We start from the raw sequence: 144,179 nt of genomic DNA, 5'->3' as shown, positions 1-144,179 counted from the left end.
AGTTATTGTTTGCCATGTGTTATATAATGTTGAATTCATCTCTAAATTGTCTTGTCATGTGGTCAGTTTTATTCCTTTGCTTTATATATCAAAGATTGCCATGTTTCAAGTTAGATTCATCTTTAACCTATTTTTCTGTTCAGTTTTATTTATTTACTTTACATATCAAACATTGCCATGTTTCAGGTTAAATTCATATTTAACCTATTTTTCTGTGTGGTCAGTTTTATTCCTTTGCATTATATATCAAAGATTGCCATGTTTCAAGTTAAATTCATCTTTAACCTTTTTTTCTGTGTGGTCAGTTTTATTCCTTTACTTTACATATCAAAGATTGCCATGTTTCAAGTTAAATTCATCTTTAACCTATTTTTCTGTGTGGTCAGTTTTATTCCTTTACTTTATATATCAAAGATTGCAATGTTTCAAGTTAAATTCATCTTTAACTTATTTTTCTGTGGTCAGTTTTATTCCTTTACTTTACATATCAAAGATTGCAATGTTTCAAGTTAAATTCATCTTTAACCTATTTTTCTGTGTGGTCAGTTTTATTCCTTTACTTTATATATCAAAGATTGCAATGTTTCAAGTTAAATTCATCTTTAACTTATTTTTCTGTGGTCAGTTTTATTCCTTTACTTTACATATCAAAGATTGCAATGTTTCAAGTTGAATTCATCTTTAACCTATTTTTCTGTGTGGTCAGTTTTATGTATTTACTTTACATATCAAACATTGCCATGTTTCAGGTTAAATTCGTCTTTAACTTATCTTGATGTGTGATCAGTTTTATTCCTTTACTTTATATATCAAACAGTGCCATGTTTCAAGTTAAATTCATCTTTAACCTATTTTTCTGTGTGGTCAGTTTTATTCCTTTACTTTATATATCAAAGGTTGCCATGTTTCAAGTTAAATTCATCTTTAACCTATTTTTCTGTGTGGTCAGTTTTATGTATTTACTTTACATATCAAACATTGCCATGTTTCAGGTTAAATTCATCTTTAACTTATCTTGATGTGTGATCAGTTTTATTCCTTTACTTTATATATCAAACAGTGCCATGTTTCAAGTTAAATTCATCTTTAACCTATTTTTCTGTGTGGTCAGTTTTATTTATTTACTTGAAATATCAAACATTGCCATGTTTCAGGTTAAATTCATCTTTAACTTATCTTGATGTGTGGTCAGTTTCATTCCTTTGCTTTATATATCAAAGATTGCCATGTTTCAAGTTAAATTCATCTTTAACTTATTTTTCTGTGGTCAGTTTTATTCTTTACTTTATATATCAAAGATGGCCATGTTTCAAGTTAAATTCATCTTTAACTTATTTTTCTGTGGTCAGTTTTATTTATTTACTTTATATATCAAACAGTGCCATGTTTCAAGTTAAATTCATCTTTACCCTATTTTTCTGTGTGGTCAGTTTTATTCCTTTACTTTATATATCAAAGATTGCCATGTTTCAAGTTAAATTCATCTTTAACCTATTTTCCTGTGTCAGTTTTATTTATTTACTTGAAATATCAAACATTGCCATGTTTCAGGTTAAATTCATCTTTAACTTATTTTTCTGTGGTCAGTTTTATTCCTTTACTTTATATATCAAACAGTGCCATGTTTCAAGTTAAATTCATCTTTAACCTATTTTTCTGTGTGGTCAGTTTTATTTATTTACTTGAAATATCAAACATTGCCATGTTTCAGGTTAAATTCATCTTTAACTTATTTTTCTGTGGTCAGTTTTATTTATTTACTTTATATATCAAACAGTGCCATGTTTCAAGTTAAATTCATCTTTACCCTATTTTTCTGTGTGGTCAGTTTTATTCCTTTACTTTATATATCAAAGATTGCCATGTTTCAAGTTAAATTCATCTTTAACCTATTTTCCTGTGTCAGTTTTATTTATTTACTTGAAATATCAAACATTGCCATGTTTCAGGTTAAATTCATCTTTAACTTATTTTTCTGTGGTCAGTTTTATTCCTTTACTTTATATATCAAACAGTGCCATGTTTCAAGTTAAATTCATCTTTACCCTATTTTTCTGTGTGGTCAGTTTTATTCCTTTACTTTATATACCAAAGATTGCCATGTTTCAAGTTAAATTCATCTTTAACCTATTTTCCTGTGTCAGTTTTATTTATTTACTTGAAATATCAAACATTGCCATGTTTCAGGTTAAATTCATCTTTAACTTATTTTTCTGTGGTCAGTTTTATTCCTTTACTTTATATATCAAACAGTGCCATGTTTCAAGTTAAATTCATCTTTACCCTATTTTTCTGTGTGGTCAGTTTTATTCCTTTACTTTACTTTACTTTATATATTGCCATGTCTCAAGTTAAATTCAGCTTTAACCTATTTTTCTGTGTGGTCAGTTTTATTTATTTACTTTACATATCAAACATTGCCATGTTTCAGGTTAAATTTATCTTTAACTTATCTTGATGTGTGGTCAGTTTTATCACCGTTCTTTATATATAAAATATTGACATGTTTCAAGTTAAATCCATCACTAAATTGCCTTATGTGGGCAGTTTTATTCCTTTGCTTTATGTATCAAATGTTCCCATGTTTCATTCGAAGGAAAATTGTCCTTAAATGTTATAAAATGTTCATGAATATATATTTACATTACATAAGAAGCACTATAAAGGAGTATTATTCCCAGGCCCAACAATGAACGAATCGACAGAACACCCCAGATCCAAGATTACGAGGATAACCTTATGAAAAACCAAATTCTCGACAGTGAAGACAGAGACGACTACCCTTATGAAGGCGTTGGGAGGTAAGATTCTAATGTCTTGGGGATCAAAATTGGGTAAGTTTCTATTGCTTTGGTAACCAAAATTGGGTTTTTTTATGTTTTGATGATCAAAATTGGGTAAGTTTCTATTGCTTTGGTAACCAAAATTGGGTTTTTTTGTTTTGATGATCAAAATTGGGTAAGTTTCTATTGCTTTGGTGACCAAAATTGGGTTTTTTTATGTTTTGGTGATCAAAATTGGGTAAGTTTCTATTGCTTTGGTGACCAAAATTGGGTTTTTTATGTTTTGTAGATCAAAATTGGGTAAGTTTCTATTCCTTTGGTGACCAAAATTGGGTTTTTTTAAGGTTAGGTTATCAAAATTGGGTAAGTTTCTATTGCTTTTAAGATCAAAATTGGGTTTATAATGTTTTTGTGATCAAAATTGTTCAAGATTCTAATGTTTTGTTGATCAAAATTGGGTTTTTAATGTTTTGGTGATCAAAATTGGCGAAGTTTCTAATGCTTTGGAGATCAAAATTGGGTTTATAATGTTTTTGTGATCAAAATTATTTAAGATTCTAATGTTTTGTTGATCAAAATTGGGTTTTTAATGTTTTGGTGATCAAAACTGGCGAAGTTTCTAATGCTTTGGAGATCTAAATTGGGTTTATAATGTTTGTGATCAAAATTGTTTAAGATTCTAATGGTTTGTTGATCAAAATTGGGTTTCTTATGTTTTGAGATCAAAATTGGTTAAGTTTCAATGCTTTGGAGATTAAAATTGTTTTTTAGGGTTTGGTGATCAAAATTGGGTAAGTTTCTAATGGTTTGGTGATCAAAATTGGGTTTTTAATGTTTTGGTGATCAAAATTGGCGAAGTTTCTCATGCTTTGGTGATCAAAATTGGTTTTCTAATGTTTTGTTGATCAAAATTTGCCGTTTCTAATGTTTTGTTAATCAAAATCGGGTTTCTCATGTTTTGGTTATCAAAACTGGCTAAGTTTCTAATGGTTTAGTGATCAAAATTGGGTTTCTGTTTTGGTGATCAAAATTTGGGTAAGTTTCTAATGTTTTATTGATCAAAATGGAGATCCTACATGATTTGTAACACTTTCAGTACTTATACTCACTTAAATCATTATTATTTTGAACAGTGGTAAAAATAGACTGCAATTGGATGTAAGAAAAAATCAAAATTTTTCTTTATACAATTTAATAACCCAAAAATTTAAACTTGATCCTTGGTTAACTGACTAAAGCATCAGACTTCTACAGTTTAACCTTTTTATAGTTATTTTATTTTAACAATTGTATATATCCATATTTCATATGCACCATCTTATCGTGATACGGATACATTTTACTGGTTAAGGTCATATTCATAGATAAAAAATCAATCGTGACCATAACTTTTATTATTATTATTACTTGCTAAACTACAACCCTAGTTGGAAAAGCAGGATGCTATAAGCCCAAGGGCTCCAACAGGGAAAATAGCTCAGTGAGGAAAGGAAATAAGGAAATAAACGAGAAATAATGAACAATATAAATATTTTTAAAAACAATAACATTGAAATAGATCTTCAATTTATAAAGTGTAAAAACTTAAAAACAAAGCAAGAGGAAGAGAAATAAGATAGAAAAGTGTGTCCGAGTGTACCCTTAAGCAAGAGAACTCTAGGCTTACCTCAAGACAGTGGAAGACCATGGTACAGAGGCTATAGCACTATCCAAGACTAGAGAACAATGGTTTGATTTTGGAGTGTCCTTCACCTAGAAGAGCTGCTTACCGTAGCCAAAGTCTCTTCTAACCTTACCCAGAGTTAAGAAGTCTCTCTAAAAGAGAGATTTCCATGTCAGACATGCTTACGTCAGAGCGCGTTTTATTGAGCCTTACTTGAGATAAGTGTCTCTAGGAATATGCCTCCTTTGGATGCATCATATTTCACAAAAACATAATTTTGAAAATGGTGTATTAATTTTGTAGTCGATATTTCTATAGGTGTTCCTTCCATATAGTCTGTGACTATGGCAATGTTTCAAACTCATGGGAAGGTAATGTGTGTGACCATATTTAAATTCAAGAAAACTGTTATGTTAGTTCAACTAAGCTTTTTTACCGAGGCTTTGCTACAAATCTGAAAGTCAATATTGTCTTGATTTAACAGCTTATTAACTAATAGGTCAGATCAGCAGACAGCATACAGTGCTTCTAATACTATCTCTTTTATTTTATTTGCATCCTTGTTCATAATTTTTAGGCATTTCCTATCTTTTTTTTAACTTCATTTCCCGCCATGTCGGTTGATGCACCTATTGTAGCAATCGATATGAACTGGATTACTCTTAAAACGGGAATGAAGTTGAAGTTGGATGCCATCCTTTCTCACTTGTAGCATTCAAATAACTGGTGTAGTTAACCAAGCCAAAAGACATGTTCACCTTAGTCCTGCCATTCTGCGGGACAGAAATTCGATACCTGCTCTAGCTTCATAGTTTCTAGTAGTGTCTGCAACCTCACCATCCTTAATGGTGGGTTTGGGGGAACCTATATATCTACCTGCAGAGTTATCAGCAGCAATTTCCGGGCCCTCCCTGCTCCTAACCTGATGAAGGGGAGTTTCGGTGCTGATCATATGTGTATAGGGTCAGTCGCTGGGAAATTATACTGTTTCTTGCCTCAACCATTCATGAGCGACCTTTAAACTGACTGACACCTCTTGGCATGGTAGGATAAGATCTTGAAGCATACCTGGTTTCTGAGTCTTGAATGACAATAATGTCTTGCCCATTGTGTTTTGATAGAAGTGGCACTTGTCATAAGAAGTGGAAGTGTTACCAATGTTAAAAATTTGACCCCTGCTCCCTATTAAAGTCAGCCTCTGTGAAAGCTACTCTGCAAAGAGCTCTGCAAAATAGGTATAATATCAGAGGATCATAGATTTAAGATCCTTAATTTCTATTGGAGATATAAAGATTTCATGGTTCACCATATACATTCCCTCTTCTCTTAACAGTTCTGTTGGATGTGTGGCAACCTACTGGAACAAATATGCTTTATAATCTCTGTAGCCAAGAAGGGATGGGGAAACTGTGAAGAGCAGCATTGAACCTTATACAAGTAGCATAACTTGTCTGTTGTGTAAAAAAAAAAAAAAATTCATTGATAGCCATGGGTCAATCATTCTATTTCTAGTTTTGATATCAAAACTTTCAGTTTTTCAAGCTAGAAAATCTTACAAATCCAGTCTGACTTATGAAAAGGAACCCTTGCTCTGCAAGGTCAATTTCTACTCTGTCCAAAAACTAAATGAATCGTAGCATGTTTTTGAAGGAGTGATGGGTACCATTGGTGTGGATGATATAAAAATAGATGGAGCTTTTAGTGATGAGGATTCAAGATGAACTGGCCACACTTGGATTACTAGACCCAAACCAACATTTATTGAAGACGACTCTATACCGGTACTCCTAAGTGAAGTTAAAGTCAATGATGAAAAGACAATATAAGAAATACATAAGGGGGAAACAATGCACCTCCTCTTGGCCAAGGTTAGAGACTATCCTCGAAGATTGGAACTAGTCCCCCTTCTGTTCTACGTGACCTAAGATAAAGATGAACAGTCTGCTGAGGAATCTTTATCTCTCATAGTCCTGAACAGGACTGTTAAAGCCATACTTATGACAAATCTCAAGAGTTGAAAGAGGAAATGAGCTCTTGCTGCTGCCATATCTTGAAAAGTAAGCCTTGCAGAAGAGACCTCTCTGGGATGGTGCAAGGTACTGCTAAATCTTTATATAAGAATATTAGGATAAAAATTAGCAATACAAATGGGGAAAAAATGCATGGATCTACAGTTGCTTTTAGCAAGTCACTTTCAAGATGTTTTTACACAATTTAATAATTTTCTAATAACATTTAAATTTTACATAATAACTTTATACTTTATAGATTTGATGTAGAAATGGCCTCAAGCACAAAAGAAGAACCAGAGGCATACAGTGATTGGAACCGTGAAATGGAGAGCAGCATTCACCATAAAGGAAAGAATGACAATAGAAACTACATTAATCTTCGGGTGAGTGTATAACATTTATTTTTATCCCTGTATGTTGACAACAAGTATCAATACATTAGAATATTGAATATAAAATGATATACCCACTATGAAAAGTATATAAGTAATTTTCTCACAATTGGGTCAGATATCAGGTGTTGGACTAATAAGAGCGTTGGAATTTTACTTACACGTCTGTACTTTAATTGATATGACTATGCACCACAGTAATGCCATTCCCTAGGGTTTCTTTGTAACTTTTATCATAATGTATCTCTTTAATATAAGAGTGCAGTATCAGCAGAAATTAAATTCTTTGAGAGCACTTTCCAAACTGTGTTAAAAAAGCTTACGTTGTGTGAAATATATCCACTTGCCATATATTCGTTTGTCCAGTGTATACAAACCTTTCGTCATTCAAGTAAGAAATATGTTGTCAACGAGGTAGATAACGACAGGTGATAATTAAGGAGCCAGCCAGCCCTTTTCCTGTCAAAAGCTCTTCACTTATGTTTTCGGCCGCAATGAGTACAGATTTACTGTTACATCCTCAATTGAACTTTTTTCTTTCAGGAAGTGAATGCTGGCTATTGATTGCTATGGTAGACTTTACTAGACTTTACATCAGGTTTTTATTAAACTGGCTATAGATCCTTATTCTCAGTGTGCTTCTAGCTAGGAGCATGATTGTCCACAATTGCAGTGTAGGTCATGGCCTCTTGTGCAGTTACAGTCATATGCTTTGAGGGAGGAGAAGAGAGCTTTGCTGCTTCTTTCTGCTCATTGAATGAGTGTTACTGTTACCCTGCTCAGATCTCACTAGTTTGGCCATGGATTGAGTTTACAATCAGATCTGTGGATCTGAGAACTCTGTTGTCAATCAGTCAGAAACAGAACCTTGCCATTTCCATTCTCGAGGTAGAAAGGTTCTTTGCAAGCTAGTTGCATCAGCACCTCTTCAGGTTGACCTGTCGTTGTGCGCACTGATAGGTGTCCACTCCTTCGAGAGGCTGAAGGCAAAGGGCACAGGCTTCTCAGGCCCTGGGGCAGAGGCCAAGGTTTGTCAACTGTTGCTGCCTTTCAAGCAGTACTCAGGCTTGACCAGTAATCAGGTGCATTGACTTACATTGGTTATTAACTCTGAAGTTTGGAGATGTACAGAAGTCTCGTATTGTGTGGTAGGAGGCTGTGACCTTCCTGGAATCTGTTGGCAACCAGTGGAAGATCTGGGTTTGTGAAGAGGGATGATTTAGTCTCCCCATTCTCAAAGCAAGTTAGCAGACTCTTCAGACCTCATTGATGCATGGTTTGGCAAGGAAGGCCTCCAGGCCTTTCCTTGACCCTGATCAGGACCCCATGGGAGCAATTTCTTCCTGGAAAGAATCGATGCATGCACATCCCTTTCAAGCCACCCAACCTGTTACTTCCATGCACTGGGCAACGGAGGAGAGGAGTGATATGCTGTTGTCAGCGATCTCCCTCCCCCACCCTCTCTGCTGAGAGTAGGGGGTTTGCTTGTCGTGCCTTTGGGCAACCTGGCAGAAACAGAGGGCCAAGCCTTGGATAGTATGATTCATTCAGGACAAATTACTTGATACCCTCTCCAGACCTTTTGCCTCCCTCCCCACTCACTTTCCAGTTCTCATATGTTCATCCAACATTGCCGAAAACCTTGTTCAGTAGGAGAAATGAACAACACGCTCAAGGTCATTTGATAAGTCTCTGGGCTAATGCAGTTGAAGGGCTGGAGGGCAGTCATTGACCTATTACTACAGCATAAGTTGGTGCATCAAATGAAGTTTAGAAAGGAAAATTTACGGTCTGTGCTGAGTTCCATCAAAAAGGAAGACTTCATGCTTTCGGTGGATCTGAAGGACGCATAATTTCGAGTACCCGTGCAATAGTCCTCTCAAAAGTACCTACACTACTCCCTTGATGTAACGACGTACCATTTCCAGCCTCTTTACTGCTCCTCGGGTAATCATACATCTATTGATCTGGGTAGTAGCTTGGGCCCACTTCCAAGGGATATATCTGTGTACGTATCTCAACGAGTGGCTGATCCTAGCCTCCTCTGTCAGGCAGTTTCCACAGGATCAAGTTAGACTTTTTACTTTTGTTACACTCTGGGGATTGTGATAATAAAAGAAAAATAGAATCTCTTACCTAGGCCGAGGTTGATATACCTGAGCATTCTGATAGACACAGCAGCAGCAAGTGTGTCAGTTAGACAATCGCATCAAGCCCATGGAAGTAGCTTGTCTGTTTTTGTCCAAGACAGAATTACCAGCTCAGCACTGAGTCTTCTAGGCCTGCTTTCCTCTTAGAAACTTGTTCCTCAAGAAGGTGCCTCCACCAAAGATCTCTTCAGTAGTGTTTGAAGAATCACTGGGCAGCCCCAGGATCTCCCATTCTTTCTAGTGCTAACAGGGCAGGAGACTTGGGACAATCTTAGCTGTTGGCTAAAAGAGGAAACCCTTACAGGCTCGACTCTCCCCCTCCGGTCATGGAGCTCCACTCGACTCTATGCCTAGGGGCATGCAACTGTGCTTAGGTATGTCTAAAGAGGAGCTAGGCACACATCTTAATGTCCTGGTGGTCTCAAATGTATGATCGGAAGAAGCATCTAATCATTGAAGTCCTAGGAATCTAGCAGCCTCTATAGCACAACAAAACATTTCAAAAGAGGTGAGGCAGCATTTGGTTCATTTGGGATAACACCACTGTAATGGCTTTCATCTAGAAACTGATGAGGCGGATGCACATCGAGACGGCTTTCCACACCGTAGAGTTGTTAGCCAAATACATTCCAGGCAAGGGGAGTGGAGTAGCACACACTCTCAGTTGCCTGGCGAAGGTTATAAGGTCAGAGTGGTCCTTAAAACCCTGTGTAACAGAAAGGCTAATGGTTTATGTTCTCCAGGGATTAACTTGTTTGCCACACCTTACCAAGCTCCCTGTATTCTCTCTCCCAATCTAGTATATGACCTTCCTCCGTTCAACCCTGTTCCGTTCACTAATTTATCTTGTAGGGTTTATGCCAGAACTTGGGTTAACCCTTGTAGCTCCTAGATGGCTTATTCCGGAATGTATCTAATTCTGCCCTGTAGAGATCTTAAGAGAACTCCCTGTGGCCTTTCCTCTGCGATTGATGTCATGGAAGAGATTCTACTCTAGTCAAACCATTTCTATACCAAATTGTGGATTTCCTAGTATTACTTTGCTGGGATAAACTCGGTTGCTGCTGTTAAGGCTACCCCTCACCCTTAAGCATGGTCTTTTGACATAAGGAAATAAACCTCGTCTCCTCATAGTTGTCTATGTTAGTGATAAGCTTCAGATAGTCTTGCTCATCCAGGGCCCTCATTCACAATGCTCAGCCTGTTTGAGCCTTTCAGAAGACAGTCAAATAAAGTTTCCGACTGTCAAGACTGTCTCTGCTACCTTAGCATCAGCGAAAAGTTTAGGCAAAGTACGTGGCCTCTGCCTTAGTCTCCCATGCTGAGGGGTGGAAAGAGCTCTCTCAGTTTGGTGCCAGAGATTCTCAAGCTGAGGGGTGGAAGTTGGGTACCAGGTTGCAAGAGCTAAACATTGTACCTGACAGAACACAACCCTAGATTCTAATCGTTCTCCATTATGAAGCATCAGGTGGTATGGTGAAGTGCTATCTGAAGAAGACATGACACCTCAGACCTGTCTCTCGGCAACTCTTCTTAGCGCTGCCAGAACAAAGACAATGGTGTAAGGGAACACTATCTCTTTCTGACTTTGTGAGACAATCTGTAATAAATACTCCTCTACTTCTGAGGGTCAAAGTACCAACTTCAAGCGAACTTTCCAAGTCAGGTGTAAGGACTCATCCTAGCCTTCAAGAGAAATCTTGCAGTTGGTCAGTTGTTGAATGATTGGGTGTGTATGCACCAGATCACCTTCACAGCCTTTAATCTACATGGGTGCCCAACAAGTCCCTTAATGCCTCTGCATTTTGTCCTGTGGTGGCTGCTACTTCCCGAGGGAACTTGGTTTGCAGCATGGCTAGTTCAGTAAGATTTGTCAAAGTGCCTATGGGTAAACTCCCATGGGTAAGATAGTGAGTAGCCAAAGTGGTGTCATACTAGACACATACCATCAGGACTCTCATTCCTTACTTTGTGCACTCAAAGCAAGATGATAGTTCTCCAGTTTCATTGTACTGTATCAGCACAGCTGAAGGTACACAAAACAAGCAAAGCTTGGATACATACCTATACCCTTCCGGCACGGGCAAATCTAGTGCTCCACAACAGTACCCGAGATCTTTAACCAGCAATGCAATGTCCTCATAGGACAGTTATTCTGCAACCTAGTGAGATTGGAATTGTGACAGGCTAGAAGCTGGCTCTTGGACACATATCTGGACAAGGGAGAAGTAGGCCTCTCTTCATTAAGAATGACTCATGAGAACCATGTGGTATGCTCATCTTAATGCCAAGCCTTAAAGTCTATGGGTCAGACTCCTATCTGATGGTTGGTTAAGGGAATAGGAGGGTCCACTAAGGACTCTTGGGAGGCTGCCCTAACAGGCTTGAGTTCCTGGAACGGAAAAACCGTTTGAAGCAGTTACTGAACCTATAGTGGTCGTCCAATGGCCAAGCTCTTCAGTCTGCGAACAAGTTAAAGGAGGAGTGAAAGCATTTTCCAGGGGCTTTCTCTGCAAAGGAGGATGAAAACAACTGCATTTCATTGTAGAGAGACTGTCTTGCAAAAAATTCCTTCAATGATGCTTCTAGTCTAAGGGTATTTCAAACCCTGTGTATAGGAGCATAAGCAAATCCAGATGCCACCTGGGGTGTGGCGCTCGGGAGCCTTCAAAGTAAAATGAAAAGAAAATCATTCACGGACTGAGATCCGAAAGCAAGGTAAGCATGCGCAGATGCTTGGGTATCTAGAGGATCTGGTGTTGGAAGGAGACCTGAATGCTATAGACTTCCTTGGAACAAGAAAGCAGCTTGCTGGAAATTATTTTAGAATTTAAAATTCTGAATCAACTGGGAGGCAATGCAGGTCCTTTGATTGCAATACCAAGAACCCTTTCTGCCACACACAAAAATAACAAAATAACTGATCCTACTCTGATCCCCTGGAGACAGTGCAAATGCTCAGTAGTACCCCACTCCTTCCATAATACCAAGCAGAGGTCGGTCGATGTCTCGTGAGACGGTCCAATTGGTTATCGTGTGTTTCCGTGACAACTTCCTTCTGTTAGGGTAGGACTTTCCGTTATTGGCTAGGCGTCAGAGCGAGAGAGAAGTTGAACATTCAAGAAGGGTGGTGGCCTTTATTCCTACTGGTAGGGGGCAGTGCCTGTCTTTATAAGGAACAAGCAAAGCAAGCAGGTGGCGGGTGCTAACACGTGCTCGTGAGAGCAGGACTGGAAGCTAATGAGAGTAGTTGCAAGCAATGGAATCTAGTGATATATTTGTTCTATTGAGAATAAGAGCTAGTATGTGTGCTTGTTCATTCTTGCGAGAAGCGAGCACTGGGAGCTAGTACGGGAGCGTGTTCATTCTTGTGAGAAAATAGCACCGGGAGTTTATGTGGATGCTTACTACACAAGGATCTAGGATATGTCACTGAGCACAGGGAGATAGTGTTTCTAGCATGTGTGCTAGTTCCAGTTTGAATGGAGCACACGCAACGGGCGCTATGGCATATGCGTGAGCTCCTGTTCCGTGTGCAATGGTCCAATCGTGGAGGGTTCATTCTTAGTACATATCTTAGAAAATGAAGCAAGAGCCTACCATACCCTGCGAGGAGTTCTTAGTACCGTATTGCAGTTTCTCCCTCTGGTCAGAACAGGGGGACCGAATGCATCTCCTAGCGAAGTCCCTTATTGATAACTGTGCAAGCACAATATGGCATTCCAGTCCTTCTGTGCGTTTTTGGATGGATCAAGAAGTCACCGTTCCAATCCCTACAGCACACCCTAAATGGCACTTCTGGGAAAAACTCAGCTGGGAATCGTTCTCTGAATTTAGGGAGCAGTATTGTCCCGGAGAAACTAAGCCATGTTATCAATGAAAGCGTCTCATGAATATCCTGATGCAGGAAGTAACAAGTGTGGATTTCTATGTCTTGACCAGCAGTGCTTAGCTAAGTCTTGCCTTGTAATAAAACCAAGGAGGGTGATTGGCTTTGGTGCAGCACTGCTCGTCACGAAACAATCCAGAGGAATCTGGCAAAGGGTCACAAGATTAGCGTCCAGTGCTTTGGCCATAGCTTCCTCCTCTAAGGGGTGAAAAAAAATCATTAGGAAGGAATAAGTAACATGAGTAGGCGAGCTGTTTACTGGGTGACTGGAAGGTAAGTGCTTGAGAGACCTGCGTACAAGGTATAAGAACTTCATTATTCTCTGGGATAGCGTACTAGAAATGGTAAAGTGGAGCAGAATCGAACGTGCTGTGTTCTGAAAGCCACGGAAGAATGTGTCAATTGCATAGACAAGCATATTCGGGGAAGGGAATGTTACCATCACTCGGCTGGGCAAAAGAAGACCAATAACCAAATGACTGATCACTGAAATTGCACAAGCTGTGACAAAGTATTCAGGTTCAGTATGTTAACTCGCATGATGCTCATGCGCATGGTAGAGATCGAGAACTTATCTTGTAGATTGTGTCTGCAATCATGTGTAGAGACTTGTCAACAGGCGATCTATATCGTACTCATGGACTGTCATCTCAAGAGATCGAAAACCACGACCAGCCCTCGCTTGTCAACAGGCGATCTATATCGTACTCATGGACTGTCATCTCAAGAGATCGAAAACCACGACCAGCCCTCTCGTCTACAAGTGAAGGTGATAATTCCTCATGAAAACTAGAAAACTGGTCTAATTAATTACCAAACTTGTCAGGGCAGCTAGTGGTTGTCTGGAGGTTTGTGAGCATTTAGAGGTGATCATGAAAGTTCCAGGGCCGTTTACCTGGCAAGAGAGGGACTCGTGAAAGTTCCAGGGGGTGTTTACCTGGCAAGAGAGGGACTAGAGCATAGCACATCCTGTTCAGTAGTACCTGTTACAGGTATCGTGACCCTTTGCAATTGGAGGGGGGGAGGGGTGGCGAGACCTTGCAATCATAACTAGACTCTTCCCCATTGGGAAGACTTTGGCCACAATCATGCAGAGGAACCAGGCATGCTGCAGACGGACTGATTAGTCGTGATGTGCTTCGGTGATTCCTTCCTGTGTAGGCACCACCTTTGAAGATTAGTTTGTCAACTCTGGAACTCCGCAGTGCGTATCGGCGTATTCTGTTTCTTTCTCCCTAAAGAGATCTCATCCAGGAAAGGAAATGGAGCGCTACACCCTTCATCCTGAGCGACGATGCGTGCTGCACTCTCTTCCCTCTCACGCAGGAAGTAAAGTGAACATAACTTCTATTAACCAGACTACCTGCACTTCAATGGTACCAGTAGATTGGGTCTGTGCATGTATTGTACCACTATATAAGGGTAAGGGAGATGTGCATGAGTGTTGTAATTCAAGAGGTATTAGTTTGTTAAGCGTAGTTGGAAAAGTGTATGGTAGAGTACTGATTAATAGGATTAAAGATAAAACAGAGAATGCAATCTTGGAAGTACAGGGTGGTTTTAGAAGAGGTAGGGGTTGTATGAATCAGATTTTTACAGTTAGGCAGATATGCAAGAAATATTTAGCAAAAGGTAAGGAGGTGTATGTTGCGTTTATGGACCTGGAGAAAGCATATGATAAGAGTTGATAGGGAAGCAATGTGGAATGTGATGAGGTTATATGGAGTTGGTGGAAGGTAGTTGCAAGCAGTGAAAAGTTTCTACAAAGGTAGTAAAGCATGTGTTAGAATAGGAAATGAAGTGAGCGATTGGTTTCCGGTGAGAGTGAGACAGGGATGTGTGATGTCGCCGTGGTTGTTTAACTTGTATGTTGATGGAGTGGTGAGAGGTGAATGCTCGAGTGCTTGGACGAGGATTAAAACTGGTAGGCGAGAATGATCATGAATGGGAGGTAAATCAGTTGTTGTTTGCGGATGATACTGTACTGGTAGCAGACACAGAAGAGAAGCTTGACTGACTAGTGACAGAATTTGGAAGGGTGTGTGAGAGAAGGAAGTTGAGAGTTAATGTGGGTAAGAGTAAGGTTATGAGATGTACGAGAAGGGAAGGTGGTGCAAGGTTGAATGTCATGTTGAATGGAGAGTTACTTGAGGAGGTGGATCAGTTTAAGTACTTGGGGTCTGTTGTTGCAGCAAATGGTGGAGTGGAAGCAGATGTACGTCAGAGAGTGAATGAAGGTTGCAAAGTGTTGGGGGCAGTTAAGGGAGTAGTAAAAAATAGAGGGTTGGGCATGAATGTAAAGAGTTCTATATGAGAAAGTGATTGTACCAACTGATGTATGGATCGGAGTTGTGGGGAATGAAAGTGATGTAGACAGAAATTGAATGTGTTTGAGATGAAGTGTCTGAGGAGTATGGCTGGTGTATCTCGAGTAGATAGGGTTAGGAACGAAGTGGTGAGGGTGAGAACGGGTGTAAGAAATGAGTTAGCGGCTAGAGTGGATATGAATGTTTTGAGGTGGTTTGGCCATGTTGAGAGAATGGAAAATGGCTGTCTGCTAAAGAAGGTGATGAATGCAAGAGTTGATGGGAGAAGTACAAGAGGAAGGCCAAGGTTTGGGTGGATGGATGGTGTGAAGAAAGCTCTGGGTGATAGGAGGATAGATGTGAGAGAGGCAAGAGAGCATGCTAGAAATAGGAATGAATGGCGAGCGATTGTGGCCCAGTTCCGGTAGGCCCTGCTGCTTCTTCCGGTGCCTTAGATGACCGCGGAGGTAACAGCAGTAGGGGACTCAGCAGTATGAAGCTTCATCTGTGGTGGAAATGTGGGAGGTTGGGCTGTGGCACCCTAGCAGTACCAGCTGAACTCTGCCGAGTCCCTGGTTAGGCTGAAGGAACGTAGAGAGTAGAGGTCCCCTTTTTTGTTTTGTTTCTTGTTGATGTCGGCTACCCCCCAAAGTTGGGGGAAGTGCCTTTGGTATATGGATGGACCAGCACTTCACGTCTTCTCAAGTTACCAAAAAAAGTGAAGGGTAAACTTGAAGGCCAATGAAGACACTTATAGGAAGGCTCACAACAGACAGGCAATATGTCCTTAGCACCCTCCCGGATTGGGGCACACTTCAGGGAAGGACAGCAACTCTCCCTCCCCTTTACAACTGGCGATAGTCTACCAGTAGAGCAACACAAATGTACAAGAAACATTTCCATAAGGCCATTTTGCAAGGGCATAGTTCACTTGCACCAAGGATAGAAGCATTTGCACAGGGAAAGTTAAACTATCAATGTGTAAAACAGCCTTCACGTTCATATAGTCCCCCCCCCCCCCCCCACCCACCCACACAAGTCACACGAGTGATAGTACAGCAACAGACGTGCTGCCCAACAGGACCAAGTACACTGTATTAGACAGTATAAAAACTTTTAAACAGTCATCAGGAAAACCACATCCAATGGTATTAGCCCTTGGACACTATTACCAGACCAAATATTCAATGTGAAAGTACTGTAAACACAGAAGATTACAAGAGCCAGATGAGGACACCACCAAGTACCGTACATCTGCACTCTCCAAGGCTGAAGTCTTAAGCGAAGGTTATGCTACCTGGTGGTTGGGTTACCACTAACCCGAATACAGTAGCTATTTTAAAAATTTAAATGGCAGTTACCAGCCTTGCTGAGGTCATGCACACTAAAGGTCAAGGTTCGTATGAATCGTAGAATTCAAAAAAAATAATTTCGGTACTCTTCTCGCCTTTTCACGAGACAATTCTCTGAATCTCAATAGTTTTATAACTTTTGTAAATTTTTTCCTATAAGAAAACTTTACAGCTATGAGAACATTAGATACTCTTTTCCTTTCCTTAACATATATTAGGAAAATATTTTTCAGTAATGTAAGGGGTGTATTAGTGTATTTCTATGTAAAGGTTTCTAATTTGAGGTTATCTGTGATCAAGTTCACCTACAAGTGAAGCAACCACATGTAGGAAGAGCAGACCAAATACTTAAAAATCATGCATTTAACCTTACTCTCAATTCAATTTTTATTCAAATGGTTACCCTGATCTATAAATTTTTCTTTTATTTTTACAGTCCTGGAGGAAGCGGTGAACTACGAGGCTTTATCAAGACGTCTGACGAGCCTCAATATCTGCTCAAGTGATAAAAATACCATTAAATTGAACTATATAATGTTCTAAATACTGTTAACTACACTTGTTATCTAAAAATATTAAGAAACTGAATTTAAAGTCAGCAGATAATGTATTAATTTCTTGAAAAAACCTCTCAAGAATAAATAGTTCTTTACAGCATTTAGGAACCTCTATCCATAAATGAAATAATTGTATTGATTGGACGTCCAAGAAAAATAACATGATCTTTTGTCATACTTGTAGTATGAAAGAATAAAAGATAGTTGTGATACCGAAATTATTTACCCACAATTGAAGTTTTCATTAATTTGACTAACTAAAAATCTTGCCGATCAACTGAGCTGGAATGTACTGTTGTAATTAATTACCTAAAATGTTAATGACTTAGTGCCTAGTATTCAATGATCACAAAATGAGACCCCTACTTTAAATTTTATATACAGAAATTCAATTAATAAAGGGGATATAGATAATTAAGAGAGCATTTCTCAACCATTAATAAATTTCCAGACGGGATTTTTTTTTTTTTTTCCAACAGTTCTTAGCACTTTCCTGAACCCTCCACTTCTGGTCTTGGTAGGACATTGAATTAAAATTCTTTCCCTTACTCAACTTTTTACCATTCACTTCCCCCCTACCAATATTGGATTATTCAAACCTAATTAAGCTATCGACAATACTAAATAATTGGAGGGGGAATCCCAGGCATATATAACTTTAAATTCCAACTACTGCAATCTTTCTCGAGGCTCATTGCGAGTTTCAAATTTACATACCAACATCTAAACGTACTCCATGGATTATACAAACTTGCTTTACTCCATGAGAGTAAAGGTAGTTCACAATGGAAGAGAACTTCTTCAGCATTCAATATTTAAGCATTAGAAAAATTATGTCCACAATTTCCCCCAAGGGGTACAAAAATAATAAAAACCCTTACACCTGCAGCTACTACATGTTAAGAAAACTAGGTCTCCTTCATTTAAGTGTTCGGCAACTTTTATTTTCCCCTCTAAGTTACCACTCGCCTATTGTCTAGAAAAGATTTCTGCATATGCCTAATACTTCTAAATACACTTTCAACTGTAATACCTTAATATTAAAGATGGATTTCTTGGAAAAGACAACCATGTATTCAAACCACAATATATTAGGGGCATTCTTCCTAATGCAATGTGGCCTGCTTAGGTCTACCCATAGACCACAGTAGTGAGCAATTAAAACTTTGGGGCAACACACATGGTAAAGAAAACTAAAGATTTCTGCTTGGTTTGGTACCAACAGGGTGTTACAGCCTACAACCCCGCCCCCCTTCAAGTTTTATATGTTAACCTGTACCGACACATAATCGGAGGTTACCTTATCCAAGGTATCAACAGGGCTTATTAGATTTCTCAATTGCTTGCCATTCCTTTCTATTCCTAGCATGATCTTTAGCAGCAACAGAACAGCCTAACTTAAAATGACCTACTTCAACCAATTAACACTCAACAAGACTAATCTAGTGGCACCATTACTGCCTAACTTCTCATTTCCTTGTCATATAGCTTACTCTTGCCAACATTTACTCAACTTCCTTCCAACTGTTACTAATTGTATCACCTGGGAACAGCAACGGACTCACCTACCAATATTGATGGCTCTCAAATCTATCAGTTTCAATCCTCTACCATTCACCTCTCTCATTCTAATTGTATCACCTGGGAACAGCAACGGACTCACCTACCAATATTGATGGCTCTCAAATCTATCAGTTTCAATCCTCTACCATTCACCTCTCTCATTCTAATTGTATCACCTGGGAACAGCAACGGACTCACCTACCAATATTGATGGCTCTCAAATCTATCAGTTTCAATCCTCTACCATTCACCTCTCTCATTCTAATTGTATCACCTGGGAACAGCAACGGACTCACCTACCAATATTGATGGCTCTCAAATCTATCAGTTTCAATCCTCTACCATTCACCTCTCTCATAGCTCCTACAAACCAACCTGAACCATGGTAGCATTATACAATGTCTCAAAAGCCCAACTGTCGCTAGTAACTACTCTGTTCACCCGTGATAACGTTATTTTACTGTCTGGAGTCCTGTGTAGATTCTACACTACCAGAATAGCATCAAAAGACCAGGCATACACTTTCAGACTACAAAATACGGCAGGAATGAGTAGCATTGACGTAGAGAACAAGCAGTATAACCAAAGCCAATGATCCGGCAATATAATAATCCAACCAGACTTAATCTAGCTAATGGTATCCACACTCAGGTAGTCCACTTTGGGATTACGGGTAGAGGTAAGGTTATTCAAGTTGGTGAAATTTTAACCATAACATTGAATATCAACATTCAAAAGAAATAGTAATGAAACTTACAATTCTGAAGAACAAGGGGAACCCATGTAATAATTCTACATGAACTATATTTGACATAAAACCACAAAACTCAAAAGTACACAAGAACAGACTAACCGCATGTTACAGCTGGAATTGTCTAAGAGTTTCTTATCTACCGAAGGCTACAACCCCGCCATCATGGTAACTATGATTGTGCAACAGGGACTTATTTATGGATGCACTCTAGGAAATGACTCAAATTTCCTCCAATTGCTACTCCAACATTGAACTGCAATATCAAAATTGCTACATATGCATAAAATTTCCAATAGGTTACACATACTACAATCTCTATCCCAAATTTATTGGAATTGACAATTCACATCTACTCATCATCACCACTGCCCTCTTCATTCTTGGCACCACCTCTGCGGGCATTCTTCCTCTTGACACGACCAGGACGGCCACCACCGAATGGACTCTTGAGGGAGAAGTCAATATGCTTTTGGGAATCCAACCTCACAATGAAAGAGGGGACATTCACAACTTGTTTACGAACTCTGAAAAGAAAAGGATTGATACGTTAAAGTCTGACCATCACTTGACAGAATACATTAAAGCTTAACATTAAATGGATTAAATTCTGAAAACATAATATTGATCAACACCACCTGATGCAACCCCATTAATAAAAAGCTAAAAGATTACATAAAGTAATATAGGCTAATTAACCAGATAAAATTGGGCATGAGTCAGCTTACCGACTAAGATCACCAACGTCATCCCAATGTAAAAGGCGTTGCTAGGGTATACCTAGACAAGTGGCCTTAATGACAAAGCTTCATAGAAATGGTAGGTGTAAAGGGCGTAGCTAGGGTATACCTAGACAAGTGGCCTCAATGACAAAGCTTCATCGAAATGGTAAGTGTATAAGGCGTAGCTAGGGTGTACCTAGACAAGTGGCCTTAATGCCAATACTTCATAGAAATGGCAAATGTAAAAGGCGTAGCTAGGGTGTACCTAGACAAGTGGCCTTTATGACATTATAGTAGTCACCTATCATCATCTCGAGGCGACAGGAAATAGCGAGCAGTTATTTTTCCAAAAGCATAGTGAGACATTGCTAGGATATACCTAGACAATTGGTCTCCTTGAACACATGATTTTGAACACATGATTTTTATTAAACATACCATCTGATATGCCATTCATCTGCAAAAGATTGATCCCACTTTAAATACAATAAAATACAATCCACTTCTTATTAATGTGGTGAAATAAACAAATTAATGTGGTGAAATAAACAAATATAAAGTACCATATTTTTTTTTTTTTTTTACAAACAGTGAACGTGAAGCTATACCTCAATATCATGCACAGGTTGATTGCTAGTCTTTTAAACAATTCACTGCCACACCCAAATCTTCCCTACCCTGGCTGTCACCCCCAGCCTAACCCCTACTTTTATATTACTCAACAAATCTCTTTTGAGCAAGTTTTTGATGAATATGCAAGATTCAGAAACGCCCACACACTCAGGGAAGGATTGATGGTCTTCAGTGCCACCCATACATATTCCCTTAATATGCCATTGAGAACAGCTAGACATTAGTTATCAACGTCCTTAGATATTCTAGTTTCAAGGACATGCTTTACAAGAAAATGTCAAGACATTTATAGGTTCTAGAGCCTTCAATTATTGAATGAACAAACTCTTGAGTAATTATTAGTATCATAGCCAAGCAGGTACCTAAACATGAGGGTACAATAATGTCCTGCCATACTGGGTTAAGTGAAATTCTTATTTCCTTATCTAAACTATCTATCCATACCGTACCACATAAATATGATCTATTCAAGAGATTTACATTATCAAGTACAAAGAACATTATTGGTTTCACCGTGATAAGCTTTTTCTAAGTTCTAAAGACAGGAAAAATCTTCAGCATTATACAGTATTGAACATGAAAAAATAAGGGATATAAGCCTCCAATATCATATATAATAGTAATTATTTCTAGCTGAAAAATAGATTGTATGGCTCTCCTACCATAAAAATAAAAAAAAAAAAAACCATCAAATTTACAATAGTCAGGTCATTTACACATTATAGACCAACAACATAAAATTGTAACATCGACATACCTGATGTGACCTTGCTTGATAAGTACACGGGCATGGTGAATACTCTTGGCCAGCCCCAATTTGAAGACCTGGGTTTGCAAGCGCCTTTCCAAAAAGTCCTCAGGTTTCAAACCCAAAACGTAATCGAGCTTCATTCTGCTTTCCTCCAAGACACCAGTACGGACTAAGCGACGAAGGAGAGCATTACCTGTGAAACAAAAAACATATGTGGCACTGTAGTTTCATTTATTATAATTATATCTATGCAATCCTAAACCTATTGTCCTTTTTACTTTCCATAAAGGATTCTCATAGGCTAGATTCAAAGGATAACCAGTTCCTTGCGATTCGCACTCCCCATGAGAGCTTAAGTTCACCAAACTTTCAACTGGGCTCCACAAGGCACTAGAGTTGGAAGACCCAGGCCTACATGGCTGAGGACTATGAAGTGTATTAGTAGATGATGATGGGAGAAATATCGATTTAAAAGCTCTAGACGCATCAATGGGCATATTTAAAAATGAATAAATACATAAACCACTAAAGGTTCCATCACCAACCATCAAAAGTTTAAAATAATATTCAGAAATAATTGAAGAGCTACATGGGGGAAAGTCAATTATAAAAATCTTCTGTCAATAGCCAAAAATTGTGTAATTTATATTGAATATCTCTCACAATGTTCATTTACTTGGACACCCAGGATCACAGGACAGTCCAACCTAGAAAAAATATGACCACCTCTTGTGACTGGACATATTACGTACTGAAGGTTTTCAACAACTGAGGAATTTTATTTAATGCAATATTACAAGGTTTTTGCTTCATTGTGACTCACTTGTGCAAATATGCTATTTTCACTGTACTTCATGGATGTTCTGCACATGTAATCTACATATTTACCATGGCGCGTCCCCACTTTTCGGGGTAGTCAGCATAAAGGGGGGGGGGGGAATTTAATCTACTTGTATGCCAGCACCTTGGATAATTAAAATTATTTAGTGTATTTGTTTTATTAATTGACCTGACCTAGGATGCCTAATTCTTACCTAAAAAAAAATATTAAATTTCATGAAAGTAAAAAATTGTTTATCTAACCTGTATCTCATACCAGGCAAGGTACAAATTTTGACTGGTTAAACACAAGTCGATAAAACAAAAACAAAAAAAAAAAGGCTATTTTTCTCGTCAGGTACCTGTCCTTTGAACTAAGGTTCACAATAAAGAAATTATGTGCATCAATATATTACCATTTATGACCTGAACTATACAGACAGCAATGGGATATATTAATAAAACATTGTGATAAAAGCCATCAAGTTTCCTACATTTCACCAGCAGATATTAAAGCCTTACAAAACCTTAACTAATGCATTACAAGGATACATATGAACTATATTCACTTAAAAAGAAATATGAACTATATTCACTTAAAAAGAAATATGAACTATATTCACTAAAAAAAAAAAAAATAAATAAATAAATTAACTTCTATACAGTAGAACTTTACCTTGGAAAAGCCTTCTGGCCTCTTTCTCATCCAAGGTCAGAAGTTCACGGGCAGCCTTTCGGATCTTGGCGAGGAACATCTTGACAATCCACAGTTCCCTCTTGTTTCGGAGGCCATATTCACCAACGAGCTGTTAATATAATCACGTAGCATTAGACATAAAACCTTTTAAAACGGCACAATTCTGTACTAAAACTAAAATCACTACTCTACTAAAGAAAACTTCAAGATTTGATAATAGAAAAATTAACCTTTGAAAAAAAAATCAATATTATGCAATAAGCAAATTCTCATTCGGTAACTATGATTGTTCACAGCGGTTTGGCTTTGCTACAGTATCGGTATTTCCATTTTTATTATTTAAATACAACTACTACTAATCTTTTCACTGGTAATATCACAAATAAGTTATTATGAATTTAGCTTATCCTAGGTAGAAGTACCCATTTATCGCAAGTAGAACTTAATATACTATCGGCGGTTTTGGGGATACAGAAATCTAGCACAAGAAACCAAACTTCCCTTCTCCAAAAAGAAACTTGCCTGATACACAAGATAAAAGTCATTGGGGAGGGGTGAACAATGGGAGCCGCACAACATGACCTGGTTGCGCATGCGTTCTGACTCCTAATGCTTTCCATGACGTTTTTTTTTAACAAATAACCAAGGAACTACCCTTTCTTCTGTATTCACGGAGTACTTCCAACAAGTATTTGGACATTGGACAAAGTGTTTTAAGGTGTGCAGTTTACCTTCTCACCATTAATATTACTGGCAGTGTAATGAGAAAGTTAGCAAGCTCAAAATGAAGACAAAGTGTAATTACTCAAGAGCAATTGCAGATACTTTTCAAGACTAGTGCCATTTCAAAATTTATAAACCAAGGATTTTGGAACGCAAGGTCGATAGAAAAACTACTCTCAAGCGTTACCCTAAAACTAATACTACTTTGGATTGTAAAGTAACATTAGTTTTCTTTCAGGGTTAACTGAACATGACATTTTTGTTGGAACCACAAGACTACACAATAAGCTCCGAGAGGTCCAAATGATTGAAGACATTAAGCCTTTAACAAGGTAAATAAGAATTTCTTATTCTAATAGTCATTTGACAGTAAATGAGCAATATGGGATATGAAACTTTGAATACTCTGAAAGAACAAGATACAGACACAGTGGAGGTCCTGTTGAGTAGGATTCCCGCTTCCGCTGTTGTATGGGACCAGAAAGACAGCCGTCAAAAGTTGTTGATGTTGAATTTCGCAGTTTAAATATGGACATGGTAGGGAAATAATGGGCGTTTCCTTTGTTATAGTGATTTTATGGGGGGGCTGGAGTACAAAAGCTCAAAAAGTCATTTGCCACCGGTTTAAACCATCATGAACGTTCAAAACAACTACAATTACATTTTACTTTTTAATGCAAAAATCATTTTGTTTTCTTAAATAAATTTACCAAGTTTTATAAACGATTTTCCTAAAAGCCTGATTCTCCCAGAGTACAGAAAGTTAGCCTCCCATACACAAGTGGATTAGTACTACTTTTGTTGCGAGGCGTGCGCGGACTATGATGGTCAGCAAAAAAAACCTCTGCGGACTGGGACATCGTCGAGATAGACGAAAGTAAATTCGGAAAAAGTCAATACAATTGTTGGCAGTAAAGTAGACGGCAAATGAGTGTTTGGTGGGACTGGCCGGAGGAACACGAAACTTTTTCAGGGTTGTTGAGGATCGTTCGGGAAGGGCATTGCTCCCGATAATGGACCATCACTACAATAATTTCTCACTGTTGGAAGGCTTATTATACTATTAAGGATAAATTTCTTCAACACCACACAGTGAATCATAGCATTGACTTTGCGAGTCCGAACGATCCCCCCCCCCCCCCCTTGTGCACACCAATACCATCAAGTCACAGTGGCGAATGCTAAAAAAAATTTGGTACTACCGAAATTCAGACCTCAAATATACGTATATACAGTAATTCAAAAACGTTATTTGAACGGTGCAGTGTAAAATGAAGGGATCCTTGGAATTACTTATGTGTGTTTACCCGCTCAATACCCAGGATACGATTCCAAAAGTCCTGGTCCGTCATAACACCCGTCTCCTCCACTCATTGCAAAAGAGAAAAAAAAATTATATATATATATATTTTGTCCCATCATACCCTCCTCAAAAGAAGTTGTCCCCCCAAAAAAAGAAAATAGAACTTGAAGACACTAACTAAAGTGACTGAGTAATGGGAGTGTCGTTGTGAAGGCTACGAATTATCACGGAAGCTGAACCTGAAGCAATGTAAGTTACAGCCCTCTCCTTTTCTGGTTGTGTGATCGCAGCCAAATGTACATATGATGACGGCAGATTAAGAATAGGATGTATAAGGGGGCGTTAGCTCCCTTTTAGGTTTAAGAGTAATACGGCAATGTGTGGGGGTCCGCAGAGGAGAGTTAGGCCCCCTATTAGGTAGAGACATCTTGTAAGGATAGGTGAGCCCATTCAAGTTAGGTAGTGTTCTTTATAAAGGTTTGGCAGAACAATCTTTTGGGGGTGAATGTAGTTTTCAGAGCCAGGGCGATATCTTTCTTAATACTCGCCAAATCGTTTTTCATTATGGGGAAGATGTTTTTTACAATGATCCAATATATCATATGATATTTTATCATTTTGAATATCATGATTTACCTTTACCACCGCATTATTTTCTAAGTTCAGCACCGTCCGAACGCAAGTCACGGGTAGCTCCTGCTGAGTTTCTAACTTTCCCGATAGATAGAGCCCGTGTCACCCTAGTCTAAGAATCGTTAGTTTTAACAATTTAATACTCTCTCATCAATCTACATTTTTACCCCTTTGGCGAAGTTTGTAGTTTTTAGGGAAACGTCATTTACCGTGACATTTGATACTGCTATGATAATTATCAAGAATTGTTAGGTTCGGGAAAGGTCGTTACAATGCGTCGTCCCCTGAAGCCACGGCCAAGTTACTCTATCGTAAAATTTCCCCAAGCATCGTTTCCTGCCTGACTATAACACCCGTTTGGTAGCACACACTTTGCCTATCAGCTGGTGGCGAATCTTCATTTTTAACCTCGTTAAGATTGTTAGTTCGTTGGGACTCGTCCCGAAATTATGCCGAACATTAATTTGTTATACTGTATATACAACCAAAGGTTAGGTTAGCCAACATTTATGTTTCGGTAGATAAAGCCAGTGTCAAACAAACCACCCGAACTAACCCTTCGTTTCCGTATGGTTGTAGGCCTACTTTTGCTGGCTGCGTGACTTAAAAAATTTTAAATCCCCCCCCCACCCGAAATTGACCTACACGAGGTCAACCCAGAGCCTCCGTAGTTTTTGGGGACAGGCCTTTGACCGGCCGAAAATCTAGTAAAAAAAAGTCCGAAATCGGCTTTTTTTTTTTTTTTTACGGGAATGATCACGGAATGAAATCATATTAATTTCACTAGTTTCGTAATTGCTTGTCCCAACAATCTACATACTAGGACCACTCTGGTCATGGATGTCGGAAACGTGCGAAAAACAAAGTTCGAAATCTGCTCTTTTTTGCGGGAATGATCACGGAATGAAATATTAAATTCACTAGTTTTGTAAATGCTTATCCCAACAATCTACATACTAGGACCACTCTGGTCATGGATGTCGGAAACGTGCGAAAAACAAAGTTCGAAATCTGCTCTTTTTCGCGGGAATGATCACGGAACGAAATATTAAATTCACTAGTTTTGTAAATGCTTGTCCCAACAATCTACATACTAGGACCACTCTGGTCATGGATGTCGGAAACGTGCGAGAAAAATGGACTACTAACCTAAATTCCCCTCCTAACCTGACCTACAAGCCATGTCCTTACATTCCTCGTGAACTGTCGCTAACATACAAACCCCACAAACCCAACCTAACCGAACCTAGTAGTTCCCAGGTCACTACCCCTACCCAACCCCCTTCGTAAGTCTCTCCTACACAAAAATAGGTATGGGCAGCACTCAAAATTATATCTTAATCACATTGTCATAATAAAAAAGTACTCAGGCTTACCTTAACATTCGATGTCGCAACATCAATTGAACAGTTCTCACATGGACCCCTAAAATCCCCTAAGAGGCCTTCTCGAAATAATGAAAACATTCGGGGTAACTCAAGTAAAATCACGTAGGTGAATATACCTTTGAGTCTTAATCGAATCAATTTGATCAATATGAGTGATAAACTCAAAAATATCGCTTAAAGAGTAACTGTACGAAACATGTCTATCCATTACGGCGGTTAGAGTTGGAAAGGGTCGACTCCAGGTCAATATCGGGTCATGTGGGGGGGATTAAAAATTTGAAATCACGCGGCCAACGAAAGGTTTAGTTCGGTTGCTATGTTTGACACTGGCTTTATCTACCGAAATATCTTGACTAGATGTTGGCTAGCCTAACCTTTGGTTGTATATAAAAGAAAATGGTATTCTGCATAATTTTAGGAAGTGTCCCAACAAAATAACAATCTTAACAAGAGGTTAAAAATGAAGATTGTTGGAATTAGCGAAAACATAGGTCTGAACATCGATAACTGTTCAAGCTTGCGCCTCCAGCTGATAGGCGAACCGAGCGCCGCCAAACGGGTATTATTATAGTCAGGCAGGAAACAATGCTTGCGGGAAATTTTACGATCGAGTGTTGGCCGTGGCTTCAGCGGACGACGCATTGTAACGACCTTTTCCTAATCTAACAATTCATGATAATTATCATAGCAGTATCAAATATCACTATAAATGACGTTTCCCTAAAAACTACAAACTTAACAAGGGAGTAAATATGTAGATTGACGGGACAGTATTAAATTGTAAAACCAAACGTTTCTTAGACTGGGATGACACGGGCTCTATCTATTGGGAAAGTTGGAAACTAAGCAGGAGCTACCTGTGACTTGCGTTCGGACCATGCTGAACTTAGAAAATATTGCCGTGGTAAAGGTAAATTGTGCTATTATTCAAAACTATAAAATAACATCATATTATGGTATGTTAGATCATTGTAAAGAACATCTTCCCCCAAAGGCTACAGACAGCCCAAGACGTGACTAGGACAAAGGTTTCCACGAAAAGGATTTGTTGGAAGGGATATGAAGAGACCACTTGAAGAGAGAAGGGAAGGGGGTTGGGATCCAGAGCAAGGATTCATGTGAAATCGGGGCGTGACAAGGTATTAAAATATATAAAATTAATATAAAAAGATAAAATGGAGTGTACAATAAACATTTAATGGGAATATAAAATCAGATGAGGGGTGTATGTATAATAGCGGCCACCTGTATGTAGGATGATGGCTGACTAATACAGCAGCAAGAGGGGGATCACAGGGGGGTGCTATCCCCCATTAGGCAGGTAAGGACATTACATGTAGGTTAGGGGGTAGGAAGTTTAGGTCCATTCTTATACACATAGGATTAAGTGGCCGCTAATGTACAAAGCCTCCTCAGATAATTTTATAAGGTATAGCATAAAACAACTATTTCTTGGGTCACACGTAATATGCGGAGAAGGTCGAAACCTATGTATAAACGAACCAACCAGAGCGACTACAACCGTCCCATTGAATGTCAAAACAAATGAAAAACTGATAATGTTACCATGTTACGCTAACATTGCTCATGCTAGCTTACGCACCTCAATAATACGCTATTTTTTCATAATTCAATTGTACATCCAAGGTGGTAATGCATACAGAAGAAAAGGCTTGTTTTACCATTATATACCATTTTCCGAGTATGTTTTCCGCCCCCCAAAACACTGCATTTCCACTAACGAAGGATACAGATATATAGATATCGATATAGATATATAAATGTATAAATTATAATAAATTTCTGAAACCTTATTTGCGACGGGAACGAGTGTCATTTTCGAAAAGGAATTTTAGCTAAAGAAACAAGTATTTAATTTTCCCTAGGTTACATTGCTCAATAATACAGTACAGTACAATATTTGGATATCTATACTTAGTAACACACCATACATACTGGATAAGGTGAAAACAACAATTAACCCAGTAATTTGCAAACTTAGATGGTGTGCCTAATATGACAAAAATTTTACGTCCCACGAAATTACATAAGTATTTTTCAGACGATTGTGGGGTTAATTTATCTTCTATGGATTTTTTTATATGCTAGCAGACTTATTAAAGTTCAAAATGTATTTTTACCGGTTTCATCAAGCGTCTAGGGGTAAAAAATCACATGGCGACGAAATATTCTGAATGAATAATTGACAAATTTAGTATACTGACGAAATAAATTAATAATAATATTAATAAACTCACCTTCAACTCCTGGTCGAGACGTGGCTTCTCAAAAGGTCTCCTGGGAGTGGAGTACCGTTTGCTCTGGACAAGTTTGATGCGATGGTTCACCATCTGTAAAGGCGGACATGTTCAGCTTTGATATTATTAATCATCAAACATCGAATAAATAATAAACTTCACAATTATTATACAATGCCTAAATAATAATATACATAATAAACAACAACATACTATGCTTCTTGAATTAAATTGTTAATTATTTTCGCCACAATTAATAAAATAAAAGAATATTCCAGAGAGGCGACACGTACCTTGACGTTGCTAGAGGAAAGGAACGATGAAGAAGAATAAATGTAGCAGGGTTACCAGATTATTTCCACTGGATTATCATACATGAACCTTAGAATTATCGTTTTTTAAACCAAAATTATCGTACACACTTTGAACAAGATTATTAAGGAGTAACATATATAGCTTATTTCAAGGTATTTTAGCATAATTGCTTAATCAAACACACACACATACATTGTATATACCCAAAGTATGTATAGTACATCGTACCGGACCCAAAATAATCGTACATGTACGATAATTATCGTACGAATGGCAACCCAGAAATGTTGCCAAGACGGATAGTCGCTTAAGAACTTAGCAACTTTGGCTATATTTTCTCGTCGCCGTTTTTAATCTATTATATTTTCTTATATATATTTTCCCTATTATATAATAGCATGAGAAATTAAATATTATTCCCAGTAGTTATTTGTTATTCAATCCCATTATTGTTCGTTTTAGAATTTTCTTGGATGCTATGAAAATTCGTTTACAATGGTTTTTTACGCTTTTTAATTCATATTTTTTAACAAAATAATTTATTATATCAGGGATATAAAATGGTCTTTAGACAACTTTTGTCTTTAGGTGACATTTAACACCAGCAGTGGTTTTCTTTTTTCTTTTGCTACGTTTAGCACCTGGCGCTACTTTCATACAATTTTGATAACTTAGCTCTTAATTTTTCAATTTTGGCTTCTTATTACTGCCATGTTGTACTATTATTGTAAGTCAAATTATAATTTTGTATATTTTGTATTTCACTCTCATACCCTGAGAGGGGTCGCTAGAGTTAATAAAAATCCTTAAATCCTAATTCCTTGAATCCTGGTATAAGCCAAGGCCAATCTTCTATTGGCCTTGGTATAAGCTTAAGGGTATTAAGAAACCCGAGGATAGAAACTTACAAAAGTATACATATTTTGCCACATTTGACGGACCAATACAGAAGAAAAGAAAGAATATGGAAATTATATTTGATGGAAAAACAAAGTGATTAGGATTAGGCGAAGAAGAATGACCAAACTATCAATACTTTGGATTCCTGGTTCGTAAAAGTTTGATTTATCAAATAAGTGTACATATGCTTGATGGGAACTTTCATGGTGGAATTAATTTAATAGGATTATGCAGTATGGCTACGTTCAATAATTCTTCAAAGGCAAGCGAAGAAAATAGTATTAGCCAGAGTGTAGGTATTGTGTTGACTAGGGCACCAGTTGTTGTTGTTGTTGTTGTTGTTGGGGTATTAAAGCCAACACTTGTTGTTGGCACGGGCCTTTCCCTTGGTTGGCCCGTAGGTGATCTGTAAAAATTTATAAGGTAGTTGCATTAATGGAAATTTGAAAGGTTTTTAGTAGTAAAAAAAAGATGTGGATAGGGTAAGGATGATGGTGGTAGTGGTAGAGGGCCATCATTTCTCGGATAGTGGTAGTTTGAAAAGTGGGGGTGTAAGGCTTTTGAAGATTAGAGAAAAATTGTGCAGGTGGGGTTGTCCAACCCTTTACTCCCTAGGGTCCCTGCAGAGAGATTTTTAAGTGGTAGATTAGTTGAGAAGTGAAAGGGGGTGATGTGAATAGAGCCTTACAATGAGGGGATGAGATGGTGCATGGAATGAGGAGGTCTTACCTTGGTGGAGGTAGTGTTGAAAGCAACTGTGCATGTGTGTCTATGCTTTCGACAATTGCTTTTGCCAGTGTGGCTGCCTCTTTCATGGCATGTGGTGTGTTGATGTCTACAAGTAGATCACCTCGTAGCTGTGCTGTTTCTCTGCATTCTAGTAGGTAGTGCAGGAGAGGTTGTTGTGGTATGACATCACAGTGTTCACACCTTGTCTGGATGTCATCTAGGAGTTCCCAGTTTGCTTTGTAACCCAGCCGGAGTCTGTGTATGCATACTGCCAGTTTTCTTGGGGTGTATCTGTCTATGGGAGGGGGTTCTAGTTCCGATGCCCATTTGTACCATGTTGCAGAGGGAGAGCCATTCTCTATCCTCATATGTAGTTCCTTGATTAGGTTGTTCTTGAGCTGTGTCTTTATTTTGCTTTTGATTTGTTGCAGTGCAGGCTGTATGTGCACCTGTACATTGTGAATGTGTTTGGTGCTTTTGGCTAGCTCATCAGCCTTTTCATTCCCTGGTATCCCGATGTGACTGGGGATCCAGTTTATAGTTACTAGTCTGTTTCTTTCATTATGTTGATGTAAGAGGATTTTAATGTCCGCTATCAGGGATTTGTTTTCTTTGTTTTTGTCCTGCTGTAGGACCTGCACTGAGGATCGTGAGTCAGTATGGATGACTACTGGTCCTTCCTCATTTTCAATAGAGTATTTTAATGCTTGCTGTATTGCGACAAGCTCTGTCTGCAGGGTGGAGACATTGTTGGATGTTCTCCAGCAAGCTGTGAACTTGCAGGAGTGAACTGCCGCTCCTGCTGTTTGGGTTCCAGGATCTACTGTACCATCAGTATAGTAGATCTGTGCCCCTGTTGTTTCTACTGAGGTTATAGCTGCTTCTGCTGCGTTTCTGAGTTCTTCTATTGTGCAGTTTTCTTTTGCCCTTGGGAGTTTGGTGTAGTTGAATTTAGCAACTTGTTTTTTCCATGGTGGAATGTGTATAGTACTTTGTGCTGTGTCAGGTTTTAATTGTAGGATTGTTTCTGTAAGGCCAAGTCTTTTGATGTTATCGCTATGGTCTTTGCCATAAGAATCTGGGGTTTGTACTTCAGGATGTTTGGATAGTTCCTCTCTTACTCGTCTTTTGGTGATTGAGTCTCTGTCTGACAGGAACATCTTTGCAACTATGCTTGCATTTCTTAGTGCAATTCTGTCTTCGAGGGTTGGTAGTCCGGTTTCCAACCTTAGGTTGCAAAGTCTTGTCCACATTGGGGCACCCAACATGAGCCTCATGGCATTGTTTTGAATCACTTCAATTGTGCTTGTTTGTAGATCTGTTAGTCCCAGGAGTGTTGGGGCGGCATAGTCTACTAGTGATCTGGAACAGGCTAGATAGTATTTCTTTTGGATGTGTTCATTTGCTCCATCCTTGAGCCTGCACATATATCTCATAGCTGCATTTCTGGCATTTGTTCTTTCCTTGAGATTTTTTATCTCTTGATTGAAAGTGAGCTGTTTGTCTATTATTACCCCGAGGTATGTGTATCGGTCCACCCATTCTAGGGGTTCCATTCCTATTGTGAGTGGTTGTACGGGGTTTGGGGCTTTGATTGTCATTGCTTTTGTTTTGGCAATGTTAATTTTTAGTCCAAGCTCATTGGATTTGTGGCTGATGGCATTGAGTGCTCTTTGCATTTTTATTGTCCTGACTGGCCCTCGAGCTATTACACATACATCATCTGCATAGATAAATATATTAACTCCTTCAGGTAGCTGAAGTGAGGCTATATTTTCCATGAGGATGTTGAAAAGGAGGGGGCTTAGAATTCCTCCTTGTGGCGTACCATTTTCCAATTCATGATATGTGGATATCACTCCTTGAAATTTGACTCTGGCTTGCCTTCCTAGCATGTAGTTTTTAGTCCATGCTAGTAGGTGTCCTTTGACTCCTTTTTTGGCTACTGATTGCAGCACTGCAACTGGGCTTGCAAGCTCGAAGGCTTTTTCAAAGTCTATGAAGACTATTGTTGCCTTGTTCTGATTTATGCAGCTTAATACATCTGTGATGCATTCAGAGGTTCCAATTCCCTCCTGATATGCATATAGCTGCTTGTTTAGGGGGCCAATTTTGTACTTTAATCTGTTTAAGACCATTTTTTCTCCTGTTTTTTCTATACAGGATACCAAGGCTATTGGCCTGGGATTTGTTGGATCCTTTGGCTTGGGGATTGGCTGTGTATCTTGTTGTCTCCAGGTTTGAGGCCTTATGTGCTCTAGGTGTGTTTTGTTTAGTAATCTTAGGAATGCAGTTTCTCCTGCTGGACCCATGTGTTTGATCATTGTGTAGGTGATTTTGTCAGCTCCAGGTGCAGTGTCTTTCCCTGTCTTTTGTACTGCTCTTAGCTCCTCAACTGTGTATGGGGTGTCTGTGTTATCCTGCTGAAGGCAGGCTGTGTTGATCTCTTCCCATCTTGATGGTGCCAGTTGCTCTTGTTGCATTCTGGTTTCGGGGGAGAGATTGATTGACAGTGTTCTGTTTGCAAAGGATGTTGCAATTCTTTCAGCCTCCTCATGTGGGTGTGGGTGTGTGGCAATTGGTGTCTTTCTCTTTTTTCCGGCTACTCTGCCTAGCCATTTCCAAAGCTGAGTTAGATTGGTGTATCCTGACAGGCTTGAACACCATTCCATCCATTTTTCAATTCTGATTTCATGGATTCTTTCATTTGTTTCAGTTTTGACTGAGAATTTATGGCCAGGAAGTTATTGGGTCCTCTCTTTGGTTACGGTTCATTTTGACTTTGCCTACACATACACCGAATAGTCTGACCTATTCTTTCCACATTATACTCTGTCCTCATACACCTAACAACACTGTGACTATCAAACAATTCTTCTCCACACAAGAGGTTAACTACGGCACTATTATTGTTTAGTGGCTACTTTCCTCTTGATAAGCATAGAAGAGACTCTTTGGCTATGGTAAGCAGCTCTTCTAGGAGAAGGGCACTCCAAAATTAAACCATTGTTCTCTATTCTTGTGTAGTGTCATAGCCTCTGCAAGCTACCATGGACTTCCAGTCTTGGTTTAGAGTTTTCTTGATTATGGGTACAATCGGAAATGCTATTCTATCTCATTTCTCGTCCTGTTGCTTTTTTAATTTTTTTTTAGTTATTTGTGAAGGATCTAATTTAATGGAATGGAAATTTTTATTCTTATTGTTTACTCTTTTTTTTTTTCTTTTGCTTGGTTCCTAGCTGGGCTATTCTTCCTGTTGGGGCCCTTGGGCTTATGGCATTTTGCTTTCCCAACTAGGGTTATAGCCTAGCTAATAATAATAATAATAATAATAATAATAATAATAATAATAATAATAATAATAATAATAATAATAATAATAATAATAATAATGACCTCCATAAATTTAGATATCAGTAGTGTGAACATGTAGGCAAAGAGTTGGGTGGAAAAGGGAATTTAAACTTAGATGATGGTAATTAAATAAGGAGTCAAACATTTATTAACACATATCTAAACATATTAAGAAATTTTAGATCACTCACGTAAGTCTGGATTATTATTATTATTATTTATAATACTTGCTAAGCTACAACCCTAGTTGGAAAAGTAAGATGCTATAAGCCCAGGGGCCCCAACGGGGAATATAGCCCAGTGAGGAAAGGATATAAGGAAAAATGAGATATTCCAAGAACAACACCAAGATAAAAATAAACATTTCCTATGTAAACTATAAAAGCTTTAACAAAACAAGAGAAAGAGAAATTAGATAGGATAGTGTGCCCAAGTGTACCCTTAAGCAAGAGAACTCCAACCCAAGACAGTGGAAGAGCATGGTACAGAGGCTATGGCAGTATCCAAGAATAGAGAACAATGGTTTGATTTTGGAGTATCCTTCTCCTAGAGGAGCTGCTTACCATAGCTAAAGAGTCTATTCTACCCTTACCAAATGGAAAGTAGCCACTGAACAATTACAGTGCAGTGGTTAACCCCTTGAGTGAAGAAGAATTGTTTGATAATCTCAGTGTTGTCAGGTATATGAGGACAGAGGAGAATGTGTAAAGAATATCCCAGACTATTCAGTGTGTGTGTAGTCAAAGGAAAAGTGAACCGTACCTAGAGAGAAGGATCCAATGTAGCACTGTCTGGCCAGTCAAAGGACCCCATAACACTCTAACGGTAGTATCTGAACGGGTAGTTGGTGCCCTGGCCAATATACTACCTACAAGCTATGTTAAATGAACTGGTGTATTAACAATACATAAAACCAAGGGAGAAGTCAGAATAAAGAGAGCAGGTCACCATAAAGATATCCTGGTAGCAGCTTGTCAAATGAAAACTGCTAAACTCTATCTCATGCCAGTGCAGTGTATACAACCAGTGATAGATAACATGAAAACAAAGAATGCCTTACATGAAGCTATAAAGAAAGCTTTAGTAATAGAAGACTTGGATGGTCATCCAGGTGTCATAGGTAGTCAAATTCTGGAACAAAATGTACGTTATGGATCTAATGAAAAAAAAATATAGCCTTAATCTCCTATATGAAGTTCATGGCGTCGAGGGAGAAACAATGTAGAGCAGTAGTGACCAGGGTAGTTCTGTATTATTATTATTATTATTATTATTATTATTATTATTATTATTATTATTATTATTATTATTATTGTTGTTGTTGTTGTTATTATCATTATTACTAGCTAAGCTACAACCCTAGTTGGAAAAGCAATATGCTATAAGCCTAAGTGCACCAACAGGGAAAAGTAGCCTAATGAGGAAAGGAAATAAGATAAAAAACTATATATATAAGAAATAATGAACAATTAAGATAAAATATTTTAAAAACGTTGTTCTGATCAACCAGTAATTCAATGAAATCGTTAGTGCATGAGTATCACTACCTGATAGAAAAATTTATGTTCTATAAGACAGATTTCATCATCTCCTCCTACGCCTATTGACCCAAAGGGCCTCGGTTAAATTTCACCAATCGTCTCTATCTTGAGCTTTCAAATCAATACTTTTCTATCTATCATCTCCTACTTCACGCTTCTAGTACTCATCCATGTAGGCCTGGGTCTCCCAACTCTTCTAGCGCTTTGTGGAGCCCAGCTAAACGTTTGATGAACTAATCTCTCTTGGGAAGGGCGAAGAGCATGCCAAAGCCATCCCCATCTACCCCTCATCATGGTCTCATCCACATATGGCACTGGAGTAATCTCTCTTGTAGTTTCATTTTTAATCACGTCCTGCCATTTAACTCCTAATATCCTTCTGAGGGGTTTGTTCTTAAATCTACTAAATCTATTGAAGATTGTTTCCTTGTCATACCATGACTCATGTCCATATAGAAACACTTTTCTTACTAAACTGATATATAATCTGATTTTTATATGTAATTTCAGGCGATTTGATTTCCAAATTTTACTTAACCTAGCTATTGTCTGATTTGTTTTTTCAATGGGATGAGATATATCATAGACCCTGTATTGGAGATTATATTTCCTAGATACTTAAATTATTCTACCTCATTAATCCTTTCTCCTTCCAATGATATTTTTTCTTCAATTGCATACTCTCTTCTCATCATCTCTCTAATCTATTTATCTTGAGCCCAACCTCATGAGATATTGCATGCGTTCTGGTAAGCAGGTATTTCAAATCCTGTGTTGTTCTGCTAATAAGGTCTGCTAATTTCCTATTACCAATCCAGTCCAATCCTTCTCCACCATCTCTGACTGTTCTACGCTTTACAAAATCTATGAGGTGGATAAGCAACATAGGTGACAACATATTCCCTTGGAGTACTCCGCTGTTCACTGGTAATTAGTTTGATAGGACTCCATTAAAATTAACTTTGTACTTGCTGTGCTCATGAACAGACTTAGTCAAATTCACGTATGTAAAATGAATTCCATAATAACGCATGAGTCTTCACAAAATTGGCCGGTGCACAGTATCAAAGGCTTTTTTCATAGTCCACAAATGCCATCAGTGGTGGAATTCTATATTCTACGCATTGCTGTACAGCACGTCTCAAAATGAAAATTTGGTCAGTACTACTTCTATCTTGTCGAAATCCTGCCTGTTCATCTCTCAGCTTTTCATCAATCTTTCTCTCCGGTCTCTTAAAAAAAAAAAATATTACAGTATATATTTTCATAACAACTAACGTAAGTGTGATGTCTGTAGTTATTCCAATTAGCCAGGTCTCTCTCTCTCTTTTTTTTTTTTTTTTTTTTTTTTTTTTTTTTTTTTTTTTACCAGTTTCACCAACACTCCTAACTCCAATTCATCAGGTTTGCCTCTTCATGCCACATTATACAAAATAATCTTGTAAGTATATTGTGGGTTACTTAATTTTCAGCCAGTATCATCTCACCAGTTATTCCATCGTATCCAGGAGCTTTCCATCTCTTGAGTTTTTCAATGATAGCTTCGACTTCACAATAAATTCATTCATGGGCACATCAAGGTCTTCATCAGCTAGATTTAGGAAAGCAAAAAAAAAAAAAAAAAAAAAATTAAAATATCTGAAAGTGACAGACAAATCCACAACTCGGTGTTTGCAACCAATAGAGACTGATAAAATAACGAGAACAGATTTAAACCTCGAAGGGAAACAGGACGTGTAGTGATTTGGAGGTGAGATAGACCTATAAGAATATAGTGTTGCTAATGTAGGAAATCAAGAAGAAAATTGTCCATAAGAAGACTATGCTAACCAAACGGGATTGCCTTAACCGTAGAAGAAAATGAGATAGGATGAGAATTATTATTATTATTATTATTATTATTATTATTATTATTATTATTATTATTATTATTATTATTATTATTACTTGCTAAGCTACAACCCTAGTTGGAAAAGCAGGATGCTATAAGCCCTGGGGCCCCAATAGGGAAAATAGCCTAGTGAGGAAAGGAAATAAGGAATAATAAAATTTTTAAGAAGAGTAACAACACTAAAATAAATATCTCCTATATAAACTATAAAAACCTGAACAAAACAAGAGGAAGATAAACAAGACTGAACAGCGTGCCCGAGTGTACCCTCAAGCAAGAGAACTCCAACCCAAGGCAGTGGAAGACCATGGTACAGAGGCTATGGCACTACCCAAGACTAGAGAACAATGGTTTGATTTTGGAGTATCCTTCTCCTAGAAGAGCTGCTTACCATAGCTAAAGAGTCTCTTCTATCCTTAACAAGAGGAAAGTGGCCACTGAACAATTACAATGCAGTAACCCCTTGGATGAAGAAAAGCAAGTTAAAGAGACTGAAATTAAATAAGCAATGAAAAAAGACCAGAAATGTGAATATGTAGACAGGTGAAGGGGAAAGATATTCTAATGTCGCCATGGCAGTTAGATATATGAAGAAATAGGAGACTGTGTAAAGAGTAGGCCAGACGATTCAGTGTAAGCAAAGTAAAAACCAACCGTAAAGAGAGAGGGAACCAATGAAGAATTGTAGATTGTAGTGTTGGCTGGCCAGTCAGAGGATCCAAATAACTCTCTAGCGGCAGTATCTCAACGGGTGGCTGGTGCATTGGTAATTGTTTATCTATAGTATTTTAAGCAATTTGTGCTATTGCATCATTTAGGCAAATCAACAAAAATGCACAGACTTGAAGAACTGTGACAACAACTCTTCAAAGTCAATATCGGTTAGTTGTAAAGATAAATTTATGAAACAACGTAATTTGAAAGTAACAATGGGCGTGTCCACACTATGCTTAGTATACTGTCCATCCATTTATTGTCTTAGACGGCAAGGGATTGAATATAAAGATTCGACAATTAAACCATTTAATTTATTTACGAAATACAATTTAGAATGCTTACAATATATATATACTAGTATTTATAATTTGCAAATTGGATAAATATGTAAACAATAACTGGATATCATAACATTTTTCGTCTTAAAATTCACATATTTGAATAAATACAATTTTGGATGGTTTGTAGTACCGTGTTATAACTACTCTGAATTACAAATATGGGTTGTAAATGCATTGGAAATGAATGAAAATAGTAAATTAGATTTAAACTGCATTGTTCTTCAGACACTTCCTGTAACATTGGTAACCCTGCATTTTGGGGTTGGTCACTCTTCCTCTTACCTGTTGCTTTGTTATTATGGATAAATAATATGTATATTATTATTTTTCATAAAATAGTTTATTTAAATATATAGAAATAATCATATTTGAATTAAATTGCTTGTGATATGTATTTTTTTTATTGAATTATGCTATTTATTGCAACTTAATCATCTTTTATCCATAAAGTTTTGTTCTCGATGATGCCATACAGGTGAGGCGTTTGTTGATGGTAAATTTGCAATTCTTAATTACGTTCATATGTGGAAATCCGTAAGGTGTGATGCAATGAAGACTCTTATTTTACTACTAATATGGCCAACTGTCTTCGGTAAGTATATATTTTATGAGTTAATTGTTATATTTAGTTTATATTTGAGACTTATTTTGAATGAGTTTCGTGTTTGTATTACCCAATGGTATGAGTGAGTCATGACCCTAACCTTACTGAATGCGTTACGTATTATATTTATGCTTAATTTAAATTATATTTTGTTAACCTATATCCTTGGCCCATGCAAATTTGGGTAGCAAGCAAGGCAAAGTCCTCCTCCCGTTTAGTGAAGCCATTAGGGTATGTGACCCTAGACTTGAACCTATCGGTTGTGTCGTTAAATCCTACCATATCCCACTGATTTGCCGGTGTGACGGTCTGAACGATCCCCCGGTCTCAGAATTCTCCTTGATATTGTACAATGGTTCTTTTCTGCCATTAGCTCGCTTCGCTCGCATGAAAATAAAACAAGCTTGTATGTACTGGCAAGCGGTAATGTTGAGCTGCGCACGCTAACATTACAGGAAAATAAAACATCAACCTCGTATGCACTGGCAAATGGTAATGTTCGCGCATGCGCAGATTATCAAGGAGAATTCTCAGACCTGGGGATCATTCAGACCGTCACACCAGCAAGACTTATACAGGAACCTGTGTAATTGTTTGGGACAGACAGGCTGTAAAATTTCAAAATTTGTCTGAAAAACCTTAAGAACACTTAATTGAAGATTCCCAACCTAACCTAGCATATGAGCCTTTTCTTATTCAAAAAGGGGGCTACACTCTTCTGCAACCTTAGGTTCTTTAGCTTACCCTAAGATTTAGTTTCAACTGAGTGTTTGCTTCCCAACCAGCTTCACTTCAGACAAGGTAGCAATATATTGGTATAGTTTGTAAATTCTGCGTATGATGACGGCCGACGGAAGTTTAATGGGGGTTGGAGGGGCTGTAAGTCCCCGTTAGGTAAGTAAGGACACAGCTTGTAGATTAGGTTAGGTGGTATCAATTTTCTATGCATGCGGGAGGAACTGGCCGTTGATATACAAAGGCTCCTAGTTTGACAAGTAATGAATATTGCGCTCAACAAATTACATTCCCCCTCCTACACAGCATAGCAAATACAATATATATATCAATTCATAACATGGCTGTGTCCACCGTTTTACATTCTAAAATCTAAGCCTCATTCGTCCCTAATCTAACCCAAGACATGTATTTTCTCATTGAATCCCCCCCCACTTATATAAACTCTACTAAGATATCAAGTTAATTATTGGCTAGTATATTGTGGTGTATACAGTACTGTATATGGTTTCACCTTATGTTGATATTTAGTGTCTAGTTATTAATTACACTTTCGTATTCTTTCCAATTAATTACACTTTCGTATTCTTTCCAATTAATTTTTTATCAAGAAAATTTCCCCGGAAACGCTTGGTTGTCGGGTAAAAAAAATTTATATACCGAATCTTCCAATTGTAATTGAACTCAAGATTATTGGTAAAGGAAATGTTACCCTGACGATAAGTACAGTAATACCAGATCATTGTGCCTCCTCCCTGGTAATAAGATAACATAGATAGTGTTAGGTGGGAGTTACCTTAGGTCAATATATATCCCCTTGATATCCCTTCATTTTTAATATATTGACATTATCATAAAAAAAAGGATGAATGATGTTGCATTAAAAAGTAGGATTAATGATGTTGAATTGTATTATTATAGAAAGATTTAGTAAGTGAGTTCTATTTTTATGACAAGTGTTTCCAAGGAAAAATGCATGTAAGACGGCCGATCGGAAAAAACAAGATTGCATTCGTAGAAGTACTTAAAGAGTCATAACGCATGGTTTTACCATATATATTTCCCGGTCTTGATATATATGAATGACACTGGTGAATTTCTACTTATTTGCTGCATAAACTAAGCTGGTTTATATTATAATAATCCAGGCTTATTTTATATTATATCTATCATAGATTGGGTTAGCCAAATTTGTCTAGCAGGCTATTATACTCAAACATAACTGCATAATATATTAGAGCTGTGCAACGGAGTGCAGATTGTTAGGGTCATGGCACCATAGCCATGTTGGTAAATATGTACCTGAGCTCAGTTAATTGTAAATCGTAGGGGTGTAGTGTCAACAGAGTGCGTCAAGCAGTTCACTGTAGGTATTACTTCACTGTCCTTGCAACATCCTTTGGCCCTAGCGTCTTTCAATTTTTGTCCAGTTCCAAGAAGCTATCCATACTGGGGAGGTGCCTCGGTATGCTGTACAGGTGCTTGGTGTCATTTTACCTGTGTTCAATCTCATACAAAACGGTTTCTGGACGATTCTCTCTCTCTCTCTCTCTCTCTCTCTCTCTCTCTCTCTCTCTCTCTCTCTCTCTCTCTCTCTCAGTTGTCAGAATGTCCTTGGTGTCTCAATTATTCATATACCATATGGTAACCAAACCTGTTGATGCTCCTAGTCAACATACTGTACCTAGACAACTATGTCAATGACTCACCTTTTGTCAGCCCCACCTTCAAAGGTGTCTAGCATCTTCTCTAAACAAAACTCTATTTTTCTTGAGGCATTGCACAGATGTCTTGATACCTGCCAAGGTCCTCTGTAGCTGTCTACCAAGGTAAGTGAGCCATCATCTGCAATTGGTATTGTAAAAGGTATAATTTTCCTGATGAAGCTTCTCTGCAATTTATTAGTTGAGGCAGTTTTTTCCTCCCTGGGAACCTAGTGGGATGTTGCCTGAGTACTGAAGCCTCTTTTGCACCACTTGATCCTTTGTGTCAAGTGTCTTACTAAGTTTTGACACTAAAGTTTGTTTGTTCCGTAACTGAAATACAAACCACGCTATTTACATTGGGTTTACCTTTCGGCGTAGCTGAAATGGCGAGCCATCAGAATTTATCGAGGGTGTATTACCCCCGCGCTAGTTAGCAGGGGGGTAGGGGAGTGGTAGCTAGCTACCCCCCCTCCCCTCACACACCGGTGAACTGCTTCACTTCAATTTTGGCTCGGACAATGGACAGACGTCTCTGTCTTTGTCCTCACTTGGCATCCATTGTTTGTTTTGTCTTTACTTAATCACTTACTTTTCTTTTACTCAATATATATGTAAAAATTTTTTCGTGTTTATGTATATATTTGAGTATAGAAATCAGTAAGTTTCCTTTTCAGAGTTTGTGCTTGTGTGTGTAGTGTACGATATCTCCGTGGAGCCCTCGGCAGTTAGGCCACCATGGTGTAATTTCATGGGTCGCGATCGAGTTTGACTACGGTCTTTCTCTCTCTTTGAGGTCGTTCACCCTTTTACTACGTTACTTTTACTACGTCTGAGTAGCTTCCTTCCCGTGTGGGTGGGGTTGCTACGCCGTACGTTTTGTCTCAATTAGTTTATGAATATACAGTGAACCCTCGTTTATCGCGGTAGATAGGTTCCAGACGCGGGCGCGATAGGTGAAAATCCGCGAAGTAGTGACATCATATTTACCTATTTATTTAACATGTATATTCGGACTTTTAAAACCTTCCCTTGTACGTAGTACTGTTAACAAACCACCCTTTAATGTACAGAACACTTAATGCATGTACTACAGCACCCTAAACTAAAACAGGCACAAATATTAAAGGCGATTTTATATCATGCGTTTCCTAAACACCTAAAAAGCACGATAAAAAATGGCAACCAATGTTTTGTTTACGTTCATCTCTGATCATAATGAAGAAACAAACTCATTTAGTGTACAGTACACATATATGTATAGGTTAGTTTTTGCATCGATTATATTGATTATACAGTACTGTACTGTATGTTGATTTGTTAATACCAATGTTTTAGTTTACGTATTTTTCTTAGGACTTCCAAATGAAATGTTTTTTTTTATGACGCCGCCTGAAACGACGGCGTGTACGCTCAGTAAACAACCACGCTCAGAACAAACAAGGCATTTAACGCGCATGATGATAGTGATAAATAATGATACAGTACATACAGTATTTACAGTAAAAGCATTTACAAAATATGTTACCTTACAAATATAAATTATACAGTATTGTACGTAGCAAAGCAGGAAAACAATTTACGAGAGAGAGAGAGAGAGAGAGAGAGAGAGAGAGAGAGAGAGAGAGAGAGAGAGAGAGAGAGATTGTTTTACGTATGTAGGCCTAAATGTAAATTGTTCCGTAACCGAAATACAAACCACGCTATTTACAAAGGGTATTACTTTTAGCGTAGCTGAAATGGCGAGCCATTAGAATTTAACGAGGGTGTATTACCCCCGCGCTAGTTAGCGGGGGGGTAGGGGAGTGGTAGCTAGCTACCCCTCCTCCCCCTCACACACAGGTGAATACTCACTTTCACTTTTGGCTCGGACTGTGACAGACGTCTCTGTCTTGGTCCTCGCTTGGCAGCCATTGTCTGTTTTGTCTTTACTTAATCGCTTACTTTTCTTTTACTCAATATATATGTAAACATGTTTTCATGTTTGTATATATATATTTGAGTATAGAAATAAGTAAGTTTCCTTTTCAGATGTGTGTGTGTAGTGTACGATATCTACGTGGAGGCCTCGGCAGTTAGGCCACCACGGCCTAATTTTATGGGTTGCGATCGAGTTTGACTTCGGTCTTTCTCTCTCTCTCTCTCTTGAGGTCGTTCACCCTTTTACTATGTTTTACTACGCCCTTGTAGCTTCCTTCCCGTGTGGGTGGGGTTGCTACGCCGTACATTTTGTCTCAATTAGTTTATGAATCTAATTGTAGTTGTTAATTTTTCAGCTTGTAGAACGATTCCTTTCGGGGTTTTCGTTTTTTTCTTTAGTGTTCATTCATTTTTAAATTACATAATTACATAGTTACATAATTATAATTGTTATAATTCTGTTTTGGTTACAGCTCTCCTTCCGCGAGTGTAAGTGGTTGTGAGGGCACGTGCCTATTGTGTAATTCTTGTTCCTTTTCCTCGGGATTCCTCTTCGGAGCCTTCCCGGGGGAATGAATGTGTACTAATATTATTTTTTTTTTTTTTTACAGTTACCGATCTAGTTCGTTTCTGTAATATAGCAACGGTGTGAGCTGTCTGGTTGAGTCCTGGGGATTCGGCTGTTGCTGCCTCCCCCTTGTATTGTCGTCAGGGGCGTGTCTCCTACTGGTAGTACTCCCGTGTCGACGGACAGCTCTCCAGTTCATTTTAGAACAGTCAGGAGGCTTGCCTCCTTGGGCGGATAACTTTCCTTCCGAGGGAAGTTTTTTTTCCTGTCCAGGCTTGAGCTTTTCCTCTTTTGGGGGGTTCTTCTCTTGCCTTTTTTTTTTTTCGTGCGACTATGCTCTTGGTGCTGAGCGGTCGCACCTGCAGTTTCGCTCAAGGGGCTGGGCAACTGCAGGATCTCCTCTTCGGAGGATTGCCCCTTTTAGGTCACTGGCTGACCAGTCTCTTCCACGAAGTGTTTCTCTTTCGTTCGCGAGAGAGTACACTCATAGAGACTCCTCTTCGGAGGTTTCTTCTGTTGCTGTTGCTGTTGGCCTCCCTCGCCGTAAGGCCCTCCGTCCGCCTCGTCGTAAGGGCCTCTCATCTCCCTATAAGGGTGCTTGAGGCGCCTTTTTGAATCTCCGTTTGCAGCCTACAACTTCTTTTTCTCGATCTTCCGTCTTGGTGCAGATGGACAGCAGTCTAATCTCGTCTTCCGACGGGCAACGGTCTTCCCGACGGACAACGGTCTTCCCGACGGACAGCGGTCTTCCGACGGACATCAGTCTCCCGGCGGACAACGATCCCTTCGGGGCAAAGGGTTGCCCCCACGGGGGTTCTTCCCTTGCGTGTCAGGGTTTCCCTGCGCGCCCTTCTGTTCGTCAGCGCTCTCCTGTTCGTCAGCGCTTTCAAGATGATCTTCCCTGCAGTTCCTGTTACGTGCCCTGTGCGCCCACGTTCGCCCTCGCGATCTAGAACTTAGGTTCAGGTCGGGGTCAAGGACTCTTCTTCTTTGCGCGGGCTTCCACGCGTAGCCTTCTGCTCGTCAGCGATCATCAGCTCGTCAGCGATCATCAGCTCGTCAGCGATCATCAGCTCGTCAGCGATCATCAGCTCGCCAGCGATCGTCAGCTCGTCAGCGATCATCAGCTCGCCAGCGATCGTCAGCTCGTCAGCGATCATCAGCTCGCCAGCGATCTCCGGATCGCCCACGTGTGTTACAGCTGGCACGCCAACGTTCTCCAACACTTCTGAAGGAACATGGTTCGCCAGCTACTAGCTCAACTGCGGATGCTGATCGCCATCGCGCGACCCTCAACTGCGGATGCTGATCGCCATCGCGCGACCCTCAACTGCGGATGCTGATCGCCATCGCGCGACCCTCAACTGCGGATGCTGATCGCCATCGCGCGACCCTCAACTGCGGATGCTGATCGCCATCGCGCGACCCTCAACTGCGGATGCTGATCGCCATCGCGCGACCCTCAACTGCGGATGCTGATCGCCATCGCACAACCCTGAACGATTGCCCGCTTCGCATGCTGCTCCTCATCGCACAACCCTGAACGATCGCCCTCTTGCGGATGCTGATCACCATCGCACCCTTTCACGCGATCATTCACCTGCGCATGCTGCTCGCCATCGCACAACCCTGAACGATTGCCCGCTTCGCATGCTGCTCCTCATCGCACAACCCTGAACGATCGCCCTCTTGCGGATGCTGATCACCATCGCACCCTTTCACGCGATCATTCACCTGCGCATGCTGCTCGCCATCGCACAACCCTGAACGATTGCCCGCTTCGCATGCTGCTCCTCATCGCACAACCCTGAACGATCGCCCTCTTGCGGATGCTGATCACCATCGCACCCTTTCACGCGATCATTCACCTGCGCATGCTGCTCGCCATCGCACAACCCTGAACGATTGCCCGCTTCGCATGCTGCTCCTCATCGCACAACCCTGAACGATCGCCCTCTTGCGGATGCTGATCACCATCGCACCCTTTCACGCGATCATTCACCTGCGCATGCTGCTCGCCATCGCACAACCCTGAACGATTGCCCGCTTCGCATGCTGCTCCTCATCGCACAACCCTGAACGATCGCCCTCTTGCGGATGCTGATCACCATCGCACTCTATCACGCGATCATTCACCTACACATGCTGCTCGCCATCGCTTACCGCCAGCGATCTTCTTCACCTACGCGGCAGCACGATCCCTCGCCGTCACGCCCATTCGCCTGCGCGCCCGCGCGATCGCTCGCCTGCGCGCCCGCGCGATCGCTCGCCTGCGCGCCCTCGCGACCGCTCGCCTGCGCGCCCTCACGACCGCTCGCCCCGCGCGCCCGCGCGACCACTCGCCTGCGCGCCCGCGCGACCACTCGCCTGTGCGCCCGCGCGACCATTCGCCTTTGCGCGACCGTTCGCCCTCGCGCGACCATAGTTCGCGGCGAATTCCACAGCCGGTGGTAGCAGCAGGGACGCGTGCTCCTAGGCGGCACTCGGGATCACCTCCATCCAAGCACAGGTTGGTAGTGCAGGACGAAGACAGGTCAGTACAGCATTCTTCCCACCTTCTTTTCAGGCAGGAACCGTCGTGTCCTCTCCAAAGGATCGCCCGATCCCTTTCACCTTAGCGAGGATTTCGGACTCTGTGTCCTTGGAGCAGCAGACATGGTTTGATCCGCTGGCACGGGCGTTAATGAGGTTTATGAAACCAGCACTCACCGGCCAGGGTAACAAACCAGCGGCTGTCTCTCCTACGCTGAAGAGAAAGAGAGGAGTGGACTTCGTGGTGACTTCCCCCAGGGCGAAGTTGGTTCCCAAGAGGTCGGTCTCGAGGGTCCCCTCTCCTGCACGAGTACTCTCTCCTTCTCCCGCCCTGGAAGGATTTTTGGCGGGGGGGCTTTCCGTTGAAGATTTCTCCATCGGACAAGGGGTGACTGCTTACCTCTTCCTCTGGGAGCTTACCAGGTTCTTTCCCTCCTCGGTTACGGCCCGAGGTTTGGTTCAAGGAAGCTACAGGAAGATCAAGGGTACTTTCCTCCTCTCGAGCTCAGGCACCTTGGCCTTTCGTCGTTAAGTATCTACTTGCGGACAAGCTCGATGTTGTACCATCTGGACGCACTGACTGAAGGCTTCCTTCGGGTGTCTCATCTGTGGAGGTCAACGACCTCAGACACCCTTCCATCCTTGAGAAGAGTTTTGTCTTTGCCCAAGGACAGAGACTTAAACATCTGCTGTGCGGAGTAAATCGACTTCCGGTTTCACTCCTCCAAGGCGCTTTCTTCCAGACTCTGCAGGGCTCCAGCTCCCTTTTCTTTCAACCACGTCGGCCTAAGTTATCGGCTACGACAACTGGGACAAGGTGTCCAATTGCAGTTTCCTCCTGTCAGGAACAGATGGCACGGAAGACTCCCCCGGGGGGGCATAGTCCTAAAAGGAGTTCACGAACTCTAGGATTGCAGGTTTTTTCGCTGGGAGGATGCTTAAGGTTACTCATCCGAATGACAGCTTCCCGATGCCCATTCCCGCACAATCTCTGTGAGTAGCCAAGGATATCGCGCCTGCCGTCTCTGTCAGCGAATTCAGTGTCTCTGAACCTCTATGCCATAGCATCAGCAGAGTTGCCCGGTTGGGCAGAATGATCCATACCTTAGGCGAAGGTCTTCCTTAGGATCATCGACGGCTTCACCCCCGGCCCCCTCAGTCGATCCTTTCTTGTAAGGAAGGATCTGAGAGGGGACGTCCATAGTCGACCTCTCAGCCCTGATCAAGTTTGTCGAACAAACTTCGGCCAGCGTAGACCAGCAGAATCGATCAGACTGGTAACGAGGCGACAGGACTCCTTTAACCCTGGATCGGAAGGACGGGTACTTTCAGTTTCCATTCCATCCATCTTCCAGGGTGCTCGTCGAATTCAGCCTAAACTGCAAGTATTCCTGCTTATGATGCAGTGTGGCTATCCCGCCGTGGCATAGCAGGTTTGTTTCCCCAGAGAACTCTCCCTGCCTTCCTCTTGGCCGCTCAGGTGCAGACTTCCGCCTCCTCTGCTGTTTGGAGGGCTGGTCAACTCCGGTAGGCTCGGGTTTCGACCTGATTCAGCGCCGGGAAAAGCTTCCGAATGCTGACCATGAGTGTGGGCTCATGGTATTTTGCTTGGAGCCTTCTCTTCCTCTGCCTCAACATCTGGAGTATCTGGCCATGATATTGAGTCAACCGCCTTACCACGTTGGAAACCCCGCTTCTCGTCCGTCCAGCGAGGTTAAGCAACGTCGGTACTTGGATGGGTGACCACCTGGGGACGCCAGATTCTGTTACCACATCCTCCGAGCCTTCCTTTCGGTTCACCGTGGCAAGACTGAGGAGAGTCGCAGTACCTGTTCTCAGTCAAGCAGAGTTTTCAGCCCTACCTTGGAACGTTTCCTAGTTCTTCTTTCCTCATTGACCCGTTTATAGTCCGAACGGTCGCCTCAGGATAAGTTCCATGTGGGGCGATCCAAGTTCCGGTGGCTTCAGGCAATGTTTAACCGGACTCCCTGGCCCTATGGGACCAGCGGAACTATTAAACCTGCAATGGGTGTTGACCTATGGAGCCTCTTGATGGTAGTGGATATTCTCGTCCTTTCCCCACATTCTTGATGCGGTTCTCGGACTCGTCAAAGGAAAGGGGGGGGGGGCATGTTCCGGTCCAGGCCTATGGTCAAGACCTGAAGGATACCTCTCCATCATTCAGGCAGGCTTAAGGGCCTTAGTCTGGCCCCTCTTCAGATCCTACCGCTCCTGCCAAGTCGCCCCGTTGCGTGTCGACTTCATGCTAACCAGCAGGGGACGCATTTTCACACCTTCACATCTTGCAGTAGAGATATCGGGATGATTGAGATTCTCTCAATTCCACCATCGGCTCTCTCATTCCAGGCAGGGGAATGTTTCTCTCAGACTATCCGAGCAGAGCCTCATAGAGAGAGTGTACCTAGGGGTCTTTGACCTTGGGTAACCAGCAAGTGCTGGTCTGGGGGACCTGATCGCGACAGCTTGGAACCTCAAGCTTCCGCTAGTTTTCCCCCCAGTCTCAGACCCCGAGACTCTGGCAAGATGCATTCCGGTGATGGTGGGACAACTTCGACGCCTGCGTCTTCCCTCCTTTTTGTCTGCGGACAATGGGTCTCAACAAAACCAGGTTGTCTGTCAACCTTTCAATGGGAGAGCTCCACTGGGACTATGTGCAGAACGGTTTCTGGACCCTCTGCTTCCCCTGACGGAACTCCCGGGAGAGCTTCTCCCACGGCGCAGACTACTCAAGCAACCACACTGCGACATCTCTCCCGAACCGGGGCGTCGCTTCGGCTTCATGCCTGGAGACACTACGCTTCCTCCTCTAGAAGAGACAACCCGCTACAGTCGCGGTACGGAGGTCGCGTCATCTGCGATAGTCATCCACAGGGGTCTCCCAGGCAAAGTGAAGAGTCTAAGGTGGTTGGTGCCGTGGGAGATATACTTCTTCCCGTGAGGCCTCTTCTCCAGCAATAAAGGTCTTATTGCCTTTCGGCGGGAGGAAACTCCTTTCCGCTCTTGGCAATGAAGCCTGTCGCTCAGCCTTTCCCTGACCTTCAGGCTTAAAGGAATAACTTTTTCCTACCCGCTGGATCTATCCTCGCTCATGCGAAGCTACGATCGTCCCTGCCCTAGTCGGAGGAAGACCTCCAACTTGGAGCATGGCTCGGACTTTTAGTCCTTTAAGAGATCTTCTCAAGACCCTTTTACGACAGGCCTCGGATTGTATTCCGCCCTGGGTCTTCTGCTCACTCTGGCCACGGCCAGTGTGTGAGCAATCTTCTTGGTCTCTTACTACTCCCCCCCTTTCTAAGGAAGAGGGGAAGGCAACATTCAGGCTCGCTCCTGAGTTGTTGGCTAGACTCAGAATCTGAGGGTCCCGACCCTTCGGTCCGATTCATTCAAGATTTTGAGTCTCCATTCTGTGTCTGATGTCCCAAGACCTTCTCTTTCTTGCCAGTACAGGAATCGAGAGGTTAGCGCTGGGAACAGCTGCAGTTTGGCCTCAGTTGCAGCCGATTTGGGAACACAAGGAGGACATGGGGGGAGAGTCACCAGTATACCTCTTCAGCCCGGACTCAAGGACATTCATCTCGACCTGTCTTCAGACCCTCCCCCGTCACGTCGCCCTACAGCACGATGTTGGATACATCGCAACGTCCCTCGCCTTCGAGTAATACTACTCTGTGACGCAGGTGCTACAAGCTGGAGTCTGGAAGCGTCTGATGACCTTCGCAGCCCGCTTCCTGCAGGGCGTGACCCACAGGAGTCTCGATACGTTTTCTATCGCTCTGTGGTGGCTACACAACAGCTGGTCTAACCTCAGGCTCCTTTTTGGACAGGTAGCAGAAGGTTGAGGGCATTGTTATCAGGTTTTAGTCTGCATGAACGAAAGAAGTATGTCTGGCCCTTACTTCTTTCTTCATCATCCCCTCTACGGGGAAGCAGCATCCTGGTCTCTGCATAGCTGACCTCGAACCTCTGCAGGTAAACCATGCTTCCTTGTGTTCCGAGTATTGAGTCAATACTGTCGCGTCCCCCATACCCTGACGAGGTGGTATTGGGAACGTCTTAACCCAGAGTTCCTTCTGGAACTCCAGGTCAACTGCCTAAGACGGGTCACACTTCTTCCTTCACACACAAGCTTACGTAGGCCACATGGTTCCTTGCGGTGCAAGGAACTTGTGAGGTGCAGGGACTCCTTTTCTCGAGTGCGACTCACTCGGATTCTGAGTCCCCGGGTAAAGCCAAAGCCAGTATGGCTGGGGACTTTCCACCCTTCCTAAGGGATAAGTCACCCTTTGTAAATAGCGTGGTTTGTATTTCGGTTACGGAACAAATGACAAATTCGAAGATAATTTGTATTTTTCCTAACCATACAAACCTTAGCTATTTACACATATTTGCCCGCCAGCCCTGTCCCCCAAGACAAGTCCTACCTCTAAGTGAAAGTGAGTATTCACCTGTGTGTGAGGGGGAGGAGGGGTAGCTAGCTACCACTCCCCTACCCCCCCGCTAACTAGCGCGGGGGTAATACACCCTCGTTAAATTCTAATGGCTCGCCATTTCAGCTACGCTAAAAGTAATACCCTTTGTAAATAGCTAAGGTTTGTATGGTTAGGAAAAATACAAATTATCTTCGAATTTGTCATTTTTAAACAAAAAAATATGATAGGTTACAACATGTAGACTTTTAAAACCTTCCCTTTAACTTAATGCATACAGTACGTACAGTACTAAACTATAAAACAGGCACAAATACAGTTTTAGAATGTACAGTAAGAATATTAAAGTAAAAAATAAAGATTGTTACTGTACTCACCACGAAAGAAGTAGAAGAAAAACTTGAATGGTGATGGCGATGAATTTGCTGCACAATAGAAATGATGATGATGAAGCTGATGATGTGTTCTACTGTGCAGCCAATGATAGTATTTTATGTCTCTTCAGACGGAGGTGTCTTTTCCTGGGACACCTCTTCAACTTCTTCCTGGGAAACTTCTTCAATTTCTTCCGAAGGCGTACTAGCAGGAGGAACTGGCTCTTTTTTGCGAGGCTGGAAGAACATTGTGATCGGAAGTTGTTGCCGCTGCTTCTTTTTTCGATCCAAGAGCATTTTGTAGGGAGTCATGTCTTCATCGATCTTGTCGCAGAATTGCATCGAGCGAACCATATCCTCGTCCCACTCTTGCAACATTTCTTTCAACTCCTTCGCATGGTTGCAGGCCTTGGCAAGCCGTTCTAATGTTAAGCCCGTTTCTTCGACATTTTCTTGGGTCTCTTCCTGGGTATCACTCTCTTCTTCACTTGCCGATTTCGTTAGGTCTTCGAGGTCTGCGTCAGTTAGGGGCTGGGAATGGCAGTCCAACAACTCGTCGACGTCTTCAGTCGTCATGTCGCCAAACCCGTCACCTCCAATTATGGCAGCCAACTTCACAGATTTCCGTATTGCAGAGTGTTTGATTTCCGACGGAGTAAATCCCTTGTCGTCGTAAACAATATCGGGCCACAACTTCTTCCAGCTCGCATTCACGGTTGCAGGTTTCATCTCTTGAAGTGCCTTCTGAATATTCTGCAGGCACGTGGCTATGGTGTACTGCCGCCAGTACGCCTTCAAGTTAAAATCTTCATCCTCGTCATCTTGGGCAGCATCTACACACGCAACGTGTTCTTCGTGTAGAGGGCCTTGAACGCCCTGATAACCCCCTGGTCCATCGGTTGAATTAATGACGTGGTGTTGGGTGGCAGGAACTCAACCTGAATGCCCTCATGCGACAGGTCAGTTGCGTGTCCACCAGCGTTATCCATAAGGAGAAGGACCTTGAATGGCAAGCCCTTCTCTAAGAGATATTTGCTGACTTGCGGGATAAAACACTGATGGAACCAGTTGGAGGTCAGCATCTTCGTAATCCATGCTTTTTGATTATGCATCCAGTACACGGGAAGGAGATTCTTATTTTTATTTTTCAAAGCGCGAGGATTTTTCGACTTATAAATAAGCCCCGGCTTTAACAAAAATCCAGCAGCATTGCCACACATCACGAGGGTAACGCGATCCTTGAATGCTTTAAAGCCAGAGGCTTTGGCTTCCTCTTTGAACAGGAAAGTTCGCGACGGCATTCTCTTCCAAAACAAGCCAGTCTCATCCATATTAAAGACTTGTTCCGGCTTGTATCCACCTTCGGCGATAATATTCTTGAACGTCTGGTTCACGTAAGTTTCAGCAGCGGCAGTGTCAGCGGAAGCAGACTCCCCATGCAGGGAAACGCTTTTCAGGGCGAAGCGTTTCTGAAACTTCGCGAACCATCCTTTGCTTGCGGAAAAACGTTTCTGAGGCTGGGAATCAGTGGATGTCCCTGGTTGAGGATCATCTGCATCATCATCATCTTCAGCATGGTTGCCGTCGTCGTCTTTAGGTTCCTTTGCAGCAAAATTTTCATATAAGCTCAAAGCCTTTGTTTGGATGGTGTTCGTATCCAACGCTATGTTCTTCTTCCGGCAGTCGGCAATTCACACAGCTAAAGCACCTTCCATGCGTACGATCGTTTTATTACGCGTTGTAACGACTCGCTTCGCTGATCTGCTAAAGGTGATTGCAGCCGTCTTTCTAATGTTCGCCTCGTCCTTCTTGATATAGCGAACAGTAGATTCGTTGATGCCGAAATGGCGGCCGGCGGCCGCGTAACTTCTACCATCTTTTAACATGTCGAGAAGCGTAACCTTCTCAGCTATCGTCATCATCCTTCGGTGGCGTTTAGGCTCACTACCAGCCTTAAGAGAAGCAGAACGCTTGGGAGCCATTACAGTAGGATTTACAGTAACAAGAAGTTCAACTTAAAAAAGTCGCACACAGCACAGATTCACACACTTAAGAACGTCTACTCAGCGATACGCGGTAACAGAGAGTGGACGATCCAGCCCCGCGAGAACTTTGATGCTGCGGGTAGGAGATGCGGGCAAAACACCAATCACAGGCTAGATAACAAAACTTGAGTTCTGATTCGTCATCTATCAGCGCTTGAACCAATCACAACCCGTCTTACAGTACTATGATGCGTTGGTTACCTACTGATAGAAGATGCCCCGCGCATACCGAACGTACGTAGATTAAGTAAATACCGTAATAATAATAAATAATGATAATAATACTGTACAGTAATAATAATAATAATAATGATAATAATAACAATAATAATTTTATTAACAACAACAACAATAATAATAATAATAACAATAATAATAATACAGCTTTACGTACGCTATTTTACGCTCTCTCTCTCTCTCTCTCTCTCTCTCTCTCTCTCTCTCTCTCTCTCTCTCTCTCTCTCTCTCTCTCTCTCTCTCTCGTACGCTTATTCGAAATGTGATTTTTGCAAAAAAGAATATTATTGGATGCAGTACTACGTACGTATACATACAAAAGATTCATGGAAAAGAAGCACATCCATTACAGTACACACCATTCTAATATGGTATGACTGCATCTGATTTGCGTTTCATATTCGATTTAATTTTACTACGTACTGTATACAGTACTGAATTATCGTATGATCACATTCTCTTTCCGTGTTTTATTTCTTTCTGTGCTGAATTATATATCATATGTAATGCAATGAACAATCAGTAAGAACAGATATTACTAATTACAGTATTAATTGAATTACAGGTAACAAAATATCGTATTTGGTTGTCTTCAGATTTCGCGGTATTTTCGAATTTTCCGGAAAATCCGCGATATGTATATATATATGGGTTATGGGAAAACCCCGCGAAGTAGTGAATCCGCGATTGTTGAACCGTGAAGTAGCGAGGGTTCACTGTAATTGTATTTGTTGATTTTTCAGCTTTGTAGAACGATTCCTTTCGGGGTTTTCGTTCTTTCTTTAGTGTTCATTCATTTTTAAATTACATAATTACATAGTTACATAATTATAAGTGTTTTAATTCTGTGTTGGTTATAGCTCTCCTTCCGTGAGTTCAAGTGGTTGTGAGGGCACTTGCCTTTTGTGTAATTCTTGTTTCCTTTCCCTCGGGATTCCTCTTCGGAGCCTTCCCGGGGGAATGGATGTTAACTAATGATTTTTGTTTTTATTTTTCACAGTTACCGATCTAGTTTGTTTCTGTAATGTGACAACGGAGTGAGCTGTCTTGTTGAGGCCTGGGGATTCGGCTGTTACTGCCTCCCCTATAGATCTTCATCAGGGGCGTGTCTCCTTCTCCTGGGAGTACTCCTGTGACGATTGACAGCTCTCCAGTTCATTTGAGAACACTCAGGAGGCTCGCCTCCTTGGGTGGGTAACTTTCCTTCCGAGGGAAGCTTTCCTGTCCAGGCTTGAGTTTTTCCCCTTTGGGGGGTTCTTCTCTTGCCTTTTTTTCGTGCGACTATGCTCTTGGTGCTGAGCGGTCGCACCTGCAGTTACGCTCAAGGGGCTGGACAACTGCAGGAGCCCCTCTTCGGAGGATTGCTCTTTTTAGGTCACTAGCTGACCCGTCTCTTCTACGAAGTGTTTCTCTTTCGTTCGCGAGAGAGTACACTTATAGAGACTCCTCATCGGAGGACTCTTCTGCTGTTGTTGCTTTTGGCCGCCTTCGCCGTAAGGCTCACCGTCCGCTACATCGTAAGGGCCTCCCATCTCCCTATAAGGGTGCTTAGAGGCGCCTTTTTGAATCTCCGTATGCAGCCTGCAGCTCCTTCCTCTTTAGATCTCTCCGGGGATCGATCTCCAACGCCTTCTTGGCCTTCCGCCCCTGGTGCAGATGGACAGCAGTCTGACCTCGTCTTCCGACAGACAACGGTCCCTTCGGGGCAAAGGGTTGCCTCCCACGGGGGTGCTTTCCTTGCGTGTCAGGGTTCCCCTGCGCGCCCTTCTGCAGTGTTTTCTCCAGCTCAGTGTTAGCGCACAGGCGCTCTCCTGATCAAGTGTTAGCTCACAGGCGCTCTCCTGCTCATCAGCGTTTTCCTGATCGCTAGCGCTCTCCTGTTCGCCAGCGCTCTCCTGATGATCGACGCTGCTGTTCCGTTGCGCTTCCAGTTCCACGTTCGCCTGCGCAATCTAGAACTTCGGTTCAGGTCTTGGCCAAGGACTCTTCTTCTACGCACAGGATTCCACGTGTTGCCTTCTGCTCGCCAGCGACCACAGACGCGTCAACGTTCGCCTGCTCGTCAGTGATCTCCTGCGCGTCAACGATCGCCATCGATCTGCCACGCGTGTCAGGTCCCCTGGACACCATCAGTAGCGATCTAGCGCTCCCCTGCTGTAGACCACGATCTCCGGTAGCTGAGTCTTGCCGTAGATCTTCCTCCTACTTGCCAGTGCTCACCTTTTCTTCTGTCCTTCTGTGCGCCAGCTTTCTTCAATTGCCAGCGCACATCTGCGCGCCCTTTCCTGCCACGCACCATAGGCGCCAACGGTTTTTCCTGACCGTCCAGGATCGCCTGCTTGACAGCTCGCTTCAGCGCTCACCTTCCTGATGCACCTGCACGCCTTCTGTTAAGTGCGATGCGCGCTAACCATCCCTAGTCTCTTACGCGTCAGCGATTGCCTACGCGCCCGCGCGATTCTTCGCCTGCGTGCTAGCGTTTTGTTAACGCACCACCGCTCGCCAATGCTCCGTCGCTTGCCGACGCCCCAACGCTTGCCGACGCCCCATCGCTTGCCGACGCGCCATCGCTTGCCAACGCGCCTTCACTCGCCTACGGGCCATCGCTCGCCAAGACGAGCCATTGGTCTCCCGACCGCCTGCGCTCACCCGCGCGACCCACGCCCACGTGCCCGCGCGACCGCACGCCCACGTGCCCGCGTGCCTACGTGCATGCGCGCCTGCGCACATGCACTCCAATGTTCGCCCGCGCGCGAACCAACGGTATTCCATCGCGCGGACCAACTGTGTTCCATCGCGTGGACCAACGGTGTTCCATTGCGCGAACCGACGGTGTTCCATCGCGCGAACCGACGGTATTCCATCGCGCGAGCCTACGGTGTTCCATCGCGCGAACGCCGGCTCGATTCCTGCAGTATCCATTGCTTGCCTACGGGTCATCGCTCGCCTGTGAACTTTCGGATTCCGACCACTAGCTCTCGCCCTTCCTACCACGCTCGCCCTTCCTACCACGCTCGCCCTTCCTACCACGCTCGCCCTCCTTCTGCGCTCCCTCGCGCACTTTCGTCTGCGCTCCTGCATGCCCACGCACGGGCGCTTCCACGTTCGGCCACGTGCAAACCATTGATTTACCATCGCGCGAGCGCCAGGGCGATTGCGACCGCGATTCCTGTCGGGGTTTCGCAACATGGCCAGCCTGGCGAGTCTTCTGGAGCGTATTTCCAGAACACAGTCTTCACCCCGTAAACGCAGAGCATGGCACATGCAAGAGCAGGAAGAATCTTCAGGGAGGTCTGAGCAACATTCTTCTTTCCAGAACGTGGGTTAGCCCTTCCTCGTCATTCCCTGGAAGGGTCTTGCCAGGGAGCTTTCCGTTCGAGATTTCTCCGTTGGGTAAGGGGTGACTGGTTTAGACCTTCCTCTTCTCCATCTCGTGGAAGGGGCTTACCAGGTCCTTTCCCTCCTCGGTTGCGACCTGAGGTTTTGTACAAGGAAGCTCCAGGAAGATCATGGGTACTTTCCTCCTCTCGGGCTCAAGCACCTTGGCATTTCATCGCCAAGTTTCGAACTTGCGGGCAAGCGCGATGTTGGACCATCTAGACGCAGTGACCGAGGGCTTCCTCTCGGGTGTCTCATCCGTGGATGTCGACAAGCTCAGACACGCTTAGACACTCTTCCATCCTTGGGAAGAGCATGTTTGTGCCCAAGGACAGAGACATGGACAACAGTTGTGTGGAGGAAGTCGACTTCCGTTTTCACTCCTCCAAGGCGCTTTCTTCCAGACCCTGCAGGCCTCCAGCGCCTCTTCTTTCAGCCTCGTCGGCCAAGTTAGCGGACCGGCTACGGCAGCTAAGGCAAGGTGTCCAATAGCAGTCCCCTCCTGTCAGGGACAGGTAGCACGAGAGGCTCTCCCGGGGGGGGGGGGGGGGGGGGGGGGCATAATCCTAGAGGGAGCGGCAGAGTTCACAAACTCTAGGATTAGCACCCCCCCCTTGCAGGTTTCACGCTGGGAGGATGCCTAAGGTTACTCATCCGGATAACAGCTTCCCGATGCCGATTCCTGCACGATCTCCGTGATCAGCCAAGGATATCGCGCCTCGCTCTTATCATCTCTCCGTCTCTGTCAGCGAATTCAGTGTCACTGAACCTCTATACCATGGGGTCGGCAAGAGTTTTGCCCGTTTGGGCAGAATGATCCAGGCCTTAGGAGAAGGTCCTCCATAGGGTCGTCGGCGGCTTCACCCTCCGGCTTCTTCAGTCGATCCTTTCTCGTAGGAAAGCATCTGAGTCGGGAATTCTGTCGTCGACCTCTCAGCTCTGATCAGGTTTGTCGAACAAACTTCGTCCTGCGTGGAACAGCAGAATCGATCAGACTGATAACGAGGCGGCAGGTTTCCTTAGGCCCTGGATCGGAAGGACGGGTACTTCCAGTTTCCATTCCATCCATCTTCCAGGAAGCTCTTGGAATTCAGCCTAGACTACAGGTGTTCCTGCTTAAGATGCGGTGTGGCAATCCTGCCACGGCATCGCAGGTTTTTCCCCAGAGAACTCTCCCTGCTTTCCTCATGGCAGCTCAGGAGCAAGCTTCCGCCTCCTTCTCCTTTTGGAGGTCTGGTCAACTCCGGTAGGCTCGGGTTCGATCTTCTTCAACGCCGGGACAAGCTTCCGGGTCCTTACCATGAGTGAGGGATCATGGTAATTTGCTAGGAGCCTTCTCTACTTCTGCCTCAACATCTGGAGTATCTAGCCATGATATTGAGTCAACGGCCTTACCACGTTGGAAACACATCTTCTCGTCCGATCAGCGAAGTTAAGCAACGTTGGGTCTGGTCAGTACTTGGATGGGTGACCGCCTGGGGACGCCAGATGCTGTTGCCTCCTTCTCCGAGCCTTCCCTTCAGTTGACTGTGGCAAGGCTGAGGAGAGTCGCAGTACCTGTTCTCAGTCAAGCAGAGCTTTCAGCCCTACTTTGGAACGTTTCCGGGGTCTCTTTTCCTCATTGACCCATCTAAAGTCCCGAACGGTCGCCTCAGGATAAGTTCCCTGTGAGGCGGCCCAAGTTCCGGTGGTATCAAAGCAACGATTAACCGGACTTTCTGGCCCCTATGGGACCAGCGGAACGTTTAGACCGGCAATGGGTGTTGACCTATGGAACCTCTTGATGGGAGTGGATATTCTCGTCCTTTCCCCACATTTTGATGCTGTTCTCGGACTCGTCAAAGGAAAGGGGGGGGGGGGGGGGGGCATGTTCCGGTTCAGGCCTATGGTCAGGACCTGAAGGATACCTCTCCATCATGCAGGCAGGCTTAGGGGCCGTAGTCTGGCCCCTCTACAGATCCTACAGTTCCTGCCGAGTCGCTCCGTGTGCGACGACTTCATGGTACTGGCGTACTCCAACCAGCAAGGGACGCATTTTCATACCTTCGCATCCTGCAGTAGGGATACTGAGATGATCCGATGTCCTCTCAATACCACTATCGGTTCGCTCATTCCGGGCTGAGGAATGTTCTCTCCGACTATCTGAGCAGAGCCTCGCAGATAGAGGGTACCTGGGGGTCTTTGGCCTTTAGTAACCAGCAAGTCCTGGCCTGGGGGACCTGATCGCGACAGCCTGGAACTTCAAGCTTCCACTGTTCTTCCTCCCAGTCTCAGACCCCTAGACTCTTTGGCAAGATGCTTTCCGGTGATGGTGGGACAACATCGACGTTTCATCCCACCATTGTTGTCTGTTGAGAATGGGTCTCAACAAGACCAGGTTGTCTGTCAACCTATCGATGGCCTTGAGAGCTCCACTGTGACTATACGCGGAACGGTTTCCGGACCCTCTGGTTCCCCTGACGGAACTCCTGGGAGAGCTTCTCCCACGGCACAGGCTACTCAAACAACCACAGTACAACATCTTTCACGAGCCGTGGCATCGCTTCGGCTTCACGCTTGGAGACACTACGCCGTCTTCTCGAGAAGAGACAACCCGCTACAGTTGCGGAGCGGAGGTCGCGTCACCTGCGATAGTCATCCGCAGGGGTCTACCAGGTGAAGTGGAGAGTCTTCGGTGGTTGGTGTCGTGGGAGAGATACCTCTTCCCTTGAGGCCTCTTCTCCAGCAATAACGGAGTTATTGCTTTTCGGCGGGAGGAAACTCCCTTCCGCTCTCGGCAGTGAAGCCTGTCGCTCAGCCTTTCCCGGTCCTTCAGGCTGAAAGGAATAGACTTTTTCCTTCCCGCTGGACCTTTCTTCACTCATGCGAAGCTGCGAACGTCCCTGCCCCCAGTCGGAGTGAGACCTCCTCCATGGAGCATGGTTCAGACTTTTTAGTCCCTTAAGAGATCTTCTCAAGAACCATTACGTCAGGCCTCCGATCGTATTCCGTCTTGGGGAACGGTGCTCCTGCTCACTCTGGCCTCGGCCAGTATGTAAGCAATCTTCTTGGTCTCGTACGACTCCTCCCTTTCTAAGGAATAGGGGAAGGCAACATTCAGGTTCGCTCCTGAGTGGTTTGCTAGACTCAGAATCTTGGGGTCCCGGCCCTTCGGTCCTAATCCTTCAAGATTTCGAGTCACCATTCTGTATCAGATGACCCAAACCTTCTCCTTCTTGCCAGTAAAGGAATCGAGGGCTTATCTTTGGGAACAGCTGCAGTTTGTCCTCACGTGCAGCCGGGTTGGGAGCACAGGAAGGACACGGGAGAGTCACCAGTATACCTCTTCAGCTCGGACTCAAGGACATTCATCTCAACCTGAATCCAGACCCTCCCCCGTCACGTCGCCCTACAGCACGATGTTGGATACATCGCAACGTCCCTCGCCTTCGAGTAGTACTACTCTGTGACGCAGGTGCTACAAGCTGGAGTCTGGAAGCGTCTAATGACCTTCGCAGCCCGCTTCCTGCAGGACGTGACCCACAGGAGTATCGATACATTTCTATCGCTCTGTGGTGGCTACACAACAGCTGGTCTAACCTCAGGCTCCTTTTGGACAGGTAGCAGAAGGTTGAGGGCATTGTTATCAGGTTTTAGTCTGCATGAACGAAAGAAGTATGTCTGGCCCTTACTTCTTTCTTCATCGTCCCCTCTACTGGGGAAGCAGCATCCTGGTCTCTGCATAGCTGACCTCAAACCTCTGCAGGTAAACCATGCTTCCTTGTGTTCCGAGTATTGAGTCAATACTGTTGCGTCCCCCATACCCTTACGAGGTGGTATTGGGAACGTCCTAACCCAGAGTTCCTTCTGGAACTCTAGGTCAACTGCCTAGGACGGGTCACACTTCTTCCTTCACACACAAGTTTATGTAGGCCACACGTTTCCTTGTGGAGCAAGGAACTTGTGAGGTGCAGGGACTCCTTTTCTCGAGTGCGACTCACTCGGATTCTGAGTCCCCGGGTAAAGCCAAAGCCAGTATGGCTGGGGACTTTCCACCCTTCCTAAGGGGTAAGTCACCCAATGTAAATAGCGTGGTTTGTATTTCGGTTACGGAACAAATGACAAATTTGAAGATAATTTGTATTTTTCCTAACCATACAAACCTTAGCTATTTACACATATTTGCCCGCCAGCCCTGTCCCCCAAGACAAGTCCTACCTCTAAGTGAAGTGAAGCAGTTCACCGGTGTGTGAGGGGGGGAGGGGTAGCTAGCTACCACTCCCCTACCCCCCTGCTAACTAGCACGGGGGTAATACACCCTCGTTAAATTCTAATGGCTCGCCATTTCAGCTACGCCGAAAGGTTAGGAAAAATGCAAATTACTCCGAATTTGTCATTTTCCTGCTGGTCATAGCCTTGGCAAAGCGAGTAGGAGAGATTCATGGTACAGTACTGTATTTCGTATGCCACAAGTCATCTTGTAGGGATGGTAGGAGCTCCTCTTCACCTTTGTTCAGTAGATCATGGCAAAGATTAAGAACCCAGCTGCTCACAACTCCAGGTTTGAGCCATTCCCCATCTCTTCTCTAAAAGAAGCAACTTGCAATGTTCTAGTATACTTGTTTCTCTACCCTGTTATAGCTCTACAGCACTACCAGAAGAGAACTAGGAATTCATGCTAGAATATCTGAGACTTTTCTATGCCAGAAGATTGAAAAAGATACCTAAAAACTCATCTTTGTTTTGGCTTCTTTAGATCATCAACCATGCTTTATCTGTAACCAGTGAGCGAGGGAATGAAAGGAATAGTCCTGTTAGGGGTATAGCTTCCAGCCTAGCATTCAGGAATAATCTGTCAGTGGTGCAAGTTTTAAAGGGAGGAGCCTGGAAATGTCAGACAACCTTCACTGCCCACTACCTTTGGGTGTATACCCATAGATCATTGGCTACCTTTATCCTTGGTCCAGTGATAACTGCTCAATGGGTCGTGTAGCAAACCTAGGTCCCTCATGTGATTATGATGTCTAAATTGAAATATAGAGTAACTGGCCTTTTCTTCCCTTGGGTGCAACTGTTGTGCCGTTATGTGCTATACCAGATGTCATATGCAGGTAAACCTCATAAGCAAACAACTTCTCTTTCCAAGCAAGTTTGGTGGAGAAGTTTTCCCCCATCCTTCCATACGAGGACAAGGATGTATAGAATGTATGCAAACCCATTTCTCATAATGACCCCTCTTAATGAGAGAATGCCTTGATGAAGTCATTGAGCTTCAGCACGGCATTTCATTCCCGTGCTGAATCTTGGTGACGGGCAAGAGGGCTCTCGAACTTGGGGAAATTGCTCCCCCAGTTCGAATCTAAATTTCTCTCTTTCTTATCTTTTTCTTCCTCTTTATATTGCTTCAACCTTCTCCTAATATTATAAACTTTCTTTCATGATGCTGTCCCAACCCTATGAGTAAAATTTTCCAAATGTATATGTGTATATTTTTACATATATATGTATGTTTATTATCTTTTTTTTTTTTTTTTTTCTCTTTATGGCATGGATGTTTCTACATCTGTTATTGCCACTTGGGCGGATGTTTCTGCATCCGGTATTGCTGCCTGCTTTGATGAATGTGAAAGGTGTCGCGGTTGGGAGGCCTTTGTGCTCAAAGCTATATGTGAGTGTATAGGATGATCTCAGCCATCCCGAAGATGGTTTGGACCTTTTTGGCGGAACTATTCCAAGTGTTGGGTCTTCGGAATCCAGGGGGATCCAATGCTTGGGGTAGGACTCTCGGCTTCTGGCCGGAAGCCCGTCATTACAGATATGGGGAGGATGATTCCATAGTTTCTTGGTCTCAGTCCTAACAGGCGGGTTCAGCTTACACCTGTGCCTCTATATCTGTTTTGATGCTATCCTTCGGGTAGGGTATGGAGTGGACCATCTGGGAAGTATACTCTCACTGTGCCGGTAGTGGAGAGTGCAAATTTCCTTCCCAACATGTGATGCCTTAATGTTCTCAAGCAGGTAAATCAAACTATTCAAAAAATCACTCTTCTCTTTTCTTTATTCCGATGGATTCTTGTGAGAATGACCCCACCTCCCCTGGATATGCTGACTCGCCCCCGGCACTGTTGACGACCTCTGGCAATTCATTTAAAGAAAACTCCGTTGACGACGTAGGAACTAAAAAGGACTGTTCTTTAAACATTCCGAAAAAGGGTAATTTGGGCAACACAGGAAAACTGAAAGTCCTGCACGTTACCCAAATCCCTTTAGAAGCTAATTATGATGTGCTACATAAAATATTTGAGTGTTACGGATCAATAAAAGAAATTAGAATGAAACTTCAAGATGATAATTGGGAATCTTGGTTATCATTTAATTGTCACGAGGAAGCATTTAATGCAAGCTGTAACATTGTTGATATTAAAGTAGGTAATATGAGTGTTAAGGGTGCTCTGTGTGATGGGGCACCTAAAGATCTGGATGTCTACAGACCAGCAGACTGGGCTGATAAAGATATAGAGGCAGATATACCATCCCAAAGAAAGCCAAAACCACCAATGTGGCTTCTTGCTCAATCTGTAGGAGGTACGGAAAATTATTTCAAGATATGCAAATTTCTTCAGAGGAAGGTAGGTACGATCGCACCTGGAGATAGTATCTCGATTCGGGAAGAAAAGTTTCTTGATAAAGGCCAAGTCATACACACAGTCTGTTATAGTCTAATTTGAAGACAGTAAATGATGATATAAAATTGGACATCAAACCCCATCTAAACTTTAGCTATGGAAGGGGAGTGGTTTTTAATAGGGATCTGTATGAATTTACTGAAGAGGAGATATTGGCCATGTGTCCCCTATCAGTGTGGAAAGTACATAAAGTACCTGGAACATCAATGATTGTTCTTACTTTCCAGGATGCTGATGTACCTTTCCACATAGACATAGAAAACGAAAGGATCAGAGTTCAACCTTTTAAGCAGAAGCCACTGCAATGTTATAATTGCTTTAAATTTGGACATCCTTCCAAAGTTTGCAATAATGAAAAAATTTGTAATACTTGCTCCAAAATTTACCATGGGGATTGTACACTTGAGGCAAGGTGCTTAAACTGCAACTCTAATCATAAATCTAATGATAGGAGCTGCCAGTTTTATAAGTTAGAAGAGGCTGCCCTCAATAAATCAATTATTGAACATGTAAGCGTGGGGCATGCCAAGAGATTATTAAATAAATCTAATACTTATGCAAAAACATTAAAAACAGGAGAAAAAGTTCCTCGGGAATCATCTCACCCACCTACTACTGTAGGTAGTTCTCGAAAAAGGAATTCACAATCTATTGATAAAGTGCTGCATAAGACAAGAACATCTCCTCCTAAAGATTTATCATTGAGTATCAACAAAAAGACATTGCCCACCACTATCAAACCTTTGTCCCCCATTACAAAGGATAGTACTAACCTCTCCCGGGCCATATCCTTGCCTGATTTGATGGAGATTCCACCTGACACCAAGTTATCAGGTGTACCTGTAGTGGGGAAGGTACAAAAACCTGGTAACTTGCAACCTATTAATCGTAAAAGAGAGAGACCTCCATCTCTCTCACCCCCTTCCATAAGAAATACTAGAATTATGACATCAAATAAATATGATGTTTTGTCTGTTGATGTTGGCGATCAACCAGAAGACAATTTAAATAAATCAGAAATTCAAGTTGAGGTCCACCATCCCCCTCAACAAATATATAAAAAAGATACAAAGAAAAACTCCAACGTAAAACCCAACATAACAAGACCATCTCTGAAGAAACCTACAAGTAATAATGTTAGATTAAAAACTGCTAATGGGAAGACCTCACCCAAGACGTCTTCCAGAAATAATCCATAGTTTTCTCCTCCATTTTGCAATGGAACTGTCAGGGTTTGAGGGCGAAATATGAAGAAATTAAGGTCCTAATTCATGAGCATTCCCCCATAATAGTATGTCTACAGGAAAGTATGCTTGATTCTAACACTCCTAGTCCTCGAGAGTATGTTAGCTATAGAACACCATATAATCAACAAGCAGGGAGCCATGGCGGAAGTCTCGTGTACATTCGTCGAGATGTTCCCCAAATACCCATGTCTATACGTACAACTCTGCAGGCAGTTGTTGTACAAATTGATATAGGGAGAAAATATACAATATGCTCTCTGTACTTACCTCCAAATGATGATATTTTATATGATGATTTAGCAGAAGTTATTCAACAACTCCCTCAACCTTTTCTCTTACTGGGAGATATGAATGGTAGACATCCTTTATGGGGTGATGTTTTGGCCAACACAAGGGGCAATATTATCTCATCAATTGTGGAGAACCAGGATGTGGGGCTCCTTAATACAGGAGAGCCCACGCACTTCCATGTTCAGACAGGTACTTTGTCATGCATTGACCTTTCAATTGCAAGCTCTAACTGCCTTCTTGATTTTGATTGGAGGACATTAGATGATTGGCATACTAGTGATCATGCACCAATCATTATAAACACCAACAAGGGTCCACCTTTGCAAAGATCGCCACGTTGGAATCTAGACAAGGCAGACTAGGTTAAATTTTCTGAGCTAAGTGAAATCGAAGGGAGAGCAGAACAGTTTGAAAGTATTGATGACGTTATAGACCTGCTGAATGGAACTCTTCATACAGCAGGAGTCAATTCAATTCCCAAAACAACAGGGTTATTCAAACGACGACCAGTCCCGTGGTGGTCTTCAGAACTAACTGCACTCCACAGAGCCACAAGAAGATCTCTAACACGATTGCGTAGACTCCGAACTGATGAGAATTTAATTATGTACAAGAAATGTAGAGCACAGTTCCGTCGTGCCATGAAAGAAGCAAGGCGCCAGTCATGGATGTCTTTTGTTTCCTCCATTAACAGTAGAACACCACCATCTTCTGTGTGGAGGAAAGTAAAAAAGATAGCTGGCAAATTCACCCCCAACCCACCACCAGTGTTGAAGGTGAATGGCCAGTATGTAACTGAAGCAAATGAAGTTAGCAATGCCTTGGCTAATCATTTTTCAAATGTATCCAGCAAGTATGAAGGAGCCCCTGGTCACCAGTATAGGAGCACTGAAGAAAATAAAATTTTAAATTTTGCAACAAGAAGGGAAGAGTCGTATAATTCTCCTTTCACTGAAAGAGAATTTGATTCCGCACTTGCTCATTGCAACGATACAGCCCCTGGACCCGATGGAATTCCATATGCAATGATTAAACATGTACATTTTAATACAAAGCTATTTATTTTAAGCATTATAAATAGAATATGGCATGATCATAGTTACCCAAGTGTTTGGGAACTAGCCATTATTTTAGCCTTTTTAAAACCCGGTAAAGACAAGTTTTTAGCAGCAAACTATCGTCCTATTACATTGACATCTTGTTTATGTAAAATCATGGAGAAGATGGTCAATGCAAGGCTGATATGGTACCTTGAAAAGAAAGGTATTTTATCACCGATTCAATGTGGATTCCGAAAAATGCACTCAACGACTGATGTGTTGATACGACTTGAGTCTTCTATTTGTGAAGCCTTTGCTTCCAAACAGCACCATGTTACAGTATTTTTTGACCTTGAAAAGGCATATGATACCACATGGAGATATGGTATTCTTAAAACCATTCATGAATTGGGATTGAGAGGAGAGCTGCCACTATTTATTCAGGCATTTCTTTCACGTAGAGTTTTTCAAGTGAGAGTGGGGGAAACTCTATCAGAGAGTAAGTGCCAGGAAGGAGTTCCTCAGGGTAGTGTGCTGAGTGTAACCCTTTTTGCACTAGCAATTAATGGGATATCCTCAGCCATTCCCCAGGATGTTCTCTCAACATTATTTGTGGATGATCTCTCAATATCATTTGCTGGCACTAGAATGGCAATGGTTGAGAGAAAAATCCAACTCTCTATTGATAAAATTATCCAGTGGGCTGACATGAATGGATTCAAGTTCTCGACAAGTAAAACTACCATTGTCTATTTTTGTCGTATCCGGGGAGTACACCCAGACCCGGATATATACATTAAAGGTCAACGGATACCATGTGTATCGGAAACCAAATTTTTAGGTTTGATATTTGACTGTAGACTTACATGGGTTTCTCACCTAAAAGCGCTAAAAGCTAAATGTGTTGAAGCTCTGAATATCTTAAAAGTATTGTCCCATACATCATGGGGGGCAGACCGCAATACTATTTTAAAATTATACAAGGCCTTGATTTTTTCCAAAATTAGTTATGGTTGTGAGGTATATTCTTCAGCCACCCCAAGCCGGTTAAAAATATTAGATTCGATACATCATGCAGGTATTAGATTGTCTACTGGAGCTTTTAAAACCTCGCCTATCCCAAGTCTCCTTGTTGATGCTGGTGAGTTACCTCTAGACCTTTACCGAATGTCTTCCATTCTTCGGTATTGGTTTAGATTGCAAAGACTCCCTAACTCTCTAGCCTTTCAGACTGCAAGCCTTGTAAGACAAGCGTCATACTTTGAGTTGCACCCAAAATCTCCTCAACCTTATGGCTTTCGGGTGAAACGATTATTAAATAGTCTGGATATAATTAGAAATAAGATACTTCCATTCAAGATATCATCAACGCCTCCATGGAAGTTACCAGAGATATCTTTTTGTAAATATTTTATTGGAGATAAGAAGAATATGTCAGACATAGAAGCCAGGTCTCTTTTTAATGAACATGTTAAAGAACATAGAGGATCAACTTTTATCTATACTGATGACTCCAAATCTGATGCTGGCGTTGGATTTGGAGTACATAGTAATGGTTTTAATTGTAGAGGTGCACTTCCTCTGACCGCTTCCATATTTACTGCCGAACTGTATGGCATATTAACTGCTATTGAGAAAATAGCGTTGGAGAAGGAGGGTAATTTTACAATTTTTAGTGATGCAAGGAGTGTCCTTCAAGCTATGGAAGTTTTTAATTCTAATAACCCTCTAGTTTTAAAGATTTTAGAATGGCTTTTCCTTATTGGACGGAGAGGTATAACAGTTCAATTTTGTTGGGTTCCAGCACATGTAGGTGTGTCCGGGAATGAGAAGGCAGATTCACTGGCTAAGGAGGCTGCATCCGAGTTGCTGCCAAGAAGATATCCCATTCCCTGTAATGATTTCTTACCTGACATCAAGAAATTGGTTTGCAATAAATGGCAACAGCAATGGGATAGTCAAGATGGCAATAAAATGAGGGAAGTAACAAATGACATATCTCCTTGGAGGTATAATATGATGCCCCGAAAATGGGAGACGTCTCTTTGTCGTCTCCGTATTGGTCACACTCGGTTGACACATGAGTTTCTGCTGAAGGGCCAACAGCAACCGTATTGTGACAACTGTTTAGTACCTCTAACAGTAAGGCATTTGTTGACCGAATGCCCCAATTATAACATCTTGCGGAATAGATATTTGTTTGAGGCTCGAGGTGAGGGTGGCAGGTTCATCCTTGCCAAGATTCTTGGAAATGATGTGTCCTACCATGCACGTGGCATTTTTAGATTTCTTTCAGAAGCAGGTCTTCTGAAAAATATTTAACTTTTATGACATTCAATTTTTATGATTTTAATTGAATACTCTTTAATTTTTTATTTTATTTCATTTTTTACTTTTGTATATAAATTAAATGTTACCGGCGTCAATGACCTTAGATGTCAGGATGCCTGAAAACTTTAAATCATTCATTCTCATAATGACCACACATTCAGACATACTGTATTTATCACACTGATATAGGTTTTTCCATGACCCTCCACCAGATTTCTGGTTAGGGCTTATTCGAATACATGTAACATCTTCATGCTCATGTCATTAGGTAGACAGGAGTCATCATCTCTGCTCCTATACAGGACTAGGGGCTCTGTCATTGCGCAGAAACCTAACCAGCTAGTTTGGCTCATAGGTACTTCCTCCTCCAGAAGGATTAGTTTCCTTTAAAGGATGATGGTTTGTACTGTACTGTATTCATGTAGGAACAAATCACAATTTTTTAAAGTACAGGTAATTTGTATTTGTTCCTTCATGAATACAAATTTGAGTCCTTTAATAAGGAGACTGATTCAAGTACAGCTGAAACTTGTCAGTTAAAAGTTATAACGAGGTGTTAGCAGAAGCTGGCAATTACAGACTGTTGGCGGGGAATCCGCATTCCTCTGAATAACACATGTGCCATTGACTTTTTTCAAACTTGGCTTTTAAGGTTTTCTTTCTTTAACTTTTGGACAAGTCATTTGTTCCCGTTGACGACGCTTTGCCATGCCTTTGGACTGAATCCCTTGACGGGGAGTAAAACTTCAGCCTCTTGTTACATTGTCATTGGGTTTGAACTTGAGTGGCAGGTTAATACTGTATTCCACCATTGAATCCGACTTCCCTGATTGTCTAACCTCCTTTGAGCCATAAAGGAAGACATTATCAGGAGGAACAACTTCTTCCCGAGAGAGACATTAGTCCTTTTATTTATGGTGGTTGCATGCACTCGCAAGCAATGTCTCTGAGCACTCTTGTGTTTCGGACTTTGAATCATCGTTTATCGATGAAAGCGCTGCTTTATTATACTACTTTTTCCTGACAGATATGGACGAGGTAGTAATTTCACAAGAGGCAGAGCAATGGACAGTGAAAATTCTTTGTATTGGTTACCACCACATGTTCACCAGCTCTACCTTTCCTTTCAATCCAGTTCCAGGACACGGTCCTTCTATCGGCAAGTAACGAAGAAAGTGCGCTTTGCATTTTGAGGTGCAGGTAATGCTCCTAAAGGGCTCTATAGAAGACGTTCAGGAGAGCTCTCCGTGCTTCTTCATCTGCAGTTTTCTGCTATAGAGACTTCGGGATTGGAGACCCGTAATAGTTCTCTCAGTCCTGAAGGAATTCATTCAATCAGATTCGGTTCAGGGTGGAAATTCCCATCTAATTAGACTCATTTCAACAATCACTTAAGGGCCACTGGAGGTTGCAAAGGATGCAATAGCATAGTGGAAACAGAAGCTACACTTACTGGAAGAAGGATACTTTCTTGTTGGAGCTTAATTGAAGAACTTTTTAATCTGTTACATGACCTGACATAAGCAACAATAGTTTTTCATAAGTGTTAAAAAGAGATTTACTGTATTTTGGTGGATTCCAAAAATAATTTTTTTATTGAAATCTTTGGAATTATTAATTTTTTGGTTGAAGCTGTGGAAAATCATTAAAAAATACAATGTAATTGATAAATTTTTATTTATACAATAGTGTTGTATTGTAATATTCTATTATTCTATTTTTTACTACTGTAATTCAGTATTAAAATGGACCTTTGAAAAATGGTTAATGAGTATTTTAAACTTGAAAGTTTCTGAAATAAGAACTTGTTAATTACAGGATAATTTTAATTTTTGATAAAGTGGTTACCAGCTTGCTTTCATGGTTGTTATATCTTATGTACCATGCAATAATTATTTTGTAATTCTTAAGATGTACCATACAATAAATGCTTTCCTTTATTCCCACAGCACGATCCACTGCACCAGTACGATGGTGTACTATATCACCACCAGAGCAGGAGAAATGTAATGCTTTAGCCAAAGCTATTGTGGGAGATGCAATACATTTTGATAAAACATTTACTGAACTTAAATGTGAACAGGTAATATTCATTCATGGCAAATGGTTTGAATTTTCATTTATTTATTAGACTAATGATCTATTATTTTAGATATTGTAATTGTTTTGAACTGATTGCTATTTTATCATCTGAAAACTCTATGTTGTACTCTACATGTTAAGTTACCTCAAGGTAGAGTTGAAATTCTTTTAGAAATATGTCTTCTTTATTTTTTAATCTATTTGAAACCTCACACCTGCAGTAAGAATAGTATCTCTTTACTTACTTACTTACTTGTTTTGGGTTTAAATCCAACCCTCCACTGAAGTCGAGTGAACTACTTCTCGGGCGGGTTCATATTAATCATCTAACGGAACATTTTCATTATAACTTATACAATTCTTTGATTGTAGCATCTTCCAAATCATATGATCTTGTGAAAAGTAGTCTTTAGTTTCTTCTTAAATTCAATTGCTCCCTTTAGGACCTTCATTTCAGTATCAGTATATATAGTAGCATCTTTTGAAGATAATCAAATATGAAATTTGATAATATAACCTAAAGTTTACAATGAAGCAATTGGTATAAGAAGGCTCTTTACCCCTGGATTCATATACTGTACTGTACTTGAAAATAGATAGGCTTGGTTATGTAAAGGTTTCAAATTTAATGATGCATGAAATTATGGATGTGATAAATGGTTTATTAATGATTTAAGCCAAGGTGCCAAGTTTAGGAGGAATGTATTGTACAAGGACATAATATTTCTATATATAGTACTGTACAGTATCCTTATTTTACTCACATTATGCAAATTTGAATAGAATATTGTTTAAAAGGAAGTACAGTACATGTATACTTGAATTGGAATTTTGTCATGCTCTGATTACACCTACAATGTAATGTACTATCTTGTACAAATTAAGAATTTATCTTGTACAAATTAAGAATTTTATCCAGCAAATATTGTTCATAAATGGAAAAAAACTCTAATGTATATCTCAGACATGAGAAAAGTGATGCAACTACTGTACATGCATAGCATACTCTTTAAAATCTCTTCTATTCTAAATGTTTATAAGCCCTTTAGTGTTAGTTTCTCAAAGACTGCAAGCATAAATTTCTATTCAATTTGCATCATGCTTTCTCTTTTACTGTGTACCGTGGATAAATTCAGAATGTATTGTGTAATTCCAGAGGAGTAATCATGATGAGTGCATGGTTATGCTCTACCAAGGTGATGCTGATCTTGTGTCCTTAGATCCAAATGAAATCTTCATAGCTGGGAGATACCACTCTTCAGTCCCCATCGTGAAAGAAGTTTATGAAAGTAAGTAGAGTACAGTACTTTGGGTGATATACAGTTAAACTAAAGCTTCGTGACCAAGTTGTGGAATGTTCTTCCTAATCGGGTAGTTGAATCAGTAGAACTTAAAGAGTTCAAAGTTGGAGCAAATGCTTTTTTGTTGACCATGCGGACATGAGTCTTTTTATAGTTTATTTATGACATATTTGTTTTTGATGTTGTTAATAGTTTATATATGACATGTCTGTTTTGACGTTGTTACTTATTTTAGGATGATTTATTGTTAATTTGTTCTCTTCATTTATTTATTTCCTTATTTTCTTTCCTCACTGGTCTTATTTTTCCCTGTTTGAGCCCCTGGGCTTATAGAATCTTGCTTTTCCAACTAGGGTTGTAGCTTGGATAGTAATAATAATAATAATAATAATAATAATAATAATAATAATAATAATAATAATAATAATAACTCTTGTTCACCTTTTGTTTGTTGAACTCTCACTTTTAGTGAGTACTATATGTTTGTATGAAGGATCCTTTTCTACACAGACAATTTAAGGATACATTCTATGCTGTAAATCAGGATGTATTTTATCAACACAGACGAGTCTATGTATAGAACAAACAAGCGACTCGCATTGAAATTCAGTGTTGATTGTATGGTACTTTGCTAGGAGCTTAGAAGAGAGTTTATCATACATTATGAGATATAACTGAAAAACCCCTCTAGTCATCCATCTCTCATGATTCATGAAAAATGTGACCTTGTAATGTTGGGTACAATATCCTCAAAACCTTTTCAGGGAAGATAACTCAAAGGAATTGTTGATGTTGCCATTCAGATGTGGAAAAAATCTTGAATTCATTATTACCATTTGGATTTAAAAGAAAAACTGAGTTGATTTTGCTACCTTAATTCTTAATATAGAATTGAATCTAAATTTATAGAATGCAAGTTCTGTATGCTTTTTGTGCATAGAAAATTCATGATACTCAAAATAACTACTTTTATTTATAAATACAGCATATTCTTGATAAAGATACCTTACGCTATCTATATTAATGGCAAAACACTTTTTTCTTTAAATGAGGATAGGGAATTTGTCTCATATTCAGATCCCAAAAGAGTTTTGAAATCTTTGAGTTGGTTTATTACACTTCTTTCTTTGATTCGAAGGGCCCGGAAATGTTTTTTTTCTGTTTGCCAAGCTGTTGTTGGGTCCTTGCTCATATTGGGACCATGGAAAGGGTAAAACTTATAAGTAGGGAAGCACTGTTTGCACCGTTTAATTAATATAAAGTTTAACTTGAAGAAAACACCATGTCATGTCTAAGAATCTTTGGTATTAAAAAGCCAGAATTATATTGTTGTCTATTTTGTGGAAGGTAAGTTCCCAATTGTTGTTTGTAGCTAAAAAGTGAAGATTTTGAAGGAGACATGATCATGTTCAGCACAGAGCTGAAAACAGCTGTTCAGTTTGTTACAAGGTAGTTACGATGGTTGGTGGGGAGCCCAGCTCTCCCAAAGTACTCACTCTAGTCACTTTTCCTTTGCCTGTCATTGTAGATAGTTGCACTGCCTAAGGTATTTGTGTAAGAAATTCCAGTGTGGCTCAGATTTTAGGAACATTCTGGAATCTTAAAAACCCTAGCAGTGACCACCAACAGCAGCATCCTCTATATCTTTGTATAGCAACAGTAAAGGACCAAACACTCTGTACTCTACATCCCTCACTATCTTGTCATCCAAAACCATTCCAGAACTATCTTACAGGAGCCCTCCTCTGACTTGTTAGCAGAGATGGAACAATTTTGAATAATTCCTATGGAAGTCACTTACAACCATTCTCCAAGCTGCTGCTGTCAATTCTTTCCGTTGGAGAACGTGGTGATGGTGGAGGACTTATCAATCCCTTTACTGTACTATAGCTCTCATCAGACTGTGTTCAAATTTTAAACCGTACATTCCAAACTCTTCCATTAGAGAGGACACGTATTTCCAAATACAGTCCATGAATCATCTAGGAAGATCTCTCACATTGTCCCTCAGATTCTTCATGACCTTCTCAGAGGCTTTTCCTTTTTGTAATTGAAGTGGTTTCATCACTTATGTTGAGATGTGAGCATTGTGATAAATTGGAAAAAGTTGGATCTCACGCTCAAGCGAAGGATTATGTACTTTGCAGTGCTGATTGACAAGGAAGTTTTTCCTTTAGAGACTAATTTCAGCAAATTCAGGGAGATAACTTAACAAGCTCTCCTTGGTAATCTGTTATTTCTGGAGAATCTTGTTTCTCATGAGCATCTTGACCAGATACAGCTCTCTATTCCAATGATGTAGTTGGTGCAGGACAATTTTACTTGGTGGGTAGGCAACAAAACCTGATCTGGAGAGTTCCATGGAGATGCTTTGGTTTCCAGACTTCTGAAACGAGAGGGAGAACCTAGTCTCTTCTAAGCTAGTCAATACCAGTATCCCCTTAATAGTTCTTTAGTGAAATGTAACTTTTCACGCATTTGGTCGGAGGTACATAAAATTCATTCAAGTTTCCCTACAGGAACCTTTCTTTGGTATTGAAAAAGTTCCTTATTAATCCTTCCTTGTATTTTTGAGACAGCTTTGAGAGATACAGAAGTTCTCTGGTAGAGTCACACATACTAAGGGCATGGGTTGTTTGGTTGTCATTCACAGTTGACTTTACGGTGTAGACCCCAGCATCAGGTAGCCATAGTCATTCAAGAGCACCATTTTGCCATTGTTTATTTGGCTTCCTGCTTTATAGATAAACTAAATGCTATACATTCAGAGAACCAAAATTAGGAAGCAATTCTTGTAGACTTTCTATCCACAAAGCTCTTCTAGGAAATTAATTATCTCTTACTAGCTCAGGCAAGTGTAGGATCAGAGTAATGGGATTGATGGCAAAGTTTTTAGTTTATGAAATCAGTGTTCCTTCCTCATCTAAGTTTATACATTTAAACTTGGTGTTAACACTATTCTTTTATTATTGGTATCTGGGAGATCTTGTCAACCTTTGATAATTTTTATCTGAGGGATATAACCTTGATTGAATGGAAAAAATTTCCTCAACGCCAGTAGCATCAGTTGGACTTTTTAGTTACGGAGTAGTTACAGAATCTTATTGGTTTTGTTTTATAGAAAATAAAAATTTTGTAAGAGTTTTCCACATCCATGAACATAAAACATCCCTAGCTTGTTTTTTGCAACGTACTTTTTAACCCAATTGCATGATTTTCTTTCTTTTACTTTTCATTCAATCTGTTTATCCTCTTTTCAATCAAGTGTCCAACATCTTGTACTTTGAAAATAAGGAATGATGGATTTAATGTATAAAAGTAAAGAAATAGGACAAGGTCATCTGGTTAAACCTTCGTATTGTAATGATAAGCCTTTTTAGGGTAGTATTATGAAGTTACTAGTAATTATTCCAGCCTATACATTATTAGTCTGTTCCTCAAGAAAAATAATTCTGTGAACAATTCTTGCTCTTACTGGAATCTATGTTTGGGTTGGATTGTTTAATGTTGCGTCTCACTTTCATAGAGTTTTTCAATTTAATTTCTTTTTGTAATTTTGTGAGTTTCAGGGACTTCATCAATCTTATACAGTATGGAATTGCTTATAAACATAATTAGCATAGACTAGGTAGATAAAACCATTTTATAGTTTCTAAGTCAAGGTGCTTTGATTGGATCCAATAGTATAAGAATACAGTAATGTAAGTTTTGTTTAAGGGACTGTTTTCCCTGTTGGTTTTATCTAGACTATTTGTCTTTAAAAATTTGAAACCACAAGCACTGTTCTAATGCACACCTATTAATTTTTTTGCAAATTTTATTAAGATAATTTTGATTCATTGGTATGTTTAGATTTTTCAACTTCTACTGTAGGATTGGTTTTTGGTTTTGAAGGATATTTCTTGTTTCAGAGGGAAGACAGCTATACTACTCGGTAGCTGTCATACATAAAGGCAGCCTTCCTCAAGTTTCTTCAATGGCAGACTTGGCTGGCACTGTGGCCTGTTTCCCTTCTGTAGCATCTATGGGAGGTTGGGTTTTACCCATAGCTAAGGTGAGTTTGTTCTTATACAAATGCAAATCCCTTGTTTTTTAATAGGAGTTTGTTTTCAGATAAGTTGGATACAGCTATTAAAACTTTGAACACGAGGGGCCGGTGGTTACTCCTGGGTGGTGAGGAGGCCCCGCCCATCCGAAAAGTGTGAGCTCCCTTTTGTTTTCAGTCACTGGAGAGTACAGTCATACTCTCAGCATCTTTATCTGACTTTAAATTTCTACTTTTTCTTTTCAGTAGTGTTTTTAGTGCGATTGTCATGTGAGGGTTTCAATGATTTGCAGTTTGTTACTCAAATTTTTTTTTAGCTGTGTGACAGTTATTTTCAATCTAGCAATATTCAATTCCTGTTGACAGCTGTACTGTTTGCTGTCTCTTCTCTTGTTACTTGCTATGGTGACGATAACGTTAAATGAGGAAATTGTTTTTCCCTGGACTTAGTGTTGGAAGATGTTTCTGTGGGCACTGACTGGAGGGGAAGGGCACCAGCCTTTTCTCATCAATTTCTTTTTAAACTTCCATGAGGAGCAGTGCTTCTGGGTTGATCCTTTGAAAGCAAACTAAAAGTTTTTGAGTCTCCCCTGCTGATTTCTTCGCTGTGAAGTCTAGGAGATCAATCGATAGGAGTGGCATTACATCACTCCTACTATTTCTCTTCTCCATAGGAGAGCTGTACTTTACCAGGACCTTGAGGTTCTCTCTCTCTCTAAAGAAGAGTACTGTATTGTCCCTGGGTAAGAAACATTGGTACCTACCTCTTCCCGAATGCAGGCCATGTTTTCTTTGTGTATTTTAAGAATTCCAGCATTACAAATTGAGCAGAAATATTTTTTTTTCCAAAACTTAGTTTGTCACACCCATTCTTTGTGTTAAATGGGGTCCCACAGAATGTTTGCGTTTCAGGTTTAAAACAAGAGTCTGATTTCGACAGATAATCTTCTCTGCCCATGACATTCGAGATTATACCCATGAGTCCTTGGATACCTATATCCTTGGATCGTTGGTGGTTACTCAACAGACCGAAGAGGAAAGGAAATAAATAAATAAATAAACTACAAGACATGTAAATATCAATTAATATACAATTTTTAAGATCAGTACCATTAAAATAAATCTTTCATATATAAACTATGAAAACTTTAAAGAAAGAAGAGGAAGAGAAACAAGATAGAATAGCGAGCCAGAGTGTACCCTTAAGCAAGAGAACTCTAACCCAAGACAATGGAACACCATGGTACAGAGGCTATGGAATTACCCATGACTAGAGATCAATGATTTGATTTTGAAGTGTCCTTTTCTTAGAAGAGCTGCTTACCATAGCTAAAGAGTCTCTTCTACCCTTATCAAGAGGAAAGTAGCCACTGAACAATTACAGTGTAGTAGTTAACTCCTTGGGTGAAAAAGAATTCTTTGGTAATCTCAGTGTTGTCAGGTGTATGAAGGCAGAGGAGAATATGTAAAGAAGAGGCCAGAATATTCAGTGTATGTGTAGGCAAAGAGAAAATGAACCGTAACCAGAGAGAAGTATTCAATGTAGTACTGTCTGGCCTGTCAAAGGACCCAATAACTCTCTAGGGGTAGTATCTCAATGTGTGGCTGGTGCCCTGGCCAACCTACTACCTACAAAAGACCAGAATGAAAGGAAATTTGGATTGGCCCCTCTTCCTCTTTCTTCCTCACTTTTGGGATGAACTAGTCACTCCATTATTTGCTGGATTGAACGCTAGATGTTGATAAACCGCACAAACTAGCAACGTTTCTCAACAAATAAGTTTTAAATAGAAGTTTCTACCACATCCTCCCAGACAAGGGAAAGGATGGCCAAATTTATGAAAACTTATTTCTTATAATGACCTATAAATGTTGACTTCAATCCTCCTCATGGATATAGATTTTTCTTTGACTGTCTGCCAGACCCCAGTAGTGACCTAGCCTAACACCTGTTGGATCTTCATGCCCAAATCTATATGAGTTTGACAGGATTTATCAGCTTTGCTCCTAAACTGAATGAGAGTGCTTAGACAGATCCCGGGAAAGTAAACAAGACAGTTATAGGCACTTCCTCCCTCCAAAGGATAAGGCTCCAATTAAAGGGCAAGGGTTTTTATTTATGTAGGAGAAATCACAAATTTTTAAAGTAATTTGTTTTCTTCCTTACTATACAGACTTGAGCCATACAAGTTAAACTTCTGTCTCAACCACCTTGCAAGTCCTAGACTGAAAGTCGAAGAGGTGCTCGGGCATATCGGGTGGGCAGCAGTATCCATGGCCACCTCGTGAAAAAGTTTACTAGCCGTATCCAACTTTGCTGAAAACATATTCCTGTTAAAAGACTCAGGCTTTTACATACATACATATACCAAAGGCACTTCCCCCAATTTTGGGGGTTAGCCGACATCAACAAGAAACAAAACAAAAAAGGGGACCTCTACTCTCTACGTTCCTCCAGCCTAACCAGGGACTCAGCCGAGTTCAGCTGGTACTGCTAGGGTGCCACAGCCCAACCTCCCACATTTCCACCACAGATGAAGCTTCATACTGCTGAGTCCCCTACTGCTGCTACCTCCGCGGTCATCTAAGGCACCGGACGAAGCAGCAGGGCCTACCGGAACTGCGTCACAATCGCTCGCCATTCATTCCTATTTCTAGCACGCTCTCTTGCCTCTCTCACATCTATCCTCCTATCACCCAGAGCTTTCTTCACACCATCCATCCACCCAAACCTTGGCCTTCCTCTTGTACTTCTCCCATCAACTCTTGCATTCATCACCTTCTTTAGCAGACAGCCATTTTCCATTCTCTCAACATGGCCAAACCACCTCAACACATTCATATCCACTCTAGCCGCTAACTCATTTCTTACACCCGTTCTCACCCTCACCACTTCGTTCCTAACCCTATCTACTCGAGATACACCAGCCATACTCCTCAGACACTTCATCTCAAACACATTCAATTTCTGTCTCTCCATCACTTTCATTCCCCACAGCTTTTATAGTTAGGAAAAATACAACTTACTTTTTCTAACACTTGCATATAGCTACTGAGAAAATACTTGATGCTACAGTTGCTAAAGAGAATTTTATAGTGTTTCAAGTTTGTTGAAAAAGGAGACCTTCACTAGAAAAGCAAGGTGAAACACTCACAAGTATTGAAATATCATCACTTATAAAAATTTTGATTTTCCTTTTTTCTTGTCCTTTTAAGTTTGTGCCTTGCTTATTGAACCTGATATGTTTTTGAATATGAATAGAATTACCATAGGATCAAGGTGGGGAAGATTGTAGTAGTATACTGTACCACCCATTGAATTAAAGAGAGTAGGGTAATGACTTACTTTGTCATTTGTGTTGGACTTGATTCTCAACAGAATCACGTTCCTCAAGGTGCTGTACTGAAGATCAGGTGTATATTCCCTGGTTCTCATAGTATAATTATATATTGGAGAAGGGCATAATAGTTTCTCCCATGATAGGACCCTCTCTGGAGGGTATATTCAGTTGATATAAACCGTGATAATAAATTTGTAATGGAAAAGAAATCAGCTATGGATGAACCCACAAAATTACATGACTGAAATCTCTTGTTTTCCTTACCCGTGAGCCATGCAAAGAAAATGACAATGAAAGTTAAGGAAAGAGGAGAGAGAATATTTAATTGAATTAATTTTTTGTATATTTGAAAGTTGCCTAAGATATTCTTCATACTACTGTACAGTACAATATAATCAGAGAGAAGAATGTCATCTGCAAATAAAGAAAATAAACAGAGAACAGTACTTTGTGGAAGAAAATGCTTTCAGTCAAATAAGAGAAAATAAGCGGCTCATTTAAACCTTCACTACATAACAATTTGCAGTTTTCAAAAATAAATATACAATTTATTTTAACTTTTGAGCGCTATTGGACATTTTTACGCTCGGTTATTACCAGTTTTTTCTCTTGCTTATTTACGTGTATGAGAATTAACAAAATATGTAAAATATGACAAATTCGTAGATAATTTGTATTTTTCCTAACGATACAAACCTAGCTATTTACATGGGGTAATTACTTCGGCGCAGCCGATGACGAGCCATAAAGTTTTAACTAGGGTTTCCTACCCCACCGCTAGTTAGCGGGGGGGGGGGGGGGGGGGGGGATAGCTTGCTACCCCTCCATCCTCACACACACCGGTGATTCGGCCACTTTACTTAGAGGTAGGACTTATCTTGGGGGACAGGGCTGGCGGGCACATAACTGTAAATAACTAGGTTTGTATCGTTAGGAAAAATACAAATTATCTACGAATTTGTCATTTGTTCCTTAACTGAATACAAACCACGCTATATACATGGGGTGACTCAACCCTTAGGAAGGGAGGTAAGTCCCCTGCCATACTGGCTTTGGCTTGCCCGGGGTCCCCGACCCTGAGTTCATAAAGCAACTCCAGGATCGGGGACCCTGCTCCTCGCAGGCAGTCAGGGACTGCTGCGGCCTACGTAAGCTGTGTGTGAAGGTGAGCAGTGACACGTCCTAGGAAGTTGACCTGGAGTCCTTAATAAGGAAATCTAGGCTAGGACAACCCAATACCACCTCGTCGGGGTATGGGGACATGACAGTATTATAAGCTAGTACTAGGAACACAAGGAAGCATGGCTTACCTGCAGAGGTTCGAGGTCAGCTGTGCAAAGAACCAGGATGTTGTTTTTCTCCAAGGGAAGAGAGGATGAAGAAAAGAAAAGGGCCAGATAGATCTTTTCATTCACACAGACTAAAACCGGGTAACAATGCCCTCAACCCTCCGCTACTTGTCCAATTAGGAGCCTGGGGTTAGACCAGCTGTTGTGCAGCCATCACAGGGCTGATAGAAAACGTATCGAGCTCCTGTGGGTCACGTCTTGCAGGTAGTGGGCCGTGAAGGTAGTCTGACGCTTCCAGACCCCGGCTTGCAGGACCTGTGTCATAGAAAAGTTCTTCTTGAAGGCCAGGGACGCAGCTACGCCCCCGACATCGTGCGCCCTAGGGCGTCGTGACGGGTGAGGGCCAGAACTCAAGGCCAGGTGGATTACCTTACGGATCCAGGCCGAGATGGTGTTCTTGGTGACCCTCTTCTTCGTTGGCCTGGTGCTAACAAACAAGGCTCGCACCTGGGGCCGGACTGCAGCTGTTCTCTTCAGATACAACCTCAGACTCCTAACTGGGCACAGTAGGAGATGATCTGGGTCATTTGTTACAGAACGAAGACTCGAGACCTGGAAAGAGTCGAACCTAGGGTCCTGCACTCCCGGGTTCTGAGTCTTGGCAACAAACTCAGGGACGAAGCTGAACGTCACCTCCCCCCATCCCCTTGCATGGGCGACGTCGTATGAGAGACCATGTAGCTCGCCAACTCGCTTGGCCGAGGCCAAAGCTAGCAGGAACACCGTCTTCCAGGTAAGGTGGCGATCCAAAGCCTGGCGTAATGGTTCGTAGGGAGGCCTCTTAAGAGACCTGAGGACTCGAACCACGTTCCAAGGAGGAGGTCTCACTTCCGACTGAGGGCAGGTAAGTTCATAACTTCGTATGAGCAGGGACAGTTCCAGCGAGGAGGAAATGTCCATTCCTTTGAGCCTGAAGGCAAGACTTAAGGCTGAGCGATAGCCTTTCACTGCCGAGACTGAAAGGCGGATTTCTTCCCGCAGATACACAAGAACTCCGCTATTGCTGGTAGAGTGGCATCGAGGGGAGAGATACCCCTTCCACGACACCAACCACAGAAAACTCGCCACTTCACCTGGTAGACTCCTGTGGATGACCGGCGCAGGTGACCAGACATCCTTTCTGCAACTTGTTGCGAAAAGCCTCTCTCTTTGAGGAGATGCTGGATAGTCTCCAGGCGTGAAGTCGAAGCGAAGCTACGGCTTTGTGGAAGATATTGGAGTGTGGTTGTTTGAGTAGCTCGCAACGTGGAGGGAGTTCCCTCGGGATCTCCGTGAGGAGCAGCAGAAGGTCTGGAAACCACTCCACGTGATGCCACAGCGGAGCTATCAAAGTCATCGAGAGATTGACTGATATTCTGGTCTTGTTGAGGACCCTCCTCATGAGATAGAACGGGAGAAAGGCGTACAGGTCGACGTTGACCCACCGTTGTTGGAAGGCATCCTGCCAGAGAGCCTTGGGGCCCGGGACTAGGGAGCAGTACAGCGCAAGCTTGGTGTTCAACGCCGTAGCGAACAGATCCACAGTCGGGGAACCCCACGAAGTCAAGACTTTGTTGACTATCAGAGGATCCAAAGACCACTCGGTACTCACTATCTGCGTCGTTCGGCTCAGACTGTCGGCGAGCACATTCCTCTTGCCTGGAATGAAGCGAGCTGTAAGTGATATCGAGTGGACCTCGGACCATCTCAGGATCTCTACTGCAAGATGGGATAGTAGTTCCGAAAAGGTACCTCCCTGCTTGTTGATGTAAGCCACTACCGTGGTGTTGTCGCTCATCACCACTACGGAGTGACCCGCCAGGACTTGATGGAACTTTTGAAGGTCCAGAAAGACGGCCTTCATCTCCAGCAGGGTTATGTGAAGGTACTTTTCTGATTCTGATCACAGGCTGAAGGGCCTGTGGTTCAGCACGTGGGCCCCCCACCCTTTGTTTGACGCGTCCGAAAACAACATCAAATCTGGGGGGAGACGAGAAGATCCACTCCCTTTCGTAGATTCTCTTCCTCCACCCACCACTCCAGGTCCGACCGTTCCGCCGATCCCATTGGGATCAAGATGTCCGGGGAGTCGAGACCTTGACTCCATCGGGACTTCAGCCGCCACTGAAGGGATCTCATCCTGAGGCGACTGCTGGGAACGAGGCGGGTTAGAGAGGAAAGGTGACCGAGGAGACGAAGCCACAATTGGGCTGGGAGTTCTTCTTGAGTGAGGAAAGGTCTCGCGACCTTCCTCAGCCTGGAAATCCTTTCGTCTGATGGGAAGGCTTTGTGGAGATTGGTGTCCATGATCATACCTAGATAAACCAGCCTCTGAGAGGGCTGCAGAGAAGACTTCTCGAGGTTTACCACGATCCCCAGATCCCGGCAAACCTCGAGGAGCTTGTCTCGGTGGTGGAGAAGGGAAACCTCTGAGTCTGCCGACCAGCCAGTCGTCCAGGTAACGAAGGAGACGGATGCCGGTCCTGTGTGCCCATGAAGAGATGATGGTGAAGACTGGTGAACACCTGAGGTGCTGTGGAGAGACCGAAGCACAACACCTTGAACTGGTAGATCTTGTGATCTAGGCAAAATCTTAGGTACTTCCTTGAAGACGAATGGATTGGGATCTGGAAGTACGCGTCCTTCAGATCCAGAGTGCACATGAAATCCCGCGGTCTCACTGCAAGTCTGACCGTGTCTGCCGTCTCCATGCTGAACGGAGTCTGCTTGACAAACCCGTTCAGTGTTGAGAGATCGATGACTGGTCTCCAGCCTCCAGACGCCTTTTTCTCAAGAAAGAGTCGACTGTAGAAGCCTGGGGACCCGTCCACGACCTCTTGGAGCGCGTTCTTCTACAACATGGTCCGGACTTCGGCCCGAAGGGCCTGCCCTTTTGCCGACCCCATGGCAAGAGAGCTCAGCGACACTGGATCCGCTGTCGGGAGGTAGAGATGCCGTGAACGGGACGTGATACCCTTGAGAGATCACAGAGATCGTCCAGGCATCCGCCCCGAGTTGCTGCCACCTTGCTGCGCAACTCTGAAGGCATCCCCCTACTGGTGGACATGCAGGGGGTTGCCACCCCTAGCGTTTTCGGCCTCGGCCGGTACCTCTAGGGTTCTTGTTCCCCCTGGAGGACTTCTTGCCCCTTCTGCCCTTGGCAGGAAAGGGCTTAGACACCTTGGGCTTCGCTGTAACGGCTGTCTTCTTCGTGTCCTTGGCAGGGCGGGGCTGCTGTACTGCCGGAGGCTTGTAGGGCCTTGATGTCAGGGCTCTATGGATGAGGGAATCCTGATTGGACTGCCTCCACCTCTCGGCAGTACGCTCCACGTCCTTAGGCTCGAACAGACTCTTGCTGAGGACAGAAGAGTGTCTGAGCCTACTAGCCTCGGTGCTGGGGACCTTCTGATGAAACCTCTCCGCCACTGCGTCCCGACGCTTGAGGATCGTGTTGGCCCACAAGCTGGTAACCTGGTGGGACAGGAACTCGCTGGTCCGAGTGCCCAAGAGGAGGAAGGTCTCCAGAGCTTTCCTGGTGATTTCCTTGGACAGATCCTCGGACCGCACCAGAATGCCCAGAGAACCCAGCCAGAAGTCTAGCCATGAAGCCGCCTGCATGGCACACTTAATGACCTTCTCATGACTCTGGATCTCAGTGGCCGAGAAGGATACGTGCCGGTTGGAGAGTCTCTCAAGAGAGACTCCCCCAGTGAGGGCTTCCACAGAATGGTGCAGGGGAAGACTCAAAGAAGGCTCCTAAAGGATCTCAAAATATCTCCTCTGACGGACTCGAGGAGGAGGGAGGAGCTTATACCCGGCACTCGACCTGCTTGAGGAGGCAAGCTCCGCGAGTTGTCCCTCGATCTTCTCTCTGGCACTCTTCATCCCCCGAGACCAGGGCTAAGCTGCACTGGCCCTGGAGGGAATATGAGAGCCAAAGATACCATCCAGGACTGTGTCCTGCCCATCACGAGGAGGGACCTCAGGATCTGGGATCCCGTTGAGACTCCTCATGAGAGACAGAACTTGCCAGAATGCATGTTCCGATTCTTGGCGCTCGCCTCCTGATGAACTCGCAGCGAAGTCTCCTGACCCCAAGGGCTCTTCCTGGGGGGACGCGTGAATATCCTCGACCAGCCTAGGCTGCTCCTGTCTGATCCTGGCCGATGATTTAGGAATAGTCTTAGAGTCCTTAGATTCCCTCCTGGGAGGGATACAGGACTCCAAAAGCGAAGGTGGTAGGTCCTTCTCCACCCCAAGACGAGGAAACCTCTCGGGAGGAGGACGAACTTCCTCCATTGGTGCGATGGGGAGGACATCCTCTCTGACTGACTCCCCTGAGGAGGGGTATTCCTCCTCCACAGGGGAAGGCGAGAAGGTCTGAGGAGGAGTAGGAACCTTGCCTAAGGATCTGCGAGGAGATAGCCTAGGTCTCGGAGGAAGATCCACAGGAGAAACTCCTCTCTTCCTCTTCAGGGGGTAGGAAACTACCACTGGTTCGCGACCCGAGTCAGAGGCGGCAGGCTTCATAGCCCGTACAAGAGCTCTGAGAAGGGTATCAAACCGCGGCTGTTGACTGACAGCGGCGCTGGCAGACACTCCCTCTGGAGGGAAGGGGACCGATGGATCCCTAGGAGGAGTACACAAACGAGGGTTCGTCTTCTGGGCTGCAAAAGAAGAATCCCTAGATCTATCTGGGGAGCGCCCCCCCTCTGGCGAGCGCGCTGGTCTGCGCTTACGGAGGGGGGAGTGAGACAAGGAAGAATCCGCCTGCCGGCGGTCGCGTTAGGGCTCGTGAATCGGGCCCTGCACAGGGTCGCGCGCGTTAGCGTAACGCGAGGCTGGAATATCGCGAGTGTGAACCCAATCGTGCGCGCGCCCGTGCGGGCGGGTGATGCTGGAAAATCGCGCGTGTGCGCACCCGCGTGGGCGGGGCCGGCCGCAAAGCGATAGCGCGCATCTGGAACAGGCTCTTTCGGAGGTCGCGGGTTGCGAACAGCATGAGGAACGCTCACAGTCGCCTTGAACACAGGCACAGGGCGCGACTGATGGGCGTCGTGCGCGATATTTTCGGCAGCAGACTCGCGCGATTCCAGAGGAGGCTGTGAGCGCCTGTGCGCTAACTTAGCCAACCCCGGAGCTACGTGTTGAGTCAGGGTGCCACGCGATCGTGTTGGAGAACACGCGGAAGCTGGAACAATATCCGCGCGTGAAAGCGCATCGCGAACCTCTTTAACAGCGTGCGATGGAGAGCGCGTCGCGGATGGAATCGCGCGTGAACACGCAACGCGATCTTCCCCCGTTGGGAGCGACGAGTCCGAAGGAACCTGTGGGCGCCTGTGCGCCGACTCTGGAACCTTTTGGACCGCGCGAAGAGTGACAGGAACCGGGGGCGATTGCGCGTCGCGCTTTCTCCCTATAGGGCGCGATGAGTCCACGAGAACCTGTGGGCGCCTGTGCGCCAACTCCGGAACTTGTTGGACTGCGCGCGGTGGTGATACAGGAACGGGGTGAACGCGTGCCGCGTTTTTCCCCATAGGGCGCAGTTAGTCCGTAGGAACCTGTGGGCGCCTGTGCGCCGACGCAGGAACCTTTGGAATCGCGCGCGATGTAACAGGAACTGGGGGGCGTGGCAGTGCTGGTAAAGGTGGGCGCGCGGGCGCCTTTGAGTGCTTGCGCCTTGCATCAAGAACAGTTGACGATGGGCGTGGGCGCGCAGGGGAACCCTGGCGCGTAACAGGATCAGCGGCGCGAATTCCTACAGGTGAGCGCCGAAGCGCTTTGTCAGCAACAACAGGAACAACAGCAACGGGCGCAGGCAGAGCCTTACGCTTAGAGACGAGAGGCGCAGTTTTGCGCTCAAGTCCCCGAGATCCCGAAGGGCCAGGAGACTGCTCAATGGCAGACTCAGGGGGCGCGTAAAGCGCATCAGCAGCCTTCGAAGTAGATGGTTGAGGAGACCCTTGTCCCAACAGACGACCATCCTCCAAAGGGGAACGCGACCGATCCCCGGAGAGGTCTAGGGTGGTAGCTGGCAGGACAGGAGAGCGGCGAGTCGTCTCCTCCGCAGAGGATTGTGGGGACGACGAGCCAAAGAGGCGCCTCCTAACCCCCTTAAAGGGAGAAGGAAGACCTTTACGGCGAAGGGGAGGGCAAGCCTTCCGCCTTATACGCCCACGAGGGGCCGTGGGATCAGCAAGCTGACCATCGAAGGGCCTCCGAAGAGGCGTCTCCACCAGAGAACTCCCTCGAGAGGGAATCTCAGTGGAAGGAGAGACCGTAGGACTCCGCTCCTCCCTCGAAGTGTGTTCGGAGGGAGAGACAGAGCCTTCAGCTACCTCAGTCACAACAGGAGTTTGGACAGATCCATGGGATGTTTCCGAAACAACTACGTTAACTACAGACAGAGGATCTATTTCCGCTGTAGTTGACGATTGTTCGGCGGCCGCACCCCGTTTGACCATGTCAAACAAGGCTGCCTTGGAGGGCGAACCCTGTAGCCCCAAGGAAGCCCAAAGCTGGAAAAGATCCTTGTTAGACATAACTACCTCCTCCGAGGGGGGAGGGTCAGCCGCCTCGCTATGGTAGGCAGCGGCCTCTCCCTTACCACCGGATCGGTCATCAATATCAATACTGTATTACGGTCTACGCTACCGTTCGCCGGTAGCGGGAGCTTCGGAGGAGGAATGGGCGGCGGGAAAAGAAGACCTAGGATTTTCTCGCCCCAGAAAACTTTCGGAAGGAGAACGATCCCGTTTAGCCTTCTTCTTACGTCGCAGGGCAAACCTCTCCCACAGGGAGGTAGACCACTCCCTACACTCAATACACAAATTAGCACTATCACACCGTTGGCCCTACACTGCGAGCATAAGGAGTGTGGATCCGACTCCACGGCTGACATAAAGGTTCCACAAGGGCGGCCGGAAAGACCAGGGCAAGTGCGCATGATGATAATAGAGGCCAACTTCACACACAAACACTGTAAGAAAAAGCAAACAAAAAATTATGGCAGTCAAAGAGAGGAGAGCGCTGACAGGTCTGTTGTCTCTCCGAGCCAAAAGTAAAGTGGCCGAATCACCAGTGTGTGTGAGGGTGGAGGGGTAGCAAGCTACCCCTTCTCCCCCCGCTAACTACCGGTGGGGTAGGAAACCCTCGTTAAAACTTTATGGCTCGTCATCGGCTGCGCCGAAGTAATTACCCCATGTAAATAGCGTGGTTTGTATTCAGTTAAGGAACAATGTACATACTGTATAGGGAAAAGAAAATTATTTATACAGTAGAGAAGGTTGTAAAGTCCTATCTCTAAATATTTTTTGTGTTGAATGGATGTGTTGAAGAGAGTTTGGAGATTAATTGTTGAATTTCTTGGTGAAGGGTTGGCACTCAAACTTAATTTGTTCCGTAACCGAAATACAAACCACGCTATTTACATTGGGTTTACCTTTCAGCGTAGCTGAAATGGCGAGCCATTAGAATTTAACGAGGGTGTATTACCCCCACGCTAGTTAGCAGGGGGGTAGGGGAGTGGTAGCTAGCTACCCCTCCCCCCCTCACACACTGGTGAACTGCTTCACTTCACTTTTGGCTCGAACAATGGACAGACGTCTCTGTCTTTGTCCTCGCTTGGCAGCCATTGTTTGTTTTGTCTTTATTTAATCACTTACTCTTCTTTTACTCAATATATATGTAAACATTTTTTCGTGTTTGTATATATTTGAGTATAGAAATCAGTAAGTTTCCTTTTCAGAGTTTGTGCTTGTGTGGGTAGTGTACGATATCTCCGTGGAGCCCTCGGCAGTTAGGCCACCATGGTGTAATTTCATGGGTCGCGATCGAGTTTGACTACGGTCTTTCTCTCTCTCTCTCTTTGAGTTCGTTCACCCTTTTACTACGTTACTTTTACTACGTCTAAGTAGCTTCCTTCCTGTGTGGGTGGGGTAGCTACGCCGTACGTTTTGTCTCAATTAGTTTATGAATCTAATTGTATTTGTTGTTTTTTCAGCTTTGTAGAACGATTCCTTTCGGGGTTTTCGTTCTGTCTTTAGTGTTCATTCATTTTTAAATTACATAATTACATAGTTACATAATTATAATTGTTATAATTCTGTGTTGGTTACAGCTCTCCTTCCGTGAGTGTAAGTGGTTGTGAGGGCACGTGCCTGTTGTGTAATTCTTGTTTGTTCCAACACAGAGTACTTACCTCGAACTACTTTCTTAGGAGTATCTGGGATCTCCTCCCAACCGACCAGAGTTTTGTGTAGTTTACCCTAGTCCCGTTTTCTATGAGGGGTAACCTCAGGTGGAGTGGAACACGCCCTGAGGCTATCCCCAGGTCAGAGGGCATGCTTGCTCAGGTCTCGATCTCCAGTAAGTTCTCTGGTCGCGTCGTGATAATATTTCGACGCTCTCTCCTTACCCAGTGCGACCCTTTGTGTCCCCGACCCCCCTTTTGTGTCTTACGCGGTCCCCACGTGGACCCATTGTGTTCATTCTATACCCCTTCCTACCCTTATCCTCTGTGTTCGTCGTGTAGGGGCAGTTAATGTTCTCCTACAGCCACGTGTCTGGAGTGCGAGTCCTGGAACGTGGTGCAGTGGGTGCGCTTCGGCACCAAGAAGAAGGCATCCAAGAGGTCACATAGGAAGACGAGCCTCTCCTCGCCGCTTACTTCTCCCGATGCCTCGTCAAATGGAGCTTCTCTTATACAGCCACCTTATCCTACCCAGAGTAGGGGACGAGGTAAGTCAGTTGTGGGGAAGTGGCCCATTGCTCTTCCCCAGGAGTCTGAGTGGGTGCGGTATAGCACCAAGAAGAAGTAGGCGCCGAAGAGGTCGCCTAAGAAACCTAGCGTCCCTTCCTCCCTTGCTTCGCCGGGCGTCTCGTCTGACAGAGCTTCCCTACCACCCTCCCCTACCCAGAGTAGGGGACGAGGTAAGTCCGTTGTGGGGAAGAGGCCCGCAGCCCTTCCCCAAGAGTCTGATCTTCAGGATAGTGGGTTTGTGGCGACGTTCCAGACGAGTGAGGGGCGGGAGTGTGTATGGGAGACGGAGTCCTGGTGCAAGCAGGCCACGTCTCCTCTGATGACTCCATGTGGGGGAAAAATGTCCCTAATTCTTCTCCAGCCTCTTTGGCGTGTTTTTCAGTCACTTCTGCAGCTGAGGACGTCGCCGAGAAGGAGCCTCCCAAGACGAGGCGCTGAGGAAGCTCAGGAGACAAAGGGAGAAGTCCCGTAAGAAGTTGTCGCGTTCTCGCTTCCCCCTCGAGGTCGCGCCACGAGAGTCGGCGCTCAAGATCCCCCAAGAGCAGTGAGTGGGTGGTGGTTCACCTCGACAGACTGCTGGAGCTAGCTGCGGCACCGGGCCCTGTAAGTTGGCGTCCGAGGATGAACTCCCCGGATAGATACTCCTCTGGCAGCAGCGGCACCCGACGGACGGACTCATCATGGCAGGTTCCAGTCGACAGGCGGAAGTCCGCGAAGGTTCCGGCTCCATCCGCCCAGCGGAGAGAGTCGCCCCTTCGGTCTGGCAGCCGAGTCCTGACCTCCAAAGGCCACCTAGCTCGTCACGAGCGCAGCCCTCAGTTTTCCTCGACGGGCAGGCCCGCAGATGCAAGAACCTCCGGAAGAGTTGTTGGACCCAGGACGGAGGCCTCCGTTCTGCCGGCGATGCCCGTCCTTCGACGTGAACCCCGGCAACCCTACAGCAGGCTCTGGCAGACCGGCATAAGTCCGCATTGTTCCGACTCCTTCTGCTCAGCGGAGAGTCGCCCCTTCAGTCTGGCAGCTGTGTCGTCCCAGCCTCCAAAACTTCCTCAGCCAGGTCTCGGTCGACAGGTATAAACCCGCGAAGGTTCCGACTTCTCCCGCCCAACGGAGAGTTGCCCCTTCGGACTGGCAGCCTTGTCCCGGCCTCCGGTTCTTCGATGGCCTGCCCTGAATGAAGGAACCAGCCAGCCAGCATGGGGAAGCCCGTGGCTCCATGGATCTCCGCAGGAGCTCCATCCTTCCAGCGGAGATAGCCGCTGACTCGACCCGGCAGCATGGTATCCATACCCGGTACCACGACAACTCCATTCAGGCTTCGTGGTTAACCGCTGGTATACCAGGGTACACACACCCCACGGATTCCCTGGGAGGGGGTAGACCCATGACGGCTACCTCCGTCCCAGTGGCTTCATCCGTGATGGAAATAGCCGCTCCATCGTCCCGGCCAGCCCCATCCAAGCATTGGAGGTGGCCGCTAACACACCCATGACGGCTACCTCCGTCCCGGCGGCTCCATCCCTGATGGAGCCAGCCGTGCCATCGTCCCGGCCAGCCCCATCCAAGCATCGGTGGCGGCCGCTGAAATGGCAGGGTACTTAAACCTCACGGTTTTCCCCGGGAGGGGGTAGACCCATGACGGCTACCTCCGTCCCAGTGGCTTCATCCGGGATGGAGATAGCCGCTCCATCGTCTTGGCCAGCCCCATCCTAGCATTGGAGGTGGCCGCTGACACACCCATGACGGCTACCTCCGTTCCGGCGGCTCCATCCGTGATGGAGCCAGCCGTGCCATCGTCCCGGCCAGCCCCATCCAAGCATCGGAAGAGGCCGCTGACATGGCAGGGTACTTAAACCCCGCGGATTTCCCTGGGAGTGGGTAGACCCATGACGGCTACCCCCGTTTCTGACGGCTCCATCTGTGACGAAGGAAAAGTGGTTTTCCCCCTAGCGGGTGGAACGGGGCTATTGCCTCTCCAGTGCCTGCCTCAGTGGCTGCTGGAGAGAGACCCCCTACATTTGCCCAGTGCCTCTTCGGCTCTGTCCGCCCGTCGGATGTAGAAGTTGCGCACGTAATCTTTCCCTTGCCTTGCCCCTCGTAGGAGAGCTTCGACTCCTCAGTTAACCTTCAGACCCTCCTACTCAGACTCCAGGAGAGGGCGTTCAGGCCGCGGCTCTCGAAGGAGTTAGGAGGGGAGGCCCCCTACTCCTGCTGGTGCCTCAGGTGGGGGATGCCTCAAACGATCTTGGCAAGCATGGCGGGACCACGGAGCGGATCCGTGGACCGTAGCAGTACTAAAGGAGGGGTACAAGCTGCCCTTCCTAGCGGACCCCCACCTTGGATCCCAGATCAACAGGCGGAGGGGTTGGCACCCAACGACCCCTTGAGAGTAGCAGTATTGCAGGAAGAAGGCTTGGCAATGCTGGCGAAAGGGGCAGTAGAACCAGTCGAGAAACCGAGTCCAGGGTGCTACAACAGGCTCTTCCTGGTGGAGAAGGCGACAGGGTTCTGGAGACCGGTCATAGACCGTTCAGCCCTCAACAATTCGTGTGCAACACCGACTTCAAGATGGACTCTCCGAAGTCGGTCCTAGTGACCTTGAAGGAGGAGGACTTCATGAGGTCCATAGGCCTCAAAGACGTCTACTTCCAGGTCCCTGTTCATCCCTCCAACAGGAGGTTCCTAAGGGTAAAATGGAGTACCAAAACGTGGCAGTTCAAAACCCTATGCTTCGGACTGTCGACAGTCCTCAGGGCGTCACGAGGGTCTTCGCAACAGTTTCAGGCTGGGCACACGAACAGGATGTCCGCCAGATTCGGTACCTAGATGACTGGTTGTTGCTTTCAGTCTCAGAGGAAGTACTGAGGGAGCAAGGCGAGAAGCTCCTGCAGTTCTACAACGTCTTGAGTATTATCATCAACCTGGAGAAGTCCCGGCTGATTTCCTCCACCAGGATGACCTACCTAGGGTTGGTTCTAGACTCCCGGATGGCGAGGGCCTTCCCCTCCGCGGAGAAACTGGACACCCTGAAACAGATACTCTGGCCCTTCCTGTCGGGCCAGCCCAGGAGAGCCAAGGTCTGGCAAAGACTGATAGGACTCCCCCGCACTAGATAGTCCTGGTGTCCCCGGAAACGAAGGAAGTCCTGGGGTGGTAGCAATCAGAACGAACACCCTCAAGGGAATGCCCTTTGCTACCGACCCTCCGGAGATGCTCCTGTTCACGGACGTATCCAAGGAGAGATGGGGTGCCCATCTTCTCGACAAAACGGCAAAAGGTAAATGGGAAGTCGAGGAGATGAACCTGCACATATACGTGCTGGAGATGAGGACCGTACAAGAGCGTGCCTAGAGATCGTCCATCTGCCCCGGGGAAGCTCCGTGGATCCGGGGTGCGACAAAGCCACGGTGGTGGCCCACGTGAAAGAGCAAGGAGGACTGAAGTCGAAGGAACGGTGCAGTCTCACGATGGAGTTCCAAGAATGGGCGGAAGTGGAACAAATCAATTTTTCAGCCAGGTTCTCTCCGGGGAAGAGGAACGTCCTGGCCGACGGCCTCAATAGGATGGGTCAAGTGGTAGGGCCCGAGTGGTCCCTACACCCAGAAGTGGTCAAAAGCCTCTCCCTGAAGTGGGGCTCGCCGGTGATAGACCTCTTCGCCACGAGACTAAACGCACAGCTCCCCATGTTTTGTTTTCCTGTGCCAGATCCAGCAGCAGCGTTCGAGGACGCCTTCCAATGAGATGGACGGCCAACCTGTGGGTGACTTTGGTAACGCCCTGGTGGCCAGAGAGAGGGTGGTTCGTGGATCTAAAGGAACTGGCATGCCTTACACCTGGGCCACTTCCAGACAGACCAGACCTTCTCCGGCAGCCTCACTTCCAGAGGTTCCACGTAAACCCTTGGTCCCTCCTTCACGCGTGGAGGTTATCGAGCGTCTCCGGAAAAAGGAAGGATTTCTGTCGAGGACGGCATCAAGGATGTCAGGGGGCCTGAGGCGTTCGTCAGTCGTGGTGTACCAGGCGTAGTGGGCTACCTTTTCTAAGGGGTGCTCCTCGAAGAACATCAGGCCGTTAGGGGCCTCCATTCACGAGATAGCAGACTTCCTAGTCTATCTCAGGGACGAAGTGGGCATGTCCATCCCAAGTCTTCCTCCTGAAGGACATAGACCTGGGTTCCTCCAGGTAGATCTCGACGTTCTTCAAGATCTTCGAGCAGTCGTTTTCCCCCCAAGCCGTTAGAGTGCCCCAGGGGGATGTGACTAGGGTACTTGAAGATGCTTTTGGAACCTCCCTTCGAGCCTCTAAAAGACATTCTAGACAAGGAGCTCACCCTCAAGGCAGTCTTTCGTTTAGCTCTGGCATCAGCAAAGAGTAGGTGAGTTTCTTGGCCTGTCGTACGAGATCTCACACTCGAAGGGCTGGCGAGAAACTACTTTCAGATTCTTACCCTCCTTCGTAGCCAAGACTCAGAATCCAGCTGTTTGGGACCCCAAAGTGGAATTGTTCTCAGTGCCAGCCATCCCTCGCTCGGACAACCAGAGGGACTTGCAGTATGGCAGTATTTAGAAAGGACAGCTAGACTTCATCCCGAGATCAAGAGTCTGTTCATTTTCCTCGGGACTGTGAAGAAGCCAGTCTCCAAGAGCACTTTCTTCTTTTGGATAAGGCAAGTGATCGTCAGGCCCTACAGTAGTGCAGGGGTCCCCTTTCCAGGAAAGCCCAGACCCCACGGCATTAGGAGTCTAAATACTTCTTTGGCGTTTGAGAAAACATGACAGTGGGCCAAATCCTGAGGGCAGGTACTTGGTCTAACCAGTCGACCGTTATGGCTCACTGCTTGAAGGACTACTCGAAAGTCCCTGGGAGGGTTCTCTCTCGGTCCCGTCATTTCCGCGCTCCAAACAGTTTAATGGTGTTGCCCCAGTGGTAACTGCGGGTAGCGAGTCCAAGACACACAGGTTCCTTCCTGAGCCCCCTTGTTCTTCCTTCCCCTATTCCCTTACCGGAAATGACTCGGGTAGCCCCCTGAAACTGCCATGGGATACACTATCATTGGAAGGACATGTCTCCTAGGATTCTTGCAGAAGTGAGTTACTTAGACACTAAGATGGTTTTTTTGCGTAGTTTTCCCTATTTTCTCGTGTTTTCTTTGAGGTCAGCAGAACCTAGTCTCCTACCTAGGTTCCTCTTCTATTCTCGTCACGGTGTCTAGGTCCTGAAGGACACTCCCACCTCCTAAGGTATAAGTCTCCTAAGAAAGTAGTTCGAGGTAAGTACTCTGTGTTGGAACAAATCACAAATTTTAAGTAATTTGCATTTTTCCTAACAGTACTTACCTCGAACTACTTTCGGGTAATGGCCCGCCCATCCTACCCCGAGTGCCTTGATGGACTTCATAGATACCTAAGTTGTCAAGAACTTACTGGAGATCGAGACCTGAGAAGCATGCTCTCTGACCTGGGGATAGCCTCAGGGCGTGTTCCACTCCACCTGAGGTTACCCCTCATAGAAAACGGGACTAGGGTAAACTACACAAAACTCTGGTAGGTTGGGAGGAGATCCCAGATACTCCTAAGAAAGTAGTTCTAGGTAAGTACTGTTAGGAAAAATACAAATTACTTAAAATTTGTGATGTTCCTTTCCCTCAGGATTCCTCTTCGGAGCCTTCCCGGGGAATGAATGTTAACTAATGATTTTTGTTTTTATTTTTCACAGTTACCGATCTAGTTCGTTCACGGACCAACGGTGTTCCTTCGCGCGAACCAACGGTGTTCTGTCGCCTGAACCGACGGTGTTCCATCGCACTAACTGACGGTGTTCCATCGCGCGAACTGACGGTGTTCCATCGCGCGAACTGACGGTGTTCCATCGCGCGAACTGACGGTGTTCCATCGCGCGAACCAACGGTGTTCCATCGCGCGAGCCTACGGTGTTTCATCGCGCAAACGTCGGCTCGATTCCTGCAGTATCCATTGCTCGCCTACGGGTCATTGCTCACCTGTGAACTTTCGGATTCCGACCACCAGCTCTCGCCCTTCCTACCACGCTCGCCCTCCTTCTGCGCTCCCTCGCGCACTTTCGTCTGCGCTCCTGCGTGCCCGCGCATGGGCGCTTCCACGTTCGGCCACGCGCAAACCATTGATTTACCATCGCGCGAGTGCCAGGGCGATTGCGACCGCGATTCCCGTCGGGGTTTCGCAACATGGCCAGCCTGGCGAGTCTTCTGGTGCGTATTTCCAGAACACGGTCTTCACCCCGTAAACGCAGAGCATGGCACATGCAAGAGCAGGAAGAATCTTCAGGGAGGTCTGAGCAACATTCTTCTTTCTAGAACCTGGGTTAGCCCTTCCTCGTCATTCCCTGGAAGGGTCTTGCCAGGGAGCTTTCCGGTCAAGATTTCTCCGTCTGGCAAGGGGTGACTGGTTTAGCCCTTCCTCTTCTCCATCTCGTGGAAGGGTCTTACCAGGTCCTTTCCCTCCTCGGTTGCGACCCGAAGTTTTGTACAAGGAAGCTCCAGGAAGATCATGGGTACTTTCCTCCTCTCGGGCTCGAGCACCTTGGCGTTTCGTCGCCAAGTTTCGAACTTGTGGGCAAGCTCGATGTTGGACCATCTAGACGCAGTGACCAAGGGCTTCCTCTCGGGTGTCTCATCCGTGGATGTCGACAAGCTCAGACACTCTTTCATCCTTGGGAAGAGCTTGTTTGTGCTCAAGGACAGAGACATGGACAGCGGTTATGCGGAGGAAGTCGACTTCCGTTTTCACTCCTGCAAGGGGCTTTCTTTCAGACCCTGCAGGCCTCCAGCGCCTCTTTTTTCAGCCTCGTCGGCCTAAGTTATCGGACCGGCTACGGCAGCTAAGACAAGGTGTCCAATAGCAGTCCCCTCCTGTCAGGGACAGGTAGCACGGGAGGCTCTCCCGGGGGGGCATAATCCTAGAGGGAGCGGCAGAGTTCACAAACTCTAGGATTGGCAACCCCCTTTGCCGATTCCTGCACGATCTCCGTGATCAGCCAAGGATATCGCGCCTCGCTCTTACCATCTCTCCGTCTCTGTCAGCGAATTCAGTGTCACTGAACCTCTATGCCATGGGGTCGGCAAGAGTTTTGCCCGTTTGGGCAGAATGATCCATGCCTTAGGAGAAGGTCCTCCATAGGGTCGTCGATGGCTTCACCCCCCGGCTTCTTCAGTCAATCCTTTCTCGTAGGAAAGCATCTGAAACGGGAATTCCGTCGTCGACCTCTCAGCTCTGATCAAGTTTGCCGAACAAACTTCGTCCAGCGTGGAACAGCAAAATCGATCAGACTGGTAACGAGGCGGCAGGACTCCTTAGGCCCTGGATTGGAAGGACGGGTACTTCCAGTTTCCATTCCAACCATCTTCCAGGAAGCTTTTGGAATTCAGCCTAGACTTAAGATGCGGTGTGTCGATCCCGCCGCGGCATCGCAGGTTTTTCACCAGAGAACTCTCCCTGCTTTCCTCATGGCCGCTCAGGAGCAGGCTTCCTCCTCCTTCGCCTTTTGGAGGTCTGGTCAACTCCGGTAGGCTCGGGTTCGACCTTCTTCAACGCTGGGACAAGCTTCTGGGTTCTTACCATGAGTGAGGGATCATGGTAATTTGCTAGGAGCCTTCTCTACTTCTGCCTCAACATCTGGAGTATCTAGCCATGATATTGAGTCAACGGCCTTACCACGTTGGAAACACCGCTTCTCGTCCGATCAGCGAAGTTAAGCAACGTTGGGTCTGGTCAGTACTTGGATGGGAGACCGCCTTGGGACGCCAGATGCTGTTGCCTCCTTCTCCGAGCCTTCCCTTCAGTTGACTGTGGCAAGGCTGAGGAGAGTCGCAGTACCTGTTCTCAGTCAAGCAGAGCTTTCAGCCCTACCTTGGAACGTTTCCTTGGTCTCTTTTCCTCATTGACCCGTCTAAAGTCCCGAACGGTCGCCTCAGGATAAGTTCCCTGTGAGGCGGCCCAAGTTCCGGTGGTATCAAAGCAATAATTAACCGGACTTTCTGGCCCCTATGGGACCAGCGGAACGTTTAGACCTGCAATGAGTGTTGACCTATGGAACCTCTTGATGGGAGTGGATATTCTCGTCCTTTCCCCACATTTTGATGCTGTTCTCGGACTCGTCAAAGAAAAGGGGGGGGCGCATGTTCCGGTTCAGGCCTATGGGCAGGACCTGAAGGATACCTCTCCATCATTCAGGCAGGCTTAGGGGCCGTAGTCTGGCCCCTCTACAGATTCTACAGTTCCTGCCGAGTCGCTCCGTGCGCGACGACTTCATGGTACTGGCATATTCCAACCAGCAAGGAACGCTTTTTCATACCTTCGCATCTTGCAGTAGAGATACTGAGATGATCCGAGGTCCTCTCAATACCACTATCAGCTCGCTCATTCCGGGCAGAGGAATGTTCTCTCCGACTATGTGAGCAGAGCCTCGCAGATAGAGGGTACCTGGGGGTCTTTAGCCTTTAGTAACCAGCAAGTCCTGGCCTGGGGGACCTGATCGCGACAGCCTGGAACATCAAGCTTCCGCTGTTCTTCCCCCCAGTCTCAGACCCCAAGACTCTTTGGCAAGATGCTTTCCGGTGATGGTGGGACAACATCGACGCCTGCGTCTTCCCACCATTGTTGTCTGTTGAGAATGGGTCTCAACAAGACCAGGTTGTCTGTCAACCTTTCGATGGCCCTGAGAGCTCCACTGTGACTATACGCGGAACGGTTTCCGGACCCTCTGCTTCCCCTGACGGAACTCCCGGAAGAGCTTCTCCCACGGCACAGGCTACTCTAACAACCACACTACAACATCTTTCACGAGCCGTGGCATCGCTTCGGCTTCACGCCTGGAGACACTACGCCGCCTCCTCAAGAAGAGACAATCCGCTACAGTCGCGGAGCGGAGGTCGCGTCACCTGCGATAGTCATCCGCAGGGGTCTACCAGGCGAAGTGGAGAGTCTTCTGTGGTTGGTGTCGTGGGAGAGATACCTCATCCCTTGAGGCCTCTTCTCCAGCAATAACGGTTTTATTGCTTTTCGGCGGGAGGAAACTCCTTTCCGCTCTCTGCAGTGAAGCCTGTCGCTCAGCCTTTCCCTGGCCTTCAGGCTGAAAGGAATAGGCTTTTTCCTTCCCGCTGGACCTTTCTTGGCTCATGCGAAGCTGCGAACGTCCCTGCCCCCAGTCGGAGTGAGACCTCCTCCATGGAGCATGGTTCAGACTTTTTAGTCCCTTAAGAGATCTTCTCAAGAACCATTACGTCAGGCCTCTGATCGTATTCCGTCTTGGGGGACGGTGCTCCTGCTCACTCTGGCCTCGGCCAGTGTGTAAGCAATCTTCTTGGTCTCGTATGACTCCGCCCTTTCTAAGGAATAGGGGAAGGCAACATTCAGGTTCGCTCCTGAGTTGTTTGCTAGACTCAGAATCTTGGGGTCCTGGCCCTTCGGTCCAACTCCTTCAAGATTTTGAGTCACCATTCTGTATCTGATGACCCAAACCTTCTCCTTCTTGCCAGTAAAGGAATCGAGGGGTTATCTTTGGGAACAGCTGCAGTTTGTCCTCACGTGCAGCCGGGTTGGGAGCACAGGAAGGACACAGAGGAGAGTCACCAGTATACCTCTTCAGCTCGGACTCAAGGACATTCATCTCGACCTGAATCCAGACCCTCCCCTGTCACGTCGCCCTACAGCACGATGTCGGATACATCGCAACGTCCCTCGCCTTCGAGTAGTACTACTCTGTAACGCAGGTGCTACAAGCTGGAGTCTGGAAGCGTCTAATGACCTTCCCAGCCCGCTTCCTGCAGGACGTGACCCACAGGAGTATCGATACGTTTCTATCGCTCTGTGGTGGCTACACAACAGCTGGTTTAACCTCAGGCTCCTTTTGGACAGGTAGCAGAAGGTTGAGGGCATTGTTATCAGGTTTTAGTCTGCATGAACGAAAGAAGTATGTCTGGCCCTTACTTCTTTCTTTATCGTCCCCTCTACTGGGGAAGCAGCATCCTCGTCTCTGCATAGCTGACCTCAAACCTCTGCAGGTAAACCATGCTTCCTTGTGTTCCGAGTATTGAGTCAATACTGTCGCGTCCCCCATACCCTGACGAGGTGGTATTGGGAACGTCCTAACCCAGAGTTCCTTCTGGAACTCCAGGTCAACTGCCTAGGACGAGTCACATTTCTTCCTTCACACACAAGCTTATGTAGGCCACACGTTTCCTTGCGGAGCAAGGAACTTGTGAGGTGCAGGGACTCCTTTTCTCGAGTGCGACTCACTCGGATTCTGAGTCCCCGGGTAAAGCCAAAGCCAGTATGGCTGGGGACTTTCCATCCTTCCTAAGGGGTAAGTCACCCAATGTAAATAGCGTGGTTTGTATTTCGGTTACGGAACAAATGACAAATTCGGAGATAATTTGTATTTTTCCTAACCATACAAACCTTATCTATTTACACATATTTGCCCGCCAGCCCTGTCCCCCAAGACAAGTCCTACCTCTAAGTGAAGTGAAGCAGTTCACCGGTGTGTGAGGGGGGGAGGGGTAGCTAGCTACCACTCCCCTACCCCCCTGCTAACTAGCGCGGGGGTAATACACCTTCGTTAAATTCTAATGGCTCGCCATTTCAGCTACGCCGAAAGGTAAACCCAATGTAAATAGCTAAGGTTTGTATGGTTAGGAAAAATACAAATTATCTCCGAATTTGTCATATTAATGTAACACCACAAGCTGTGCTACATACGCGAAACTGAAACCATTTTATTTGTTTTGAGAACTTACATGATCCACTTCACTTTCATCCAATACTATTATCCATGTGATTTCTTATCTGACATCAATTTTGTTTATTCTTTGTTTCAGCTGATCAAATCGGGTGCTATGAAAATTATTGACTGTAATAACTACATCAAATCAGCCTCTGCATTTTTCAGCGGTGGCTGTGCCGTGAATATCTTGTCAGATAAATATAACCCTTTGGGTAGGTGTTAATCATTTTGTTTTTGTTGTTAATTATCTTGATTAGAACAGTTTGTCTTGCAGAATACTTGGTTTGTTAACACTAATGTGTACATTAATATTTCTGAATTTGTCTAAGAAGTCTGTTGTATTGAGGTTAGGAGGTTACTTCAATATCCTTTAGGGTAATCCATGTTTGTTTCTGTTTCTTCAAGTTTCATCTGGTCCCTTTGATCTTTCTCTCCTAACTCTTAGTTCATAAAAAAAATTGTTTATATAGAACTGTATAATATCATGGCTATTTTATCATGTTCAAAATCCCTGTTTAGGTGTAATGCCCATTGCTTTTAATTTGTAAATAGTGAATTATCATAACTATTTTTTACGTATTTTGTCGAGATATTTTAATATCACTTTATTGAATTACTTTGGTTTTGAATAAGTTGTCTTTTAGATCCTTATTAATTAGATATCATAAATATAACTTGTATTCTAATGCAGTGTTTCAAGTACATTGTCGTAAATCACAAGTGTTTTGTTGATTATTGAATAGACTCATTTTATTCTTTTTCTGTAGGTGACAACAGTCAAGAATTATGTAGCGCATGTGGAAGTGATCTTCCAGGACAGCATTGCACGAGTCAAGATATTTATGCTGGACACGAGGGAGCTTTCAAGTGCTTGCTTGATAAAGGCCAGATAGCCTTTATGAAACACAACACCATATTACAAGCATTGGGGAATGGTACGGCAGGAGGAAAGGTCGACTATAAAGTGGTGTAAGTTGATTCTCAAATTTTCAACGATACAGTCCTATGTTAGTGTCACCTAATTGAGATTTTATTTAATGGTTGTAAAAGTAGTTATAGTCTAGACATGGAAATTCCATGAGAAATCCTGAATGTATCGTGTTATTCCTTAAACAGCTAGATTCATTCCTTTATGTATGCAAATTATGAACATTTTAGCCATTTATTTAGTCCAAATTGTAAAAAGCCACACCATTTAGTCCTATAAATGGGAAAAGTACAGGAACTTAATAACCAAAGCAATGAGTTATTTTTTACGTATTGTATTTTAGTGTTGAGGAAAATAACTGGTATTGTAAATCAATGTTAATTGTTGGCAAGAATTTTCCATATCCTTTTGCAGTGCTGAGGATTTTGAACTCCTGTGTGAGGATGGAACTAGACGTCCTATTACCGAGTATGAGTTTTGTAATTGGGGTACTGTTCCTTCTAATGCCATCGTTACAACCTCAGCCAAGAGTCTTGAGCAGCGCCGCATGTTGCAAGATTTTGTAAAGGTAATGTTTGTCATTTTAATTTTTGAAAAAATCTTTGCTTTTGTAGCTTATCTATTGCTTGATTGTTTCTTCCTTTAAAGACTTCTATTTATACTATAAAGTTAGTTGAAGGTGGCTTACTTCTTTATTTTTTATATTGTTTTCATGACGTTTTTATGATATAGTAATGCTCTTAATACATTTTGCAGAAAGCTGTATCATTGTATGGAAAGAAATCTGCTGAAGACCCAGATAAATTCTATCTTTTTGAGTCGGCTCCCAAGTATGGTTCGTCTCATGATCTTCTGTTGTCGGTAAGAATTTTAATGTGTGACTCTTTCAAGTTCTCAAAGTGAATTTCTTGACTTATTTCTCATAGATAGGAGAAAATTAAGTAAAAATGGTGGTTGTGATCAGTTTAAAAGTTTATTAGTAATAGTTGTAATGTTAACTTTCAAATGCTTGTAATATGACAAATTCGGAGATAATTTGCATTTTTCCTAACGATAGCCAATGCAAAAAGTAAACCAGGATTCTTTAAAGTCGTCGTCGTCGCCCACTCGTGTCCGAGTATTGGGTTCTGTCGTTAGCCATCAGCCTCCTATCTATGGGGTGGGTGCTTATGCCTGATGTGGCTGTTAAGTCCTAGTCTGTGGTGGAAGAGTCGCGGACAGTGTTCACAGGGAGGGTAGGTGGTGGGCGGGGCTGTTCTAATCGCTCTCTCCTTCTTCTCCTCCTAGCCTCCTCATTTTGTCTCCTCCTCTCCTCAAAGTCCACGGTGCCATGGTGTACTGTACTTCTCCAGGTTTTCCTGTCCCTGGCTGTTTCTTCCCATGAAGAATATTTAACAAAATATTTAGCAAAAATCTACTTGGTATGCCAATGAGCAGCTGCTAAAACTTTCCAAAGATAGGTTCTACCTAATTCAAGGGTAGTAGCTGCACAATGAATAATTTTTACCTTCATTCTCAAGCCTTTTATTAGATTAGGATCTGCAGTAATCCTTTATGAGCTACTGTGACCAAACTACAAACTATGAAGGCTAATGCATTTTGGTCATAAGGCAATTAAGGACTAGAACCCACAAAACATATTGGGGACAGTGCTTCTAATACCTGAATTTTTGTCCAAACACTGAGCTGTACTGTAATCACTCCAGTTATAGAAAACCATTTAATTTTTTTTTATATGAATTTTTAGATATTCACAGAAAAGTTTATGATAATTATGGTTTGAATTTGCTTGTTTGGTTATACGTATATTCTTGAGAAATAGAGTTGCTCTTGTAAACTTGTCAATAAAGGCTTAATTAAATTCTCAAATGTTGAGGTTACAAAAATCAAACGATATGGAAGACCGGAAAGTCACACTTTAAATGTAGAAATGAGTTTTTTTGGTTTCTTCCGCAGGATGATGCTGAGATGTTGGTGGACCTGGCTGTAAGTCAGCAGAACTTCCAGAGGTATCTAGCAGGAAATATTATGAGTTACATCCAGACAATTAGATCTTGCCCCGTAGCAAAGATGACATTGTGCGTCACCTCTATTCCAGAGTACACCAAGTGTTTGGATTTGAGGGTTTGTGGAATCTTTTAGTTCTGAATTAATCCTCTATGGCAGTTGCAGCATTTATCCTTTATGCTTCTTGCTAGAATTTTTCATTCAAGTTCCCATGCATTTAGTTGCCGTTATCCTTTGATTTACCTTAGATTTTTAAATGTGAGATTATATAACAGAATCGCTGTTTTTAGTGTTTTATATATCCTGGAATGCTGTTTGTATATTGATTCAATATTATTAGAGAATTTTGTGCATGTAACTTGCTGATTTTAAGAGCAACTCGCTCTATCTAAGATATTTTGTCATTGATGATTGAAAGAATACAGCAGTTAATAAGTTACTTGTTTGTTAATTTGTTTGGAATGTCAATTAATTTTCTAATATAACCTATTTTATATCCTGAAGTAATATGTCCATTTGAATTTTGTTGTAAATTTCAGTACATTTGTATGTTTGGCTGGACAGATTACAACTTTCGTGGCCCTTTGCTCTTTTATTTTATGAGTTAGAACATGCTTGAAACCTTAAATCCACAGCTTGTTGTGTGATATAATCCAATGCATGGAATCAAAACTGATGGAATTTGTTTACTAGATAACTAAATGTTTTGCAGACTGCATTGAATGCACAATTACTCAAACCTGAGATGGAGTGCCTTAGAGGAGACTCAAACTTCGATTGCATGGCAGCAATCAAGAGACGGTAAGATTTCCTGAAAATGTGTTAGGTGAATACTTGTAGAAGTAACTTTAATAATTTTGATGTCATTAGAAATTAATTATTGGGTAGTAGTAAGAGCAGTAAGTGTTAAGGGGATATATTGAAGTCATATTTTATACATGTTTAAAGTTTAAAGGATTTACTTTTGGTTATATGATGGCCACTTTCCAATCATCTAGAAATAAATGTAGTAGGTTAAATATGATTTAATTTGATTCCTATTTGTAGGTCATATTATGTCCCTCTATCCTCCCAAATTCAAGTGGTTTTGTGTTAATTTAGAGGATTATATTTACGTCATTAGTTTAAGATTTGCATGTAAGGTGGTTTGATGAACCATAGAGCATGGGTTTGATTCCACAAAAATCGCAGTGTTCTTGCGCTGTATGGCTTCTGAAAGGTAGGAAATAAGGAATGGAGAGAAAAAAATGTCAAAGTTTTTTTTTTTTTTAAATAGAGAAGCTCATCCTTGAGATTTTATCCTTTGTTTTTTGTAGTTCATATACAAAATTACAATAAAAAGACATGCTGCCATTTTTAGTCCACTGTAGGACAAAGGCCACAGACATGTCTTTATTTATGTCTGGGGTTTGGCCAGTTTTCATCACCACGCTGGCCAGTGCGGATTGGGGTTGGTGGGAGACTTTGGTTTGATCACACAGCAAACAACAATAGTATGGGTGCCCCTGACTAGTACAGCTTTGCTGATCATGGCTATACACAAACCCTTTCACCACATTAAGGTATTTCCACTGAGAAGTTAAAGTTTACATCAAACAAAAATTTTAGAATTATAAAAAACAAGAATGCTGACATATGAATTTTTTTTTGCAGTGACGCTGATATAGCACTTTTTGAAGCTGGCGATATATACAGTGCTGGGTTGAATTATGAACTTGTCCCTATCATGGCTGAACAGTATAACCTAGACACTCTTGAATATTACGTTGTTGCTGTTACTAAGGAGGATGACCCTGACACAGATGTCCTTTACCTCAAAGGTTAGTTTTGGTGTTAAGGATTAGTAATTGGGATATAAAGATTGTTTCTATAAAATTAACCAAATATCAGATATTGTTTATTATAACAATATTTGCTATTGAAGAATACTCCATATACTTTTAGGAATATGAATAAGAAGAGCATGCATCAACGTTTTCCTGTTAAATGATAATATTAACTTGCTTTATATTAAGTACTTTAATAAGACTGTTGAATTGCATTGCAAAAGGTGGATAACTTATGGTCTACTAGCCATGGTGAAATCATAAGACGCAACTATTTTACATTGGTTATTTCACTAGAAAGTTACTTAAAATGATGAAATGAATATAATGATAGTAAAGTGAAGTGGTAAGTCAAGAGATACGTTTCCGAATGTTTTGGTACTTTGATCCTTTACATTTTAGTAATTTTAACAGTAGACCCTATCGTATCAAGTTAAATGAGAATGCCATGCCTTCCAGTACAGTGTCAGCAACTTAGCACTGTTCCGCAATTTTGTCTAATATACACAATGATAAGAGTTTAAAATTCTGCCGACGGTATAGGTCTTAATTCTCTCAGAAGCTGAATAATAATGAGGATGATAATCCTGCAGCTCCTATCCATTTTAGATCTCAATCTACTTTAGATGATGAAGTTTATTAGGAGAAAGATTCCTCTTAAGAATGTCTTCTCAATACTTGATTGAAAAAATTTTCATGAAAGTACCTGGAAAAATTAAATTTGATTATTACCAAAGCTTCTTATTTTCTTGGCTCTAAACATGTTTTATTTGTGCCATTTAAGGTTCCAGCGCTATTTTTTTAGTTTTGATGTAAATTTGACAGAATTATACATAAGATTATTGAAAAACCAATATCTTTGTAGTCTCATATATTGTAGCCTTATTTACATCACGTGTCAGCTTTTGTGATTTCCACACTTTCTAAGTTAAATGTCTTTAAAATTGATCAATCATATACAATTTCTCAGAAATACATTCATTAGTTTCAGTCTGTATAGTTAAGTGAAATAGGAGGAATTAGTTGAATTCAGGTTATACTATGTGGCAAACCGGAGAATGATTCAAGGAGAGTTTTGGGAAAAATTAATGTTACTGACTCTAGTTTACAGGTTACTTTAACAAAGACCAAGGAATTTTTTGCAGGTCATCCAGATTTCAATTTCCTTCTTGATTTATTTTTACTGCTTTTTATCACAATATTTCTGACTGTATTAAAGAGGCTGCAGTTATTTCTATTTGTTAATTCTATAGAACTTTTCTCAACTTTATACTTATGACTTCTCTCTCTCTCTCTAAGCTGTTTAAATGATAATCCCTTCCCCAAAATAAAAAAATTCGTTTCCTCTTCTTGCAAAATACCTCTTCGTTGGGAATAATTTTAATCATCTTGAAGTTGGTGGCAACTATGTAGTCAATGCTGTGTTGTGGTTCCCCTTTCCTTCGGTTCTCAAATTCTAACTTGATCATTTGTAGTTAGTAGGTTGGACAAGGCACCAACCATCCGTTGAGATACTACCACCAGAAATTTTTTGAGTCCTTTGACTGGCCAAATAGTACTACATTGGATCCTTCTCTGGTTACGGCTGATTTTTCCTTTGCCTACTCGCGCCGAATAGTCTGGCCTATTGTTTAAATATTTTCTTCTTTCTTCATACACCTGACAACACTTATCCTCTTTCCTTATATACCTTACAACACCTGACAACACTTGTCCTCTTTCCTTATATACCTTACAACACTTGAATATCCATAAAATTCTTCTTCATTCAAGAGGTTAACTACTGCACTTTAATTGTTCAATGGCTGCTTTCCTCTTGGTAAGGGTAGAAGAGATTCTTTAGCTATGGTAAGCAGCTCTTCTAGGAAAAGGACGCTCCAAAATCAAACGAATGTTCTCTAGTCTTGGGTTCTTACCTCCATACTCCACCCACCTCCCTTCCCACCCTGCTCTCGGCCTTCAGCCATTTACAACGTAAAAATCTCCTTCCCCCTCTCTCTCTCTCAAAAGAGTTTGTTTACTTTTAGTGCCATAGTCCTGTACCATGGTCTACCACTGTATTGGGGTTAGAGTTCTCTTGCTTGATGGTGCTCTCCGGCACACTTCCTATTCTATATGCTAATTTATTTCCTTTCCTCACAGTGCTGATTTTTTCATATTGGAGCCCTTGTAGGGCTTACAGTGTATCATCCTGCTTTTCTAACTAGGATTGTAGCTCAGCAAGTAATAATAATCATAAAAATCAGTCTCTTGACATCACTGATCTGTAGGGAGGAGGGGTTACATGTATTTGAACATCAGGTAAGTATAGAAATAATAAATTTATATTTTGGGGTATGTGGCAACGCTTATAACTTCAAGAGAGAGACGCAATGTGAACATCAGGCGAGTATAGAAATAGTGTAATAGATTTTATCATTATAATTCAATTTTTCTTATAGAGAAAAAAAATTGACCTTTTTCTCATTAGGACCATCTTGGATGCTCGGAAGTATTTCCCGATTTATTATTTGGTATGGGTTCCCCCGTTTGGATTCTGACATGACAGCTAAGGTTATTGAGCAAATCTCTAATAAAACAAATTTTTGATGCCATGAGATTGTTTTACATCGTCTGACTCTTCCTTTACCATCTTATTACTCTTCTGCTGATACATCTCAGCTTTTTAGAACAAGTGATTTGGCTGGTTCTTCTCATTCCTTTCATTCTTCAAGGAGAACTCTTTATTCAAGGTAATCATCAGCTCTAGCAGAAGGTCCTTTGTCATTATCAAGATCTTTCAATTCTAATGAGAGAGATATTTGCTCAGGTAATAAGGATGTCTCATTAAAGGCCAAGGGTTTGTATCCGTGTAAGAACAGATCGCAAATTTTTAAAAGTAATTTGTATTTTTTGTAACAATACAAACCTGAGTCATTCAAGTTACACTTTCTACCTTAACACATCCCTGCAAGCCCTAGGTGAAGGTCTAAAGTTGCTCACCGGTGTAATGGGGGCCGGGTTTGCATCGGGATTCCCCACTACCTGCCAGTAACTACTAACTCCTAGTTATAATGTTCAACTGCGGACTTTCCTTTTTCGTTGAGGTCATACACTTATTAAAGAACACTGCAGAGTTGTATAGTTAGGAAAAGTACATGAAATTATTTTGAAATTTATTGCGCTGCGGTTCCATATCCCATGGCATAGGTAATGGATCAGTGCTCCAGGAGTGGTATGGGCAAAATCTCAATACTTTTCTTCCTGTAGACATGATTAATTTGGTCATCAACAAATATAGTGTGCCTTGGAATGCCAAAATGACTTGCAGTTCTGATTTGGGTTCAAAGGCATGGGTTTATCAATCTGCTGTCTCCTTTGCTAACAGCAGTGCCAAAATGTTAATACTCAGACATCATAATCTCAACAACCAAAATCTCATGTCTTTCATCCTAGCTTCCAGGGAGCTTAAGCTAACCTTATGGTAAGATTCCACTGTATCCCAGAGCAAATGAATATTTAAGGCCCTCTAGATTGTTGATACTGGTTTTTAAACAAATTTTGAAGAATAATTTATATATCAATGGCATACTTGGTATTATTGGCACAGAAATAGAGGGATCTGTCATAATAACAATGTCAAGTTGAGGTTTTGTGTGTGAAATGGTTATTAAGTGTATAAATCATTGCTTCATTCAGTTTTTAAACATATAAAACCAATTGTTAAAAATAGTATAATTGGAATCTTGATGTTTTGAGTTTTAGGAAGTCATATGTATAGATCTATTAAAAAAATTGACAAAGAAATTAGTGGTTAAAACTATATCTTTTTTTTCTCTGGCTACAGCTACATTTATGTGACTTCAGGCTATATCTAAGAATGTAGAATTTAGTCATGGTGAAGCTGTTTATGCTAAATTTTAAAACAAGAAATTATTTTAAAGCTAAAGAATTGCACAACCATTGTAAGGTTCCATCTTTATGAGAGCTAGTGGTTAAATCTTTGGAAGTTATACAGTGCTTATATCAGTGAGGCGCAAGCTTTGGATGTTCAACAAAAGAAAAAAAATCTTTGCATCCGACACATTGGGGATTGCATGTGAAGGAGTCTCGACATTGATGAAACTGATTTTCGATACTAAGATGATTCTAGGCTAAGCTACCAAGTGCTTGCTAGCTTCTAAATCAGTACTTATGATTCCAAGATATGTAAAATATACTAGATTTTATATTTAAAATCCTACTTACCTTTTTTCTCTATTGTTTGTTTCCTAATTTTGAGTAAGATTTGTATACATTATTTGCTTATATTACAAAACTTTATATTCATCTGCTAGGAAAATTTCATTTGTATTAGTATCAATTGAATTAGGGGTATAACCTGGAATGCACTGTGCATTTGGCCCATTTTTAGGCAATACCAAAGGTTCTTTGCAGCATCCAATTTGCCTCAGCTACATTGCTTTTGATCTTTTCCTTTTAATCCTTTTTGTTTCAAGGACCTCTCCAACCCCAGCACTAGGCCCTATGGGTCAAATTCAATAGATTTCAATTCATGTACAGTATCTTCTTCGGATATCTTCTTCTTTGTCTGCATCTTTTCCCATTTCTATGTCGGGTCGATGTTTCCCTCTTTCGACCTTCACGGTTACTGTACATGAATTGAAATCTATAGTATTTGACCCATAGGGCAGTATCTTCTACGAATATAACTTTCTTAAATTTCTATTTTAAAAAAAAATAGAATTTTGGTGTGTTCTATGAGGTAAGAAATGCAGAAATCAGTGCTGACTAAGGAAATAAAATGTGTAATTATTGATTTTTTTCAGATAAAATGACCTGCCATCCAGGAGTTATGCATGGTGGCGGCTGGGTTGTGCCCATGGCATATCTCCTGAACAACAATCTTATCAGACAGTATGGATGTAATTCTGTGAGAGCTGCCTCAGAATACTTCCAGAAATCATGTGCCCCAGGTTCACTGAATACGTACTATCGTCACGACACAAAACGTTTGAATCTTTGCCACTTGTGTAGGGGAACTGGTGCTGGTTTTTGTGCTAGAGACCACAGCGAGCCTTTTTATGGTTTTACCGGTAAGATTTTGTCATTTTAATCAATGCTGTATAGCATGATTTTCAATTATTGTTGAATGTCTTTATTTGTTGTTTTTTCAATCAATTCCTATTGTTTTCCTTTTGAGTGAAGTGGATGAGAAAATTGTTAAATCTTCAAAGGGCTAATCAAGGTTTATGGGTACCAAAAGAGAAGACAAATCGAAAGTCCACCCTCTTAAATGGTCGTGTCATAGGAAAATGCTGAAGATTGTAATATATATTTCAAGTAAGAGAGTTTCATTTCATGATTCGTATAAGATGAGCAAATTTTTGAGGAGAGGGAGATGATTCAGAACAGACCTCATTGGTGTTTAGGCATTTGGTTTCAATAATGACATTAATTCTGAAGATAATATTTAACCCTTTTACCCCCAAAGGACGTACTGGTACGTTTCACAAAAGCCATCCCTTTACCCCCATGGACGTACCGGTACGTCCTTGCAAAAAAATGCTATAAAAATTAGTTTTTCATATTTTTTGATAATTTTTTGAGAAAATTCAGGCATTTTCCAAGAGAATGAGACCAACCTGACTTCTCTATGACAAAAATTAAGGCTGTTAGAGCAATTTAAATAAAATATACTGCAAAATGTCCTTGGAAAAAAATAACCCCCTGGGGGTTAAGGGTGGGAAATTTCCAAATACCCCGGGGGTAAAAGGGTTAAGAGAGCTTAGGAAAAAGAAAAGTAGCTACAGCTTAGGTAAAGGGCAAAAAGATGGATGGACTATGAATAATAATATATGCAATGGGAGACAGGTATATCTACAGTTAATAATTTAATTGAAAACTAGTAATACCTTAGACATGTCTTATAGCTTTAACAATTTACTGGTGGGGGGGGGGGGTCACTTGATAAAGTGGTAAATCTGGAAATGACAGGAAGGTGACTGATGAGAAGGCCAAGGTGATTATGAAAAGAGCATATAGGTGTGGACCTGTGGCAGATGGGAGTTCAGTGAGGAGGTTACAAGTAAGAGTATATAGAAAGGTCAGTAAATGTCTAACTGTGTCAAGGGAAATACAGATGAAAACTTTAACATTGAAGTTACTTTGCTATATCTTGTGTAATAATGTAAATGATTTATAAGGATTAAAATTACTTAAGAAAACTAAGACTGAAGTAATTAAAAGATGAAAAAGAAAGTGTGGAGAATTTTGAAACCTTTCATTGTAGATAATCATTGATGTGATTGTATATCTCAATGAAGACTTTTTTTTCAATATTAAACGTACCCGATGATCATATAGCTGTCAGCTCTGCTGCCCGACAGAAAAACCTACGGGCGGAATACGCCAGCGATCGCTATACAGGTGGGGGTGTACATCAACAGCGCCATCTGTCAAGTAGGTACTCAAGTACTCGATGTCAACACAGAACCAATTTTCTCTCTGTCGTGCCACTGGCAAGACCTACTAAATACGCTGTTACTAACTGGATTTGTTTTCACAACTATTTGGTGAAGTACACTATTCCAGTTTTGAGCTTTCGCTATGCAGGGGTTTTATCTTCATTTCAAAACTTGAACTCGTTTTGGATAGATTTAATTATGGTGACAAAGAGAGTATGGACTCTCTTTCACTTTTAAATGGCCGACCCTTCCCTTAGACGGAAGTGTGTTTAGGTTTTTAGTAATTTTGCTTAACACATTATAGATCTATATATTTTATATCTCTCCGCCTTTATTAGGCCTCTTCGATTAACTTTCCATTTATTATAAACATATAAAAATAAATTTTTATGTTTTGTTTATATGCGACCTTTCCTGATAGTAGGCGGTCCTAACTTGGAACCGAAGTTAATCAACGTTGAGCCCGTTATATCGTATTTAACCTTTAAAGAATTTATAACTTTTTAAATTTTAATGTTTTATGAAAGAATTTCTTTGATAGTCTCGTACTGTTTTCCAAGGTGAACTAACGTTTAGTTTTTTAGTCTACGCAGTTGTCGACGTTCAGGACGTTCAACATGCGCTCTATCGTTACGATAGAGAGAGAGTGTTTCACGGTTTCACTTTGCAGTAAGAGTAAACCGATTCTGGCGTTTCGTTCATTCTTTCTTAGCTTAAATGGTTTAAATTCTAAATTAAAGGAACTTTTATTTGGAAAACCTTTCAGTTTTTTCCTTTAGCAAATAACATGTTTTGACGATATATAGTTGGGCTCTTCTCTCAGGTGCGAAATCAAGAGAGAAAGAGAGAGAGAGATAGAGACGGAGGGAGAGAGAGGAGAAAAAACGTTTCGTTCAAGCGGGTAACGTTGTTCTCGTTTTACTCTCCTCCCTAGTCGCTGTACGGGGAAGAAGGTAAAACGTTTCTAGGGTTTTATTCTTGTTCCCAGGCTATGTGCGGTGAGAGATTGTAAACGTAGTTTATTTGAACTAGTGTTTAGTCTCTTTCCCAGCCACTGAATTCTTTATCTTTATATATGTTTTCTGTTGCATTATACGACTGTTTTCGCAATTACTACCTTTTAATGAAGGGTAGGATTGCGTGTTTCAGGTAGAAATCAGTAAAAGTTTCGATTTCAGTGAAATAAGTGCAAAACAGAAAATCGAAGTGATAAAGTGATATGCGCAAAGTGTTACAGTGTTGCGTCCGAGGGTTTGTCTGTTCGTGCCTGTCGTTCACCTAGTCCGGGACCTCTTGCAAGCTCCCAAGCCCAGGGGAGAAGTAATGTCGAACGACTTATGGGTTCGTCAGGCCTTGATCAACGAACAGACGTTTTTCCCTCCGTGGTTTCGGGCGTATCTACCCAAGATCGCCCCACCCACACAAAGACGAGAAAGCCCATTTACTTCTCGTCTGCGGAAGAGGTTTCTCGTAAGAAACCTTGGACCAAGGTCTCGCAGCTTATTAAGTGCAAGTCGGTCCCTTCCGCGCAAGTCCAACGGCCCAGGTGTAGCCACTGGGTCAGTTCGGACTCGCTGCAGTCTTCCGATGACTGCACACCTCCTAAGAGAGGCAAAGTGGTACCGCAACAGGCAGTAACTCCGTCTGTTGCCGCACCCGCTGTTGTAGACCCTAAGTCACAACAGGCAGTAGCTCCGTCTATTGCCGTACCCGCTGTTGTAGACCCTAAGTGGTCTTTGCTGCAGTCTATGCAGACTCAGTTAGCTGCTGTTATGCAGGAGTTTCGTGCGGAGAAGGTTGACGCTGCACCCGTTAGCCTACAACCTACCACGGTTGTGCGCCCAGCAGACGCTGTGGCTGCCTGCTCCCACACTCCAGCTGTGAGAGCTCCTCCACCCATGCGCAGTCGACCCTGCCAGACGCATGCTGACGTTCACAGACGCACGGAACCCTCCGTTGACGTGCGTGTGCTACCACAACAACAGGAGGGTGGAGTTAAGCTGCCGTGTTTTGACACGGTGCGTCAGCCTCCGCAACCCACTGTGGTTACCGCCACTCGCCCGCAGCAGACTAGTCAGTCAGGAGTTGAGGCTTCCCCACACAGCTTTGGTTGTTGCCAGCTCACAGACTGTCAAGCAGTTACATGACGTTGCCTTCTGGTCTGCTACTTATGTACCAGTGCTGTATGTCCTCACGCACCTGTTGTGGTTGACAGTTCAGTTTTTTGACAGTTCACAGACTGTCAAGCAGTTACATAACGTTGCCTTCTGGTCTGCTGCTAATGCACCAGTGTTGTATGTCCTCACGCACCTGTTGTGGTTGACAGTTCAGTTTTTGACAGTTCACAGACTGTCAAGCAGTTACATAACGTTGCCTTCTGGTCTGCTGCTAATGCACCAGTGAGACCCTCACTGAGATAACCTAGCTTTTCTCGGACAAGGTTCCTGTAGATGAGAAAGTGCTGTTCTCCCTCCTACTGATATTCCTTTGAGGACTCTGTCATTTGGAGAGGAGCCTTAAGCTGCTTAGCCTCCTATGGACTTTAATTAAATCATGATGATTTTTTAAGGATCTTCGTCCGGATCTTGCAACTGCTGCTCCTCGTTCGCCTCACGTCAGAACTTACACTAGGCCTAGCTACTTCGAAGCCGTTGTTGTTAAGCTAGTGCTCTCTCGCTCTCCTAGAGAGCGTTACGTCGGCTAGGCGACTGGTTTTTGCACCAGGAGGAGTTTTAGGGATACAGCCTTTTGATTTCCCTTCTTTTTATCTGGCTTATAGAGCGAGAGTCTGATAGGACACGAGAGAAGTTCTCAGCTTGGGAGTTCATGCCTCTGCCCAGGTAGACTTCTCAATTCTGGTAGACTCGGCCAGGCGCATAGCCAGGAGACGCTCCAGTTGTTTACAGGTCAACTTCTCAACTTTTGTCGAGCCTTTGAAGTTTTGCTGTACTATTATGTCACACATAACAAGGCTTCCAGGGATGGTAAATGGTTTCGCTTCAGTCGCTAACCCCGTCTGTTGCCACACCTGCTCCCGTAGGCCCTAAATAGGCTTTGCTGCAAGACATGCAGTCCAAGCTTGTGTCCTTGATAGAGGACTTAATACGGAGAAGAACCTTCTGGCCAACAACCTTCCTACCGGTTGGTTGTGCGCCCTGTTGACGCTGAGGTATCCTACTCACGTCTGCCAGTTGAGGTGGTTCCTCCACCGATGCGACCCAGTGTGGGTTGCCAGTCGCACGTTGACGTTAAGCGACGCTCGGAGGTGGTTGTTGACGTTCAGTGTGTCACTAGGAAGACGTTCAACAACCAGCAGAGGTGACTTGTTGTGACGCAGTGCGTCAACCTCAGCAACCCGGTAGGGTGTTGACTGCACAACCCAGACAGTCTTGACAGTTTCGGGTTGACGCTGTACTTCCTCGCGTCCCCATGGTTGTTGACAGTTCACAGACTGTGCAGCAGTACCATGATATTGCGTCCGGCTCCGTCACGCATCCACCAGTGCGACCGGATTCAGCGAGTCAGACGTTGCCCACTCCGTTGCCGTTTCCTCATCAGTTTCGGATGAGGAACCCTCTGATGAGGACGTTGCTGAACAAGACGATCAACCCCCAGCCCTGCTATCCATCCAGAAGATGCTGAAGAAGGAACGCTGCCCTGTCAGGCTGTGGATGAGTCTGGTAAGGACACTGTCATCCGTGGTTCAATTTGTGTCACTAGGAAGACTACACCTCCATCCTCTTCTATACCATCTAGCTTTTCACTGGAAAAAGGACAAGACGCTAGAAGCGGTCTTGATCCCGGTTTCCGGAATGATAAAGTCTGGTCTGACTTGGTGAAAGGACTATATCAACCTTAGAAAGGGTCTTCCCCTGACTGTTCAGACTCCCAACCACGTTCTCTTCTCGGACGCATCGGACGTAGGCTGGGGTGCGACATTAGACGGTAGGGAATGCTCGGGATTATGGAACTCGAGTCAAAGGACAATGCATTTCAACTGCAAGAAGCTACTGGCAGTACGTCTGACCTGGAAAAGCTTCAGGTCTCTCCTTCAAGGCAAAGTGGTGGAGGTGAACTCGGACAACACACGGCTTTGATGTACATTTCCAAGCAAGGAGGGACCTACTCTCTGACATGGTACGAGATCGCAAGGGACCTCCTCACCTAGTCAAAAGGTCTAGACTTTTCACTAGTAACGAGGTTCATCCAAGGCAACTTGAATGTCATAGCAGATTGTCTCAATCGGAAGGGACAAATAATTCCAACAGAATGGACCCTCCACAAGGATGTATGCAAGAGACTTTGGGCCACCTGGGGCCAGCCAACCATAGATCTCTTCGCAACCTCGATGACCAAGAGGCTCCCAATAGTTTGCTCAGCAGTAGTTCATATAGATGCCTTTCTACTAGATTGGTCACATCTAGATCTATATGCATTCCCTCCGTTCAAGATTGTCAACAAGGTACTGCAGAAGTTTGCCTCTCACGAAGGGACAAGGTTGACGCTAGTTGCTTCCCTCTGGCCCGCGAGAGAATGACTCACCGAGGTACTTCGATGGCTAGTAGACGTTCCCAGAACACTTCCCCTAAGGGTGGACCTTCTACGTCAGCCACGCGTAAAGAAGGTACACCAAGGCCTCCACGCTCTTCGTCTGACTGCCTTCAGACTATCGAAAGACTCTCGAGAGCTAGAGGCTTTTCGAAGGAGGCAACTAGAGCGTTTGCTAGAGCAAGGAGAACAGCCACCCTTAGAATCTACCAATCGAAGTGGGAAATCTTCCGAAACTGGTGCAAGTCAGTATCCGTATCCTCGACCAGTACCTCTGTAACTCAAATAGCTGACTTTCTCTTATATCTGAGGAAAGAACGATCTCTTTCAGCTCCCACTATCAAGGGTTACAGAAGCATGTTGGCATCAGTCTTCCATCACAGAGGCTTAGATCTTTCCAACAATAAAGATCTACAGGACCTCCTTAAGTCTTTTGAGACCACGAAGGAGCGTCGTTTGGTTACACCTGGTTGGAATTTAGACGTGGTACTAAGATTCCTTATGTCAGACAGGTTCGAACCGCTTCAATCAGCCTCCCTGATAGATCTCACCTTTAAGACTCTTTTTCTGATATGCTTAACCACAGCTAAAAGAGTCAGTGAGATTCATGCCTTCAGCAAGAACATCGGATTCTCATCCGAAACGGCTACATGTTCTACAACTTGGTTTTCTAGCCAAACACGAGCTGCCTTCTCGGCCTTGACCAATATCGTTCGATATTCCAAACTTATTGTATGGTTGGAAATGAACTAGAAAGAGTATTATGTCCTGTAAGAGCTCTTAAGTTCTATTTAAAAACCTTTACGAGGCCCGTCTGAAGCTTTATGGTGTTCAGTTAAGAATCCATCTTTGCCTATGTCAGAGAATGCTTTATCCTATTTTATCAGACTGTTAATACGAGAAGCTCATTCCCATCTGAATGAGGAAGACCAAGCTTTGCTGAAGGTAAGGACACAGGAAGTTAGAGCTGTCGCAACTTCCGTGGCCTTTAAACAAAATAGATCTCTGCAAAGTATATTCGACGCAACCTATTGGAAAAGCAAATCAGTGTTCGCGTCTTTTATCTTAAGAATGTCCAGTCTCTTTACGAGAACTGCTACACTCTGGGACCATTCGTAGCAACGAGTGCAGTAGTGGTGAGGGCTCGACCACTACAATTCCCTAATTCCATAACCTTTTTTAATCTTTCTCTTGAAATGTTTTATTATTGTTTTTGGGTTGTCCGGAAGGCTAAGAAGCCTTTCGCATCCTACTTGATTTGGCGGGTGGTCAAAGTCATTTCTTGAGAAGCGCCTAGATTAGAGGTTTTGATGAGGACCTTTAGTATGGGTTGCAACCCTTCATACTTCAGCTCCTAGGAGTCGCTCAGCATCCTATGAGGATCGCGAGGCTCAGTAAGGAAGACGTACTTAAAAAGGCAGAGTAATTGTTCAAGTCGACTTCCTTACCAGGTACTTATTTATTTTATGTTTGTTATTTTGAATAACTGTTAAAATGAAATACGGAATACTTAGCTCATAATAATGTCAACATGTAATGCTGGTCTCTACCCACCCCCCTGGGTGTGAATCAGCTATATGATCATCGGGTAAGTTTAATATTGAAAAATGTTATTTTCATTAGTAAAATAAATTTTTGAATATACTTACCCGATGATCATAAATTAAAGGACCCACCCGTCCTCCCCAATAGAGACCCAGTGGACTGAGGAGAAAATTGGTTCTGTGTTGACATCGAGTACTTGAGTACCTACTTGACAGATGGCGCTGTTGATGTACACCCCCACCTGTATAGCGATCGCTGGCGTATTCCGCCAGTAGGTTTTTCTGTCGGGCAGCAGAGCTGACAGCTATATGATCATCGGGTAAGTATATTCAAAAATTTATTTTACTAATGAAAATAACATTTTTTTTTTTTTTTCAGGTGCATTTAGATGCCTTGTTGAAGGTGGTGGGAACATTGCTTTCCTTAAGCATACGACGGTAAAAGAAAATGTGGATGGTAGACGCAGAGAATGGTGGGCTCGAAATCAGCTGACTGCAGACTATCAGCTTGTCTGTAGAGATGGTATGTTTCGATGGCTTTTAAACATGCTTAATCATATATAAAAGTATGACTACTGTTTTTGTAACATTTATTTATATTTACTTTTACTACGTAAATAAATTGATCGCATGTAACCATTTATAGATAAATTTTTCTTTTGCATTTATGAAAGAAATTTAAGAGTAAAATGCAGTTTTACATGCAAGATACTGTATATCTGTAGCTTATTTCGATATGCAGGGGTTTTTATCATATCTAAAATAGTTTTATTTTTATGGTAATCATATTTAATGTGTGTTTTGTGTTGTCAATGGTACCAGTAGATTGGGTTTGTGCTTGTATTGTACCACTATATAAGGGTAAGGGAGATGTGCATGAGTGTTGTAATTCAAGAGGTATTAGTTTGTTAAGCGTAGTTGGAAAAGTGTATGGTAGAGTAATGATTAATAGGATCAAGGATAAAACAGAGAATGCGATCTTAGAAGTACAGGGTGGTTTTAGAAGAGGTAGGGGTTATATGAATCAGATTTTTACAGATTTTTGCGAGAAATATTTAGCAAAAGGTAAGGAGGTGTATGTTGCGTTTATGGATCTGGAGAAAGCGTATGATAGAGTTGATAGGGAAGCAATGTGGAATGTGATGAGGTTATATGGAGTTGGTGGAAGGTTGTTGCAAGCAGTGAAAAGTTTCTACAAAGGTAGTAAAGTATGTGTTAGGATAGGAAATGACGTGAGTGATTGGTTTCCGGTGAGAGTGGGGCTGAGACAGGGATGTGTGATGTCGCCGTGGTTGTTTAACTTGTATGTTGATGGAGTGGTGAGAGAGGTGAATGCTCGAGTGCTTGGACGAGGATTAAAACTGGTAGACGAGAATGACCATGAATGGGAGGTAAATCAGTTGTTGTTTGCGGATGATACTGTACTGGTTGCAGACACAGAAGAGAAGCTTGGCCGATTAGTGACAGAATTTGGAAGTGTGTGTGAGAGAAGGAAGTTGAGAGTTAATGTGGGTAAGAGTAAGGTTATGAGATGTACAAGAAGGGAAGTTGGTGCAAGGTTGAATGTCATGTTGAATGGAGAGTTACTTGAGGAGGTGGATCAGTTTAAGTACTGTACTTGGGGTCTATTGTTGCAGCAAATGGTGGAGTGGAAGCAGATGTACGGCAGAGAGTAAATGAAGGTTGCAAAGTGTTGGGGGCAGTTAAGGGAGTAGTAAAAAATAGAGGGTTGGGCATGAATGTAAAGAGAGTTCTATATGAGAAAGTGATTGTACCAACTGTGATGTATGGATCGGAGTTGTGGGGAATGAAAGTGATGGAGAGACAGAAATTGAATGTGTTTGAGATGAAGTGTCTAAGGAGTATGGCTGGTGTATCTCGAGTAGATAGGGTTAGGAACGAAGTGGTGAGAGTGAGAACGGGTGTAAGAAATGAGTTAGCAGCTAGAGTGGATATGAATGTGTTGAGGTGGTTTGGCCATGTTGAGAGAATGGAAAATGGCTGTCTGCTAAAGAAGGTGATGAATGCAAGAGTTGATAGGAGAAGTACAAGAGGAAGGCCAAGGTTTGGGTGGATGGATGGAGTGAAGGAAGCTCTGGGTGATAGGAGGATAGATGTGAGAGAGGCAAGAGAGCGTGCTAGAAATAGGAATGAATGGCGAGCGATTGTCACGCAGTTCCGGTAGGCCCTGCTGCTTCCTCCGGTGCCTTAGATGACCGCTTAGGTAGCAGCAGTAGGGGATTCAGCATTATGAAGCTTCATCTGTGGTGGATAATGTGGGAGTGTGGGCTGTGGCACCCTAGTAGTACCAGCTGAACTCGGTTGAGTCCCTTCTTAGGCTGGGAGGAATGTAGAGAGTAGAGGTCCCCTTTTTTGTTTTGTTTCATTTGTTGATGTCGGCTACCCCCCAAAATTGGGGGAAGTGCCTTGGTATATGTATGTATATTTATTAAGATTATGATATAAGCTTGTCGTCTCATATTTATCTGTAACGTTTTATATACTGTAAGTAGCACAAGCAACTAAGTTGACCCAACCTAAGAATATAGTTTCTTTTTTGTTGGTAACTTTTATTTTCATTTCAGCATAAATTAACAGCTTATGAATTTTTCAGGTACAAGGGCTCCAGTAACGGACTATACAGATTGTAACTTGGGTACAGTTAGATCAAATGCCGTCGTTACACGTGGTGGCTCCCTCTACAATGAAACAGAAATTGAAACCTTTATAAACCTCCTTTTGTATGCTCAGCAACACTTTGGTACAGATTCTCAGGATGAATGGAAGTAAGTGAAGGATTCTGTAAGCTATTAAGATTACTTTATATACAGTTTGAGTAAAGTTTAATTTGTAAATTGATACATTTCGTTGGTTTTGGTCGTAGTAACTTTGGTCAACATTTGGATAATAATTTGAAAGAATATTTTAAGTTTTGGTGTAGTAAACATATGCATTAATTGAGACAACCATACTGGGAGGCCACTGTTATGGAATGGTTTGCTTCCATTACTGTTGAACTGAACAGTGGCAAGAGAAGGGGACTGTGTGTTTGGTGGTGGAAGCATTAAAAGCATTCCTCTTATCTCTTGGGATTTTGCTGTTCACAAATAAATTGAAATACGATTGGCAGCACACCTGCTGAACCAATAGGTAATTGGCACCTGTGATCATGTCAGGACAGAGGCAATATTAATATATATTATTTTCAGATATACAGGCAGTCTGTGAGAGGTATGGTTATAGATATTTTGAGGGCAGTGACACAATTCTGAAACTAGCGTAGATCAGGGTTAGAGAACCTGTTCTATCTTGCAGAAAAAAATGTGTGGTAGGGCAGACATGTGATCCCAGGAAGGTAGAACATTATTGATTACCTTATCAAGGGAGAAAGTTCTTCTATCTTGTGGTCACTGAATTTGGAAATCTGTAAGGCACCCACTAATGGATCTGTTTGCAACAAGACACAGTTGCAAGCTGTGAGTTTGCTTACTGCATTGCTTAATTTAACCAGGCAGCTTTGAAGGTACTGTACAGTATATGCACAAATGCATCCATAGAACAAAAGATTTGTAAAACTCTCATCTATTTGAGTTTGTCAGGGAAGTCTCAATTGAATTTTTTGGTCTTCAGGAACCTCAAGATGACCTTATTACCCCTTCTCTGATCTCTTTGATCTATATACTGTCGGCTATTTAGCTGAAACGGAGGACTTGTATGACTCCAATAATAAGATAGTTCTAAAGATATTGTCCTGACGGGTGCTGGGACAGTCAAGTTCATGATGCACCAGGCAGCTAACCAATGAGCCAACTGAGTGCTGAAGAGGCAAAGTCCCGTGACTTCAAAATTCTAAAAGCGTATGGGCCGTGAAGATGGATTAAACCTAAGGAATTCTTCTATTGAGGGCTCTTCACTCTTCCATGTATTGGAAGTTAAAGCAGCCACAGAGAAATGGAGGAAGAATACATAAGACTCTCCTCCATCAAACTGTGTCCTTCAGTGATGTTGAGCGACAACACCACCGTAGTGGCTTACATCAACAAACAAGGAGGCATGGTATCGCTACTACTGTGCTAGTTTAAAGTAGAAACTCTGGAGTGGTTGTAGCTCAACTCGATTACCCTTATTCTAGGCAGAAGGGACATCGTGGTTGACAAGCTGAGGAGGAAAATACAGATGGTTAGGTCCAAATGGTTTTTAATAAACCACTTCCTGAGGGGAACAAAAACAGTTACAGCTAATTCAAACTGTAAAAGAAGAAGGTACTCAGCTTAGGTGACGAAGAGGAAGCCATCATGCAAGAAATAACTCCAAAAGGGCTGAAAAAGGGCGCACCCAGAAAACTACAACGCAGTAGGACGCTGCGATCAAAAGGAATGACTTATCAGCGACGAACGAGGGTACCAAAGGGGAGAGGATATGTAACGGCTCCTCACTTATCCTTCCCCTAGTTGACTAGACTGTGTAAAGTCTGTTGGGGGTGCAGATTTTTATGATTATCTACGGATACGTCCCTGATTATACACGATATCTTCTGATAGTCGTTCCTTGGGTTAAAACCACGTGATACCTGACGGGAATTCTCTTGTAACATCACTCGTAGAAATATTATACAGTAGGAAGATGCCGAAGGGACCTTCCATCAGGACAACATGGCTATCTCACCCTAAAATAGATTGTTCCTTCGTCAAAATCCATTTTATGTCCTCGGATAGCGATGGATATCCTGACTGTGAGGGGTTTTCCGGCGGTGAATCTTTTACGACATCCCAAAATTACAAACTGCCAGTTTATTGCACTCCAGATCCACATACAGCGTTCGAGAATGCATTCCAACACCCATGGGACGGCCATGTACACTATATGCTTTTTGTTATGCCTGATAAGGATCATCCTAAATCGTATTCAAGCGACACCCAACCTTTAGAGGATTTATAGCTCCGAAGTGGTCGCAGATGGAATGGTACCCGAACCTTTTATGTCTGGTGGCAGAAACTCCGACAGAGTTGCCTCCTCTTCCAGACCTGTTATGCCAACCTCCTGACCAGATTTTCCACAGTTCAGAACTTCAGTAGGATCCCTTCAGTTTCATGCGTGTAGGTTATCCAGCATCTTCTCTTGGAGAGAGGCTTTTTGTGAGATACTTCGAAAGAGATGTCTGGATTCCCCTGCAATTCTTCAACTGTAGTTTACCAAGCCAAGTGGGCATTCTTCTGTTGTTGCTGTCTTGGGAGAGGTGTCCCTCCTCACGGAGCCTCTATACCATTGATTGCCGACTTCTTGTTGTACCTCCGTAAAGAGAAACTGCTCTTTAGACTAAAGGGAGTATATATTTCTTCATAGGAAATCATGTTCATACAAAGTTTTGAGCAGGCCTGCCCTCTGGTTGAGGTGAGACCTCCATCCTGGAACGTGGTCAAAGTTTGACATTCCCTGAAAGAGGCACCCTATGGACCATCAAACTTTTGATATCACCCATTCAAGAGGGTGGAGGCATGTAGGATGAAGAAGAAAATATAAAAAAACATGACTTTGACCTGGCTGTGGTAAGTGATTTCATGATCTCTCACCTTCTGCTTCCTTCTTGGGAGGAACGTGGATAAAATGTCAAGAGGCATGATTGGAAGAACATAGATAAAAGCTCACGTCATAGGCATGAGTGGAGGAATGTGGATAAAAGCTCACAATGTCAGAGGCATGAGTGGAGAAATGTTCATAAAAGCTCACAACGTCAGAGGCATTAGTGTCTTCTTAGCTTTTTAAAAGGAATCTCTCTGTGACACAGATACTCCAAGCAGGTGTTTGTAGACCTCAGACTACGTTCACTGTTTACGTACCTGCGCGATGTATCCCACAGGTCCATGGATACCTTGTAGCTGTACATCAGGTTGTATAGCTAACTTGGTTACTCTCATAGGACTATGAACTCCTGACCGGGGGTAGAGGTTACGAGTTAGTCTGGGAAGAAACTAAAGAATGACTGGCCTTCTTTTCCCTTTTCATCTCCCCCCCTTTTTGGGGCACAGTATCCAGAACCTTGCCAAGTAGGCTATTTGGTTAGTAGGTAAGCCCCACTTGGCATGAGTGGAGGAACGTTCATAAAAGCTCACAATGTCAGAGGCATTAGTGGAGGAACGTTCATAAAAGCTCACAATGTCAGAGGCATTGGTGTCTCCTTAGCTTTTAAAAAGGAATCTCTCTGTGACACAGATACTCCAAGCAGGTGTTTGTAGACCTCAGACTAAGTTCACTGTTTACCTACCTGCGTGATGTATCCCACAGGTCCATGGATATCTTGTAGCTGTACATCAGGTGGTATAGCTAACTTGGTTCCTCTCATAGGACTATTAACTCCTGACTGGGGCAGAGGTTACGAGTTAGTCTGGAAAGAAACTAAAGAATGACTGGCCTTCTTTTCCCTTTTCATCCCCCCCCCTTTTTTTTTGGGGGGGGGGGGACAGCATCCAGAACCTTGCCAAGTAGACTATTTGGTTAGCAGGTAAGCCGCACTTGGTGTGTGGCTGTTCTGTACTCTGGTACGTACGGAAGAGTCTTATCCCCTCACTCCTTACGAGGGGGATTCCCACAATCATAGAAGTTATTCAGAGGAATTCAGACCGATCATATGATATGCTACTGTAGGTGTACAACAGATTTTCGGCTCAAAAAAATAACTACAACAACCACCACCACCCTAACGCCAGGGCCGTGGACTTGTTAACGCTATCAAATCATGGGACACGTGGTGGACGTAATTGCAACTCCAGTATCATACATGCACAGATTTTGAGTTCCTGGGATAAGTGTTCCAGCCCGTTGGAACAGGGTCTTCCTCCCACCTAAGGACGAGCTTCCTATGTAAAGAACGATGATTTGTATTGGTGTAGGGACAAATTACACCTTTAAAGTAATATGTAATTTTCCTAACTATACAAACCTAAGGGCTTAACACATACTTGCCCACCAGCACCAGCCCCCTATTAAGTCTCAGCTGTTATCTATTAGGGCCAGGTGTGTTGCCATTTTGGTCTGCAACCATCTGAACACATTTTACGTAAGGGAACAGTAAGGCCTATGTATACTTCATACTGATTGTCTTAAGTGACAATATTGCCCTTGGCATGAAATACAATGTCAGCGCTGCTCATGAATGCCCAAATCATTATTTTCAACAAACTATGGTATGCAGTAATTATTAAAAAATCAAGAAGACGTGATAATTATTAATAATGGAAATGACATAACTGAAAAGTACACTGAAGTAATGTTAGTTTGCTAATGCAAGATTAACGAAGAGAGTGAAAGACCAGCTGTGGTTAGTTGCCTTGAGATGCTACATTGTCTCAATACCAGCTACATTGTCTTGTTACTATACTTGAAATATTTTATTTATATTGTAAAGTTTCTGGAGGAAAGCAATATGAACATCAGGGGAGGTTAATTGTAATAATTAGAGCAACGTAAAATCAAAGAAATCAGTTAACTAGGTCAAAAGAGCTCAAAACAAGATGATTTATATTTTTTGTAATATCTGCAAGGTACACCCAATTGTATCTTGCTATATTGGGTAAATTATAGTCTAGCTCAATTTTCAATCAACATTTCACTCATTTTGTCTTTTTTTTCCCAGCTTCAAGATGTATCATTCCGATGAACCATATGCTGATCTCATATTCCAGGTAAGAAAAATAAATGCTGTGTACATTTCTTTTCGATGGTACTTTGTTTTATAATATGACTTTGTGCAGAGTATAATTTTGTTGTGATACTGCAGTATTTTGTATGAACATGGATATAAAATTGGAGTTGTTCAAGGATTATTGTAAAATAAGACAAGTTAAACTTGTGGTTATAAAGAATAATTTATGCTGACAAAGTAGGGGTTGTATGAATCAGATTTTTACAGTTGGGCAGATAAGCGAGAAATATTTAGCAAAAGGTAAGGTGTATGATGTTGCGTTTATGGATCTGGAGAAAGCGTATGATAGAGTTGATAGGGAAGCGATGTGGAATGTGATGAGGTTATATGGAGGTGGTGGAAGGTTGTTACAAGCAGTGAAAAGTTCCTACAAAGGTAGTAAAGCATGTGTTAATATAAGAAATGACGTGAGCGATTGGTTTCCGGCGAGAGTGGGGCTGAGACAGGGATGTGCGAGGTCGCCGTGGTTGTTTAACTTGTATGTTGATGGAGTGGTGAGAGAGGTGAATGCTCGAGTGCTTGGACGAGGATTGAAACTGGTAGACGAGAATGACCATGAATGGGAGGTAAATCAGTTGTTGTTTGCGGATGATACTGTTTTGGTTGCAGACGTGGAAGAGAAGCTTGGCCGATTAATGACAGAATTTGGAAGGGTGTGTGAGAGAAGGAAGTCGAGAGTTAATGTGGGTACGAGTAAGGTTATGAGATCTACGAGAAGGGAAGGTGGTACGAGGTTGAATGTCATGTTGAATGGAGAGTTACTTGAGGAGGTGGATCAGTTTAAGTACTTGGGGTCTGTTGTTGCAACAAATGGTGGAGTGGAAGCAGATGTACGTCAGAGAGTGAATGAAGGATGCAAAGTGTTGGGGGCAGTTAAGGGAGTGGTAAATAATAGAGGGTTGGGCATGAATGTAAAGAGAGTTCTGTATGAGAAAGTGATTGTACCAACTGTGATGTATGGATCGGAGTTGTGGGGAATGAAAGTGACGGAGAGACAGAAATTGAATGTGTTTGAGATGAAGTGTCTAAGGAGTATGGCTGGTGTATCTCGAGTAGATAGGGTTAGGAACAAAGTAGCGAGGGTGAGAACGGGTGTAAGAAATGAGTTAGCAGCTAGAGTGAATATGAATGTGCTGAGGTGGTTTGGCCATGTTGAGAGAATGGAAAATGGCTGTCTGCTAAAGGTGGTGATGAATGCAAGAGTTGATGGGAGAAGTACAAGAGGAAGGCCAAGGTTTGGGTGGATGGATGGAGTGAAGAAAGCTCTGGGTGATAGGAGGATAGATGTGAGAGGGGCAAGAGAGCGAGCTAGAAATAGGAATGAATGGCGAGCGATTGTGACGTAGTTCCGGTAGGCCCTGCTGCCTCCTCCGGTGGCTTAGATGACCGCGGAGGTAGCAGCAGTAGGGGATTCAGCGTTATGAAGCTTCATCTGTGGTGGTTAACGGAGGAGGGTGGGCTGTGGCACCCTAGCAGTACCAGTCGAACTTGGTTGAGTCCCTTGTCAGGCTGGGAGGAACGTAGAAAGGAGAGGTCCCCTTTTTTTGTTTCGTTTGTTTGATGTTGGCTACCCCCCAAAATTGGGAAAAGTCCCTTGGTATATGTATGTATGTACAGTAGAACAGCATTTGATAGAAAGCAACTATATAATATTGTATTTGCATGAAATTTTAATTAGCAGCCTTTTAACAAGTTTTAATTTTTCAGGATGCAACCCAGCAGTTGGTACCTTTAGAACCTGAAGAACGACATTATCATCCATACCTTGGTAATTAATCATTATTTTGAGAAAGCTATGACAAAACATTTTTTTCATAGTTTTATTTGAAGTGTAATTATATATCAGACATTGTAAACTTAACATAGGTCGACATATTTTGAATAAAAAAATTAATTGATTGACCACTGTTAATTGATACAGGTTTGGAGTTCCTGAATGCCCGTTACGAAGTAGACTGCGCTGCCAAAGGAAGCACTGTGTTCCTGTCGTCTGTTCTAATGGTTTTGACCCTAAGTGTGAACCTTCTATAGGGGGAAAGGTGTGTAGTTTTATGTAAAGTATTCCGATTCATCGTCTTTGAATCTCTGTTCAGTATTTGCTTCAATTCTTTTCATCACATCACTACAAAGCCAATGGCTTTTTAGGTTCATTCCATATGAATAATTGCTTATTGTGAATGGTAGAAATAATAGGGAAGTATCTCAACTTAATTCTTGGAATTATTGTTATAGTATAAATGTATGAATTTTAAAGAATTATTCAGCAAATACTGTATCATTATTTGCAGGTGTTATATATGTATGGGGAAATGAAATGGACAATAATGTTTATATTCTGGAGCAGGTAATTTAATAGTATTTTTTTAAGGAAACCAAGATTGGTTTACAGTATTTACTATTATTCTTAACTTGAAGTTTTCAGAATTGTTATTTTATCTACAAAATATAACCTTAAAAGAGCTATTTGCCTTGGCAACAGGATACCCACTGAGCCACGGTTCACTTAACTTCCGTCCATATGATGTGATAATGTTGTCGAGATAATTAATCCGTCCATATACAGTTTATATGTGATATGATAATGTACTTGAGATTATCAAGCCAAATTTGTTATTGGGAAATAATTTTGGTAACTAGGATAACTGGCAGCTTATTTGATTTTAAATTAGATATGGAAGCTTGAAGTTTCCTAATATGTACAGTGACAAATGTAATATTTTTATATACAGTATATCTTTTAAGTTGAAGAAACTTAGAAATCCTGCAAGTTCAGTGGATGGTATCTACAGGACTATTCCAAATTAGTTTGGAACCCCACAGTTACATTCCAGGTGAGCTACTTTTGTTTTCAAAATAGGAATGAATATGAAAGGAAGGTAAACTTGGACTGCTGAATACAAAGAAATAAAATTAATAGAAGCTAATGGGTGAATGCCTGCAAAGTGTCAATTGATGCTAGATATCTTAGCATTACCTAATGCAGAGTACTGTATTTTTCTTTTTGGAACCTTCTTATGCTTTTTTTATTCTTTATAATTGGAAGTAATTTCAAATTACTTTTAAATTTATGTCTTTTGATGTGTACAATGTGATGTAAATTTGTAGATATTTATACTGAACATAACCACCTCAATAAGATAAATATATTGTACACATTTTAGTGTGTTATACATTAGTGTTATTGTGAACATCCCCTGATGTTCATATTGCTATTCTCCAGAAGCTTGATTTAATTGATAAATGCTGGTGAAACTAAAATTTTCCCATTCTCATTCCTTCACAAAGGAAGGTTTGTTTCCCTTGGCTTTGTTAGCAATTACAGTAGGGTCCCGAATTAAGCGTGTTCAAATTACACGATTCCCCTTTTCCACGATCGCTATTTTTCAAAAATAAATTTTCTGTATCCACGAGGCTGTTCAAAGTTCGCGAGTCAAGCACTACAAAATGTATCAAATCTATAGTCTTTTTAAGTATATTGGTAGCCCTAAATACGGTGATTTATAATAAATGTTACAAAACAATATTAACATTACATTTCATTAACATAATTTCATAATGAATAGCCTATTTAAGGATAAAATTCCACATCAATGAAATCAACTTTTAACTGTGCGAGTCCAGCTGACAAAATGTAAACAGAAATGTGGTTACGTTCTCGGCAATCTTTATCTTTCTCCAACCTTACGATAATTGTAATGGTAGTGTTAATGATGGTATATTAAAGCATTATTTTTGTTTAGTACAGTATATTTAAAAGCCTTATTTTTCCCTCTGGGCGTTCAAGGTTTTCACGAGTAGACTGGGTTCGTTTATCGGCAGTGAATAGCCTAAACTTCGGTAAGGAGTCGTCAATATTTTGTCATATTTTAAACAGTAGGCTATACATTTGATTTGCAAACATTGGTTTTGTAGAGTAGACGGTAAAATAAAATCTAGAGAGAGAGAGAGAGAGAGAGAGAGAGAGAGAGAGAGAGAGAGAGAGAGAGAGAGAGAGAGAGAGAGAGAGAGAGAGATTTGATGGCAGAAATCTCTCTCTCTCTCTCTCTCTCTCTCTCTCTCTCTAGATTTTATTTTACCGTCTACTCTACAAAACCAATGTTTGCAAATCAAATGTATACTGTTTAAAATATGACAAAATATTGACGACTCGTTACCGAAGTTTAGGCTATTCACTGCCGATAAACGATAACAAACCCTTTAATGCAAACTAACTGTATCCTTTGATATTCCTCTATATTTATCACGAATTCCTTCTATACCTCCTCAGACACTCTTATTTCAAATATCTAAATTATTCTTATCACAACTAACACCATCTAGTCATTTTCATTCCATTATATCTATTATTCCTCTGGATCTTATTCCCTTTCCTTATTCTGTTTATTCGATGGGATTCGTTTTTCCCTTTACCGTCTTTCAGAATCTATTTTTAGCCACTGGCAACCAAATCCCCCCTTCCCCCGTCTCCTACCGTCTCCCCTGCGAGTCCACCCAGCCTATCTTTTCACTCCCCCCACCTTCATCCTCCCCTGTTCTAGGTCTGTAACCTTCTGCGTCATAATATCTCTCTCTCTCTCTCTCTCTCTCTCTCTCTCTCTCTCTCTCTCTCTCTCTCTCTCTCTCTCTCTCTCTCTCTCTCTCTCTCTCTCTCTCGTTATACAATACTTACAAATAGATGAAGAAACCAAAATCGGTTTTCTTGAAGTGTCAATTAAATACAAAACGAAAAAATTATACAGTGTATACATCCATTTCAATCATAGCTTAAAATACGGTAACCGATTTCGTCCGCAAACCACTATTTTTTAGGAAACACCATTCTATTCCAGAAAATTTTTACTCTTTAAATGTCAATTGCGCTATAATAAAACATGTACTTATGTTGTTAAATTTCGGGTGTGTTTTAAAAATCGAGTATTGCCAACTTATTTTTGTTTTACTTTTGGCTGTGATCACATCAGCTGATGTCTAGCTTCCGCGCGAATACAATAACAAAGAATTGTTTACACCATTTCTTAACTTATTCAAACCATCTATACAGTTAATATTACATAAACACCAATGTGTTATAACCTATCATAATTATTGTTTAGTACTTTAAAACCATCCCTCTCTCTCTCTCTCTCTCTCTCTCTCTCTCTCTCTCTCTCTCTCTCTCTCTCTCTCTCTCTCTCTCTCTCTCTCTCTCACATCGAACGTTATAGCGGTAACCTAATTGTTCGGTGACTTTAAAAATAGGCCTAGTACTTTCTTCTTTTACCTTTTTTGCAAATGGATCCATAATTGAGGTGGGTACAAGTTGACTTATAACTGAAGTTAGGAAAAGTATTTTGGATATGGAAAGGACAATTATCTTTCGTAACAGTTTAGAATTATCGTAAGTTATCACTCTGTCATTAGCGGCAGTTTGCTATTGTGGATTAAACGCATAAGGAAAAAAAATTTCCAGCTTTGCTACGAATTTAGGAATTTATATGGATACGGTAAGTAAAATATTTGTAATAACATAATGTTTACTAAATGTTTGTAATATCATTAGTTATGACTTAGATCATGTGTGTTTAATGCATTCGTTTGTTTATTATGATCGAAGATGGAGCGTAAACAAATGGAAGGTTTCCGTTTCAGGCGGCATCATAAAGAAAAACATTTCATAAATGGCATTCATTTCATTTATTTGAAAGTTCTAATAAAAAATAATTAGAACATTGGTAATAACAAATTCAACATATAATCTATACTTGGTAAAATTGCTGTCAATTAAAAAACCCAGATGTATAAATGCGTCTGTTTCTTCGTTGTGATCAGAGATAAACGTAAACAAAACATTGGTTGTCGTTTTCTATTGTGCTTTTTAGCGTTTAGGAAACGCTTGATATAACATCGCCTTTATTTTGATAATTCTGGATTTTCAATCATACAACAAGCTAGTCTATAGAGTGATAGTTTTGCTATTCACCAGTTGTATTATACAATAGATATGACAAACATTAAAATTTGTCTGTATTTTGGGTTGTGTTATAACGGGAAATATATGGTGTTTACACCTATCCTGGTTGTAATTTTAACCATTTTTCAAGTTATTAGAACTTTGAAGTATATTAAATGTTTTATTTATTTACAAAAACAATTTGATATTACAAAGAAATACAGTATAGTACAAAGAAAGTATTGGAAATGGGTAGTAAACACATTTGAATAGGCAAATTGCTGGTTGCCATGGCCACAATGGAATTATTTCTGTTAGTTGTGTTTCGAAATTCGCGATTTTCCATTTACACGAGGTCATTAATCGACCAAATTCTCGCATAATTCGGGACCCTACTGTACTACTTGGAATGTGCACGGGAATTGTTTCTAGAAGATCGTGACCCGTATTTCCTTTGTGAATCGTGTTGGGATTATACCGAGAATTAAATTGTCGTGAAGTGTGCCTTTCACTTATGGGAAGAATTTTTTCAAAGGTTGCCAATTAAGTTAGCAGTTCAAAGTGCAAAAGGAAAATTGCTATAAATTTAACCTAACCCTCCTATTATACCCCAAATTCAATCCTGTGTTATTAACATTTAATTCGGCAAGGGTTCTGAAAGTACTCTGTGCATTTCTGATTTGAAAGCCTCGCACAGAGGCTCAAATTCTCTAAATACTTTAGTTCCTTCTGCTGCTGAACCCTTACGAGACAACTAAATTGCGAGGCTTGAGATTGATTGAGTCGTCTTGATTTTATACATTCTCACCCTCCTCCTCACCTCACTGACTCATGGTATCAAGAGGTAGGGGTAATTTACTTTGAAATTGTAGAGAAAATGGCCATCTGACCTGCCAGTTTTGGGCTTCTTACCACTAGGTTCAATAGCTTTGTTGAAGGCATGTATTCATCCAAGGGAAAGAGAATGGGAAAATCCAAGTGTATTAAACCAGACTTCTGGAAAATAAGCAATATGAACATGAGGCAAGTATAGAAAATTCTATAACTAATTCTGTGTTTATACAATGTAAGTACATCCAGTTAGTATCATTTGTAGGCCAATTTAAATGATTAGTTTCTACATTAAAGGTTTGTAATGAAGTTTCTGTTGTAAAGATAAAACTAGGAAATAAGGAATTTATAATAATTATGTAAGGAATTACTGTAAGATGTGACAAAATTTAAACAAATAAGGAATAAAATGATAAAAAACACCTTGAACACTTGTCAAAACTTAGAACCAATTGCAGTGATAGGTTAAAGCTTATGCTAATTAGGATACTTGATCATTTAGTGACAAAGTAATTTATACCATTTTGGTGATCTCCAAGGAATTTTCTGTGAAAAGCTGGAATAGGAAATACAATACTATATGATTACCAAAGAAGTTTTTGTTTCCTTTGCAATATGGCTAGTGTACCAGTGCGTAAAGCGTCACTTATATCAGAAGACTTTCACCTACTGAGGTGATGTAGCAAGTCAAAATTAGCCTGAACTTATGTATTCCATATACGCACAGTCCGTGCTTTCCACATTGATACACTGGTCCTAGAGCAGAGCAGGAAAGACAATGATTTTGGAATTGTCTTACTGGATTCCCAGGTCTAGCAAATTTCTTGGAGATCACACACCACCCCCCTATAAATAAGTTAAAACAGTATAATTCTTAAAAGCTTTAACCTATTTAGTCCAGAACTGCTTTAACCTATTTAGTACAGAACTACTTGCATTCATTATTTTATTCCTTCTCATATATTTGGTCTTTACCTTGTGATGTATTATAATTGTTTAATAAATACTGTGAAGTTTTATTCTTGACCTGGTTTTAAGTTTCTAATTTTTCCCTATTTACACCATCAATTGTTTGGCACCTATTTTTCCAAAATCTCTAGATTATTAGAGGTCAACCTACAACACCTGATGCAGTAATTTTATGTATAACACATCTCTTAGGATTCATGAACTGTTAGAAGCTTGAATTTAACCATACCAATCATAAAGTAAGTGATTATTTGTTCCTGCACGAATGATAACCATCGTCCTTTGCTACAAGTAGACAAATAACACGCTGGAAAATACAATTAAAACTTAACAAGGAGGAGCAAACAACCGATACCTAACAAGGAGTAAGCGAAAGACAGATGGTTCATTTACAAGGTGGTGCATGGTTCACCAAATAAGGAGTAGCAGCAAACCGGCACCTAGCCAGCGAGGAGGTGCAAACAACCAGCGACTAGCAAGCAAGGAGGGGCAAACAACCGTCGCCTAGCCGGCGAAGTGGTGCCAACAACCAACACCTAGCCGGCAAGGTGGTCCCAACACCCGACACCTAGCCGGCGAGGCGGGGCCAACAACCGGCGCCTAGCCAGCGAGGAGGGGCCAACAACCGGCGCCTAGCCAGCGAGGAGGGGCCAACAACAGACGCCTAGCCAGTGATGAGGTGCAAACAACCAGCGCCTAGCCAGCACCTCCTAGCGAGCGAGGAGGATCCAACAACTGGCGCCTAGCCAGCGAGGAGGGGCCAAAAACTGGCGCCTAGCCAGCGAGGAGTTGCCAACAACTAGCGCTTAGCCAGCTAGGAGGGGCAAACAACCGACGCCTAGCCGGCGAGGCGGTGCCAACAACCAACGCCTAGCCGGCTAGGCCTGGCACCGCCTCGCCGGGCTAGGCGTTGCCAACAACCAACGCCTCGCCGGGCTAGGCGGTGCCAACAACCGACGCCTAGCCAGCGAGGCGGTCCCAACAATCGACGCCTAGCCAGCGAGGTGGTCCCAACAATCGACGCCTAGCCAGCGAGGGGGTCCCAACAATCGACGCCTAGCCGGCGAGGTGGTGCCAATAACCGACGAGTAGCCAGTGAAAAGGTGCCAACAACCGGCGCCTAGCAAGCGAGAAGGTGCAAACAACCGGTGCCTAGTCAGCTAGATGGTTCCAACAACCGCCGCTTAGCCAGCGAGGAGGTGCAAACAACCAATGCCTAGCAAGCAAGGGGCCAGCGAGGAGGGGCTAACAACCAGCGCCAAGCCAGCGAGGCGGGGCCAACGACGGGCGCTTACCAAGCGAGGGACGGCAAACGACCGGCCCCTAGCCAGCGAGGAGGGGCCAACGACCAGCGCCTAGCCAGCGAGGCGGGGCCAACGACCGGCGCCTAGCCAGCGAGACGGGGCCAACGACCGGCGCCTAGCCAGCGAGACGGGGCCAACGACCAGTGCCTAGCCAGCGAGGCGGGGCCAACAACCGACGTCTAGCTAGCGAGACGGGGCCAACGACCGGTGCCTAGCCAGCGAGGAGGGGCCAACGACCAGCGCCTAGCCAGCGAGGCGGGGCCAACGACCGGCGCCTAGCCAGCGAGACGGGGCCAACGACCGGCGCCTAGCCAGCGAGACGGGGCCAACGACCAGTGCCTAGCCAGCGAGGCGGGGCCAACAACCGACGTCTAGCTAGCGAGACGGGGCCAACGACCGGTGCCTAGCCAGCGAGGCGGGGCCAACAACTGACGCCTAGCTAGCGATGAGGTGCAAACCACCAGTGCCTAGCCAGCACCTCCTAGCGAGCGAGGAGGATCCAACAACCAGCGCCTAGCCAGCCAGGCGGGGCCAACAACAGACGCCTAGCCAGCCAGGCTGTGGCAACAACCGACGCCTAGCCAGTCAGGCGGTGCCAACAACCGACACCTAGCCAGCGAGGCGGTGCCAACAACCGACCCTAGACGCCTAGACAACCAGGCTGTGCCAACAACCGATGCCTAGCCAGCCAGGCGGTGCCAACAACAGACACCTAGCCAGCCAGGCGGTGCCAACAACCTACGCCTAGCCAGCCAGGCGGTGCAAACAACAGACGCCTAGCCAGCGAAGAGGTGCAAACAACAGACGCCTAGCCAGAGAGGAGATGCAAACAACAGACGCCTAGCCAGAGAGGAGATGCAAACAACCGGCGCCTAGCCAGCGAGGAGGTGCAAACAACCGGTGCCTAGCCAGAGAGGAGGTGCAAACAACCAGCGACTAGCCAGCGAGGAGGGGCAAACAACCGTCGCCTAGCCGGCGAAGTGGTGCCAACAACCGACACCTAGCCGGCGAGGTGGTCCCAACACCTGACACCTAGCCAGCGAGCCGGTGCCAACAACCGGCGCCTAGCCAGCAAGGAGGGGCCAACAACCGACGCCTAGCCAGTGATGAGGTGCAAACAACCAGTGCCTAGCCAGCACCTCCTAGCGAGCGAGGAGGATCCAACAACTGGCGCCTAGCCAGCGAGGAGGGGCCAAAAACTGGCGCCTAGCCAGCGAGGAGGGACAAACAACAGACACCTAGCCGGCGAGGCGGTGCCAACAACCAACGCCTAGCCGGCTAGGCCTGGCACCGCCTCGCCGGCTAGGCGGTGCCAACAACCGACGCCTAGCCAGCGAGGCGGTCCCAACAATCGATGCCTAGCCAGCGAGGTGGTCCCAACAATCGACGCCTAGCCAGCGAGAGGGTGCCAACAATCGACGCCTAGCCGGCGAGGCGGTGCCAACAACCGACGAGTAGCCAGTGAAAAGGTGCCAACAACCGGCGCCTAGCAAGCGAAAAGGTGCAAACAACCGGTGCCTAGTCAGCTAGGTGGTTCCAACAACCGCCGCTTAGCCAGCGAGGAGGTGCAAACAACCAATGCCTAACAAGCAAGGGGCCAGCGAGGAGGGGCCAACGACCAGCGCCTAATCAGCGAAACAGGGCCAACGTCCGGCGCCTAGCCAGCAAAACAGGGCCAACGACTGGTGCCTAGCCAGCTAGGTGGGGCCAACAACCGACGCCTAGCTAGCGAGACGGGGCCAACGACCGGTGCCTAGCCAGCGAGGCGGGGCCAACAACCGACGCCTAGCTAGCGATGAGGTGCAAACAACCAGTGCCTAGCCAGCACCTCCTAGCGAGCGAGGAGGATCCAACAACCGGCGCCTAGCCAGCCAGGCGGGGCTAACAATAGACGCCTAGCCAGCCAGGCCGTGGCAACAACCGACGCCTAGCCAGACAGGCGGTGCCAACAACCGACCCTAGACGCCTAGCCAGCCAGGCTGTGCCAACAACCGATGCCTAGCCAGCCAGGCGGTGCCAACAACCGATGCCTAGCCAGCCAGGCGGTGCCAACAACAGACGCCTAGCCAGCCAGGCGGTGCCAACAACCTACGCCTAGCCAGCCAGGCGGTGCAAACAACAGACGCCTAGCCAGCGAAGAGGTGCAAACAACCGGCACCAAGCCAGAGAGGAGATGCAAACAAGCGGCACCTAGCCAACAAGGAGGTGCAAACAACCGGTGCCTAGCCAGAGAGGAGTTGCAAAAAACCGGTGCCTAGCAGGCGAGGAGGTGCAAACAACCAACGCCTAGCCAGCTAAGCGGTGCCACCAACCGGCGCCTAGCGAGCGAGGAGAATTTGACAACCGGTGCCTAACTAGCAAGGCGAGGTCAACGACTGGTGCCTAGCCAGCGAGGCGGGGCCAACCACCGGCGCCTAGGGAGTGAGGAGGTGCAAACAACAGACGCCTAGGGAGTGAGGAGGTGCCAACAACAGACGCCTAGCCAACGAGAAGGTGCAAACAACCGGCGCTTAGCGAGCGAGGAGGATTCAACAACCGGTGCCTAGCCAGCAAGGCGGGGTCAACGACCGGCGCTTAGCCAGCAGGGCGGGGCCAACCACTGGCGCCTAGGTAGCAAGAGAGTGCAAACAACTGACGTGAGTGAGGAGGTGCCAACAACCGGCCTCTAGCAAGCGAGGAGGTGCCAACAACCGGCGTCTAGCCAGCGAGGAGGTGCCAGCAACCGGCGCCTGGGCAGCGAGGAGGTGCCAGCAACCGGCCCCTGGGCAGCGAGGAGGTGCCAGCAACCGGCCCCTGGGCAGCGAGGAGGTGCCAGCAACCGGCCCCTGGGCAGCGAGGAGGTGCCAGCAACCGGCCCCTGGGCAGCGAGGAGGTGCCAGCAACCGGCGCCTGGGCAGCGAGGAGGTGCCAGCAACCGGCGCCTGGGCAGCGAGGAGGTGCCAGCAACCGGCGCCTGGGCAGCGAGGAGGTGCCAGCAACCGGCGCCTGGGCAGCGAGGAGGTGCCAACATCCGCCGGCTAGCCAGCGAGGAGGTGCCAAGAACCGGGGCCTAGCCAGCGAGGAGGTGCCAACAACCGGCGTTTATCCAGAGAGGAGGTGCCAAGAACCGGGGGCTAGCCAGCGAGGAGGTGCCAAGAACCGGGGGCTAGCCAGCTAGGAGGTGCCAAGAACCGGGGCCTAGCAAGCCAAGCGGTGCCAACAACAGACGCCTAGCCACCCAGGCGGTGCCAACAACCGACGCCTAGCCAGCCAGGCGGTGCCAACAACCGACGGCTAGCCAGCTAGGCGGTGCCAACAACCGACGCCTAGCCCCCCAGGCGGTGCCAACAACCGCTGCCTAGCCAGTGAGGAGGTGCAAACAACTGGCGCCTAGCGAGTGAGGAGGTGCAAACAACCAATGCCTACCCAGCTAGGCGGTGTCAACAACCGGCGCCTAGCGAGCGAGGAGGATCCAACAACCAGCGCCTAACCAGCCAGGCGGGCCCAACAACCGGCGCCTAGCCAGCCAGGCGGGGCCAACAACCGCTGCCTAGCCAGTGAGGAGGTGCAAACAACTGGCGCCTAGCGAGTGAGGAGGTGCAAACAACTGGCGCCTAGCGAGTGAGGAGGTGCAAACAACTGGCGCCTAGCGAGTGAGGAGGTGCAAACAACTGGCGCCTAGCGAGTGAGGAGGTGCAAACAAGCAATGCCTACCCAGCTAGGCGGTGTCAACAACCGGCGCCTAGCGAGCGAGGAGGATCCAACAACCAGCGCCTAGCCAGCCAGGCGAGGCCAACAGTCGGCGCCTAGCCAGCCAGGCGGGGCCAACAGCTGGTGCCTAGCCAGCCAGGCGGTGCCAACAACAGACGCCTAGCCAGCCAGGCGGTGCCACCAACAGACGCCTAGCCAGCCAGGCGGTGCCACCAACAGACGCCTAGCCAGCCAGGCGGTGCCACCAACAGACGCCTAGCCAGCCAGGCGGTGCCAACAACAGACGCCTAGCCAGCCAGGCGTTGCCAACAACAGACGCCTAGCCAGCCAGGCGTTGCCAACAACAGACGCCTAGCCAGCCAGGCGGTGCCAACAACAGACGCCTAGCCAGCCAGGCGGTGCCAACAACAGACGCCTAGCCAGCCAGGAGGTGCCAACAACCGACGCCTAGTCAGCTAGGAGGTGTAAACAGCCGACGCGTGGCGAGCTAGGCGGTGCAACCAGCCGACGCGTGGCGAGCTAGGCGGTGCAACCAGCCGACGCGTGGCGAGCTAGGCGGTGCAACCAGCCGACGCGTGGCGAGCTAGGCGGTGCAACCAGCCGACGCGTGGCGAGCTAGGCGGTGCAACCAGCCGACGCGTGGCGAGCTAGGCGGTGCAACCAGCCGACGCCTGGCGAGCTAGGCGGTGCAACCAGCCGACGACGCTTAGTGAGCTGGGAGGTGCTTAAAACTGATGCATAGGGAGCCAGGAGGTACAAACAACCGACGCATGTCGAGCTAGGGAGGTGCAAACAACCGATGCCTAGCCAGCTAGGGAGGTGCAAACAACCGATGCCTAGCCAGCTAGGGAGGTGCAAACAACCGATGCCTAGCCAGCTAGGGAGGTGCAAACAACCGATGCCTAGCCAGCTAGGGGGTGCGAACAGCCGACGCTTAGTGAGCTAGGAGGAGCTTTCAAAACCCGCCTAGCGAGGTAGAAGGTGCTTACAACTGATGCATAGGGAGCCAGGAGGTACAAACAACAGATGCCTAGCGAGCCAGGAGGTGCAAATACCAGACACCTGGGGAGCCAGGAGGTGCAAACAACAGGCGCCTGGCGTGCCAGGAGGTGCCAACAACCGACGCCTGGCGTGCCAGGAGGTGCCAACAACCGACGCCTGGCGTGCCAGGAGGTGCAAACAACAGACGCCAGGAGGTGCAAACAACTGACGTCTGGCGAGCCAGGAGGTGCAAACAACCAACGCCTGGCGAACAGGAGGTGCAAACAACAGACGCCTGGCGAGCCAGGAGGTGCAAACAACAGATGCCTGGTGAGCCAGGAGGTGCAAACAACAAACGCCTGGTGAGCTTGGAGGTACAAACAACAGACGCCTGGTGAGCTTGGAGGTGCAAACAACAAACGCCTGGTGAGCTTGGAGGTGCAAACAACAAACGCCGGGTGAGCTTGGAGGTACAAACAACAGACGCCTGGTGAGCTTGGAGGTGCAAACAACAGACATCTGGTGAGCTTGGAGGTGCAAGTAACAGACATCTGGCAAGGTGGTGAAAAAAAGTAGAGTGGCTCACCAACAAGGCAGTGCCAATAACAGACATGTGGCTTACCTAACAAGGTGCAAACGAGTGGTTTTTGTAATCAAAGAACTGAAAGGTAGCTAACTTGATGACAATTCATCAGAGTATTTCCCGGATTAGTCGACGAGGGGTCACGGGGTACTCTAGTAATTTGGGTATTGAACAGGAGCAGGCTCTTAACCCATTGCTTTTCTGTAGACAGCTAGTAGATGGAGGCGGGTGACGCATTCCACAGATCATCGTAGAGCCACTTCCGTTTTCCTCCTTTCTGTGGGGTGAAAGGATTTTCTAATTTATATTGATATCTCAAAATTAGAAGTTAGGGATTTCAGTAATGGGACCCTGCTGGGCTGGATCCCTATCCACTTTGATGATTTTGGATCCAAGGAAGACCAAAACCTCACAGAGGTACCTCAGATGAGCTGCTGTTGCTCGGAGAGGTATCCTTAAAACCTGCGTAGGTTGGATCCAGGTCAAGGTTCCACTAGGCAGATTACCGGTTAGCCTGGATAGAATTGTAGGGGCTTTGTTGCACTTCCTGTTATAGTCAGACCACTTCTTGTGCAGTCCGGCCAGGTATCATTGACCTGTCTTCTGACTTGGACAATAGTTCGAGATTGTTAATGAATATATGTACTTAAAAAGAGACAGGAAATGTTTCCCCAGGACATGAGACCCAAGTTAAAAGAAGGATAAGTATGGGATGCAGAGCTTTGAGTAAACAAAATGCCACTTTCTCTATAAAGAAAACTAATCAGATGGTCCAACCAGTAGTACATTACACATCAGAAACTTGGAACCTTACTAATACAGTATGTTAGAACATAAAGCTAGTTAAAACAAGAGCTATGGATAGAATAATAATAGGAATAACACAAGGAGACAGAAAAAGAACACCATGTATTCAAGAGCAAACTCAAGTAGAGGATATTTAAACACCATGCAAGAAAAAGAAATGGGGATGGCTGGACATAACATAATTACAGATAATAGATGGACATTAGAATAACAGAATTGGCCCCTAGAGATTGCAAAACTGGGAAGGAAGGAAAGACAATGGATGAATTGACGAGTGAAGAAAATTTTTGGGTCCATAAACAGATGCGCGTGGAAGGACGTCTGAGATCTTTGTCCTGCAGTGGACTAATTACAGTTGGTGATGATGATGATGATGATGATGATAAATACTGTATATCCATATGTATATATATATATACACACAAATGGACTACATATAACCTTACATAGTATAGAATACAAAATATTTAATCATATAATACAGTAACCCTATTGTGATTTACCAAAAGTTAGATTTGGAATTTTCTCACAGTTCATTGGACTAAAACCTCTCATTACTATGGTTACAGAAATAGCCACATATATAGATTAAACAAGATAAAGGGGGAAGTCTGCAATGAAACTTGGAAGAATTTTAAAGGTCAAAGTGTCAATGGTTTATTTATATTAAGGCAATAAAATAAACATTTCCCCAGAACTTTGATTTATAGGGATTTAGAAGCCAGATATTCTCTGATGAATCTGTTCACTTGCTGAGGTTCATCCTGCTGTACCCAATGTGTGGCACTATCTATATACTTGACAACTGAAGTCTCACACTCGGCTCCAGCCCTGTAAATGGAGAAATGATACACTACAATGCAGTAATCTGGGGAAAAAAAAAAATCCTTACATTTAGAGGGGGAAAGTTTAGTTGTAATGCAGTTGGATTGTCTAACAACCGTGGTTGATGACCGACTGCAAAGGCATGTGATCATAAAAACAGTGTCAAATTATTAGTCATGCCTTAAGCTATTAGACATATGGATGTGGTTAGTGTGTCTCCTGTAAGCGACTGACATCAGGATTCCCATACTGGCGTGTTAATGGACGAGGGGTACTGCAGTGTTCGTGACTGGCCAAAGAAGCTTGCGACAGAATTGAATATCAGAGCAGGTACTTGGAATGTCTGTGTTCTAACAGGAAGATTGAGGGTGATAGTGAATATGATGGAGATTAGATACTACCGCTAGATACTGTAGTTATTGGGTCCTTTGACTGACCAGATAGTACAGTATGACTGACCAGATAGTACAGTACTACATTGGATACCTTTCTGGTTGCGGCTCATTTTTCATTTGGTTTCCCAATCTCTGCGGTACTAATAAATGATACAGCAAACTTTTCTTTCTCTGAAGGAGATTAGTAAATAAAATATGTACTGGTACTGTATTTACAAAATCAAGCCCACAATTTGTGTGCTGTAATTATTTGTGTATTGTCTACAGTAAATTATATTATACGAACACACTTGGGTTGGATCTAGGCGAGTGTGAAGAACCTTACTTCCTAATCTGGATTTAGTACTTTAGTAAATACTAAAATTACCAAAATACTAATTAAAACTTAAAATTTTCAGTGATGGGTGTACAGTATAGTTTTTCTCGAGAGAACAATAGAGCAATGTAATTTAATACTTACAAAATAGCCATTTCCTTGCTTAGATATGCATCCTTGCTCCCCCATATTATAAGGGTGGGGACAGTGACCACGGGTATGTTCTCTGTACCTCTCCCGAAATCGATGTTGCGATAGTAATTGATGGGTGGTGTGAGAGCACCTAGAAATAAAATAACAAACCATTAAGACCCTAAAGAGAGATTTAAATTACTGCTTTCCTATTCAAATACAGTGCTGCTTTCTCCAAGTTACTTATTCAGCTTTGATATATATCAAGCTGAATAAGTAACACTAACTTTTTCCTTAAATATATTTAAGGAAAAAATTAAAGAGCCGATATATATTTTTTTCATACATAAAAGTTAGGTGCTCATATAAGCCTGACCATGTGTCTATGAGTCCCTTAGTCCAAAGCAGTTAACTGCCTCACTTTGCATAATATTGGCTATTAGCTTTGAGAGATCCACGGGGCTAGGAGATAAAATAAGTTTGCAAGAAAACTACAATAAGAGAAAACAATATTTATCTCGCCACTTTCCACTACTGAACTTCAGATTACATCAATTCGTAAGTTAAGAGAAAATTCAAGCTGCTGAATGCCCCTAAACTAGCTGATAGGGACCTAGGATCCAAATAGAGCTCCTGAGGGTAAGACTAGCAACTAAACCCAACCTCTGAGAGGTGCATTAACTTTTGAAATCAAGAATTCCTGTTCAGACTAAAGATGAAACTTTCATAAAGTGTGGGATTTTGAAAATTCCTGGAAGACTAGATACTTCATTTCATTCAAGAGAAATATTGCAATTAACCACAAAAGTTCATCTTTCAGGATCTCTTGAATGAAGAGAGGACTAAGGTGAAGAGTGAGATTAAGGTACAAAGTAACTGTCACACTGCAACAAGTGGGTTTTAATAACAGCATAATATATAAATAATGTACATGTATCTAATACCACTAATTCTTTCAACATTATACCAATCACAATGTGTATGACTAACCACAGATTACCTGTGCAGTGTCAATTTTTCATAACATGCACCACATTCAGAATTACCTTTTTGAGAAAAGTAGTACTTATAAACTTCCATGACATCATCGGGAAAAGCTTCTTTGTTATGTTCCCCGCGGAAAGATTTATTGAACATTTCCAAATCATTGACACTGATGGAAAGCTCTGGAATGTACGGAGTTTGGAAGAATACCATATACCTGCACAAAGAAAGAATTTAACTTCAAGAAAAAAGTACAGCAGTTGCTATTGAAGCAATTCAATATTGTGTAAATTTCATTTAATCCCCTTATTTTCATTGTCTTCCAGTAGTATGATCATTACTGGCCAAGTGTGGAAGTTAATTGAGAAAAACAAAAACTGAGAACTATAATAGGACCACTCCTATGTATATAAACTCGAAGATTTAAAATTAATTTCTTTGTATAATAACTGGAAGACTAAATTATTTTCTTTGTATATCAACTAAGACTTAAAATTATTTAATTTGTTTGGCAAATACAAATACTCTCTCACCAAGACATTAAGGCCTGTTTCCATGATTTCCTCAT

The 144,179-nt window shown here is 43.3% G+C and overlaps 4 protein-coding genes, 1 non-coding gene and 1 pseudogene across 8 annotated transcripts in view; 4 read left to right on the top strand and 2 right to left on the bottom strand.

Moving 5' to 3' along the window:
• The window catches only part of LOC137645478 (uncharacterized), a 111,831-nt gene extending 94,517 nt beyond the window's left edge, over positions 1-17,314 (top strand). For both annotated transcript variants that reach the window (XM_068378293.1, XM_068378286.1), the window contains 3 exons: positions 2,682-2,801; positions 6,715-6,841; positions 16,984-17,314. In XM_068378293.1, the coding sequence (XP_068234394.1) occupies positions 2,682-2,801; positions 6,715-6,841; positions 16,984-17,001 (265 nt within the window). In that variant the 3' untranslated portion in view covers positions 17,002-17,314. The remainder of the gene's footprint in view (positions 1-2,681; positions 2,802-6,714; positions 6,842-16,983) is intronic.
• A 2,419-nt stretch (positions 17,315-19,733) lies between these two features.
• Positions 19,734-29,697, bottom strand: RpS9 (ribosomal protein S9). Its single transcript, XM_068393552.1, has 5 exons — positions 29,639-29,697; positions 29,346-29,438; positions 23,020-23,149; positions 21,531-21,717; positions 19,734-19,945 (listed from the first exon to the last, which is right to left on the bottom strand). Exons 2-5 carry the CDS (start codon positions 29,436-29,438, stop codon positions 19,771-19,773), a joined length of 585 nt encoding a protein of 194 aa, XP_068249653.1. The 5' UTR covers positions 29,639-29,697; the 3' UTR covers positions 19,734-19,770.
• A 9,873-nt stretch (positions 29,698-39,570) lies between these two features.
• On the top strand, positions 39,571-129,201 carry Tsf2 (transferrin 2). The gene is made up of 17 exons (XM_068393541.1): positions 39,571-39,725; positions 71,201-71,334; positions 72,490-72,622; positions 76,546-76,688; positions 100,962-101,079; positions 101,635-101,836; positions 102,210-102,363; positions 102,552-102,656; positions 103,752-103,919; positions 104,515-104,603; positions 105,456-105,622; positions 110,437-110,703; positions 118,546-118,689; positions 120,781-120,952; positions 125,797-125,845; positions 127,573-127,633; positions 127,787-129,201. The coding sequence occupies exons 1-17, from the start codon at positions 39,656-39,658 to the stop codon at positions 127,894-127,896; spliced, it is 2,286 nt and encodes a 761-aa protein (XP_068249642.1). The 5' UTR covers positions 39,571-39,655; the 3' UTR covers positions 127,897-129,201.
• LOC137659064 (5S ribosomal RNA) lies at positions 59,059-59,177 on the top strand (annotated as a pseudogene).
• Positions 97,784-97,902, top strand: LOC137659026 (5S ribosomal RNA). Its single transcript, XR_011047455.1, has one exon. It is a non-coding gene; the product is annotated as a 5S ribosomal RNA (ribosomal RNA).
• A 12,387-nt stretch (positions 129,202-141,588) lies between the features above and the next one.
• LOC137658595 (epoxide hydrolase 1-like) overlaps positions 141,589-144,179 on the bottom strand; it is a 65,952-nt gene continuing 63,361 nt past the window's right edge. For all 3 annotated transcript variants that reach the window (XM_068393519.1, XM_068393535.1, XM_068393525.1), the window contains exons 5-8: positions 144,145-144,179; positions 143,674-143,828; positions 142,640-142,778; positions 141,589-141,790 (exon numbers count right to left, since the gene is read on the bottom strand). The exon at positions 144,145-144,179 is cut by the window's right edge and continues 143 nt beyond it. In XM_068393519.1, coding sequence (XP_068249620.1) covers positions 141,664-141,790; positions 142,640-142,778; positions 143,674-143,828; positions 144,145-144,179 — 456 coding nt within the window. In that variant the 3' untranslated portion in view covers positions 141,589-141,663. The remainder of the gene's footprint in view (positions 141,791-142,639; positions 142,779-143,673; positions 143,829-144,144) is intronic.

This window comes from Palaemon carinicauda, chromosome 1 (genome assembly GCF_036898095.1).
Source record: "Palaemon carinicauda isolate YSFRI2023 chromosome 1, ASM3689809v2, whole genome shotgun sequence".
NCBI lineage: Eukaryota > Metazoa > Arthropoda > Malacostraca > Decapoda > Palaemonidae > Palaemon > Palaemon carinicauda.
The sequence above is the reverse complement of the archived record's forward strand: the minus strand, read 5'-3'. Positions and strand labels throughout refer to the sequence as shown.

Coding starts and splice junctions, on each gene's coding strand:
- RpS9 (XM_068393552.1), bottom strand. CDS start 29,438: ATGGTGAACCATCGCATCAAACTTGTCCAGAGCAAACGGTACTCCACT. Junction 23,150..29,345: donor GTCTCGACCAGGAGTTGAAG/GTGAGTTTATTA, acceptor TTATATTAACAG/CTCGTTGGTGAATATGGCCT. Junction 21,718..23,019: donor GGCCAGAAGGCTTTTCCAAG/GTAAAGTTCTAC, acceptor TTTGTTTCACAG/GTAATGCTCTCCTTCGTCGC.
- Tsf2 (XM_068393541.1), top strand. CDS start 39,656: ATGTGGAAATCCGTAAGGTGTGATGCAATGAAGACTCTTATTTTACTA. Junction 102,364..102,551: donor TGTTGCAAGATTTTGTAAAG/GTAATGTTTGTC, acceptor TACATTTTGCAG/AAAGCTGTATCATTGTATGG. Junction 118,690..120,780: donor TCAGCTTGTCTGTAGAGATG/GTATGTTTCGAT, acceptor TGAATTTTTCAG/GTACAAGGGCTCCAGTAACG.